Source organism: Bos grunniens, chromosome 21, assembly GCF_055505025.1.
Source record: "Bos grunniens cultivar Pamir isolate PY7600 chromosome 21, Bosgru_T2T1.0, whole genome shotgun sequence".
Taxonomy (NCBI): domain Eukaryota; kingdom Metazoa; phylum Chordata; class Mammalia; order Artiodactyla; family Bovidae; genus Bos; species Bos grunniens.
The window spans coordinates 49,925,603-50,066,661 of NC_141185.1; the positions used below are offsets into that span (position 1 = coordinate 49,925,603).

At 50.0% G+C, this 141,059-nt stretch overlaps 3 protein-coding genes, 1 long non-coding RNA gene and 1 pseudogene across 7 annotated transcripts; 3 read left to right on the forward strand and 2 right to left on the reverse strand.

Moving 5' to 3' along the window:
* The first annotated feature begins 4,091 nt into the window (after nucleotides 1-4,091).
* LOC147349669 (uncharacterized) lies at nucleotides 4,092-10,431 on the forward strand. The gene is made up of 4 exons (XR_015150077.1): nucleotides 4,092-4,353; nucleotides 6,919-7,042; nucleotides 7,428-7,570; nucleotides 10,279-10,431. It is a non-coding gene; the product is annotated as an uncharacterized LOC147349669 (long non-coding RNA).
* Nucleotides 10,432-16,267: 5,836 nt separating this feature from the next.
* MFGE8 (milk fat globule EGF and factor V/VIII domain containing) lies at nucleotides 16,268-31,325 on the forward strand. The gene is made up of 9 exons (XM_086364622.1): nucleotides 16,268-16,395; nucleotides 19,328-19,456; nucleotides 19,838-19,969; nucleotides 22,136-22,317; nucleotides 22,887-23,042; nucleotides 23,953-24,097; nucleotides 29,060-29,244; nucleotides 30,277-30,432; nucleotides 30,554-31,325. The coding sequence occupies exons 1-9, from the start codon at nucleotides 16,323-16,325 to the stop codon at nucleotides 30,689-30,691; spliced, it is 1,296 nt and encodes a 431-aa protein (XP_086220748.1). The 5' UTR covers nucleotides 16,268-16,322; the 3' UTR covers nucleotides 30,692-31,325.
* A 3,508-nt stretch (nucleotides 31,326-34,833) lies between these two features.
* Nucleotides 34,834-49,773, forward strand: HAPLN3 (hyaluronan and proteoglycan link protein 3). The gene is made up of 5 exons (XM_086364623.1): nucleotides 34,834-35,130; nucleotides 40,458-40,638; nucleotides 44,326-44,694; nucleotides 47,850-48,152; nucleotides 48,799-49,773. Exons 2-5 carry the CDS (start codon nucleotides 40,515-40,517, stop codon nucleotides 49,083-49,085), a joined length of 1,083 nt encoding a protein of 360 aa, XP_086220749.1. The 5' UTR covers nucleotides 34,834-35,130; nucleotides 40,458-40,514; the 3' UTR covers nucleotides 49,086-49,773.
* Nucleotides 49,774-52,136: 2,363 nt separating this feature from the next.
* Nucleotides 52,137-120,840, reverse strand: ACAN (aggrecan). Of its 4 annotated transcripts, XM_086364625.1 has the most exons (19): nucleotides 120,709-120,840; nucleotides 92,051-92,127; nucleotides 91,045-91,149; nucleotides 89,397-89,780; nucleotides 87,906-88,080; nucleotides 86,475-86,602; nucleotides 85,901-86,194; nucleotides 84,233-84,637; nucleotides 81,841-82,015; nucleotides 80,926-81,053; nucleotides 79,557-79,850; nucleotides 76,659-76,874; nucleotides 69,578-73,648; nucleotides 59,094-59,207; nucleotides 55,781-55,939; nucleotides 55,294-55,376; nucleotides 54,064-54,208; nucleotides 53,079-53,261; nucleotides 52,137-52,572 (listed from the first exon to the last, which is right to left on the reverse strand). In XM_086364625.1, exons 2-19 carry the CDS (start codon nucleotides 92,118-92,120, stop codon nucleotides 52,496-52,498), a joined length of 7,206 nt encoding a protein of 2,401 aa, XP_086220751.1. In that variant the 5' UTR covers nucleotides 92,121-92,127; nucleotides 120,709-120,840; the 3' UTR covers nucleotides 52,137-52,495. The 4 variants fall into 4 exon arrangements, with proteins under 4 accessions (XP_086220751.1, XP_086220752.1, XP_086220753.1 ...); XM_086364626.1 differs by lacking the exon at nucleotides 91,045-91,149; XM_086364627.1 differs by lacking the exon at nucleotides 59,094-59,207.
* Nucleotides 120,841-139,147: 18,307 nt separating this feature from the next.
* LOC147349673 (U6 spliceosomal RNA) lies at nucleotides 139,148-139,244 on the reverse strand (annotated as a pseudogene).
* Nucleotides 139,245-141,059: the final 1,815 nt, after the last annotated feature.

Genomic DNA, 141,059 nt, shown 5'->3' on the forward strand with positions numbered 1-141,059 from the left:
GCCAAGGCCGGGGGGCCTGGCCTCCCTGGGAATGTACATCTGCTCCACGTCTGGACCTAATTGCTGTGCTGGGAAGGAACTCTCCATGCCCGTGTCCAGACAGCCAGCCTTCTGGGATTGGCGTGGGGGTAGGAGGCCAGGGAGAGCTGGCCAGCCCAGGCTGATGAGGAAATGTCATTGGGAGTTCAGTGTGTTTTTCTGCTTTTCCCTACAAAGAGCCCTGTTTGTGCCCTCTCTGTCACCCGCTGACCCCAACCCCCCAGGCTCCCTGCTCCTCCACAACACTGGGTCTGGAAGGTCTGCCAGCGGCTTCCTTCCGGTGCACTTGATTCCCAGGGAGCCTGCCCCTCCATTTCCAAACTCACTGGAGGAGGGAGGAAGGGAGGCCGCACAGGAGCCTGGGAGCTGCCCACGGGGGACAGATCTGATGAGGTTTCTTCCCAGGAGCTCCAGGTCCCAAGCCAGGATCTACTCTCTCTGTCCTCAGAAGCGGGCTTATGGACAAAGCACCCAGCAGCCGTGTCCCTGAACAGGCCAGCGGGCGGAGATTTCTCTGAGCTTCATCCTCCCAACTGTGAAATGGGTGCAATAGCGAGATCTGAAGATGGTGGAGAGAGGGCCCAGATGAAGCCGGGAGGGGGCAGGCTACAGGCGGGGAGGGGAGAGGGCTTTGGTTTGGCTGGGGTCCATGCTCCCCCCTGGGGGAAGTGGGCCCTTAGACTGGCATTAGGGAAGTGTATCTCTGGGCATCTTCAGCAGTGAACCTATCTTTTGAAGGATGACAAAGAGGGGCATCCAGTGTTCAGAGTGCAGAGCCTGCCCCCTGAGAACTGAGCAGCAAGATGTGGTCTGAGCCCCCACTCAAAGGGGCTGCTGGTGGCAGCTCAGGGAGGTAATGCAGGCTGAGTTTTCAGTAGCAGCAGTGCGGAAAACGGGCAAGAAAGAGCCTGTTGATGGCTCTTTCCTAGTGGTCCAGTAGGTTAAGACTCCAAGCTTCCACTGCAGGGGCCATGGGTTCCATCCCTGGTCGGGGAACTAAGATCCTGCATGCTAAGTGGTGTGGCCAAAAATAACAATAATAATAATATTAAAAAAGAAAGGAAGGAGAAAAAAAGAGCCTAGGTGGGGATGGCAGGACAATGGGTGTGCACCAGTTCTTTGGAAAGTGCTGGGGAAGCCATTTGGGAACTGTCACTCTTGGGACACAGGAGCCAAGTGCCAGTGATAACTATGAAGGGGGAGGGCCTTGGGAGACCCCCTCCTTCCACATTCATCAGGGAGGTTTGGTAACTCATGGGCAGGTGTGCTCAGTTGATAGTCGTGTCCAGCTCTTTGTGACCCACTGGACTGTAACTCTCCAGGCTCCACTGTCCATGGGATTCTCTAGGTAAGAATACTGGAGCGGGTTGCCATGCCCTCCTCCAGGGGATCTTCCTGACCTTGGGACAGAACCCATGTCTCTTATGTCTCCTGCGTTGACAGGCAGATTCTTTACCATTAACACCACCCGGAAAGCCCAACTCAAGGGCATCCACTTGCTAGTTCAAGGAAGAAATGGGTCTCAGAGCTCTGCCAAGATCCCTGGCATTGAAAAGGTTTAAAGTTGCCGCTGGAAGGCCTTATGGAGAGAGACATGGAGAGTGCGGTGTGCAATTCCAGCAGTTTGTCCAGCCTCTGAGAGCCACGGTGGTCTACGTTAGAATGTGTCAGGGGGCCCCTATCACGGTATGGCTCATTAGCCTTGGATGACTTTGCTTCCCTTTTGAGGGATGACTTTTGAGCCCCTTTTGGTCACCTTTATGCCCCTTTGGCATTCACACCAGGCCTGGCAGATGCTAAATACTCATGGTGAAGATGGAGAATTCAGTGAATCATCTGTAATTTTCCAGGGCCACTTTGCAAGGCTGGATAAGTAATCTGGATTAACCGTGGCTGGTAATGTGAGGTCCAACTGCTTTTTTGTATCCCTCCCTACTTTATTTCCTTGGACTCCAACCCCAATATAAAAGAGGTCTTTTAGTATAATAATGTAGCAAAGTCAAGTTTACAGGCAATGAGAAAGGTCTGCCTGAGCAGCTGATTCTCATCTTGATGCATCTGATGAGGGCTTGAGAGGGCTACTGGGCCCTGGCACATTACATGGTGGGTGCCCGTTGAGTGCACACATGCTCAGTTGCTCAGTCATGTCTGACTCTTTGCAACCCCACAGACTGTAGCCCACCAGGCTCCTCTGTCCATGGGATTCTCCAGGCAAGAATACTGGAGTGGGTTGCCATTTCCTCCTCCAGGGGATCTTCCAGATCCAGGGATTGAACTCGCTTCGCCTGCAGCTCCTGCATTGGCAGATGGACTCTTGACCTCTCCGCCACCTGGGAATAATCTGGGTCTCAGGTACCCCACTATAAAAAAGGCAGAGCCAAGGTTCCATCTGTTGACTAAAAAGATGCACAAGAGTTGTGAGTTAAGTTTTATTTGGGGCCAAATGAGGCCTGCAGCCCAGAAGACAGCACCTCAGATAGTTCTGAGATACTGCTCCAAAGGGGCAGTGGGAGAAGGTTATTATACAAGATTTCGGTGAAGGAGGAGTTGAATGCAATCAAGCGCTTACTTTACAAAAGGTTTTCTACTAGTCATGAGGAGCTGAGGTCACCATGAAGGGATTTAGTGCTTTTCCAGATATGAGGAGATGCAAGGATTGGGATCATGAAGTCAGTTCTTGAAAATATCTATCTAAAGACTTGTTCCACCAGTTTCCCTGGAGCACAGAATGCCTCACTCTCCAACCTGAATTCCCTTCAGAGAGTGTCGAAGGTCAGCAGCTGCAGCAGCACAGGATTCAGCCTCCCCAGAGGCAGAAGGCAAACGCCCTTGAGTTGTTGTTGTTCAGTCGCTCAGTTGTGTCCAGCTCTTTGCGACCCCATGGACTATAGCACGCCAGGCCTCCCTGTCCTTCACTATTTCCTGGAGTTTGCTTGAATTCATGTCCATTGAGTCGGTGACGCTATCTAACCATCACATCCAGTTCTGCCCTCTTGTCCTTTTGCCTTCAATCTTTCCCAGCATCAGGGTCTTTTCCAATGAGTTGCTTCTTCACGTCAGGTGGCCAAAGTACTGGAGCTTCAGCTTCAGGATCAGTCCTTCCAATGAACATTCAGGGTTGATTTCTTTTAGGATTGACTGGTGGCAAGTGCCAGTTTGTAGTTGACACATTCCAGTTTGGAGGATTCAGAAGTCCATGGGCCTCTCATGTCTTAATGCTGCCTTAGGGCCAGGAGGTTATCAAAACCTTTTCATTTTCTGCTGCCCCTTCTTCTCCTTCAAGCATCCAGGGAATCTGGGCTTGTTGTAGAGAAGAACCAGTTCTGACCCTATGTTGGAACTGTTTCTTTGACTTGCTTTCATTGCTGCTGCTGTTGTTGCTGCTGCTGCTAAGTCGCTTCAGTCGTGTCAACTCTGTGCAACGCCATAGACGGTAGCCCACCAGGCTCCCCCGTCCCTGGGATTCTCCAGGCAAGAACACTGGAGTGGGTTGTCATTTCCTTCTCCAATGCAGGAAAGTGAAAAGTGAAAGGGAAGTCACTCAGTCGTGTCCGACCCTTAGCGACCCCATGGACTGCAGCCTACCAGGCTCCTCTGTCCATGGGATTTTCCAGGCAAGAGTACTGGAGTGAGTGCCATTGCCTTCTCCGTTGCTGTTGTTGTTCAGCCCCTAAGTCATGTCTAACTCTTTGGGACCCTGTGGACTGCAGCACACCATGCTTCCCTGTTCTTCACTATTTCCGGGAGTTTGCTCAAACTCAGTCTATTGAGTTGGTGATGCTATCTAACCATCTCATCCTCTGCCACCCTCTTCTCCTGGGTGAAGAGGAGAATCTTGCCCAGCCTCAGGGTCTTTTCCAATGAGTGGGCTCTTCATATTATGTGGCTAAAGTACTGGGTTCTTTTCATTGCTGTTATTGCTATTATTATAATCATTCATAATGGCCTTCCTCAAAGGACCCAGCCTGACTGTTAAAGTGCCTTTGTTCAGCTCATAGAGAGATAATCTGACCCTGCCCACCTGTGAATGGCCACAAAGGAGAGATTAACACCCCTTCAAAGTCCGGCCCTTCCCAGAGATGTTCTGCAAGACTGAGGGCCCTTTTTACTTTACTGCCCCTCCCTCTCTATTCTGCCATTTGACTTTAGTTCTTCATCACTTCTCTCTCTGGTTCTCTAAAAGAACATGGCATCCAGCCCGCTGGCATCTTCTCGGTCAGCTGGCTTTCTGAATAAAGCCGTATTCCTTGCCTCTACACCTCATCTCGGACCCACTGGCCTGGCTTGCGGCAAGCAGAGTGAGCTTGGACTGAGGTGAGGGAGCGAGTGTTTGCAGAGCCCTGCAGGTGAAATCACACAGGTTTGGCTTTCTTCCTGTGTCTGCATTTTCACGCCTTGGGTTGCCACCTTAGAGACTGTGATTTTCACATCTATCTGTATGGATCAACTAGCTTCCAGGGGCTTTACTGCCAACTTCCCCAATGCCTCAGGACATCCCAGCTTTATATTCTCAACACAAAGATCACCTGAAGAACACCCTCCCCCCACCACAGCAGACAGCAGAGTGAAGGAAGAAGAGGAGGGCCACCCTCACCTAAGAATGCAGCTACCCTTTTACAAGTTTCCTTTCCAAGCCCCAGCCAGGTCTTTGTGAGTGCAGCTGAGAACAGCCCTTTAAGGAGACTATTCTTGCTGGGACCCTTTCTCACTCCTGGCAGCCCAAGGGGCTGGGGGCAGGGTGGTGTGTGGTGCTAACTCGGTATCTGAGGGCCATTGGGAACACTGCTCTGTCCTTAAGGGTTGTACTGCTGTGTACTCTGCTCAGTCTCTCAGTCGTGTTTGACTCTTTGTGACCCCACGGACTGTAAGCCCACCAGGTTCCTCTGTCCATGGAATTTTCCAGGCAAGAATACTGGAGTGGATTGCCATTTCCTCCAGGGTCTCTTCCCAACCGAGGGATCTGACCTGTGTCTCTTGGCTCTCCTCCATTGGCAGGTAGATTCTTTACCACCTGGGAAGCTATTTCTGAGAATGAGCGTTTGCCCTTGTGAAGCCTGGGGGCATCTGATTCAGCAGTGATGGGGGTTGGATTAGTGGGAAAATGAAGAGGCTTTTCTGCAAGTTACCTTGCTGGTGAGACCTTGATGGGGTCTGGACTTGGTAGACCAAAGCTTTCCCAGCCAAGGGTCATCACACAAGCTGTCTAGTCCCCAGGGCATTAATCAATGTTCTAGATTCTAAAAAGACAAATAGACTCTAGAATCTAAATTCTAGAAAGACAAATAGCTTAGACCTGTGGATATGCTGGGGAAGGAGTGGATTTTGGCTCCAGGCAGGGGTCTCAGCAAGTTCCTCGACTGAGGTTAGCAGATACTTGGAAAGTGAGGATGGGAAGTGTGCAAGGCTAGGAATTGGCATACCTGCTAAAGGTCCTGTAAGGAGGATTTAATGCCTTAGGATCAAGAGGTTGGCAGTGCTAGGGCTTTAGGGGCTCCAGGTCTTGTTGAGAACTGCAGGGTAAAACAAGATTCATTTCAAACCATTGCTGAAAAGAAAAAACTCCTCCTCTACACTCTTACGTTCTTGTATGAGGGTCTGTGAATTAAACTAACAAAAGACAGTTTAACAAGAATTTACTTACACACAGGTGATCAATGATGAGCAACCCAAAAGGGGAGTTAGAATTAGGGGTCTGAGTATCTAACTTAGTAGGTGAAAGGAAAGAGGAAGGAAAGAATCCTATGGAAGGAATAGGTTTCTCTAGGAGAACTAAGGGGACATAAGAATATTTGCAAAAATATTTCATTAAAAAGGTATGAGTGGTCTTTCTGTGACCTACAGGACCCTAAAAATTCTATAGAGAGGGGTTTTCTGTAGTCTGCTTAGTCTCTTCCTGGGAACAGAGTCACCCTAAAGAGGGCATTTATGACAATCCTCAAGTCTCAAAGTTTTCTGCTTTTAGTCATACAGGGAAGCTCTGAGAAGGCTTCTTTCCACATCAATTGAGTTCCAGATGTCTTCAGCTTAAAATAATCCTTATTCCAACTCTGAGGTGCTGAATGGGCCCTCATGCCACATAGCTTAGCAATTGCTCAGTAAATATTTTTCAATGAATGAATGAACACAGTAGAGATTAGGTAGGGAGGATGTTGATTTATGGCTACACATTTCACACCGAGGATTGGAGCAGGAGATGTAGTCCAATTCCTCTCTGGAGAGAAGTTTGCCCCACAGCCAAGGTGAGCTCCCTCTGGGCTCAGTGGCATTTTTGGAATATGGCAAAGACTGGGTAGACCAACTTGTTCACCTGGCAGTTTTACAAAAGTGCATGTGACCTCTGCTAGGGACTTGGGAGTTGAGTTCAAAGGGGCACTGGGGCCAGAGCTGCAAGCATAGTAGGTTTGGAGCAAGCAATCAGAAATTTTAAGTCTGCTGCTCACGTTCATTGAGAGTTAAATAACACAACTAAGTAAATCTTAAAGATCTCATTGGCTTTATTAAACAATTCATGAATTGGGCAGCATTCCACTTAGCAAGTAGAAAGGAGCTCCACCAAGCTGGAAAAAATGAAAGATTTCTAAAGACAGAGAGGGGGCAGAAAAAGGAAATTGTGAGCAAAAAAAAAAAAAAAAAATGCATTGTTTCAGGCAGGGTCGCCCTCCTAAGGGGAACGGAAGGGACCTACGAGGCAGAATATCTCATTAGTGCTGACCAGGTAATTTCAAGTTGGTTAAAGATTACATTCCTGGGGGAGGCTGTAATTGCAGTTGGGTTAGGTATTAAGTCTTGGTTTGCTAAGGAGGGGTTTTAACATAAGTAATTCCATTTTGAACCTTTTATTTTTTATTGCTGTTGTCTCTTTTTTCTTTTTAACAAAAGGGTCGACTATTTCTTGGGAGAAATGGCAAAATGAGCGTCTGACAAGTTCTCCTGGGGCTGCTGGCTTGAAAAGGAGGCAGTAGTAAGAGAAAGAAGACGGGGCCAGGATCTCTGCATAGACAAGGTACCCATATCCTTAAAGGGAGACCCTTCCAGCTGGAGGATGAGCAAGTGTTGGGTGGGCGAGTAGGGGGGGTGGGGGTTAGTCCGTGACAAACCCTCCTGGGCCTGTGGTTTACTAACCACCCTTCGACCCTGCCCAACCTGGGGCTCTGGCTTTATTCCTCCCTGGGTTCAATTTCTAAGAAAGGACTTGATGTTCTTCCCGGAAATGGCCTTGCTCTGGACTCAGGAAGGAGATGGCTTGTCCAGATGTCCAGCTGGCCCCATTAATAAGGCTTTGAACAGAGCCCTACAAAAATAGATCTTTCTAAGGCATTTCTTCTGTGTCCCCTTTCTGCTCTGAAGATCAAATCCCCGACCCAGGTGGTATTTCTTTTCCACACCAGATGCTGACTCCGAGGACTGCTCTGGGCCAGCGAGGCAACCTCCATGCATGCCACTAACCTCCCGGGAAGGAGGAAAGGAAGCAGACTTTGAATGAAGAAGATTAATGTGCCTGGTTAGCAGCTTTGGTTGAGGCACCAGACAGGTAAGATGGGAAGCTGGGGCTCAAGTCCAGGTCCCGGGTCTAAATCTCTCTGTGCAACACCCAACTGTCTCTCAGAGGAGCAGACAAACCAGGTGGGGAGGCATCTCAGGGTGCCAGGAACTGTGAACAGGAGACCGTTGGCTGTTCTGAGCATCAGGGCTTCAGGAGTTCAGAGAAGGAGAAATTAGTGAGGGTGGAGGGAGTTGCCAGGGAAATTAGTGAGGATAGTGTTCAAAGGTGAGGAAAATCATATAAAGGACCCTCAGAATTTGGTCCACCTTTTGGTTTCAGCGAGAAAACACTTTTGCATTTTTAATCTGAAAGCATGTTTATTCCCCAGTGCCGGCCCTTGGCTCTTGGCCTTTGGCTGAAAAACAAAAGGAGGTTGTTCAGTCCCTGGGCTGGGATGTTTGCTCACAGATCATGATGTGTGCTTGGAGCATCTGGTCTGGGAAAGGAGGTGTACATCTAAGGAGCGTGAGCATGGGACTGCCGTGCCATCCTGCTCCAGCCCCGCCTGCATTCACAGATGCTGGAGGGCAGGAGAGGAATGGCTGGACTAGGCAAACTCTTCCTTCCTCTCCACATCAATGGCGTTGGGCAGTGTTGACAAATACATAATTATAAACCAGCATCTTAGAGATAGTGAAGATCTGAGAGATCACCTGTCCTCACTGTGCCTCTCATATACCCTCCTCCTGACTCATGCCCTTTGCTTGAATCCCTCCAGCCACAGGGACCCACCCCTGCAACAACAGCAATCTGTTTCCCAATACAAACATAGCAGCTATCATTGGAGAGCACTGTTTTCTTTTTGAGCACTTTATGGATGCTTGAGGCTCTTCTTATATACTCCCTGCCCTAGAACCAGCCATTTCTCCAAAGCACTTTCATCCCTTTTGTTGGAGAATGGTATTAGAGACAAAGGTCTGAGCATTGAGGTGCTCATTGCTACTGGGGTGTCACTGTTTCTAGGCCCTCTCAGCAGACAGAGCTAGGAAATAAACATATTATAACTCTTTGGAGAAGGAAATGGCAACCCACTCTAGTATTCTTGCCTGGAAAATCCCATGGACAGAAGAGCCTGGTGGGCTACATTCGATGGGGTCGAGAAAGAGTCGGACATGACTTAGCAACTAAAGTACAACAACATTACAACTCTTGTATACACACATATCTATAATTATTTCTGCACCCATTCATCTGTATCTAGGTTAAGTTGAACTTGAAGTCATACTAGTATCTCTGATTAATCTTGTACTACGTGGATTATTCCAACCTCCTTCCTTGTTTATCTACAACTTCTTTCTCCAACAGTGAGAAATCTGAGTCCTACCATCAACCATCCATTTACTCACTTGTTTAAGCCCCAGTATACATGCACACCAGAGAAAGCAATGGCACCCCACTCCAGTACTCTTGCCTGGAAAATCCCATGGATGGAGGAGCCTGGCGGGCTATAGTACATGGAGTCGTTAAGAGTCAGACACGACTGAGCGACTTCACTTTCACTTTTCACTTTCATGCATTGGAGAAGGAAATGGCAACCCGCTCCAGTGTTCTTGCCTGGAGAATCCCAGGGACGTGGGAGCCTGGTGGGCTGCCATCTATGGGGTCGCACAGAGTCTGACACGACTGAAGCGACTTAGCAGCAGTAGCAGCATACATGCACACAGAGGGCTTCCTAGGTGGCTTAGTGGTAAAGAATCCGCTTGCCAGTGCAGAAGATGCTGGTTTGATCCCTGGGTCTGGAGGATCCCCTGGGGGAGGAAATGGCAACGCACTCCAGTATTCTTGCCTAGGAAAGCTCGTGAACAGAGGCGCTGACAGGCTACAGTCCTTGGGTCGCAAAGAGTTGGACGTGACCGAACAACTGAGCACATGTATGCACATGTTAGCCTGAAACTCCATGAAAAACAACTTTACTGCCTTTACTGATTAGATTTGGGGATTATGCAGAATTCTGTTTGTCTTTAGCCTTATAGTTTCCAGTCAAAACAGTGTTTTCCTAATCTACTTATGTCAGTTCCTCTCCACTCCCCTTCCTGCCTCCCCCACCAACTACTTGCACTGAGGTTTGTCATACATTTGCAATCAAGTTAGACTCTTCTGTCACAGTCTGGGGTCCCCCAGCCATCCTGGCTGATTTTTAAGTATTTGTCTATGTTCATAAAGTTCATTCTTTGTGTTGTGAAGTCTGTGGATTTGGCTAAATTGGGTATCATCACGTATCTAGCACTCCAGTGTTATACAGAATATTCCATCACCCAAAAATTCCCCCAAGCTTGCCCTTTGCGGTTAACCACTCCTGCTTCCCCAAACCCTGGCAACCACTCATCCATTCTTCATCCCTATAGTTTTACTTTTCCCAGAATGTTATGTGAATGAAATCATAAAACATGTAGTTTTTTGGGTCTTTTTTCTCTATTTTAGCAAAATGCATTTAAGATTCATCCATGTTGCCATATGAATCACTATCTCAGTAATTTTTTCACAGATAAGTATGCCATCATATGGTTACACTACAATTTGCCAATTCATTGGTTAAAAGACATCTTTGTTGCTTTAAGTTTTTAAAAAATTTTTATTTATTTATTTTGTCTGTGTTTGGTCTTCATTGCTGTGCCTGGGCTTTCTCTCTAGTTGCAGCAAGCGAGGGCTACTCTTCACTGTGGTGCATGAGCTTCTTATTGAGATGGTTTCTCTAGTTGCAGAGCACAGTGTCTAGGGCGTGCAGGCTTCAGAAGCTGTGGTTAGTTGCCCTGGGGCGTGTGGAATCTTCCTGGACCAGGGATCGAACCCATGTCGCCTGCATTAACAGGTGGGTTTTTAACCACTGGACCACCAGGGAAGTCCTCCAGTTTTTGATGACTATGAATGAGGCTGCTGTAAACATTTGTGTACAGGTTTCCATGTTAGCATATGTTTTAATTCACTTGGATACACACTTAGAGTGTAACTGCCTGTGTGTCATAAGTCTATGTTAAACTTTATAGGAAACCACCAAACTGTCTTCCAAAACGACTGTACCATCTTCCATCCTCATGGGCAGTGAATGAGGGTTCCTATTGCTCTGCATTGCTGTCAATAAGTATTTGGGGTGATCAAGTTTGTTTGTTTGTTTTTGGATTTTGGCCATTCTATAGGTCTGCAGAGATATTAAATAGTTGTTTGCATTTTTATTTTCTTAGTGAAAAATTACTTTGAGTATCTCTTCCTCTGCTTATTTGCCATCCACTTATCTTCTTTGTTGGTCTTCCCTGATAGCTCAGTTGGTAAAGAATCTGCCTGCAATGGCAGGAGATCCTGGTTCGATTCCTGGGTCAGGAAGATCCACGGGAGAAGGAATAGGCTACCCACTCCAGTACTCTTGGGGTTCCCTTGTGGCTCAGATTCGGGTAAAGAACCTGCCTGAGGCCTGGGTTTGATCCCTGGGTTGGGAAGATCCTCTGGAGAAGGGAAAGGCTACCCATTCCAGTATTCTGGCCTAGAGAATTCCATGGACTGTATAGGCCATGGGGTCACAAAGAGTCGGACACGACTGAGAGACTTTCACTATCTTCTTTGTCAGTTTAGATCTTTTTCCTATTTAACAAACTGGATTGTATATTTTCTTATTTTTGAGTTTTAAGAGTTCTTTATTGTGGATACATGTTCTTTATAAGATATGTGATCTGCAGACGTTTTCTTAGTGTGTGGCTTGTCTTTATTTCTCTTAACAATGTTATTGCAGAGCAAACAGTTTTCTTTCATGAAGTCCAGTTTGTCAATTTTTCTTTCATGGATCCTGCTTTTAGTACAGTATTTCAAGTTCATCACCCAAACAGAAGTTACACAGAATTTCTTCTAGAAGTTCTATAGATTTCTGGTATAGAGTTATTTCTATGATCCTTTTTGAGTTAAGTTTTATATAAGATTAAAGTTTAATCTTATAACAGTCTTGTATAGAGAACAACACAGGTATTACTAACAACAACAAAAAAATAATAAAGTTTAATTTTGTTTTTATTTTTTTTCTTTGGCATGCAGTCATCTGATTCTTCCAGTACCCTTAGTCGAAAAACCTATCCTTTGCCAGGTATCGTCCTGGCACCTTCAAAATTCAGTTTATCAAATTGGTGTTTATGTTGGGGTTAATTTCTGAGCTCTCTGCTCTGTCCCTTTCTCAGAGCTTTTGCTTCTTCAGAGCCTTGTAAGGCTGGCTTCTTACTCAGGATCCGTGTGAAAGTCACCTTTTTAAAGAGCTTTTCCCGGGTCACCCGATCTAAACTTGTCCTCCTTTATTCAAATCATGTCATATTGTTGTGCTGTCTTTGTAGTACTAAGACCTGAAACTATCTAGTACTAGGTAAGAAAGTGTTCAGGCCAAAGAGATACCATCCCACTGAACTCCAAAAGGGGCAGATCATAAAAGAAAATCCCCTTCCTGTCTAGCCCTCTCTCACTTGTTAAATCCTCTGTCAGCTCCAGATCCCGGGGCCCAGGTCTTCGGTCTCTCTCCTCAGTGAGTGGAGCCAGTGGTTCCCATTCTCACTGTGCATTAGCTTTAACTGGGGGAACTTTAAGAATACTTATTCCCGGGCTCCACCCCAGGGATTCTAATATAATTATGTGGAAATGCGGCCTGGTCACCTGTATATTTTTAAAGCTTCCCAGTTGATGGCAGTGTGCAGCCACCATTTCCAGCTTGAATGCTGACCACAGTTGGTACTCAATAAACAGCTTGTTGAATGACTCAATGGTGAAATGTAACTTAAGTTGGTAACTCTGTATTTATACCAGGTGGGTGGCAGAAAGTCAGTGAGGGTGATCAGGAGCTTCAGTTCTGCTGGAGTTTGTGGCACTAACCAGAAAGGATGCTGTACTCACAGCCCTCTGTATCTGCTATCTGAGGTGGGATTTCAGTTTTCTTTTCTTTTTTGGCTGTGCTGTACAGCTTGTGGGATCTTAGTTTCCTGACCAGGAATTGAACTCAGGCCCTCACCGTGTAAGCACTGAGTCCTAACCGCTGGACCACTAGGGGATTCCCTTAGGTGGGATTTCTGAAGAGCTGTATTTCCTTTTTATTGACATATAATTCAGAGAACATAAAATTCACCCTTTAAAAATGTACAGTGGTTTTAGTATACTCTCAAAGTTGTACAACCATCACTGACTGCTAATTTCAGAACATCTTCATCACCCCTAAAAGAAACCTTGTACCCGTGACCTATCTTTCAGTTAGCATGCTGTTTTCAAGGTTCATTCATGTTGCAGCAATGATCAGTACTTCATTCATTTTTATGGCTGAATAATGGTTCATTGAGTGGATATACCAGTCGGTTTATCTATTCATCAGTTGATGGACATTTGAATTGTTTTCAATTGTGGGCTGCTGATAATGAGTCAGGAGCATTCATGTGTAAGTTTTTGTATGAACTTGGTTTCAGTTCTTTTGGGTATGCACCTAGGAGTAGAATTGCTGGGTCCTATGATAACTCTATGTTAAACTTTTTGGGAAACTGCCAAACTGTTTTCCCCAGTGGCTGTACCATCTTACGAGCCCATCAGTAATGTGTGAGGGTCCCAATCTTCTACATCCTCACCAGCATTTATTGTCATCTGACTTTTTGATTATAGCCATCGTAGTGGGTATGTGAAGTGGTATCTCATGTGGTTTTTTTTCAATAATTTTTTACTTATTTAGCAGCACTGGGTCTTAGTTGAAGTACATGGGATCTTTGAAGCAGCAGGTGAGATCTAGTTCCCTGACCAGGATCAAACCCAGGCCCCCTGCATTGACAGTGAGGAGTCTTAGCCACTGGACCTACCAGGGAAGTCCCTCACGTGGTTTTGATTTTGATTTCCATTTTTATGATGACATAAATCATCTTTTCATGTATATCTCCCATTTGTTTATCTTCTTTGGAGAAATATCCATTCAAATTATTTCCCCATTTAAAAATTGATTTGTCCTTCTGCTGTTGAATTCTGAGTTATTTATATATTCGTGGTATTAGATCCTTACAAATGACTTATATTGATTTCTTCCAATTCTGTGAAGTGAAAAGACCTTTTTGAAAGTGTCTTTTGAAGTATAAAAGTTTTTAAATGTTGATGCAGTCCAGTGGATCTATTTTTTCCTTTAGTTGCTTGTGTTTTAGGTGTCATGCCTAAAAAGCCACTGCTTGATCCAAGGTCATAAAGATTTATGCCTGTTTTGTTCTACAAGTTTTATAGTTTTAACTCTTACAGTTAGTTCTTTGATCTCTTTTGAGTTAGTCTTTTGTATAAAGTACATGGGAGTCCAAATTTATTCTTTTATGTCTATCCAGTTGTTCCAGCCAGAGAAGGCAATGGCACCCCACTCCAGTGTTCTTGCCTGGAGAATCCCAGGGACGGCAGCGGAGCCTGATAGGCTGCCGTCTATGGGGTCGCACAGAGTCGGACACGACTGAAGCGACTTAGCAGCAGCAGCAGCAGTTGTTCCAGCACAATTTGGTGAAAAGACTACTCTTTTTTTGGGCCGTACCACATGTCTTGTGGGATTCCAGTCTCCTGACCAGGGATCAAACCCAGGCCTATGGTAGTGAAAGTGCTGAGTCCTAACCACTGGACCGCCAGGGATATTCCCAGACTATTCCTTTTCTATTGAATTATCTTGGCACTCGTTGAAAATCAATTGACCATAGATGTATGACTTTATTTCTGGACTCTCAGTTCTATTCCATTGATCTATGTATCTTTCCTTATGCCAGTACCACATGGTGTTTTTTTTTAATTAAAAAAATGTATATTTGGCAGTTCCAGATATTAGTTGAGGCATGTGGGCTCTTAGTTGCAGCTTTTGGGATTCAGTTCCCTGACAAGCCCCCACCTCCCCTCCCCTGTTGGGAGTGTGGAGTCTTAGCCACTGGACCACCAGAAAAGTTCCCACACAGTCTTGATTACAGTTGTGTTGGAGCAGGTTTTAAAATTGTGAAGTATGAGTCTAACAACTTTGTTCTTCCCCTACTAAGATTGCTTTGATCATTCTAGGTCCCTTCTGTTTCTACCTGAATTCTAGGATCAGCTTGTCAATTTCTGCAAAAAAAAGACAGTTGGAATTTTGATAGGTGCTATGTTCAATTTGTCAATCCGTTTGGAGAGTATTGCCATCAAATAAATTTTAACAATATGTCTTCCAACTCATGAACAAAAATGTTTACATTTATTTAAGTCTTCTTTAATTTCTTTCAATGTTTGTTAGTGTTCAGTATACAAGCCTTCTTCTTCTGTTAAATTTATTTGTAAGTATTTTATTCTTTTTGATGCTACTGTGAATGAAATTGTTTGCTTAACTATTAACCCATTTTTGTATTGTTCATTTCTGGGCTTCCCTAGTGGCTCAGTGGTAAAGAATCCCCCTGCCAATGCAGGAGACTGGGGTTTGATCCCTGAGTTGGGAGGATCCCCTGGAGAAATAGCAACCCACTCCAGGGACAGAGAAGCCTGGAGGGCTACATTCCATATGTTGCAAAAGAGCCTGACACAACTTAGTGATTAAGCAACAACAAAATCATGAAGGGTACTGGATTTTTTACCAAATGCTTTTTCTGTGGCTACCGAGTAGATCATGTATGTGCAGTGTTTTTCCTTCTGAGTGGTTTTAAGAAGGGTCTCCTGCCAGTAGTTAAGTCTGACTCTAGTCTGAACCTAGGTATCAACATAGCTGGTAGAGGAGATATCCGGCTGCTCCCTCTCTTTTTTTTTTTTTTTGGCTAGTCAGATGAGAACACTATTATTAAAAATTTTTACCCCTGTAAAAGGCAATACCTGCACATGATAAAAAAACAATTATTTAGGAAAAATTCAACCATGACAAGCAAGTCTGTATTGACCCCAACACTCCAGTTTCTGCCCCCTTAAACAACCACCGTGTTCATTTAATTTCCTGGAACACTGAGGTGTTTTCCTGCTACAAGGAAGGACAGAGGTGAACTGTTGTCTCAGTGACTTTATAGCATGAAAATCCTGAAGTATTTTCTACCTGGCCCTTTACAGAAAAATATGCTGATTATTCTTTTTTTTTTTTAAGTCTCTTACCATTTCAAAGGATGATGCTATGATATGCTATGCTCTTTGTGTACATGTCATTTTATGCGTGAGAGTTTCGGCAGAATGAATTCCTTTATGGGGAATTGCTAGGTCTTCCGGTCTCAGCCTTTGTCATGTTGATAGATATTACCACACAGCTCTCTGGAGAAGTTGAACCAATTTACATTCTCTCCAACAATGCATGCTTGAGCCTGTTCCGGGGAGCCTCGCACTCACACTGCGCTACTAATTTGTTGCTTGCCAATCTGATAAATGCAAATGGTACCCGTACTTGTAATCTGGGTTTTTTTCTACAATGAATAAGGTCTAGCATCTTTTCTTAAGCCTAAAAAGTTAAAAACAAAAACCAAAGCAAAACCAAAAAGCAAAGAACAGACAACTCCTTCTGAGCCCTTTACTGCTCAGACGACTCGGAACTCAATGCCTGGTCACTCGCACCCTGCGGGATGCAGGGCGTGGCTCGGACTGAAGCGGGCGGCAGCCGACTCCCAGTTCCTCCCAGCCCCTCCCCAGTCCGCGGAGCCCCGCCCCGAGTCCGCCTCTGGCGGGCCTGGGAGGAGCACGTGGCCCGGTGGGAGGTGCTGCGCTGCCTGATTTATTCCCGTCCAGGAGAAGGAGTGCGAGCCCTCGGGTCTGAACCGCCCCAGCGCGGGTTCCGCGCCCTCGTCCCCACACCATGCCGTGTCCCCGTCTGCTGGCCGCGCTCTGCGGCGCGCTCTTCTGCTCCTCCGGACTCTTCGCCTTCTCCGGTGAGTTGATCGCGCCGCCCTCTCGCCCTCGCCCCTCCTCTCCGCTCCGCTCGGAAGTTCGCCGCCGCGCCCTCCCTTTGCCTCCGCTGTTTACAAACTTGGTCCAAGAGCCGGGGCTGAGCCGAGGGGCGACCTCTCCGGCTGCGCCCGGGCGGGCGGCGGGGATGCTCTCGGCCTCCAGCTGGGGGTGGAGGTTTGGTCGGTGCTAGAGGCTTGAGCGTTGGGCGGGGGCTCGGGACACTGGGTGACAGCCCAGCCTCCCCCAGGGAAGTGGCTTACACAGAACAAAGGAATCCGCTGTGTCGGGCCTCTGTTTTCCCATCTGTAAAATGAGGCCACATCCCTCGTAGCTCAGATGGTAAAGAATCTGTCCGCAATGCGGGAGACCCAGGTTCAATCTCTGGGTAGGGAAGATCCCCTGGAAGAGGAAATGGCACCCCAGTCCAGTACTCTTGCCCGGAGAATCTCATGGACAGAGGATCCAGTCCATGGAGTCGCAAAGAGTCGGACACGACTGAGCGAGTAACATAGTGCTCTTGCGCTCCTTCCACCAGGAAGTTTCTAGGACTCTTGTATTGATAAATCTTTTCCAGCCAACTTTACCTGGAAACTCCCTCCCAGGCCATGCCGGCGGCTGGTCTGTTCATTGGGATTTTATCCTCCGTTTAAAAATAGGTATTTGGTCAGATAAGCGAGGGGCTGGCTAGGGAGCCAGAGGAGTGGATAGGCTTGGGGCTGGGTCGGGGGTGGGGGGTGGGGGGAACCCAGGAGGGGTGAGGAGCCTAGAGAGGGATTCGGAAAAGGGCTCCGACCGGAGATGGCGGCTCCCGACTCCCCTCTCTCCCTATGGCCTTGGCCTGCCGCTTTATCTTTCTTGGCCCTCCTCCCCTGCCTAGGACGCATCCTGCTGAGAGCTGGGCCTCCAGCAGGCTGGTGATGGGGATGGGCGATGCCCTACACCGCGGGCTGAGGAAAGGGTGCCCATGGGGTGAGCGGGATATGGCAAAGACTCTTCAGGCACCGCCTCCATCCCTAGAAATAGGATTGATGAAATTCGTTGGGGTGGGAGGGTCATGGCTGAGCCTCGGCTCTGCCATCCGGTGCCAATCTGACCCCCCGTCCCCCAACTGGAGTGGAAGCCACTTGAAGTCTCTTGGAGACACAGAGAGATGGCTGGGTCTTAAAAGTCCCTTGCCTCGCCTCCCCTGGCCCCACAGCCTGAGCCCTGGCAAAATGTCCCTGGGGAGATCTCCCAGAGAAGGCAGGACCCTGAAATCCCAAAGGTGGTTTTGGAGGCCCAGCTTAAGCAGGAAGGGGGAAGCCGCACAGCTGCGGTGCGCGGGTGAGTGGGTCAGACGCCTGCGAGGAGGGAACACCTTTCTCTTTCCCCTTTCCTCTGCTTTGCCCTGGAGCTCTGCAGGGAGAGGGCCCTTTGGGAGGGGGACAGAGGGGAGTTGGATTTTGCCAGGAGGAGCCCAAGGCTCTGGCCATTCTCAAGCCTCTGCCGAGGCAGTGCCCGCCGCCTGTCAGGTCAGGGAGGGGATTAACCTGCTATTTAAAGCCAATGACTAATGGCTCATTGGGAGCCGCCTTAAGCTCCTGAGGCCCCCACTGCTCATTAACTGTGTTCCCTTCCCTGGAGCCCCTGCCCAGCTCTCCAGGGCTTTGGGATTTCAGAGGGGCCCTCCAGCCTGGGATGGCGTGACTCTGCAGGGAGGAAAAAAGGTTTCTCATGTCTCACCCCAAGTAATGCGTAGGGGTGTGGGGTCTGGGGCAGCCCTTCTGGGATGCAAAGATCAAGTAGAAGATGCTCTGAAGGTCTGGCTGACCTAATGGGCTGAAGTCCACCCGAGTCAAAGCACTGGGGACAGGCTAACACTTGTCACCTGGGCCCCCAGATAGAAGCTGTGAAGTCCTCTCCAGCCCTCTTCCCACCTCTCGTTGTTGTCCAGTGTTTCTCAAATCCACCTTCCTCCTTATCTCTCAGCCTGACTTCGTCTTTTACCAGGAGGCCTGTGGCAGCATCCTTGATGCTTTCCTGGTCTCCTCTCTCACCTGCTCAGTCACATTTCCACGCAGAGCCAGAGGGATCTGTGTGTACTTCTGAGCCACTTCTCCACCCCGGCAGCCCATCCACGTCTCAGCACGTGGCCTTTTCTTGACATTCTCCCTCACCAGCTAGGAAATGGCTTCCCAACTCCCACCTCATGCTTTCGAACCTCTGACTTTTTCCTGGTGGTCAGTGGTGGGGCCGCTGAAGGAGGGTTAAGAGCCCTTGTTCTGCAGGATGAAGAGTCAACACTTGTCCTTCGTAAGGTCCCCCCCGACAACCTCCCTTTTCAGCGATGTCTTTCTTCCTGATCTGCAGTATACCGTGTGCTCTGGGCTTCTGGTTCTTTTTGGAAAGTTCTTTCCTCATTCTCCAGCCTGGCACCTTCCCACTGTGACTTTTAGCCAGCTCAAATGTCCCCACCTCTGAACCTTCCAGCTTTATGGCAGAAACCATTCTCCCTTGGCCCCTCACGCAGGCTCCTTCAGAGCTCATGGTGCCTCCTCATTACCTGGTGACTTGTAGGTCACCACCTCTTTCCTCTGACTTCTTATTTTTTTTTAAAAATAGGTATTTGCTTATTTGACTGTACCCGGTCTTAGTTGTGACATGTGGGATCTTCGATCTTAATTGCAGCATGCAAACTCTTAGTTGAGGCATGTGGGATCTAGTTGCCTGACCAGGGATCGAACCCAGGCCCCCTGCATTGGGAATGTGGAATCTCAGCCAATGGACCATGAGGGACGTCCCTCATCTGGCTTCTTGAGACCCAGACTGCATCTGTCTTAGGGGCCCAGAATATATACCTGGTGGTTGACCCTCCCCTCCCCCAAATATTTACTCAATGAATGACTTGTTACTAACCCAGAACTGTCATTGCAGGTGACTTCTGTGACTCCAGCCAGTGCCTACATGGTGGGACCTGCTTGTTGAACGAGGACAGAACCCCCCCCTTCTACTGCCTCTGCCCCGAAGGCTTCACGGGCCTCCTATGCAACGAGACAGAGCACGGTACCTGTCCTGGGCCATGCCTGCTGCTCCCCGCCAGCTCCCAGCTGCAGCCCAGGCTGCTGGCCTAGCTTGTCCGGCTATGGGCAGTGGTCCCCAGCACCCCTCCCATTGTCCGCCAGCCTTTTCCTGGAAGCTCCCAGGCCACTTGGAAAGCTGGGTGCTTCCTTCACTTGGGCTGACTCACCTCCACGTGACCCTTCTTGGCTCCAGGATGGCCCAGGCCCCATGGGGCAGATTGAGAGGGGGGAGGGAGGAGCTGGTGGGCACTGGCAGGCAGTAGGCCAAATTTGGGTGGAGGGTCCTTTGGGGCTTGGCCTGTCTGTTGTTGCCTGTCTCCAGCTCCTTCTTGATCACCTGCCCATCTCACCTGCTTCCTCCCAGGTCCCTGTTTCCCAAACCCCTGCCACAATGATGCTGAGTGCCAGGTAACTGACGACTCCCACCGAGGGGATGTCTTCATCCAGTACATCTGCAAGTGCCCTCTTGGATACGTGGGCATCCACTGTGAGACCAGTGAGTATCCAGCGGTGCCTGCTCTGAGGGGCAGACCCTGTACCACAGGCCTGGCGGCTCAGGTCACATGCCAGCCTTCCTCCTGTGTCAGGGTCTCCTTCGGAAGGATTCCGAGCGGGGCAGAACTCAGTTACTGTGGACTGGGGAGGCAGGGAGGGACTCTGTTGTCCCTTCCCAGGCTTCTTCCTGCCTGGTTCTCTCTCCTGGGACTGCTGGCCAGGCCTGATGTCCCTGCAGGGGAGTGAGGGGTGGTGGTGACCCCAGAGGTCGTGGGAGTGTTATTTTCTGTCACCATGAACGAGACATATAGCCTTAGGGTTAAGTCCTGGGATTTTTCTACCGAGAAAGGAAAACCAACACATTCTTAATCTTTTGGGGCCCAGGGAGTCAGTTAATAAGGTTTGATCCTCAGGGTCTGACAGTGCTGGCCCAAGTGTGACCTCTGGCCTCCTTGCAGAGCTCAGAGAGGAGGGAGAGGTCTGGGCAGACTGGGCCGTCCGCTCACGGTCAGGCGGTCAGAGGCCCGGCGTGTGCAGAGGGGCTGACCAGCCTGGCTCACTTGGTTATCCACCCGGCCGCAGATTGGCCCTGGCGGGTGCCCAGCAAACCTTGCCAGCGGCATCTGTCCATGCCGTCCTCGCTTCTGGCCTAGCTGAGATTCCTCCCACAAACCAGGACTCTTCCTCACCTGCCATCGGGTGGGCGAATCTAGGCCCAGGGCTGGATGGGGTGAGGGTGGCAGTGCCTGATTTCTGCAGTCCAGGGGGTCTGTCCCTGAGCGGGTGGGCAGGGGGCAGTGTCCTGCTCTGGGCAGATCCGTGGACCGTCTCCAGGGGAAGGAGAAAGGGCTGGGCCAGCCGGGTGGGAGCCAGCTCTGGGGGAGACCAGGTAAGTGCCTGCTCACTCTTCAGCTCAGAGGAGACAGGCCCCGAGGGCCTGTGCCCTGTGCCCAGGGCTGAGACCAGCATGTCTGAGACACTGGGTAGAGGAATGTTGTGGGGGGGGCAGGTATTCGCCAAGGCCGCTGGGAGCCCTGGGTGGAGCCAGGTGGGCCCACTAATTACCGTGCTGGAGCCCAGGTAACCCGGGGTGTGCCTGAGTGCGAATTACTCATCTCGCCTCCTTCTACTTCTCGGCTTGGGGTCTGTCCCAGGCTGGATGTGGCCACGACCACAAAGGGCGAGGAACCCCCCCACAGGGACCTTTGCTGCCCCTCCTTACTTGTTACCTGGTGTGTGTCTTTGGAGCCCTTAAGGACCCCGCAGGCATGTTTGGGGCCCGCTGGGTGTGGACATGAGGGCTGAGGACAGAGCAGACCTGGGTTTGGATCTCTGTTCAGCCAGTGGCCGGCTCTGATCTCGGGTGTATGGCCTCACTTGTGCCTCTCTCTTCCTGTGAGAGGGTCATGCACCGAGCTTGGCGTGAGCCTGGGATTTTGGAATACAAGTGGAGCCCTCCCGGGTTCTCTGCTTGGGACCTGAGGTCCAGGCTTGCAGGCTTGGCCCCCGAAGACCACATTACTGGTGAAGGTGATGGGCCTTGGCCAGGGGGGTCGTCCCAGATGGCTGGTCAGGACCAGTAGTGAGAAGGCACAGAGGGTACCAGACAAAACAATGGCTCTCACACTCCATTCAGAAAACTCCTGCCAGTGAGATTCTAGAAAACTCCAGGCACACATGCTCAGTGCTTTATGTGCAGTGTAAGGACTGTTCGCTGCCATCTGAGGGGCCCTTCTTCCAAAGCCATCCTCCAGGGGACCAGGGGGCTGGGCTGGATGGGGCGGGACATGGAGAAAGACAGGAGGTCATACTGGTATCTGCTCACCAGCCCACCCACTGTGTTAGAATAATTGCTTCTTGATGTCCTGTAAAAAAGAGACCGCCTCCTGCAGCCTGGTGGGGGACTCCAGCTGCCAGTCGTGACATGTGGGCCTCGCCTGGAACCTTCTAGCAGCCCAGTGTCCCAAGCCCCTTCACAGCTCTGCCCGGCCCCTCTGTTCCTCCCTGTGCACTTTGTTTCTGCACCTCCTCCTTGGCCCTCATCGTCCCTTCATGATCTCTGCTCTGGGTCCTCTGGGTCCTCAGCAGAGGCCACAACTGTGTTGTTCTCGTGTTTTCTGGGTACCACCTGCGTGAGTGGCCCTCTGACTGCCCTTTCCCCCCTCAGCCTGCACCTCACCGCTGGGCATGCAGACGGGTGCCATTGCCGACTCCCAGATCTCTGCCTCGTCCATGCATTTGGGCTTCATGGGTTTGCAGCGCTGGGCCCCGGAGCTAGCCCGCCTGCACCAGACGGGCATCGTCAACGCTTGGACATCCGGCAACTATGACAAAAACCCCTGGATCCAGGTATGGAAAGGGTGGCCCGGGGGTGGGTGATGTGATGGGAGAATGTGGGTGCCTATACTGTGGGGGACACCATGGGAGGGTTCAGAACTGGAGTCCAGGTAGCAAGGTAGCCGGTTCCCATGGGTGAAGTATCTTTAAGTGGAGGGCTGCTCTGGGGGCCTGGAGTGGGTGGGCGGGATGAAGGGAGTGAATACTAGGCTGTTAGAGGGGTGTTTGCACTGTTTGCAGCCTCTGGAAGCTTGTCCTTTTTTTTTTAAGCCTTTATTGAATTTGTTACAATATTGCTTTTGTTTTATGTTTTAGTTTTTTTGGCTGTAAGGCATGTGGGATCTAGTTCTCCAACCAGAGCAGGGATGGAGCCCATGCCCCTCTGCACTGGAAGGCAGATTCTTAACCCCTGGATCACCAGGGAAGTCCCTGGAGTCTTGTCCCTGTGTCCTGAGCACTGGGTCCAGAGCCTGGAGAGGGCCAGATGAGAAAGCCCCCCGCTTCGTTGTCCTGATTGGGGGAGTGACGGGGGTAGGAAGAACCCGGGAGATAGGGGTTCTGTCCTGCCTGCCCTGGTCCAGGTGAACCTGATGCGGAAGATGTGGGTGACGGGTGTGGTGACCCAGGGGGCCAGCCGCGCAGGAAGTGCTGAGTACCTGAAGACTTTTAAAGTGGCCTACAGCACCGATGGGCGCCAATTCCAGTTCATCCAGGTTGCAGGGCGGTCAGGAGATAAGGTGAGGTTTGTTGGGAACCCTGAAGAAGGGCTGTGGTCAGCAACCCCTGGGGCTCAGTGCTGTTTGAGGGCTCCCAAGGAGGTGAGGGTACCCGGGATAATGAACCATAAGGTGGGTTTTCAGGTGTATCTTGGCTCACAGAAATTGGGAAGCCCAGATTGTGTCTCTGCTCTGTGATTTACAAGTAATAGGCCCATATGACAGATAAGAATTGTTTTTAGTTGGTCAGTCATGTCTGACTCTTGTGGCCCCACGGACTTAGCCTGCTGGGCTCCTCTGTTTATGGGATTTCCCAGACCAGAATACTGGAGTGGGTAGCCATTTCCTTCTCCAAGGGATCTTCCCAACTCAGAGACCGAACCCATGTCTCCTGCATTGGCAAGTGGATTCTTTACCACTGAGCCACGAGGGAAGCCCTAGATAAGAATAGTGAGACTCAAGAAGTTTCAGTGACTTGTTGAGGGTGGCTGTAATGGTGGAGATGGGATGCATTTACAGCCTTCAGGGACACCATGTACAGTTGTACGGGTTGTGCACTGCTCAAGGGCTACTACTTAGCATCATTCACAATGTAGACCTCATGTGTACTTCTGTCTGTGGGAAAATTGTTGTTACAAGTCTTTTCAGAAAGGAGTACCTTTTCCTAATTTGCACAGAGGAGCCCTGTAGATCATAGGTGGTCCTGGGTGAAAGATGAGAATTTACACCTATGCCCCATGGTGACCAAAGAAGGTATGAAAAGGGGAATCTGTTGAGGGCTGTGGGCTGTCTGGAGGAACGGGGAGCTCCTGCCAGCTCTGCTACGCACACCTCTGTTTCCAGGCCCAAAGTGGAAGAGGGGGAGAGACCACCCCAGGAAGCGGGACTGCCTGCACTGACCTCCTCCTCCAATCTGCCTCTTCCCTCCTAGATATTTATAGGTAATGTGAACAACAGCGGCCTGAAGATTAACCTGTTTGATACCCCCTTGGAGACGCAGTATGTGAGACTGGTACCCATCATCTGCCACCGGGGCTGCACCCTCCGCTTTGAACTCCTTGGCTGTGAGTTGAATGGTGAGTGCCAGTGGCTCTGCCGTCCTCGGAGATGGCTGTTCCTGTCCCCTCTTTTCTCAGCCAGGGTGAGGAGTTGGGTAGGCAGGCAGCAAAGCCTGGGAACCTGGGCTAACACAGAAGGATCACCAGGCCTTAAGCAGTCCTGCCCAGGTGCTACATTTTCTAGAAGCTGGTTGGTAAGAGGAAAAAAGGACTTCTCCTGCGGCTCAGTGATAAAGAATCCACCTGCAATGCAGGAGAGCCGGGTTTGACCCCTGGGTTGGGAAGATCCCCTGCAGGAGGAAATGGCAACCTACACCAGTATTCTTGCCTGGGAAATCCTGTGGATAGAGAAGTTTGGTGGGCAGTAGTCCATGGGGTTGCAAAGAGTCAGACATGACTTAGCCACTAAACAGCAAATGACAACAAAGAGGGAAAAAAAAGATACCACTTCAGTTTTCAAAATATTTTCACGTATTCTGGTTCCTTGAGCTTCTAGAACATATAGCGTTAGTTCTGTTTTGCAGATGTCAATTCTACGAGGGCAGGGAGTTTGTGTTTGTTTTGTTCACTGCTGCATTCCCAGTGCATTGATCATGGGTTCAATAAATGAATGAATGAAGGAGGGAAGTGAGGCCCAGATAAATTGTTTATCAAGGGCACACAGCTGGTAGGTATTAAAACTTGGTCTGAATCCCTGGGCTTTGACACCCACTCATCCACTTTTTCTCCCTCCCAAACCTATAATCTGCATTCAGGAGAAACATTTTGGGACATGGAAGGTCATAGGGCTGGAGGCGTGCTTCTTGTCTCTCTTTCTGGAGAGATCAGGGTACAGGGGTTGGGTTGAGGGCATGGTCTGCCCAGCTCAGTCGGGCGTTGCTTTCTCCCTGAGGTCTGGATAGTTTTCTCTTTGCAGCCACAGTGCCACCTGCTGGCTGCCGGCAGAACTGCAGGGCTCTCTAGGCAGAGCTTGCAGAGCAGAGATGGCTCTCTGCCTTTCTTGTCTTAACCCAGGGCCTACCCTTCTCGCCTCCTTCCCCTCTGTGGATCGTCTTTCTGTTATCGCATTTCAGTTATCACCCAAAACCACTCAGAGTTGAGTTCAGTGCCTGTCGGGGTTATTCTTTTTTTAAAGCATGAAGTAAAGTCAGTTTATTTTTGCTCCCAGGGTCACTGCCTTTTGAACCTAATTGTTTTGGGGAGTTAAAGACTATCCCTTTTGCTGAAAGAAAATTTAAACAATTGATAAAGGACAGAAACAGGTCTGGGGACCCTCACCCTGGGCTCCTCTCCCTGGCGTCCCTCACTACTTGCTGTCATTGTCTGAAGCCCTTGCCTGTTTAAAGTTGCTGACCTGAGCGTCTCATGTCACAACTGGCTCCTTCTAAGGCCAAGAGAGGGTGTGTTTGGCAAGGGGAGGAGGTGAAGCTGACTTGTTTGTTTTCCTTAAGGATTGGACCAGTCTCCTTTCCCTTGTAGGCATTTGGGTCAGCTGGAGAGAGTATTGGGGGGTGTGTGTGTGTGTGTGTGTATACATGTGTGCACGTGCATGGGACTTGATCTGGGCATTTCTGGGCATGCCCTGCACCAGATCCCTGTTTACCAGCAGGCACAGTCTCCTTGGTGAATTGATTAGTTATTTAACTCAGTAGATATTTATTAAGGTATTCATTAAGCTCCTTCTGAGTGTCTGGCTCTAGGGAGTAAGGCTCTTGGGTTCTAATGAGAGAGTCTGTTGTGAGACAAGATGCAAATATAAAAGAAAGGTCAGATAGCAGTAAGAATGATAAAGGAGAAATTAGCAGGAGATGTGACGATGGTGACTTGGGGTGAAGAGAGGGAATGGCATGGGGACTGCCCTGTTGGGATGGCCTTTGAGTAGAAGCTTGAATAATGCAGATCAAGCCATGAGAAGAACTTGGAAAAGGCATCTCAGGTAAGGAATTGGTGAGTGCAAAGCCCCTGGGACATGTTGAAAGGTAGAAGGGAGGCCAGTGGAGCTGGAGCCTGGAAAATGAAGGATAGCTGGGTGGGTGATGGGCAGAGATGGACCAGGCAGGGACTGTGTGGACCATTTTAAGGATGCAGGCCTTTGTACTCAGAACAAGAGGCAACCATTGTTGTGGGGCTGCTGATAGGCTGTGGTTAGAGTTGGGTCTAGAAGAGATCCCTCAGGCTGTGTAGGGAGAATGGAGGCAGAGGGGCATTGTGAGTGAGGGGGAGATGTGTAGAAGATAAGGTGGCTTGGGTCAGGGTGGCGGAGCCAGTGGATTGGGTGGATGAGTGTCTTCTACTCCAAGTGAGCTCCATGGCCCGGCAGAATGATCATCACTTGGAAGCTTGTAAACTTCTAGCCCCAGCCTAGACCTGCTGAGACAGAAGCCTTATATTAACAGGGTCCCCAGTGATCTAAGGGCTTCCCAGGTGGCACTAGTGGTAAAGAACCCACCTGCCAATGCAGGAGACATGAGACAAGGGTTCGATCCCTGGGTTGGGAAGATCTCCTGGAGGAGGACATGGCAACCCACCCAGTATTCTTGCCTGGAGAATCCCATGGACAGAGGAGCCTGGAGGGACTACAGTCCATGGGGTCACACAGAGTCAGACATGACTGAAGTGACTTAGCTCGCATGCACGCACCAGTGATCTAAAAACCATCAGTATTCTGGTTCAGATGGTGAAGAATCTGCCTGCAATGCAGGAGACCTGGGTTCGATCCCTGGATTGGGAAGATCCCCTGGAGAAGGGAATGCAGCTCACTCCAATATTGTTGCCTGGAGAATCCCATGGACAGGAGATTGGTGGGCTATCGTCCATGGAGTCGCAAAAAGTCAGACACGACTGAGTGGCTAACACTTCATTTCACTTCCACTGATCTCTGAGAAACACTGCTCTGGTACCTAGATGGGGAGTCTGAGGACCAGAGTCGGGAGGAGACTTCCCCAGGGTCACACAGGGAGTGGTGGAGCTGAGAGTTCTGCTTGGTGCCCTGCCCAGTTCTCTTTTATCTGGAAGGCTGTCTGACTTCTGGGGAGGGGGCCCATAATGATGGGGAAATGTAGTGCTGGAAGCAGATGGGCTGTAGAAGGGTGCACCATGATCAAAAGATTCCTTGGCTCCTCTCGAGAGTGCTCCAGGTTTGTGCCAGCCCCGTGGCCTTCCAGGTCTGGAGCTTTGGGATGAACCAGCTCCCAGCCCATCAGCCTGTCTTTATGGGAGAGGCTGGAGGTTACCTGATGCACCACCATCACAAAGAGATGGTATGATTGATCAGCATCGGCACCATCTGAAGGCAAATGTCTTCACTGGCAAGGTCACCAGCATCTGGGGAGATTGTGGTGTAAAGCACTGTGTACTATAGTCTGCTCCCAGGTGGCACCATGGATTTGCAGGTCTTACCCTGGATTCTGCAAAGGGACAGCCAGTTGTGCAGTGAAGATTCTAACATGTGTGAGACATACCCACTATTCTCTTGGGAGTTTTTTTGTTAAAGATATTTATTTATTTGGCTACACCAGGTCTCAGTTGCAGCGTGTGAACTCTTCGTTTTGGCATTACGGGATCTAGTTCTCTGGCCAAGGATCGAACCTGGGCCTCCTGGCATTGGGAGTGTGGAGTCTTAGCCACTGGACCACCAGGGAAGTCCCCTCGTGGGAGTTTGTCTCCTGCCCATCCCCAGCTGTTCTAGCCTCCTGCAGGTGCAGATGAGAGTACAGAACAGCCCGGCACATTCCTGAATGTTTGGAGCAGGCCTGAGTGAACCCAAGGCCAGCTTCTCAGGCAACCTTCCCAGGCACGTCAGACAGCAGCAGAGTAGTGAATGTGTAAACTCTTTGGGACGGGGTGTGGGACAGGAAGACATGGTCGTTTCTGAGCCTCAGGAGTTCTGACTTCTCAGCTTCCGCCTGCTAGAGAGCAGGAATGCAGTGCTGTTCATCACTGGGTCATCACCAGGCAGGCCTTCCCAGCTCTGAGTGGGTGCAAGAGTGCTGGAGACAGTGTCGCAGTGTGGCATGGTGATTAGCTCTGTGTGTGTGTCAGAGAGACTTGGGGACAGTGCTTAATGGCTCTTAGCCTCAGTTTTCTCATCTGTGGAATGGGGTTGCTAATATCCTGTTGATTCCGGTTTTTGTGTGGTGGATTAAATGACTGAAGTCAGCACTGAGTCAGTGAGATGGTTATTATTAGTTACTCCTGAACTTGGTGGTATGAATCGCAGCTGTACTGTAGGAACGACAGGAAGTGCTGTGAGTCCAGAGGAGTCCCACCTGAGTGAGGTGATCAGGGCAGGCTTCTTGGAGGAGGGGTCTGAATCAGGCTTTGAAGGAGGGTGAGAGGTGGTGGATCAGGGCCCTGCCCTGGTGCAGAGGGAGAAGCCTGGTGGGTGATCTGTTCAGAGCAACTGAGGGGCGTGGGGCGGGAGCTGAGCTGAGGTGTGGGTAGGGCTGTCAGCAAGAAAATATTTAGACCAGTTAGTTGGCTCTAAAAGGTGGAAGGAGATTGTTCTTTTGGTTTTTAATGGTTTTTAAGTGTAATTTTATTCTTCTGGCTGTTCTGAGTCTTCATTGCTGCGTGGGCTTTTCTCTAGTTGTTGCAGCCGAGGGCTGCTCTTTAGTTGTGGTACGCGGGCTTCTCACGGCAGTGGCTTCTATTTTGTGGGCCACAGGCTGTAGAGTGCATGGGCTTCAGTAGTTGTGGCTCCAGGGCTCAGTAGTCTTGGGGCACGTGCTTAGTTGCTCCATGGCATGTGGGATCTTCCTGGACCAGGGATCGAACCTTTGTCTCCTGCATTGCCAGGCAGATTCTTTACCACTGAGCCAGCAGGGAAGCCTGAAGGAGCTTCTCTGTGTTCAAGAGGATGCCAGAGGCTTGTCAGAAGCCAGAGTTCTTTTCCCTTCACTGCCTCGCTCTCACACCCACCAGGGGAGGCTGTGGATCCCAGATCGGTGACAGCCCCCACCCCTACCTCCTTGTTCGCAGGATGCACTGAACCCCTAGGCCTGAAGGATAATACCATCCCCAACAAGCAGATCACAGCCTCCAGCTACTACAAAACCTGGGGCCTGAGTGCCTTTAGCTGGTTTCCCTACTACGCACGACTGGATAATCAGGGCAAGTTCAACGCCTGGACCGCCCAGACCAACAGTGCCTCTGAGTGGCTGCAGGTGGGTCAGGCTCCTCCGGGGATGCAGGGTTGGGGTTGGGTGGGGGTGTGGGATCTATGACCTTGGACCAACCCTGGCTTCTGCTTGCCAAGAGGGAGTTTCTTTGAGCCTTGTTTGTGTTCGACTTTGCTCTTTTTTTCCTCTTGTGTTACCACCTTTCTGCTGATTCTGTCACTCAAGGCTGGGGGGATGGTGGAGGAGCTCAGAGCTGCTTCCGTCAAGGCCCTCGGCCCCAGGTGATGAGTGTGTGTGTGTGTAGAGGTGGGGCCACCTCCATTGGCTGCCACAGGGTAAGGCTGAGCCCAGGGACAGCAGGGCAGGATGGAGGAGGGATGTGTCGGGGTTTCTGTGCCTGCTGTCAGAGGATGCGCTGTAACTCACCGAGAGCACACCGTGCGACAGCCCTTGGGTTTCACTGCAGTTGGGAAGCTCAGGAGAGTCGTGGAAAACCAGAGCATCCTCTTATCTCTGAGGAAGCCGGGTCCTGGCAGGGCAAGGACTTGCCTGGGGCTCCCCTTCTGGTTGGCAGTGAGATGGGTTTGTAGCCTGGATCTTACTGAGCACCGTCTTCCCCTGGTCAGCTGGCAGGCTCCCCAGGATGGACTGGGGGGCAGGAGGCTGGTCGTGTCTCTAGGCCCCAAGGAGCACATTAGCCTGGGGGACTGGGTTCCATGAGAAGCTGCCTGCCTTTGGAATCCCCCAGGACCAATGTCAGGCCCTGGACAGCCTGCAGGGGCCTCATGAGCAGTTTATGTCCCTATAGACTATGGCCTCTCTGCCCCTGTTCCCGTTGCACAAGGGTTGCCTGGGACCAGGCTCTGAAATCTGACATTGCAGTGAAGTGCTTGACAAAGTTGCTGGGATTATTTATGCCCACTTGATTGATGGGTAAACTGAGGCTCTGCCAAATGAAGTAATTTTCCCGAAACTAGAATGTATGCCCCAGCGTGTATGTGTGCTTTTCCCCACCTTACTGGGAATGGTGCAAGCAAAGAAGACGGGATTGGTTTTTTTTTTTTTCACCCCTTGTAGATTGACCTGGGCTCCCAGAAGCGAGTCACGGGCATCATCACCCAGGGTGCCCGAGACTTTGGCCACATTCAATATGTGGCTGCCTACAGGGTGGCCTATGGTGATGATGGTGTGACCTGGACTGAGTACAAGGACCCGGGGGCCTCAGAAAGCAAGGTGAGTGTGTGTCCAGCTATCCTGCCTTCCCCACTCCAGGGGTGCCCTGCGAGTCAGATCTGGGGTCTGAGGGGGAGGAGGGCTGGGTCTGAGGGCCTCCTGACACCTCCTCTTCCACCAGATTTTCCCTGGTAACATGGACAATAATTCCCACAAGAAGAACATATTTGAGACGCCGTTCCAGGCTCGCTTCGTGCGGATCCAGCCCGTGGCCTGGCACAACCGTATCACCCTGCGAGTGGAGCTGCTGGGCTGTTAGTGGTAGGCCTGGCCGAAGTGACCGGAGGGGCCCTGGGGCAGCTGCTCCTTTCTGTGGACCTGCTGCCTCCTCCGCCCGCCCTCCTGATTGTAGCTGACCTGGGGGCAGGCAGTGTCTCCCTCCCAGTCACCTCTCCCTCCCTCCTCTTCCTCGCCCCCGCCCAGGGGTCTCTGGCACCCAGTCCTCAAGCCATCCCGTTTTCTTAGGCACGGTGGGAGCTGAGTAGGTCTGGGATGGACAGGGAAGGGCAAAGTACAGAGCGTGGGTGACCTTTGCCTCTCCAGGTCCCCACGTCCAGCCCCCCGTGTCCTTCCTGCACTGCTCCCACACCCCACACCCCCAGGGCCCTGAGGAATAGACAGGCCCCGAGGCCCCAGGCTGGAGAGAATAGCCCGAGGCATGATGCCGCACTCCTGGCCCCGAGACTTCCCCTTCATCCCCTCCCACTCCCCACAGACCCCTTTTGACTCTCATCCTGAAGCCTAGAAAGAGGTAGAAGGCGGGGTGGGGTGGGTCTGTGGAGTGACGGGGGAGGAGGCGGGTGAGCATGGGAAAGGCGGGGAGCCCCTCTGTGCTGGTTCTTTACCCAGAGTACACAGGCAGCTTCCAAAATATATTTATATCACCCCCTGAACACTCGCTGTGGTTCGTCATTGCTCCGTCGAAATGGGCTTCCGCCTACAATGCAGGAGACCCCGGTTCGATTTCTGGGTTGGGAAGATCCTCTGGAGAAGGGATAGGCTACCCACTCCAGTATTCTTGGGCTTCCCTTGTGGCTTAGCTGGTAAAGAATCTGCCTGCAATGCTGGAGACCTGGGTTTGATCTCTGGGTTGGGAAGATCCCCTGGAGAAGGGAAAGGCTACCCACTGCAGTATTCTGGCCTGGAGAATTCCATGGACTGTATAGCCCATGAGGTCGCAAAGAGCTGGACACCACTGCGTGACTTTGACTCACTCAATGGGCTTAGACTTGGGCTGGTTGCGACTCCCGCCCTCAGCCCTCGCTGAGCCCCAGCATTCTGTGTCACCTGACCTGGCTGCAGAGAGGGAGGAGGCTGCTGGGGGCAGGGGCTGGCATCCCACTGGAGGGGTCAGGACTCTTCTCTATAGTTCTGCTTCAGAGCCATGCAGCCCCGGGCCTTAGTAGCTGCCAGGTGAGGGCCCCTGGGAGCCTGCGCAGTGGCTTCCTGCAGGCCTGCCTTTGCTCCTTTCCGGCTCCAGGAAAATAGGTGGAGGCGGCTGGTTTTCCCCTTCAGCAGTTTCCATTTTCTTTGCCACTGGAACGGTGGGCTGGAGGAGCTGTTAGAAACTTAGTGAACCTAGGCTGCTTTCAGAGCCGCGGGAGGCCCCAGCGTGGGGTGCAGTGTGGGATGGGGGGTGGTGGCAGGGCTCTGCCAAAGGGGCGAGGTGCTGCTGGCCAAGCACACTGGGTCCTGGGAAGCCACTGACAGTTTTACTCCAGGGCTTGGAGGAAACTCCGGGGGTACCCCTCTTCCCACTCTCCACCCTTAGCAGGAGGCCATTAGGAAGTGGCTCCTGTGTAGGGGGGCACACTGCAAGCCAGTGATCTGGAAGGGGGGCTGCAGATAGAGGAGGGACTGACTACCTGGGAGAGGGGCATATGAGACCACCCCTTAGTCTTGGGACCCAAGATGGATTTTACTGAACAGACTTTGGGAGTGTGCCTTGACACATTTAGGCAGCGTCTGGGCTGCAGATCTGGCCATGTGGCTGCCAAAGGGAGGGTGTGGTTTTGTTGGAACATCATCAGGGAAATTAGTCTAGAAGTGGCTCCTCCCCTAGAGCTTCTTGGCTGGGCTTCTTGGCTGGGCAGGGACAAAATAAAAGGCGCAGACTGTGGTCTCTGAATGAACTGGGAGGGTGGGGTTCCTCATCCTTGGGGGCTGGGATTCCTTCCCATTTCAGAGCTCTCCTCTGTGGAGCTGCATGGTCTGGGTATGGAGTCTTTCTGGGTCGTTACTGACTTCAGGACTCCCTCCTAGGAGCATATTTTACCACCAATCTTGTTCAGGCCTCTCCTGGGGACTGAGCATCTTTTCCACCTTGCATCTCTGCTCTGAGATGGTTCCGTTCCCCCAGTAAGTTCCACTTGCAGAAGGGGAAACTGAGCTTCACTCCAGTCTGTCAACTTGTCCCTCTGTGGCATTGGATATTTCTTGCTGGCCAGTTTCACTGGATGGCTGGCCAGGTGGACTGGTGGGCAGTAGTCACGACCCTCCACCTGGCCTAGGAGACCCAAGGTGACTCTGGAGTTGCCTAAGCCACTTCTCAGTCCCTTATTTCGCTCATCTTTGCAGCTTTGGATGTGTTGGCCCATAGCCTTCTGAAAGTGCCCCCCTCCTGGGACCCTAGATAAGGGTCCCTTCCTTCCTGACCCCTTCTGTCCTTGACTTCTCTTCCTGGGCAGCCCCCTCCACTTCCAGAGCTTTCACCATCACCTCTACCAATTATGTTTTTTATTCCTGACCGCAGTCCCGAGAGCCACCTCAGATTTTACCTACTGGCCATCCCTGCCACTGGCCAGGATGTTAAACTTGCTTTGCTGTAACAAAACTGATCTTCCCTGACGTCCATCCATCCCTCTCCCTACGTGTGTGGCTGTCAGCACTGGGACCTGTTGACCTGCGTCTCCCAGGAGTCTAGACACCTTTTCATTCCTGGTTTAAATACAGTGGAGTGATTAGGAGCACAAGGCCTCAAGTTGGAGAACAGTGAAAGCGTTAGTCACTCAGTCGTGTCTGATGCTTTGTGACCCCATGGACTGTAGCCTACCAGGCTCCTCTGTCCATGGTATTTCCCAGGCAAGAATACTGGAGTGGGTTGCCATTTGCTTCTCCAGGGGATCTTCCGGACATGGGGCTCGAACCTGGGTCACCTGCATTGCAGGCGGATTCTTTACCATCTGAACTACCAGGGAAGCCTCCAAGTTGGAGAATCTGGGTTCAAATCCTGGCTCTGAGTGATCTTGGGCAATTTACTTAAATCCCTCTAAGCCTCATTTCCTATCTGTAAAGCGGAAATAAGAGGACCAACTCCATGGCCTTGGGTTGGATGGAGAGAATGTACATAAGCACTGATGCAAAGCCTGGCTCATCAGGGGCCTCAGAAACTTGGATCATTGTCACCAGAGCTTGCAAGGGTTTCCTAATTGTAACTTGCATCCTACTCATTTCCCCATCCCATCCATTCTGCACCCAGTCTTCTGACAGCTCTCCCTTGGGGAGAGGAAACTGCACTGGTTCCCTTTTGCCCATCAGGCCGGCATTCACTTTGGGTGCAATTTAGTCCACCGTGGAGAAGGGAATGGCTACCCATTCCAGTATTCTTGCCTGCAGAATCCCATGGACAGAGGAGCCTGGCGGGCTACAGTCCATGGGGTCACAGGAGTTGGACACGACTAAGCACACACACACTACTACAGCAGCTCTTTGTGCTCTGAGATGCTCCTGGCAAATCACACACACACACATACTGTCAGGGTGTATTTAGGAAGAGGTTCCGGGTTCAGTGACCACTTGGCCAAGGCGGAAAGATCTCCTTAGGCTTGGCTGCTGAGGAACCAATGGGGCTTCCAGGCCAGGCCTCCTGTTGGCCTGGAGGGAAAATTAAACACCCAGTCCAAACAGGCGTCCTGGGAGGTGGCTGCCTGATAGCTGTGCTGACAGGTCAGGAGTCTAAAGCCGAGTCACCCCAGTTGGAGGACCAGGCAGAAGCCTGACCGCCCCTGCAGGCTGCAGGAGCACCATCTGCCCATCCTGTGTTCCCCCTTCCCACCCCCAAGACTACTCACTCTAGTCCCACCTACTAGGGGCAGCCTCCCCGTCCCTGATGCTGAGTTGTCCCTGATGCTGAGTTAGCCGGCAGTAGATTTCCTGACGGTCAAACTCTAGGGCAGGAGGGATGTCAGCGCCCCTTTGCCTTCCCTGGGCGAAAGGCAGATGAGAGCGGTCACCCCTCCCTCACCATAGCTCACCCGCAGTGTGGAGGTAGGGTGAGGGGGACTTCCCCTTGCTTAGTCCCGTTACTTTTGGTAAACCGGTACGTTCTAATGACCCTCTCTCTGCGAACGCTCCTCTTCCACGCCCCTGAATATGACAGCCTCAACTCCTGAGCACTCCCTTCACCGCGCGGCCTGCCAGATGCTCCGCAGGTTGGGGTGGTCTCCAGCCGATTAGGGGTGGTCTCCAGGCAAGTCTGGAGGCCGCCCAAATCTGTCGCACCTCCTCCGTTTGGGCCCAGCCCAAGGGAGGGAAAGGGGCGTGTGTTCCTTTAAGGGGCTGGCCCGGCGGGAGCGCGGGGGTTCGTCCGCAGCCGCTTCCCTTCTGGCCATTCAAGATCCCCGAGTCCTCCTGCTTCCTCCGACCGGATCAGCCCCGCAGCCCGGAGCGCTCGAGCCGTCGAGGAGCCGCCTGGGGACGGTACGTAGCTCAGGGGTGGCCGGGCTCCTGGGGCGCCCTATGGACCAATTCCTCTCTTCCCGCTTTCTCAGCCCCACGCTTCCCGGGGGGTTGGGGAAAGCGGGCAGGAGGAGTGAGCCGGGCCCCGTGGGGCCGGGGCCAAGTTGGGTTGTGATCGCCGCCGCCGGTCGGGGGCGCCCCGGGCGCCCGCGGGTTCAGAGCAGCGCGCGGCGTGGGCTGGCTTGCGTGGGACCCTTGTGCATAGATCGTGGTCGGCGAGGAGGCCAATTCAGAGGGAAACCAGTGGCCTCCGAGACCACCTCCCGGGTCTCCTCTCTCCCACCGGGTCTCTTCGCAACTTATCCCGCAGCCTCCAGCACAGCGCCGCAGGCGCCGGGTTCTGCCCTGGGGCATCAGTTGGATGCTCCTCTGTTGGGGGTGGGAGCGGGAGAGGGTGTCGGGAACACTGCGAGGGGCTGGGGACACCTCCTGAGGCAGCGGGCGGGTGGTCCTCTGCCGGCCTGCTTTGGCCCTCTCAGGGCAAACGCAATGGATGCTCGTGGGTTTCAGGCCTGGTTTCAGTGGGAAACTTAGGGAACTTAGGGAAACTTAGGGAACAGCCAGAGCGCGCGGAGAGTAAAGTTCTGGGTGGGAGATGGGATCCTGTAGGGAGGAATTTAGGGCTCCTGAGCAGCCCGGAAAGAAAAAACAAAAAACAGCGCCGGACACTTGGACCCAGCTCTGTCACCAACTCGCTGGGTGGCCTTCAGCAGCCTGTGACCCGGTCTGGACCTTGACGCCCAGCGCTGACCTCCGGAGGGCCTTTTGTCCTCTGCCCCAGGAGGAGGTGACCGAGAGGCGCCCTGTTCCCTCTCCCACAGCCCTGCACGGGCCAGCGGGCTGGGAATGCTGGTAGGAAACACCTCCGGACTTCTACTTTCCGGGAACCGCAGGTTTCAAAGGGCTTGGGGCACCGAAGTCAAATTCCTCTCCGGGAGCAGGCTGATGGAGACCTGGAGGGCAAGGTTGCCCTCTGCTGGTGTCAGGGAGACGTGTGCTGCCCGGTGGTGCAGTCGGGGTACCGGCTGTAGCTCATCTTCCTAACAAGTCAGGGTTCAGCTTATTCTGATGTGCAGAGGGGTCCTAAGCCAAGTGGTGGCTGGGAAAAGCAAAGGATGGGTCGTCAGAAATCAGGGAATCCACACATCTTGTTTCGGTCATTCCAATTCATTAGTGAGCTAGGGGAAAAACCCAGACCAGAAACTAAGAGCTGTTTTGGCTCAGGGCTTAGTTTCTGAACCTTGAATTACTTCATGCATGACTGGTAAGAACCCTAGGGGAGCAACGTCGGTATGACATGGTCTGGTGGTGATTTTTTTTTTTTTTCCAGCTCACTAATGTATTAAAGTGACCAAAACAAAGAGTTCTTCACCATTAAAGAGCAAACCTCAGCAATGTGTGAATTCCTTAAGATAAATGCTGTCAGTCCTGCAGAAAGTGCCTTTCTTATTGATGTCCCTCACTATTTGAATGCTTGTTATTCACTGTCAGCACTCAAGAACCAAATAGATTTGAATAACACAGCATCCCTCCCTGTCCAGATTCCCCAAACTCTCAGTATCCAAACTCTTGCCATCCCATCTGAAGGACACGAGAGATTTGGTGAAGGAGGAGCACTGTACTGCTGGTTTAGCTGCTGAACAGAACTCAGTATAAAGTTCTACTGATAAAAGTAGAAACCAGGGACTTCCCTGGTGATCCAGTGATTAAGAATCCACCTTCCAATGCAGAGGACGCACGTTCGATCCCTGGTCGGGGAATTACATCCCACATACCTCAGGGCCATGGAATTCTCCTGGCCAGAATACTGCTCAGATTGACCCTTCGGGTTGACCCTTTGGTCCGGAAGATCCCCTGGAGAAGGAAATGTCAACCCACTTCAAATTCTTGCCTGGGAAATTCCATGGACAGAGGAGCCTGGTGGGCTGCAGTCCATGGGGTCACAAAGAGTTGGACATGACTGAGCGACTAGCACTACCTCAGGGCAACTAAGCCTGTGAGCAGCCACTAGAGAGCCCACAACTAGAGAAGCCTGTGCATCACAACTAGTGAGCCCACCCACTGCAACTAGAGAAGCTCCTGTGTGCCGCAAGTAGAGAAAAGCCTGCCCAATGGAAAGAGACCCAGCACAGCCAAAAAAAAGTGGGAAACAGCTGAAGAAGTTGCAAAGACATTTCCTCTGTGTTAAAAAACAAAACAAAACATTTAAGAAGATGACTCTACCCTGGGTCAGACTTTTAATTTTGGTAAACCTGGTATCTTTTGGAATCCAATGCCCGGAAGAACCCACATCCTGAAGGAAGAAGCGTTTACCCAGTGGTGGGTGAAAGCTGCAAACTGCAGATTGACATGCTGGTTTTTTTTTTTTTTCAGGATTGCTCTTGTTTCTGTTAGTGCTCTGGTTACAAAGTTGCATGTGTTTTGAGCTGTTGAGTTGTTCAGTCCTGTCCGACTCTTTTGCGACCCTATGGACTGTAGCCTACCAGGCTCCTCTGTCCACCGGATTTCCCAGGCAAGAATACTGGAGTGGGTTGCCATGCCCTCCTCCAGGGGATCTTCTAGACCCTCTAGACCCAGGGATCACACCTGTGTCTCTGGCATCTCCTGTATTGGCAGGTGAATTCTTTATCACTGAGCCACCTGGGAAGCTCCTGTTTGTGCTTAAGCTGCTTAGATCTAAGTCACCAAGAGGCTCTGTGGATGTCACCTGGGGATTTGTCTTGGACAGGAGCGGGGCTCACAGCGTCCTCCTGTCATGCACAGCACACAGGGCAAGTCTGGGCTTTGGGTTCCCTGCAAAGAGCCCCTCCCTGGGCTTTGGGGCTCCCTCCCATCAACTTCCTTCACATCATTGCTTCTTCTCCAGTAAGAGCGCCTAACTGTTCTGAAAACAAGAATGTTTCCTCCATGTTCCACCACTCTTACAGGCCAATGCTTTTCTTCTTTCCCCTCCCTTCCTCTCCCTTTCTCTGGTTTTGCTGTATCCCTCCCCTTCTAGTTCCTGTACACAGGCATTCTTAGGGTCACACACAATCATAGCAGAGTGGCAAGTCTGTGTTCTGCTTTGTCTACCCTAAATTATACCCTGTGCACTTTCCACGTTGCTGCCTGATGATCATACTCATACTTCCAAATGCCTGCTGTCAACTCTGGTATCGCTGCCCCAGAGTCCGCTTTCCATTCAGGTGCTGGAGGGATGTTTTTAACATGTAGGTCTGATCCTGTGGCTCCTCTGCCTAAAGCCACTACTAGCACCCAGGGCCTTGGGGACAAAGGACAGGCTGCTGAGTCTGACACCCAAGGGCATCTAGACACTGGTCCTTCTGTCCTCCTCTCCCAAGTTTCAGCCAGAGCCTTAGCAGAAAGCAGAATTCACCCTGGATGTTTCCAATAAAGACTCTCTAATGACGGCCCAGGGGTAAAGAAACTACCTGCCAATGCAGGAGCCACGGGAGATGGTGGGCTTGACCCCTGGGCTGGGAAGATCCCTTGCAGAAGGAAATGGCAACCCACTCCAATATTATTGTCTGGAGAATCCCACGGATAGAGGAACCCAATAGACCACAGTCCATGGGGTTGCAAAGATTTGGACCCAATTGAAGTAACTGAGTACACACACAGCAATTTCAGTAAACAGACAAGCAGGGCAGAAATGAGGGGGAGGTATGTGGGGCACGAGGCTCATGTACAATTTTTTTTTTTCAATGTGAACCATTTTTAAAGTCTCTACTGAATTTGTTACAACACTGCTTCTATTTTATGTCTTGGTTTTCTTGACTACCAGACATGTGGGATCCCAGCTTCCCAACCAGGGATCAAACCCACACCCCCTACATTGGAAGGTAAAGTCTTAACCACTGGACCACCAGGGAAGTCCCCTCATGTGAAAATTGGAGGGAGGGGAGTATGCATGCCAAAAATCTCAATAATCAAGACATAATATTTTGATGCAATGCAAAGAAAATTGAATCCACAATCTATAGCCCTTGGGCCAGCTGCCTATTATATTTGAGTGTCCACTTAAACTGTAAGAGCTCCCCAGAAGTATTCTAGCATGGCATAAAAAAAAAATTTTTTTAACCTCTACCTCCGCAGTCGTTTCTGGACTGAAACAAAAGCTTTGCAGTGCAGGACTCATCCTCACTAACCATGAATGCACCTGATATTTTCTAGTCTAGTCTGGTCTCTTCAATGTTATTTTAAAATGCTGCTCACAACTTTTCCAATTCAACTTTGCAGTTTGAAAATGGTGATACTGTCATATGGTCCTGCTTAATTTTTTCTACAGTCTTTTCACTGCCTCCTAATTCCTGCTTGGGCTTCCCTGGTGGCTCAGTGGTAAAGAATCTGCCTGCCAATGCAGAAGACACGGGTTTGATCCCTGATCCAGGAAGATCCCCTGGAGGAAGGCATGGAAATCAACTCCAGTATTCTTGCCTGGAGAATCCCATGGAGAAAGGAGGCTACGGTACATAGGGTCACAAAAGAGTCTGACACGACTTAGGGACTAAAAAAATGACAGCAATAAATTCCTGCTTAGGATTTGTCGGCTTGCCTGTTGCCCATCTTGCCTGCAGAGTGCAGTCCTCTGAGAGCAGGGACCTCATCTTGCTCATCACCGCTGTTGTCCGGCCGCGAGAACGGTGCCTAGCGTGCCGAAGCTGCTCTATCACAGGGGTCCCCAACCTCCAGGATCTAATGCCTGGTCATCCGAGATGGAGCTGATGTAATAATAATAAAAATAAAGTACACAATAAACGTAGTGTGCTTGAATCATTCTGAAACCATCACCACCCCGACCACCACCCTGCCCTAGTCCATGAAAACATTGTCTTCCTTGAAACAGGTCCCTGGTGCCAAAAAGGTTGGAAAGTGAAAGTCTTTCAGTCGTGACCAACTCTGCAACCCCATTGACTGCAGCCTGCCAGGCTTCTCTGTCCGTGGAATTCTACAAGCAAGAATACAGGAGTGGGTTGCTGTTCCCTTCTCCAAGGGATCTTTCAACCCAGGGACTGAACTCCAGTCTCCTGCATTGCAGGAAGATTCTTTAGCATCTGAGCCACACACACACACACACACACACACACACACACACACACACACACACACAAACTCCAGGGGATCTTCCAGACCCAGGGATCGAACCCTTGTCTCCTGCTTGATAGGCAGATTCTTTACCACTGAACCACAAAGGAAGCTGCTAAATTCCTGTTGATTGAACGAATGAGTAAGTTGGTCCCTGGGCCCCGCTGCAGACTTCTCTCACTGGCTTGTTTTCCTCCTCCCAGTTTGCCCCGGGCCCCAGCCTTGTCTGGACACCCTGGCGCTGCCCGGTGTGTGACGCCATGGGCCTGCGGCTCCCGATCCTGCTGCTCCTGCTGTGTTGTGTCTCCGGCCTGCCTTTCTACAATGGCTTCTACTACTCCAACCGTCCCAACGGCCGGAACCTGGGCAACAGCTACAGTGAAGGTGGGTGGCCTCTTGGCTCTGCTCTTAACTCGGCTCTTGGTTCGGCTAGGTGACGAAGGCCTCTCCTGGACCCTGCAAGTTCCGAGTTGGGTGGGGGCTCAGGGTGTGAAGCCAGCAGCCCTGCTCCCATCTGGGCCAGTGCAGTGGTCCAGCCTTCTCGCTAAGATGAGCAGAAGGGTGGTTCTGTTACTCCATGTCTACTGGCCCCTCAGATATGGAGGGCTTCCTTGCTGGCTCAGTCAGTAAAGAATCTGCCCGCAATGCGGGAGACCCGGGTTTGATCCCTGGGTTGGGAAGATCCCCTGGAGGAGGAAATGGCAACCCACTCCAGCATTCCAGCCTGGAGAATCCCACGGAAAGAGGAGCCTGGTAGGCTACAGCCCATGGGGTTGCAAGAGTCAGACATGACTGAGCAACTAAACCAACAGCCCATGGGTGTGGAGCTGAATGCACTGTAGCACAGTCAATTTTGCTTTTTATACTTTCCCCAAAGTCCTGCCAGTTTTGCAAAATTCCACTTAAATGTGACTTCCCCAGGTCTTCCCAGTGGAAAAGGGGTTTGGAGTTAGGGAGATGTGTTTGACTCTCCATTTTGCCACTTACTAGCTATGCAGCTTTGGCCAGGTGACTTTTTTTTTTTTTAATTTTATTTTATTTTTAAACTTTACAATATTGTATTGGTTTTGCCAAACATCGAAATGAATCTGCCACAGGTATACATGTGTTCCCCATCCTGAACCCTCCTCCCTCCTCCCTCCCCAAGGTGACTTTTTAAAAAACTTTCATTTGCGTTTATTTTTTTTTGCGGCATTTCTTCCCCGGGGCGTAAGTTTCTTTTTAAATATTTATTTATTTATTTGGCTGTGCTGGGTCTTAGTTGTGACACTTTGGGATCTTTAGTTAAGGTATGTGGGATCTAGTTCCCTGACCAGGGATGGAACCCAGGCCCCCTGCATTGGGAGTGTGAAGTCTTAGCCACGGACCACCAGGGAAGTCCCAGGGCCATAAATTATTGTTTTTTTTGCTTTGGGGATATCTTTTTCTTCTGTGCAGCCTTCTCTTCTGGTTTAGGAATAATCTGACCTTTTTCAGTAAGGATCATCTACATGTGTCAGGGGAGCTTAGGTATGGGTTGATCCAACCCTGAGCTCTGTAAGTCCTGTCCCTCATCTTTAGAGGCTTTGTTCACCTGGACGTGCTTGATGACCGGAAAATCTCCATCTAAGCTCTGAAGTCTGGAATCACTCTGCATTTCTGAGCATGTGCAATAAAAACTCAGCACTCTTCTTGGGCCACTGACCCTGCATCCAGTCCCACTGTTTGGCCTGGGAACACCTATCAACACCATTGTAATGACGGAATGGCTCACGATATGTTTAAAGTGACATCTTTCAGATACTTGGTGGCTTTCCCGATATGCGTACCCTTCATGGCCTGGGTGGTTTCATGAGTGTTCTTAAAAGAAAGTGAAAGTCACTTAGTTGTGTCCGACCAACTTTTGTGACCCCATGGACTATACAGTCCATGGAATTCTCCAGGCCAGAATACTGCAGTGGGTAGCCTTTCCCTTCTCCAGGGGTTCTTCCCAACTCAGGGATCGAACCCAGGTCTCCCGCGTGTGGGCGGATTCTTTACCAGCTGAGCCACAAGGGAAGCCCAAGAATACTGGAGTGGGTAGCCTATCCCTTCTCCAGGGGATCTTCCCAACCCAGGAATCGAACTGGGGTCTCCTGCATTGCAGGCAGATTCTTTACCAGCTGAGCCACCAGGGAAGCAGTGTTCTTAAAGTGAACATGAAAATTTGAACCTCTTGATTTTGTGCAGTTTTCTGGGTCAAGTGAATAGCAAACCATTTTTAGAGGTCACTTCAGGCCAGTTACTGGAAAAGCCAGGTGACTTTTTATCAGCAGCTTTATGCACCTACTCTGCATCATTTGTTAGGTCATATGACCCTCATAGAAACTTGGACACAGGCAAGTCGTTAGGTATGGCTGTTTTTCAGCATGAGATTCTCTGCAAGGAGCCTCCCTGTCTATCCCTTGCTTACTCCTGAGGTTACCCCTTCCCCTTCTCTATGTACCTCTAAGGTCTCAAGTCTAGACCTAAGGCCATGAGACCATGAGGCCCCAATAGGAAGACTCAAGTGAGAGATGGGCCAGCCTTAGCCCAAAAATCTGGTTCTTATGGAGCATGTTAGGCTCGGAGTTTATTTGTCCCCCTGAGCCTGACTGCAGTCTCCTCTCTAAGCCCTGGCCTCATCTCACCTGTGTCTCTAGGTGTTTGGGAAGAGTCGTGGTGGATGGCTGGACAGAGTGAAGGGCAGGCTGTGGTCTCTTGGGACCAGTGTGTTAGAGAAGGAGACTCAGATGATCTGAGTCCCCCCACACTCCCATCTGAGGTGCTCTTGCTACCAGCTACACCAATTTGCCTTTTGCTTTTCTTTTTTTTTTAGCTAAACCATGTGGCATCTTAGTTCCCCGACCATGGATCAAACCCACCTCCCCCCACTGCCACCGCAGTGAAAGGCTGGATTCTTTCTTCCCCCCATTAAAAAATTTTAAATATATTTAAAAAGTGAACAGGACAGGGAAGTCTGGTGTGCTGCTTTCATGGGGTCATGAAGAGCTGGACATGACTGAGCGACTCAATAACAACAAAACATTTTTACAGTGTTATATTGCTGCTACTGCTGCTGCTGCTAAGTCACTTCAGTCGTGTCCGACTCTGTGCGACCCCAGAGACGGAAGCCCACCAGGCTCTCCGGTCCCTGGGATTCTCCAGGCAAGAACACTGGAGTGGGTTGCCATTTCCTTCTCCAATGCATGAAAGTGAAAAGTGAAAGTGAAGTCACTCAGTCCCATGGACTGCAGCCCACCAGGCTCCTCCGTCCATGGGATTTTCCAGGCAAGAGTGCTGGAGTGGGGTGCCATTGCCTTCTCCATGGTTTCTGCTATACAACACAAATCAGCCATAATTATACACACCCCTTCTGTCTCTAGCCTCCCTCCCCTCTCTGCATCCCATCCCTCCAGGTTCTCACAGAGCACCAGAGATAGCCTCCCTGTGCTACATAGCAACTTCTCATCTGCCATCCATGGACCATCAGTGAAGTCCACCAGTTCTCATCTTCTGCCCAACAAGCCTAGTGGTTTAAGACAACAGCCGTGTACTTTGCTCATGGTTTCATGGGCCAGCGTTTTGGGCTGGGCTCTGTCTCTTCTGTCTTGGCTGTGCTCCCTTGATTGTGCCTGCGGTGGGCGGGCAGGTCAGCTGGAGGCTGGTGGGTCTAGGATGGCCTCAGCTGGAGGGCTTGTCTCTGCTCTCTGCGTGTTCTCACCCCGCAGGGGCGCCCAGGCCTTGTTCTGATGGTGGTTGGCAAGGTTCCCAGAGAGAGAGGCCTCAGCAGGACCCCCTGGAGCCTTGGCTCTGAACAAACACCTCAGAACACTCACTTCCTCTGCATTCATTTGGTCAAAGCAAGTGGCAGGGCCAGCGAGGATTTCAGGGACTGGGGGTGGTTCATAGGTCACCTCCTGAAGGAAGGAGTTGTGAAGTCACATTGCAGAGTGTGTGGGTACAGGGGCGGTGCAATCTAGGACTGGGGGTGAGGGTGAGGGAGGGGTGGCCCCTGCAGGACTATCGACATGCTGCCAGAGGTCCCCATCTGCACCCCGCCTCTCCCCTCAGGCATCTTCAATGGAGTGAAGCTAGTGGTAGAGACGCCCGAGGAGACCCTGTTCTCCCACCGAGGGGCCAACGTGACCCTGCCCTGCCGCTACCACTACGAGCCAGCCCTGGCCTCTCCGCGGCCCGTGCGCATCAAATGGTGGAAGCTGTCGGAGAACGGGGTCCCGGAGCAGGACGTGCTGGTGGCCATTGGGCTGAGGCAGCGCACCTTTGGGGATTACCGAGGCCGGGTGCGCCTGCGGCAGGACAGAGCGCGGGAAGTGTCGCTGGAGATCCGGGACCTGCGGCTGGAGGACTACGGGCGCTACCGCTGCGAGGTCATCGATGGGCTGGAGGATGAGAGCGGCCTCGTGGAGCTGGAGCTTCGGGGTGAGACCCTGATGGTGGCTGGGTCCTGGGGGCTGTGGGGAGAAGGCCCTGAGAAAGCATCTAGACCTCTGTGCTTCTGGCAGATAAAACATCCAGTCCTCAGAACAATGCCACGAGGAAGCTCCTGTTATTCTCACCCGCAACGTGTGGATGAGAAAACTGAGGCACAGAGAAGTCAAGTCACTTACTTTGGTCACACAGCTCATACATGGCCGAGTAGGGGTTTGACCCCAGGCAGTCAGACTCCAGAATCCACTGCTCTCTACTCCCTCTTGCTCACGTCCTATTCAGAGAGAGGGAGACAGGAGCTGATGACACAGCTCATTGAGTTGGAGCTGAGATTTGCACAGGGTTGGCAGGTGACACAAACAGATGAGGCAGCCCGGGGTGGGTGATCCGGGGTGGTGGGGACGGGGGCCACTCCTGGGCCCTCCTACTCAGGCCCAGCTGATGATGCTACTCCAGAAGCAAGCCCAGTGCAGCCCGATTTTCTTTCTTTCTTTCAAATGTTTACTTATTTGGCTGCGTTGGGTCTTAGTTGCAGTGCAAGGGGTCTTTGTCGTGGTGCATGGGCTCTAGAGCAATTGGGCTTAGTTGCACCAAGGCATGTGGGATCTTAGTTCCCCAATCAGGGATCGAACCTGCATCTCCTGCATTGGAAGGCAGATTCTTTATCCCTTAGACCACCAGGGAAGTCCCTGCAAGCCAGATTTTCTGATTTGACAAGAGAAGCTTATATTCGTATGTGAAACCTCTGGATTTTTATGTAGAAAATTGCCTAATTAAAAACAAAAGCAAAAACAGCCAGTGCTGTCCAAAGCTGCCAGCTGTGATCGTCACATGACTTCTGCCTTCTCTGACCCTGGGCCGGGGCTGTGTCCTCCGACCTCTCCTGCCTGGTAGGGAGGCCGCCGGGAGGGCAGAGATGGAAGGCTGATCTGACTCCATGTCTGCCCCATCCCAGCTGTGGCACTCCAGATCGGTGCCTTCCCCACAGAGCTCCAGTCCTGTCACAGGTAAAATGAAGAATAAGGGTAGTTCCTCCTTTACCTCCTTCGAGGAGATGAGGACAGAATGTGGCTCAAGGGCTTGTCAATCAGAGGCAGACCTTGCCACCAGCAGCCACCTGCCCAGTCCACGGGGCTTAGATGGTGTCCCAGAGGGGCCATGTTCCTTGTCCCTGATGTTGGGGATGGTGTGGGATGTGTGCGAGCCGGTCAGAGCCAGTTGTCTGGGGACCACGGGGGCAGCCTAGAGAAGCAGGGAGTCCTCACTTTTTTGGGGGTACACTTTTTATTATTTTTTATTAATTTTAATTGGAGTATAGTGTCTTTACAACGTCATGCTGCTTTTTGCTGCACAGAAGAGGGAATCAGGCATACGTATTCATGTATCCCCTCTGTTTTAGATTTCCTTCCCTTCTAGGTCACCACAGAGCACTGAGTAGAGTTCCCCATGCTGTACAGCAGGTCTCATTAGTTTTCTGTTTAATACATAGTAGTGTATATATCACACAGTGTGTATATGTCAGTCCCAATCCAGGGAGCCCTCACTCCAGACCCTGCCTTTGAATAGCACTAGTTCCAGGCCCTAGGGACACCCCTTCTCCCTAAGGTTTCATCTGACTTGATAGAGAATGAGCCCAGGGGGTTTAAAGTTTTTTATTACACTAAAATTTCAAACATGGAATTTTGAGGGAGCCTGTGGCACCTCCCAGACCGTGGTACCAGAAAGGGAAGCCCCCTGCCTGGGACCTCCCTGATCTCGAGCCTCCTTTAGTAAGACCTTTTCCCATCCCTCCTCTTCCCCTGGGACTTCCCTGGTGGCTCAGACGGTAAAGAATTTGCCTGCAATGCAAATCCAGATCCAGGTTCGATACCTGGGTGGGGAAGATCCCCTGGAGAAGGAAATAGTAACCCACTCCAGTATTCTTGACTAGAGAATCCCATGGACAGAGGAGCCTGGTGGGCTACATACATAGGGTCACAGTCAGACATGACCGAGCCACTAACACTTTCACTGTCTTCTTTCCTCTTCCCCTGAAAGTCGTCTGTCACACGTGGGAAGTTTCTTGCATCCTCCTCTGAAGCTTCCATATTAATGTTAATACAGACGATGAGGTCTCAGCTACTGAGTCAGAGCCCAGCAACGCCTGTCTCCTGTAGGTGGCAGCACCTCCTCACTGGTGGCTTAGTTCAGGCTGCAGTAACAAAACAGCCTTGGTGACCTCTGAACAACAGATTCATTTCACACAGTTCTAGAGGCTGGAAGTCCCAGACCAGGGTGCCAGGTCGCGCAGACTTCTATGTCCTCACAACGGTGGAAGGGGCTTGGGGGGAACTCTCTGGGGTGTCTTTTTTAAGGGTACTAACCCCATTCATGAGGACTCCACCGTCATAATCTAATTACCTCCCAAAGGCGCCATCTCCTAATACCATCATATTGGGCATTAGGATTTATTTACTTAGCTGTGCTGTGCGACTTGCGGGATCTTAGTCCCCTGACCAGGGATCGATCCTGGGCCCTGGCAGTGAAAGCACCATTTCCTAACCACTGGACCGCAAGGGGGAATTCCTGGGCATTAGGATTTAAACATCTGAATTGAGACCATGGGCTTCCTCAGTGGCTCAGTGGTAAAGAATCCTCCTGCAATGTAGGAGATGTAGAGGACGAAGGTTAGTCCCTGGGTCGGGAAGATCCCCTGGAGATGGAAATGGCAGCTCACTCCAGGATTCTTGCCTGGAAAAATAGACAGGAGCCCAGTGGGCTCCAGCCTGTGGGGTCACAAAGAGTCAACTGAGTGACTCGGCAGGCATACTGCGCCCATAGCAGTGGGGTTCTTGGAACAGCCCTGTGGGTTAGGTATTAATCCTGGTCTGTAATTGGGGATATTATTTGACTGACTCATTCCTTTAACAAGTTAGTAGTTTTCTGAGTACTGCTGTGCTCCTGTCTAGCTCTGGGAGGGAGATGTAAAGCAGATACTGGTTCTGCGTTGGACTTGGGCAGCGGACAGGAGATGACAGTTTGTAGACCTTTTCTGAGGGACTGTGTGTGTGTGTGTGTGTTGAGGGAAGCCTCTGTTTCAGTGGAGGTGGGTGTCCCATCACTGGGCCCTGCCCACCCATTCAAGCCCCCTTTTCCGCCCTCCCCAGGTGTGGTCTTTCCTTACCAGCACCCCCAAGGGCGCTACAAGTTCAACTTCCACGAAGCCCAGCAGGCCTGCGAGGAGCAGGACGCGGTGGTGGCCTCTTTCGAGCAGCTGTTCCGGGCCTGGGAGGAGGGCCTGGACTGGTGCAACGCGGGCTGGCTGCAGGATGCCTCGGTCCAGTACCCCGTCACGCAGGCCCGGCGCCCCTGTGGAGGTCTGGGGCTGGCCCCCGGCGTGCGCAGCTACGGCCCGCGGCACCGCCGCCTGCACCGCTACGACGTGTTCTGCTTCGCGGTTGCCCTCAGGGGTGAGTGGACTGGCCAAGCATGGGCCTGTGGGTGGAAGGGCAGCCTCTGGGGGGGCCTTCAGTCCTCTCTGCCCACCCTGTTGGCACTTCCAGCTGAAGCCCTGTGCCTTGATGCTGCTGCTTCACACCGATCATCGGTTCAGTCAATCATCCAACATTCCCTGAGTGCCTACTAGGTGCTCGGTCATCATAGACAGAAAAAACACAGTCTGCCCTCACAAAGGAGCTCATTTCATGGGAAGATACATGAACAAAAACACATCGTTTCAGTGCCATATCCCAGTTTGGCACTTAGTAGGTGCTCAATAAATGGCTGAGCAGATGAGAGATTCTTGATTGGTCCAGCAGAGGTGGGGCGCCCACCTAGAGTAAAATTAGGAAAGGGCTGGGACAGAGTACAGACCTGATTGTGGGGAACCCGGTACCATGGCTGGGGGGGATGATGCTTTTGGAGAGGGGCTGAGATTTGGGAAGGTGCCCCTGACCATCTCCACTGCAGACGCTCCATAGTGTGGCAGCTCCCTAAGTGCAGAGAGTTAACAGGTCTTTTGGGGGCTGGGTGGTGGGGTCTGCATGGGCTGGCCTTGCCCCAGGCCCTCTCTGGCTGCCCTCTCCCTTCTCTGTCCTCACGCCTTGCCTCCCACAGGGCAGGTGTACTACCTGGAGCACCCTGAGAAGCTGACGCTGGCAGAGGCAAGGGAGGCCTGCCAGGAAGATGGCGCCCAGATCGCGAAGGTGGGCCAGCTGTTTGCTGCCTGGAAGTTCCGTGGCCTGGACCGCTGCGATGCTGGCTGGCTGGCAGACGGCAGTGCCCGCTACCCTGTGGCTCACCCACGTTCCAACTGTGGGGCCCTGGAGCCTGGGGTCCGAAGCTTTGGCTTCCCCGACCCACACAGCCGCCAGTACGGCGTCTACTGCTACCGGCCGCGCTAGCTCCAGGTCGCTCTATACCCTGCCCCCTCCCCTCACGGGCGGTATTAATTATTGAGTAGTTCGTTGTCCCTCGCAGGTTGGGGCAATTTTCATCTTGTTTTTATACTTTCCAACTTAAAATTATTTTTAAATATTATTTTTTGGGTAAATCCCACAGATCCCAAATCGTCCCTTTACTCGGGTCCCTTTGCCAAGGCTCTCACCCTCCCTGAATCCTCCTGCCTCTCTCCTCTGGGACGTTTGAAGTCCTTGGGCTCATGAGCGCTCTCTGCCATCGCGGAGTCCATCCCCTCTCCCAGCCCTGGGGAGGTTGTTCCCAGAGCCGGTAGTGGCAGTGGCACGAGGAGCCAGGGCTGCGACCCGTCCTCCGCCTCCGCCTGGGGACGAGGGGGCAGCCAGGTGGCTCTGGAGCTGGGGTTCGGGCCTGGTGGTCTCCTGCCCCTTGTACTTCTTTGGGGAGCAGCTGGCCCGTGTCAGCATGGCGGAGGAGCCTGGGCAGGAGGTGGGTCCCTGGGCTTCCACGTGATGTCCCAGGGTAGGGAGGGAGATCCCGCCCCATGTTTTCCTTCTCTCTTGGCTCCAAAGAGTCTGTGTTTTGTTCTCATTTTTCTCTGTTTGGCGAGTGGCCCTCAGGTCTGTGTACTATTTTGGACAATAAATGGTGCTGTGACCCCTCCCTCCATCCTGAGCCCTCCTCTGTGTCACGCTTTTTTTTTTAACATTTGCTTCTTTACTTATCTGGCTGCACCAGGTCTTAGTTGTTTCATGCGGGATTTTCGATCTGCATTGCAACAGGCAAACCTTTAGTTGGGCATGTGGGATCTAGTTCCTTGACCAGGGATCAAACCCAGGCTCCCTGTAATGGGAGTGTGGAGTCTTAGCCACTGAACCACCAGGGAAGTCTCTGTGTCTCAGTCTTTATCTCATTCAGTCTTAGGGTCCAGCTCTCTGCATGGGGGACGGTTCTGTCCTAGACTGAAGAGGTCGCCTGGGTCTGTCCACTGGCGTGGGCAGGGAACACCATGGGCTGCACCTTCAGGCTGCCTTGGTCTTGCCTGGCCTGCCTGTGTATATCCTGCCTCAGGGACTGAGCTAGTGGCTGGAGGCCCTGGCGTGTTCTCCCATCATCCCACTCCGGGCTGTGTGTCTGTGTGGATCCAGCATAAGAGTGGGAGGCTGGAGGAGGCTATTCCTCACCCTGGTCCCCACCCCCATGTCAGCCTCAAGATCTCCTGCTTCTGCACAGGCATACCTCTGCCACCCACAGTTGATCCTTTAGCAAGGTGCTTCTCCAAGTGTGGCCGGCACCACCAGCTTCACCTGGGAATGTGTTTGAGATGCAACTTTCTGCACCCGACCCCCAGACCCGCTGAGTCGAAAACCCTGGAGTGGGGTCTCTCACAAGTCCTCCTGATGCAGACTCAAGGTTGAAAACCAATGACATAGCTGTGTTCCCAATGAATCAGTTACTATAAAACGGCACAATTTTTGAGTTCCTACTCTGTGACCATCGCTGCATCTTCTACTTTTGTCCACGGATCCTTTCCAGAGCTGTAGGTAACCTGGGCACACAAAAATACTCACCAGCAAACACTCAACCACACAAGTACACACCCGAAGAGACATCAGCAGACTCACACTGGCACATGCTAACCAGCACCAGTGTTAGTCCCTCAGTTGTGTCCTACTCTTTGTGACCCCATGGTCCATAGGCCGCCAGGCTCCTCTGTCAATGGAATTCTCCAGGCAAGAATACTGGAGTGGGTTGCCATTCCCTTCTCCAGGGGATCTTCCCAACCCAGGCATCGAACCCCGGTCTCCTGCATTGCAGGGGGACTCTTTACCGTCTACAACCAACATCAGACACTTTGAGCAAGTGTGATGAGGGAGTGGCACTAACCTGACCTTCCAGGGAGGAGGCTAGCAGATGGTAACTATCTGGCACACACAGCCCAGCTCCACTCAAGGTCTGTTGGGGGAAATCCATAAACAATTGAAAGCGTTTTCATTGATAACCTACAGCCTACTTATGGGCAGGATGCCCAGACCTTTGTGCTAGTGGCTAGCTAACCCATTTGACCCCAAAAATGTATAAACAAGATTCAGCATTCCCAGACTGTCTGCAGTTTTTTTTCTTCCCTCTTATAAATCGTGATTTTGCCTCTGTTCTTGGACTCACTCTATAAATCGACTCCTCTTGTGTGAGCAAACAGTGTAAATCAAAGGAACAAACTATGGAAAGTGGCCAGAAGTCTGACTTGAGTTACTCTCTGACAGGGTGCCAACTCACAGATCCATACACAGCACCTCTTGGCTGTCACACACACACACACACACACACACACGTACACATGCACACACACACATATGTGTGCACACACACACACAGAACTCATATAATAGAGCACCAAACCTGTGTGGTGTCCCAGGCCTTCCAATCAAACAGGATTCGCAAATTTAGAGTCATTTGATCAAAGTGTGTCCCTGCAGTCCCCATTCCTAAGAAACTTCTCAGTAGATCCTGGACTATGGTTGCCTTCTCTTTAAATTAAGAAAAAGAAGGGAAAAGAAAAGAAATAGATCTCTTCCAATGTCTTTATTATTATAATTATCATAATCTTTACTTTTCAAAAATATAAATAGGTGCACGGAACCCTGGTGCCTGCACGGTCCCGGGGGGTGGGGAAAGGTGGGGGAGAGGTGGGTGACACTCCCACAGGGAAGGAAGTGCCCCCCGACCCAGCCCTGCCGAGACGGACACCTGCTCGGGTGGCAGACCCAGGTGAGAGGACTCTGGAGGAGGGACCCTTGGAGGGAACCCGACCCCCCACGCTTCGAAGATCCCTTGATGGCTTGCTCTCTCAGTGGGCTGGAAGCCACCCCCTCTCCCCTGGGCTTCTCCCCGACACAGATGAACTCCATCTTATCCAATACATTCAGCTGCGGTTCCAGAGTTCTTCAGCCCTCGGGTCTCTCTGCCCCTCCTCCCTCCTCCCTAGCTCTCCCTGGAGGTGAAAGAACCAACGAACCAACGATTGCACTGCTCTTGGATAAAGTCAGGAAACAAAAAATAATCTTCTTTATTTAACTTAACCCCTTCCCTTCTCCCCCTGTCCCTGTGCTGGTCCCTGGAAAGGCACGATGGGAGACTGAAGGAACGTCTCTAAACTCCAGTCCATGGGTTACCATACGTTTGCTTTGCTTTGGCGTTTGGGGGGAAAATTAGATGCAGATTTGGCGATTTGGGGGGGTGGGCGGGTGCATACACAATGTGGGGTTTATTTTTTTTCCTTCTTTAATGGAATTCCTTATATGACAGAAAGCGACAAGGAGAGGACACCATCCGGATGGGGTGTCAGCCTGGCTAGGCTTCTGGGCTCAGCGTCCTGGGCACGTCCGGGAAGCTCCTCTCAGTGGGCCGTGCTGGGGTGGCTCCTCCTCAGGGGCCGTGAGCTCCGCTTCTGTAGTCTGCGCTTGTAGGTAGCGGCTGGGGTGCAAGGGAAATGGAAAAATCTGGGTGAACTCTGGGAAGAAAGCGGGCCAGCCCAGCCTCCCTCAGTCCTTCTCTGCTGATCCCCTCCCTGTAGAAATCATGGGCTGATGAAGACAGCCTGAGGTTTTACCTGCTTCTTGGTTTTGATTTTTCTTGGAACCACCTTGGGCTAAGGGGCTTCAGGCTAGAATACTGGAGTAGGAAATGGCAACCCACTCCAGTATTCTTGCCTGGAAAATCCTATGGACAGAGGAGCCTGGCGGGCTACAGTCCATGGGGTCGCAAAGAATCGGACACGACGGGGGGACTGGTAACAGGGGGCTTTGGGTGGGCGTTGAAAAGGACAGTAGGGCACTCGCCTTCTCCGTCCCCCTCTCAGTGAAAGTGAACCTCCCGGGGGGCAGGGGACATCTGTGACAGAGCCCTCGATTGTGTTGGCAGTCGGGGATAGGGAGGAGGATGTGTTGGCTGGATCTAACACTGTGCGGGGTGATGCTCACGGTCTGTGCAGGTGATCCGAGGCTCCTCCCAGTGCCCGCTGGGCTGGCACCGGATGGTGGGCACATGGCGCTGGATGAAGCCCTCGGTGCACTGGTACCGCACCAGGGCATTGATCTCGTATCGGTCCTTCTTCTGTCCGAAGATTCTGGCATGCTCCACCACGGGGGGCTCTCCGCAGGCCACTGAGGGGCAAATACCCTTCAGAAAGGGCTCTCGGAGGGTCTCCCCTGATGCCCTGTGATGAGCTGGTGTGGTCCCCCTGGCTGTGGGGAGCCAGCTTAGAGTCCAAGGAAGGGGCAGGGAGCCTGGACACCTGGCCATGAGCCCTGCCTGCCTGCTTTCACTCTGCACTGAGAATCTGGAAGCCACTGGTTCTGACATCTGGGCTCCTCAATGATTTACAGCAGCAGGAAGGGAATAAAAGGATGAGGAGTTGGGAAAGAGGGTGAGAGCCAGGTAGACTGGTTGTGACCTTGCCATGATAACGGACTATGAAAACAGGTGCAGGGGAAGGAGGAACCAAAGGAGGCTGGGGGCGGGGGGAGGGGCATGAGGCCAGGAGCAGGAACACTGGCGAGTGTCCCAGCCACACCTCCAAGTCTGCAGACTCAAAGCCAAGGATCAAGGCCTGACAACTCTCCAACTCGTGCGACTGATGGACTTGGGATCCTAGAGAGGGAGGCTCCCAATTCATGTGCAACTGTGGGTGACTTTCTGTGCTGATACCCAGGGCACTGTGTGTGCAGGGGGCTCTGTCCTCTAGCCTTCACCCTCTCCCGGTCCCTAGTGGGCTAAGCCTTTCCCTTGGCTCTGGGATGCTGGCATGGGGCGAGGCCCCTGCCCCTCAGGTCAGCTCCAATCTGCTAGTTGGGCAGGTGAGTGATGCCAGCAGCCAGGAGTCCAGGTGACGTGGCTCAGGTTACACAGCAGGAATCTGGGGTCTTGAGTCTGTCCTTGTGGGACCCCTCCCATGCTGCCACTTACCTGTGCCCTTTTTACAGGTGAAGGGTAGCTGGTAATTACATGGGACATCGTTCCACTCGCCCTTCTCATGCCAGATCATCACCACACAGTCCTCCCCAGTGGCAAAGAAGTTGTCAGGCTGGTTGGGGCGCCAGTTCTCAAATTGCTGTGGGTGGGATTGGGGAAGGGGTGAGCAGAGGGCAGGAGTGGGACAGCCTGCCTAACCCCTGCTTTCACTCCCTGTCCAGCCCCTTCCTGGCCATGGCACAAAGACTGTTGGGTGTCTGGTGGTGCCATGGGACTCACGGGCCCTCCCAAGAACTTGGTCACACCACTGGGCTGCGGTCATTGTCAGGAACTCAGAAGACCCCGGGTTCACAGTCCCTGTTCATGAGTTGATGCCTATCTCCTTTTCCATATGGGCCAGCGGGGCTGGTCACCAGGCTGCCAGGCTTGGGCAGGACTGGGTGGTAGAGCTACTGTTCCCATGTCCAGACTCTGCCTTTCCAGGCTTCTCCCTGTAGCCTGACTGCAGACAAACGAGGCCCCTTTGCTCTGATGTAGCTGCTCCTCTTCCCCATGACCACAACACAGCCACGATGCTGTTGACATTTGCCTCTTCTAGGAAGTCTTCCCTGAGGTCCTTTGCTGATCTTCATTATTTACTACGTACACTCTTCAACTGGCATCTATGTTGCTGTCTGTCTACCTCCTTGTGTGGACTCCAGTGCTCTGTAGCCAAGGAACCTCTCTAAACCTTTCTCTTGGGGGCTTCTCAGGTGGCTCAGTGGGTAAAGAGTCTGCCTGCCAGGGCAGGAGACATGGGTTCGATTCCTGGGTTGGGAAGACCTCCTGGAGGAGGGCATGGCAATCCATTCGAGCATTCTTGCTTAGAGAATCCCATGGACAGAGGAGTCTGGCAGGCTACAGTCCATAGGGCCACAGGGAGTCAGACACAATTGAAGCAACTGAGCATGCATGCATGCATACATACCCTCTTGGTGATTTGCCCTCATTCATTCATTGCCCTCCTCATCCCCACCCTTCCCTTCATGTTATTATTCAGGTGTCCAGCCTTGGGCTAGTCTCTAAAAGTGAGACGAACAAGACACAATCCCGACCTCAGGGCTCCTGGTCTAGCACCTGCTCAGTGAACATCTGCACATGATTTGAACATGTCTGTCTCTGGGGGAGTCTTCCTTCATCCTCTCTGGGCCATCAACTATCCTGGGTGCCCCCAGCAGAACTCACCAAGGAGTGTCCATCTGACCAGCGGAAGTCCCCTTCGATGGTCTTGTCGTTCAGGCCGATCCACTGGTAGTCCTGGGCATTGTCTAGAGAAAGGGCATGGGTATTGGGCACCTGAAGGTATGTGGGAGAAACCTGAGTTCATCGAGACAGAGGGGACAGAGGGGTGGCAGGAGCTGGGTGGGTGCTTAGGAGCGTGCCACCTGCCTCCGGGGTCCTGACAAGGGTCTCCATACGTGCACGTTTGCAGTGCACTTGGGCCCAGCTCCCTGAGCAACGTAGACTGATGACAGGGTTAGTCTGAGGCTGACTCTGACAGACTGTGGGCTGTCCTGGTACAGTCAGAACCACTGGCCCCTCAGCCTGTGGAAATGCCCCCTTTCCCTCCCTCTCCGCCCTGACTGGGCCCAAGTCCACTGACTGCTGGCCAGGGAGGCCCTTGGCTTGCGTGACCATTCCCCTCGGGCCCCTAAGGCCCCACTGCACTCACTGTTGACAAACTCCTGCTCCTCGGGGGTGACGATGCTGCTCAGGTGTGACTGCTGCTTCCGGCACTGGCTCTCAGCGTCCACCCAGGTTGCCCGGTCGGGGAAGTGGCGGTAACAGTGGCCCTGGAACTTGGTCCAGCCCTCCTCGCACAGCTTCTGGTCTGCAATACAGGGCAGGGGCTTGAGGAGAGAGCCAGGGGGCCGACTAAGGGTGGTGGATTCCTGTGTTCATCCTGCCTTCTGCGTCACACCCTGAAAGGCAGGGAGAGGCCCCACTGGATTGAGCCTCAAGTGGGAAGCCGGGAGGCCTGGTCCTGCCCCTCATCCCCCAGAGGCCTCTGGGAAATGCCAGGGACCCTCTCTTTTTCTCTTATCGCCTCCCACCCCCGAAGTTTTTCTCCTGTTGATGCCTGCTCACCAGGACTGGCAGAGCTCAGTAGGCCAGGTAAAAAGAGTTGGGAAGGTAGGAGGTGTTGAGGCTTAAGGACAACTTAAGGAGACTCTGAGGGGCTTCAGGGAGAGAGGGGGCTGCAGGGGAGTGTGTGCAGGTGGCAGGAGCAGGCAGTGCTGGGGGCATGGAATGGAAGCTTGGGTGGGGACAGAGGAGGAGAACCAAGTCCGCTTTGGTCCAAAGAAGACACAGACCTCTAAGCCTTTTGATCAGAGTTGGCTCTAGGAGAGCACGCAATACTGGCTTGGAGTCCATGACCCAGGGACCCTGGTTTTCCATGTTATTTCTTGGTGGCGGATGAGAAGAGGGACTTCTCTCCCCCTAAATCTATATTGATAAGGGGTTCTGAGTTCAGGAGAAAGCACTGAGGTGGAGTTCTTGGAACAGTCTAGAGGGACAGAGGCAGGGATGTGCTAGAGCTGGTGTGTGTCTTCCCAACTTGGCCTTTATTTTTATTTATTTATTGCCGCTCCATGAGGCATGCGGGATCTTAGTTCCCTGACCAGGGATAGAACCCATGCCCCCTGCAGTAGAAGCAGGGACTCTTAACCACTGGACCATTATGGAAGCACCCCCCCCCCCAACTCGGCCTTTAGTGGTATGACATTGGTAGCTTCCCTGGCCCTTGTGGGAGTGTTGAATCTTAGAAACTGGCAGGTGCTACACATCCTCTTTGAGAGCCAGTTGTTAAACATCTACCAGCACAGCACTGGACAGAGGGAATTCCAAGATCCTCTCTTCTTTCTTCCCCTGGTGTCTCACAGGTGAAGGACTGTCCCTAGGGCCCTGAAGCTGAGTGTGGGGCCATGAACCCCTCAGGCTGTGTGGCAGCCTTCTGGTCGGGCAGTTCTAGGAAGAAAAGATCACTACTGCTTGGCAGGGTTGGAAGACAGACACAGAGAGAAGAGTTTGTGGCCGGCAGTCTTTGAAGAAGGAGGCAGAGCAGCAGGAAGTGCTTAGGAGGAGGTTGCTGGTCCCCCTGCCGCCAACACCTTCTCCAAAGGGTTTGGAAAGAAAGGTGGAGAGGCTTCAGAGATAACTGAGCACCTGAGGAAGCCACAGACATCATCCCAGGGCTGACTTGGGGGGTCAATTCTTGGACCCCCTCGGGGCCTGAGGGCTGAGCTGGGCTGGCAAAGCTGGAGGGAATAGCTGAGCCAAGAGGAGCCAGGGTCCTGCAAAATGGAGGCTCTCAGGAAATAAGCAACAGACCTCCAGGAAGGTTACAAGAAGGCTCAGGGTTACAGCCAAGGTTGGAAGCACCCGCTGGGGGTGGTGAGTGCTCAGGATTGGATGGGAGAAGAGAGGCAGCCCTGCTCAGCTGGGTGTCCAGGCCCAGGGCCCAGTTCTGGGGCTCCGGCAGCACCCTCTCTTTGCTGCATCAGAAGGCAGAGCCCTGTGCAGGCACCTCCTCACCCAGCCTGGCACCCAAGAGCTGTGGTCTGCATGGACATTCCAGACTCTTCTCCCAGTGGCAAATATTCTGGCACCCCGGGGAGAAAATCCTTGTAACTCTCCACTCACACCCCAGAAAAGACCCGTTGCACCAATTTTTTGGAGCCTTGGGGTGAAGGTGGAGGATGGGAAGCTGCAGAGAAGGAGGGTCCAGGCCAAGCCTTTTCATTCAGAATTTCCTCCACCAGCCTGAAACATTCCAAAACTATCTTACCACGCTGATTAGGAGTTTCAGCTGCTGTTCGGAAGCTTCTGGGATGACCAACTTGAGGTTTCATTGTAAATAGCTTTGAGCCCCTAAACACTACCAGTTCTGCATGGATCGTTGCTACTAGCAACGGCAAGCCTTTCTGAGTTGGGGTGGCCCTGAGACCCAGGAGGATGGGGAGACTAGGAAACATCAAAGGTGAGAGAGCTTCAGGCACAGTCTGGCCTCAGGAAGCTCCTGGCCCACAGCTCCCCTTGGCAGGTCCTGGCCCAGATGTAGAAGCAGAGGGGTTGGCAAGAGGAAGCTCATCCAGTGTAGGGGGCACGGGTTTGATCCCTGGTCAGGAACTAAGATTCCACATGCCACGTGGTGTGGCAAAAAAAAAAAAAAAAAAAAATTGTTTAAGAAGGAACAGGACACTCAGCTCTTGTCCCATGTAACGAGGTTCTGTTCTCTCTGGCCAGCCTTTTGCCTTGCACAAGGAAGCGAGAAAGGAAGCACAGACCGGAGTGGTGTTGACATGGCAGCTGTCATGGTGGCAATGATGACAAGGTGACACGAAACAGTCCCTGTGCATGTGTGACCTGAGCATGCTGGTGACATGGGAGCTCTCAGACAGATCAACCATAGCTCTTGCCAGAGAAGAAGAAGTCAGCTTGGCCAGTGTGGTGCAGTGGCTCCCCTGGCCATGGAGGGGCCACTAAAGTCCCATGGGCAAGACGGCAGGCAGACACAAGCCCATGGGCATGCTGGGAGGATCCATGGCCATCATCCAGAGCAAGGACCAATGACTCCCACCCATAGCTTCCTTCAAGACAAATGCATGGAATCGGCTCTGTCTTCTTAGTCTGATGCAGGCACCAACTTTGCTGGTGGCATCTGGCAGCCCTGGAGAAGGTTAGTATTTGAAAGTTTCCTCTATAGCTCCACCTTCCAAAACACAAACTGGCCTGGCCTGCCTGGCTCTTCTGTGGTCAGGTCAGCCAGTGCACCAGAGGAGGGTTTCCATGGGGAACAGCAAGAGAAGGAGTGAAAGTGAGGGAAGCTGACTTCTCAGTTGTGGCCCTGGAAGTGGCTGCCTGGATGGATCTTGGGTGGGGGGTCCAGCCAGGGCCTAGAACCTGTGGTTAGCAGGGAAGGGTGAGGGAGGAAGACTGGGTGCAGCAGTTAGCAACATTAGCTGAAGCCGAGACAGCCGTACCAATCTCACACACGTCCCCTTGGTAGCTGGGAAGGCATAAGCATGTGAAAGAGTCGATGGCATCCACGCAGGTGGCTCCATTCAGACAAGGGCTTGAGAGGCACTCGTCAATGTCTGCAAGAAACCAAGGGCCACCATTAGGACTCCTGCCGGCAACTCCAGCTTCTCAATTGCATTGCAGCTTCTTTATGGGTGGCCAGCCCTGCGGTTCTCCACAGCCCTGGATTTCCTAAGAACTGTTGCTGCTGCTGCTGCTGCCGCCATCTTGGAGCACTGAGCCAAAGATCCAACAAGGGTTTTCTTGCATGTGTGTGATTCTTGATTGGCAAGCTTGGGGCATTGGAGCCAGGTTTCCCAGTGGGTGAAGAGATCTGGGGCTTGTGAAGGCAAAGTCCTATTGTGAGAGTGAGCTTGGAGTTCCTCCAGGTGTTTTCTCTTGTGAATATTTCAAGCGGCCCTGGGGTCTGAATTGGCTCTTAACATGGCAGTGAGCAAGGATGCTGGAATTCAAATACTGGAAGCTTAGTTAGAGCTCTTTCTTTTCCTAACTTCTTCTGTCAGTCTGAACCAAGGAAAGAGGACAAGGCCATGCAGTACTAGAACAAACAAGCTAGAAGTGGTCTGCAGAGCACAGGTTCATGAGAAAATGGCAGCGTGGAATATTCACATGAGATTTTTTTTTTTTTGGATGCAGAACCTTCTTTGTCTTCAGTAAATAAAAGTCTAGAGTATCTTATAAAGATGAAGCCAACTTTGTTATCTTGGCGGGAAGGAACAGAAACCCAGTCTAATATCTCCCCATGTAATCTTCTCTTCCAGCCAAAGGCCTCAAAACAGGGACATCTCCAGTGAATCATGATTTCTAGAAGGGCTGCATCCTGGCCAGTGGGAGACCCAGTGTTGGAAGCTGGCAAGGCACTTAGTAAGCCACCAGCACCAGCCTGGGATACTGGCAGGTATCCATCAGCCTTGTTCCCCAGAAGACTCTTCTCTCCTTCTGTTCATCTGGTCCAAGATGTCCATCTTTGTGGGACTTATACTGGTAAGTCATTGGCCTTTGCCTCAAATTTTCATCCATTAGCCAAGATGAGAACTGGAACTCCTTATCTAGTCTTTCTGTATCTTTCAGAGAAGCCAGAGACCTAGAAGATCCTTCTACGCTTTTTGTATTCATTCTTCAAAGGCACCTGCTGGGTTCCTTCCTCTGAGAACATGACAAAAGGTATTGGAAGCTCCTCTTCCCAGGGGATTCATACAATTCTGGAATGAATAGATTCTACTGTCTTATAAGTCAGCATGATGTGTAAAGCTATGTTCATACAAACTTCAGGACCTGATGTGTTGATGGGTGGTCTCCACGTAGGCATCTTCCTAAATACGTTCCAGGACTTAGTTCTTACTTCTTAAGGACAGACTAGACCGTTAAAGTCAATCCTCTTAGAAGAAGATAAAAGCACTTTTCACTAGTGCGTCGCTGATGTCATCTAGACCCGAGCTGGGTTTGTGCCATGAGAGGGCCTGAGAATCTCAAGTCCTCAGGGAGGTCTCTCTTCTCACAAAGTTCTTGACTTCATTTCAGGGAGTTGTACACCATGGGCTAGAAACCAACAGTTCCAAGTTTGAAACTGTTCCAAGCAAAACCAAAATGCATGGAGTAATGGGCTGAAATCCCAGCATGCACTTGGATTCCCAGCATGCACCAGGATTCTCAGCAGCAGCAGTAGCAGCAATAGGTCAGGCCGGTGGGCTGGGCAGAAGCTGGGGGAGGCTCTTTTGCTTCTACTGTTGTCTTTTGGTCCCTTAGCGTCATTATGGGAGACGGGAAGCACTGGGCAAGGGGGTATTAAGCAAATGTAGGCGCTAAAGCAGTTGTACAGAGCAGGGACGGGAGTGGGCCTTGGGAAGAAGAGCTAGACATCAACCCTGGGGCCTCTGCCCAACCCATGGGGGAGAGGGTAGGAGGGCAGAGGCCCAAGGGAGGTCAGGCCCAGTGGCCTCCAGTGGTCCCAGAGGCTTATTTTACATCACTTGCCCTCCCCACGTGGCCTGCGCCCTGGGACAGTGCATTTTCCTTTGTTGTGCTTGGCCAGGGCACAGAATCTGAGAAGGCTGCAGGGACTGAAACTCAAGGAACTAGTTTCCTGGGCTCAGAAGCTGTTTCATACAGCGCCCAAGATTCACAGATGAGGAGGGAAGGAAGGGCCATAATCCTGAAGACCTGAGAGCCTGTGAGCAGCACTGGGGCAACTTAGGCCGTCAGCAGTACGGAGAGGGTGGGACATCCTGGGTGGGGCCTTCTCTTTGGTCACTCAGGCCTGTGGTGCCTCTTCTTTTCCTCTGATTAGAAGAGCCATTCTGGCCCTGATTTGCCCCACCTCTTTCAGTGAAGGCAGTTAGAACATTGTTTATCTTCTGGAACCATGAGAATAGCTGGGCTGGGCCCTGCTGTACTTTGGGGACCCCAGACAAGGTGACAACAAATGGAGAATGGGAAGGGCTTTGGGCAGACTGTGTGAAGGAAGAGAGGAAAGAGAGGGAGCCATTATCTTCCAAGAATCTTCTCTGAGCCAGACACCATATCTCACAACCACTTATCCTCCAAGTGTCCCTATAGCATGGATGTCATTGTGTCATATTATAGATAAGAAAACAAATGAAGTGACCTGCCCACATGGTAAGAAGGGGAGACAGACTGGAGGAGATTAGGCCATGAGGATGAAAGTCAGGTCTCTGTTATATGTGGAGAGAGAGACTGGAGTCCTGGATCTCAGCATCTCATTACCATTTGTGCCTCCCCAGCCAAGGGCTCACAGGTCATCACTGAGTAGGGCCTCTGAGTCCGCTTTCCACTACTCTAACCAAAAGAGATTTTTTTGTTCCCGAACAAGGCTTTCTAGTGATGTCGCTAGCTAAGAACCCCTGGTAAAGGTGATGGGAATAAAGATACTTGTAAATAATCACCTTGGCCTCTGAATTGGAGAACTCAGGCCTCTACCCTGAATAGATCTTGTCCAGCTGTTGCCTGGGTCAGAACTCAAGACATCCACGTTAGAGTTTATTTTGTTTACAGAAAAAGTGGAGTGAAGTGACAGCAGGTGCTTTAACTCAAGTGATATCCAACCAAAGGGGCTGCCACTCATAAATACCATGGTATGAGTGCTACCCCTCAAGTTGTTCAGTGCACAACCTGTGCGGCTATATGTGATGACCCTGGACATGACTACTGAACAAGGATTGGGGGGCGGAAATCCCCTCAAGAAGCACAGAGGCAATTTCTTAGCTCAACAGATGCTCCACACCCTGCAAAGACCTAGGATCAATCAGGATGAACAGAATTGAACATAAATACTTGCTCTCTGGTGTATCACAACTGATAGTAGGACTATGTGTGTGTGCTCAGTCGTGTCTGACTCTTTGCCATCCCATGGATTATAGTCTGCTAGGCTCCCCTGTCCAGGGAATGCTCCAGGAAAGAACACTGGAGCAGGGTGCCATTTCCCTCTCCAGGAGAAGGACTATAACAGCATATTTATCAGTTCCAATTAGCTTTAAAAACAAACATGATTAAAGTTATAGTTATTTATACTGTCAAGTCTTTTACATTTTAAAGGTTGATCTTGGATGCAACTTTAATATCCTACTTCTTAAATTCAATTAGTTGCCTGTTAAAATCTGCCTGTGGACTTCTTGGTTATGTCAAGATGTAATTTGTATCTTGACTTATAACCCTGTATTTTTACTTGCTTTGAAAGCATTTCCCCCAATCCCCAGGGATAAGGTTTCACTGGAATTCAAACATCACCCCACTGGGGGAAGAGACAGTGTCGGATTATAGATCAGAATCTCAAATCCACAAAGTGAAAAATGTCAATAAAACAGAAAAGAGTCTGATTAAAATTTAAGTTCATGCCCTTCTAACCATGGAGTTTAGAGAAATCCAGGCAATGCCAGTGATTGCTGGGAAATTGAATGTGAGATCTGATTTCTTAAACTTAGCTGCCCATTAGAATCATTGTGATAGTGAATTTTTAGATTAAAAAAAAAATTACCAACACCACCAGAGTCCCTCTCCAGACCAAGTGAATCAGAATGGCTCAGGGTGGGGCCCACGTATGGCACTTTTTAAAAGCAGTCCAGCATTTCCCTGGTGGTACAATAGATAAGAATCCAGCTGCCAGTGCAGGGGATGTGGGTTCGATCCCAGGTCTGGGAAGATTCCACATGCCACAGGGCAACTAAGCTGGTGTGCCACAACTCCTAAACCCATGACTACTGAGGCCTGTGTGCTTAAAGCCCATGCTCTACAACAAGAGAAGCCACTGCAATGAGAAGCCCGAGTACTCCAGAGTAGCCCCCACTTGCCACAACTTGAGGAAGTCCATGCACAGCAACAAAGACCCAGTGTAACCAAAAATGAATAAATAAATAAAAATAATAAAGTTTCCCAGGTGATTCTAAGGAGCTGCCAGGATTGAAACGTCAGGATCAGAAATCTAATTCCTACAAGAAATACTGTGTTAACAATGGAAGTGAGGAGAGTGCTTCTGCTTTTTAAGTCGATAGGAATAGGATAGTCTTGCTTTTTTTTTTTGGCCACATCTCACGGCCTGTGGGACCTTAGTTCCCCCACCAAGTATCAAACCTGCACCTCCCGCACTGGAAGCGAAGAGTCTTATCCACTGGACTGCCAGGGAACTCTCCAGTTCAGTGCTTAACTGCCAAAGGACCTTTAGAAGCAGTAGTGCTCAGCTGCTAGTCGTGTCTGACTCTTCGTGGTCTCATGGACTGTAGCCCTCCCGGCTCTTCTGTCCATGGGATTTACCAGATAAGAATACTGGAGCGGGTGCCATCTCCAGTATGGCAGTAAGTAAGTAAGTGAAGTCGCTCAGTCATGTCCGACCCTTTGTGACCCCGTGGACTGTAGCCTACCAGGTTTCTCCGTCCATGGAATTCTCCAGGCAAGAATACTGGAGTGCGTTACCATTTCCTTCTCCAGGGGATCTTCCCGATCCAGGGATCAAACCGGGGTCTCCTGCATTGGAGGCAGACGCTTTAACTTCTAAGCCACCAGGGAAGATAAAAGGCTGGCTAGTATGGCAATAGTGGTTGCCATCTTCTATTCCAGGGGATCTTCCCAACCAAGGATTGAACCTTCGTCTCTTGTGTCTCCTGCGTTAGCAGGCAGATTTTTTTTTACCACTGTGCCACCTGGGAAGCCTTGCTAAAGAATCTGAGTATTCATTAAGCATTTATTTTGCTGTAAAGAGTACAGATTAATAATTTATCAAGAACCTGTTTACAGAATGCTGACTAAACAAGATGACACAGATCTATAAGGCCTTTTAACAACCTGTAGTTCCTGGTTCTAGAGCCACATGACAGGTGGGTGATCTATGGATGCTGGACACCATCTGCAGTCCTTTTGGAAGCGCCAAGTCTCGAGTTAAATTGAACAGGAGTGACTTGGGACCCCAGGGGTATCGTGGTGGGCACCGAGATGCCAGATTTTGCACGTGGATGACTCTTACTACTCACTCTTTAGAGATGACAAAGCTTTTCGTAATCAGTGGCATGAGAGACAGAAAAGGGAACCTGTAAGATGTACATGGATGATCTTAATCCTCACAGCAGTGTTTCTCAGCTCTGCCTGCACACTGGAGTCACCTGGGAGTTTAAAAAACTCCAGTGCCAAGGCCACAGGACTATTCTAATCAGAGTCTGTACGAGTGGGACCGAGGCACTAGGTCTTAAAGCACAGAACCACCATCATTGACACTGTTTACAAATGAGGTAGCGAGGGCTCGTCTGTCTCTAGTTGAACCAATGTGATACTACAGCCACTCTTAATTCTGGTTCCCCTGAAATTTAGCTTCTAGCTTTTTAAGACCAACAACTGGTTGTTATGTTCAAGAGAAGATTTCTTATTCATCTGGATGTGTTAAGCAGTGAAGACCTCAATTCTTTTTTTTTAAATCACAAATTCATTTCTTGGATATTAGCACACAAATGTTTTTGATACAAAAAGTGTTAGAAATTGTTAGTCGCTCAGTCATGTGACCCTTTGTGACCCTATGGACTCTAGGCCGCCAGGCTCCTCTGTCCAAAAAATTCTCCAAGCAAGAATACTGGAGTAGGTAGTCATTTTCTTCTCTAGGGGATTTTCTTGACCCAGGGGATAAACCTGGGTCTCCTGCATTGCAGGCATGTTCTGTACCATCTTTACCACCAGGAAATTATATCCCGGAAAAAGAACTAGTAATATGCTATTAAAATAATGCTTATCAATATAACTCAAACTAAAAGGCCAATTGATTAGGTAATTACTGAATAGATCTAATTCAATTGTTAATTGAAATAATAAAAGTGTTTCCTCAACTGGTCATTGTAATCATCTTTTAACCCAGTTGGTTAGTTAAGTCGCTCAGTGTGTCTGACTCTTTGCGACCCCATGGACTGTATGTAGCCTGCCAGGCTTCTCAGTCCATGGAACTTTCCAGGCAAGGATACTGGAGTGGGTTGCCATTTCCTTCTCCAGGGGATCTTCCTGACCCAGGGATCGAATCCAGGTCTCCCATACTGCAGGCAGATTCTTTACCGTCTGAGCCAATTGGTTGGGATATGCATTAATTACAGAGTGTTTTGCACTCTTATCCGCCGCCCTCACCACATGCACATAACAGAAGAGTTTTGAAGACCCCAGTTCTTGATTGGACTCACTCAGCGGAGTTAGGCAAACTGCTTAACCTCTAGGGGCTGCACTTTCAAATGGACATGATTACCAGGCTCAGAGCTGCCTGGGAAGAAACTGCGGGAAGGAACGCCCATTGGAAATATACATGATTAAAGAAAAGGTGTCTTTAGAGCAGATTAGCTAAGGTCCATTGTCACCTACTTCTAATTTCAGAGGTGCCAGGACGCGAGCCTTGCTGTGTGACTTCTGATACCAGTATTCCATTTTTGTTTCAAGTATCAGGTTGGAAAAGGAGTTGCTAAGAATGGACAGAGGTGTCAGAAGATACTAAAAGAGAGCAAGGGGGCTCTGATCCTGGTGGCGGCCCCCATCCCAGAAGCCCTGCTGGGCCCTGAGTCTGTTCCTCGCTGACCCAGGCTGGGCTGGCTGACAGAGCTGAGCTCCATAGCACTTCACCCAAGACAGGCGCCCTGCTGCTCTCTACTGCACACCCAGACCCAGGAGGGGGGACGTGTCTGCACACCTGGCAAGATGTCTACCAGACAGACAGAGTCACTTCTACTGCCAACTGAGGAATCTGTGTGCTGTAAAGCACACTAGGTCTTTCCACGTTTTCATCAGCGGTGGTCTCTCCCAGGACAGAGGTAGTGCTCTGCCTTCCCTGTGGAGGTGGGAGACAGAGGGGTGTGTCTACAGCTCTGGGGTCACTATGGCTCAGTGGAAGCACTGTCCCCTTGGTAGAAAGGCCAGGACCTTCCTAGGAGAACCAACCTTCTCTGGCCACAGAGGCCTATAGTGTTCTCAGTCACGGCCCGCACATGTGGGCAGAGGCTGATCCCAAAGGGGAAGAGAGTGAATAGTATACACCCTAGAGCCTGTTTGTGGTCATGTATGGATGTGAGAGTTGGACTGTGAAGAAGGCTGAGCGCTGATGAATTGATGCTTTTGAACTGTGGTGTTGGAGAAGACTCTTGAGAGTCCCTTGGACTGCAAGGAGATCCAACCAGTCCATTCTGAAGGAGAATGGACTCTGAAGGAGATCAGCCCTGGGATTTCTTTGGAAGGAATGATGCTAAAGCTGAAACTCCAGTACTTTGGCCACCTCATGTGAAGAGTTGACTCATTGGAAAAGACTCTGATGTTGGGAGGGATTGGGGGCAGGAAGAGAAGGGGACGACAGAGGATGAGATGGCTGGATAGCATCACTGACTCGATGGACATGAGTCTGAGTGAACTCTGGGAGTTGGTGATGGACAGGGAGGCCTGGCGTGCTGCGATTCATGGGGTCGCGAAGAGTCGGACACGACTGAGCGACTGATCTGATATATATATATATATATATATATATATATATACACACATTTCCTGTGTAAGTGCCAAGTATATAGCAGGTTTATATTAAGAGTGCATATATATTAAGAGCATATAACTCATTCACAGTCATTTCCCTACATGTGAGCCTTCAAGTTGCAAACTTCAAAGATGCAAACGTACATGTGGTTCCAGCAAGGAACCAGAACCCGTGCCCTCAGCATCAGGCATGAGTGACACGGCAGCTTGCCCTCCATCTCCTGTTGCTGACGACCCTTCATCTCTACCATCTCCCACCTCCTCTCCCTCCTCCAGTCAGTAACTCTTCTTGCCTGTTCACTCGATGCCAGCGCCTGTATGCCAGTGTTAGACTTCTCAAGGTACTTCTCAAGGTACTGTCCTGTATGATTAAAAATGTTTTCTTTGTTTTTGTGTTTGTTTTGTATGTATTATTTGTGTGAAAAGTATTATAAACCTATTACAGTACAGCACTCTATAGCCAATTGTATTAGTTGGGTACCTAGGCTAATTTTGTTGGACTTAAACTGGACTTATGAATGTGGTCTTTGTACAGAACTCATTTACATGGAGGGGACTTGCTGTATTATTTTGCATATATATTGGTATCTATATTAATGTACCTTTGTGTAGGATGTAAAGGCATTTTGCATGTGTCTTAGGACTGAAGCCCTTTAACGGAAGGCCTTGGGTCTCGGAGTTCTAACTCCAGACACAAGTTGGGGTAAGGACGTGGAGGCAGTGCAGAGAGCTAACCCAAGAATCTGAGCTTGGAGGGAACCGGGCATTTCTTCCCTCAAGGGTGGTGATGTTGATGAGCTGAAATGTCTTCACAGCCACAGGCCTCCAGGTGCTCCGGGAGTGACACATAGATTCTACCATCTCATTTTGGCAGCCACCTCCAGTCAGAGGATCCCCCAGGCTCCTCACTTACCTCACAAGCTCCTTGGACAAACAGAGGCCCCAGCATGATGGGTGCTCAAGGGTGGGGCTCTGCTGGGTCATAGCTGACCTGCAGCCATGAATCCTGGAGCTGGGAGTGATGAGTTCTATCTGTGTTATCTCATTTAAGGCAAGAAAGGTACTCAAACCCTACCCAGGCCTAAGCATAGAGGGGACTCTAGGGGCTTTCCCAAAGGGGTCCACTCTGGATGATGCAAGACAGCCTACCCTCGGACTTTCCCTCCCAGGGACTTCGGGGCATGACTGGCTCTCTTCAATAACTCCCTAGCTCAACATTCTTTTGAAGTCTCCAGCTTGATCTTCAAAATTCAAGCACCTTTTGGATTTTGCTCATAAAACAATCATTGGCTTGACAAAAAAAAAGAACTACTTCTCAATTTAATGACTTTTTTCTCCTAAACCATCATGCAGAACAGACCCTCTAGAAAGACATGCCATGTTTATCCTGTGGCTGCTACCCCAACACATCACTATGTACTCTTCTACGCCAGTGTGACAAGAAGCCTGCACCTCAGGTGACCTTGGACGCCTCCTCCCGACCCTTCTGTCTGCACCCCCATGGCCGCCGAGGGTCTTACCTACGTCTCAGTGCTTGCCAGTGTGGCCGGGGGGCACAAGCATATGACGTGTCCCTCCGTCTCCTGGCAGGTCCCAGCGCTACAGGGCTTTTCGGCACAGGAACTGGTAGAGGCTGCAACCCGCAGGGAGAGGCTGGGCATCAAGAATGTTGCTGCCTGGGGTACAGCGCAGCCTCCAAGACCTCCAGGGTGGGGCCTCAGGCCACAGAAACCCACAAGGCTGGTTTTGGGTCAACATGATTTCTGGGGACTCTCTCCCTCCTGAGCCCCTGCTTCTGGTGGGGCTGAATTCTCTGATTGGACTCTCAGTACACAGGGGGATGCAAGGGGCCCCAGAAAATAAAGGAAAACCAGAAGCTTCTGGGTTTGTGTCAAGGCAAGACCATCACTACAGTACAGAGGAGGGTTTACTTGCACAGGGTCGGGGTGAGGAGCCAGGGTCCAAAGGCAGGACACAGCTGGAGTGATGCTTCATATTAACTTGAACTGTGCAGGTTTTAACCCTGCACAAAGTAAGTATTGGCACATAAATGTCATCAGCAGATTCATTCTCTCTTCTCATGCTCATTCCATGAGCCAGGGGCAGGAGAAGAATTTCCAGCACTATCTAAACAGTACTTCTCGTGCCGAGTAAGATAGTTGAGTTCACATATAAATGTTTGTGTGATGGAACTCTACTGTGACTGTAACAATTGTGAACCTACAAGTGTGTACTGTGTGCAAAAGATATAGCCTTGTTCTCGACATATTTATATCTTATTTACTCTCCTCTGGTACTATTGCTGTTTTACAGATGAGGCTCAGAGAGGTTAAGATACCTGCCTAAGCCTGCACAGCTCAGAACCTTGAGTCTACACTGCTTCCTACCATGCTACAGTCTGAATCACTCCGACCCACTTAAAGGAAAATGATCCCAGCTGTACCTGTTGTGGTTGCCTCTGAATCATCTGTCCCTCCTGCGGAGGCTGGGATAGAAGCATCAGTCGGGGAGGTGGCTGTGTCGGCTGTTTGGCTCTCTTCTCCTGAGTGCACAGGGCTTGAGGATTCGATTTCTAGACGCGCCTCTGCAGGGCGCTGGGTCTGCTGAGTCCACTCGGATTCTGGGATGGTGGTGCTGATGACAATATCCAGCCCCGAGGTGTGGCCAGACAGATCTCCGCTGGTGTCAGTCCTGTCTCCAGAAGCCAGGGGAGTGGCAGAAGGTGAGCCTGATGCCTCTACGCTCACGTCAAAGGCAGTGGTTGACTCTCCACTCACTTCCGGGGTGGCCAAGCCCTCCGTGGGGCCTTCTGGAAAGGCTGAGGGGCTGCCACTCACTCCCAGGCCTGAGGTTCCCTCCAGATCAGCTTCATGGAAGGTGGAGGTGGTTTCACTCAGGTTAGGGGACCCGGAAGCTCCTCCGCTTGCCTCGGGGGCAGCAGATGCTCCCACCTCAGCCTCGGGATAGGCTGACGTCTCACCGCTGGATTCTGGGACTGATGACACTTCTACCCCCGATCCAGGGAACCTTGGCACATCCCCAGATGCAGAGGCTTCACCACTGGATTCAAAAAGCTGGGGGGTGTATGTTACGGGGGGTCTCTGGCCCAGTTCCTGGGAAACGGTTGGTTCAGTAACTCCCTCCACCAACTCAGATGTGATTAACGTAACTTCTGGAAGTCCGGAGGCCTCCCCACTGGTGCTCGTGGCTGCAGAGGATTCCCCACTTACATCAGTGGTGCCAGAAAAGTCCCCACTAAAATATGGAGTACTTGCGGGCTCCCCACTGGGCTCCACTAGTCCAGACTGAAGCCCACTTTGGTCCAAAGATCCCAAATGGTCTCCAGACATGTCTGGTGCTCCAGAAGGCGCACCGCTAAGTTCCAGAATGCCTGAAGGCCCTTCTCCTGCTTCTTGAGCAGTTGGAGCCTGGGTTACAGATTCCACCAAAGTCCTGTCTACAAAAGAGACAGTGGGGAAACCAGACGGAAGTCCACTGCTGTCATATGCTCCGGAGGGCAGGCTGCTCCCACTTTCAGCTCCGGAGGCTTCTCCACTGACCTCAGTTACTCCGCTTGGCAGGCCACTGAATTCTGGAGGCTGGGACGTAAACCCACTGGAGTCAATTGCTCCAGAAGACAGTCCACTGACATCCGCTAGCCCAGATGTGCCTGAGACACCCACCTCTCCTGAAGGGAGGCCACTGAGTTCCACAGATCCTAAGCCTTCTTCTTCTTTAAATGTCGTTGGGGTCACTTCAACCAAACTGGTGTCCACGAACGTAATGCCAGAAGATTCACCACTGCCACTCACAGCACTGGAAACCAGGTCAGGGATCCCGGATGTTGTCCCACTGAACTCTGGCAAGCCCGATGGTTGCCCACTGAGATCAGGGATCCCGGGTGCTTCTCCGCTCAGGTCGGTTATGCCGAATGGTGGACCAAGGCCAGAAAGAATTCCAGAAGCTTCTCCACTGATTTCTGGTTGTCCAGAGGCCAGTCCGCTAAGCTCAGTCACGCCAGATATTTCTCCATAAAACCCTGATGGCTGCCCACTGACCTCAAGAAGCCCGGAAGTTTCCCCACTAATGTCAGGAAACCCTGAGGGCTGTCCACTGACACCAAAGAGTCCAGAGGTTTCCCCACTGATGTCAGGAGACCCAGATGCTTGGCCACTGAGTTCAGCTCCTGAAGAGAGTCCGCTTGCTCCTCCACTAATGTCCAACTCACTGAAGGGCAGCCCAGATGTTTCTCCAGCACCGCTGATGTCAATGGTTCCCCTTCCTTCTAGTTCACCTGCTGTGGTGGCTGTGACGACTTCCACCAATGTAGTATCCACTAGGGAGACAGTTGGGAACCCAGATGGAAGTCCACTGAAATCAGGAAGGCCAGAGGATGGGCCACTTTCAAGGTCCACCCCAGAATACTCACTACTAAATCCAGAAGGAAGACCACTTGCTTCTGGAGCTTGCCCACTTCCTAGAGTTACAGAAGGTATTCTGCCAAGGTCCAAGGCTCCAGAAGCTGACCCAGTCAAGTCTTCTTTTCCAGAAGTCAACCCACTAAGATCCCCAGCTCCAGAAGCAGAGATCTCCAGACCTTCCCTTCCAGAAGGAAGTCCACTAAGGTCCCCTACTCCAGAAGCAGAAGTCTCTAGATGATCCTCTCCTCCAGAAGGAAGTCTACTGAGGTCCTCTACTCCAGAGGCAGAGATCTCTAGATGACCTTCTCCAGAAGGAAGAACACTGAGGTCCTCTACTCCAGAGGCAGAGACTTCTGGACCTTCTCCAGAAGGAAGTCTACTGATGTCCTCTACTCCAGAGGCAGAGATCTCTAGATGATCTTCTCCAGAAGGAAGAACACCGAGGTCCTCTACTCCAGAGGCAGAGATCTCTAGATGATCTTCTCCAGAAGGAAGAACACTGAGGTCCTCTACTCCAGAGGCAGAGACTTCTGGACCTTCTCCAGAAGGAAGTCTACTGATGTCCTCTACTCCAGAGGCAGAGATCTCTAGATGACCTTCACCAGAAGGAAGAACACTGAGGTCCTCTACTCCAGAGGTAGAGATCTCTAGATGACCTTCTCCAGAAGGAAGAACACTGAGGTCCTCTACTCCAGAGGCAGAGACTTCTGGACCTTCTCCAGAAGGAAGTATACTGATGTCCTCTACTCCAGACACAGAGATTTCTGGACCTTCTCCAGAAGGAAGTCTACTGAGGTCCTCTACTCCAGAAGCAGAGACTTCTGGACCTTCTCCAGAAGGAAGTCTGCTGAGATCCTCTACTCCAGAAACAGAGACTTCTGGACCTTCTCCAGAAGGAAGTCCACTAAGGTCCTCTACCCCAGAAGCAGAGACTTCTGGACCTTCTCCAGAAGGAAGTCTACTGAGGTCCTCTACTCCAGAAGCAGAGACTTCTGGACCTTCTCCAGAAGGAAGTCCAATAAGGTCCTCTACTCCAGAAGCAGAGACTTCTGGACCTTCTCCAGAAGGAATTCCACTGAGGTCTTCTACTCCAGAGGCAGAGATCTCTAGATGACCTTCCTCTCCAGAAGGAAGTCCACTGATGTCCTCTACTCCAGAGGCAGAGATTTCTGGACCTTCTCCAGAAGGAATTCTACTTAGGTCCTCTACTCCAGAGGCAGAGATCTCTAGATGAACCTCTCCTCCAGAAGGAAGTCCACTGATGTCCTCTACTCCAGAGGCAGAGATCTCTAGATGAACCTCTCCTCCAGAAGGAAGTCCACTGATATCCTCTACTCCAGAAACTTCTGGGCCCTCACCCCCAGAGGGCAACCTGTCAACTTTAGGAGCACTGGTCCATGTAATTCTCTCTTCTTCCCCTGAAGGCAGTCCACTTTCCACAGGCAGGCCTGAGCCCACTGTAGAGGTGAGCCCACTGGAGTCAAGGTCTTCAGAGGGCAGTCCACTTGCACTTTCCCCTGAGGGCTGCCCACTGAAGTCTAGGTGTCCTGAAATTTCTCCACTGCCTGTGAAGTCACCACTGATTTCGGGCACCCCAGACACCTCCCCAGAGCTTGGCAGCTCAGTCCTGCTGGGCACTGGGGCTGAAAGTGTGGATGGCTCCTCTGAGGGGAATGGCTCCTCTGAAGGGAATGGCTTCTCTGAGGGGAAAGGCTCCTCTGAGGGGATTGGTTTCTCTGAGGGGAATGGTTCCTCTGGGGGGAATGGCTTCTCTGAGGGGAATGGCTCCTCTGAGGGGAATGGCTCCTCTGAGGGGATTGGCTTCTCTGAGGGGAACAGTTCCTCTGGGGGGAATGGTTTTTCTGAGGGGAACGGTTCCTCTGAGGGGAACGGCTTTTCTGAGGGGAATGGCTTCTCTGAGGGGAACAGTTCCTCTGGGGGGAATGGTTTCTCTGAGGGGAATGGTTCCTCTGGGGGGAATGGTTCCTCTGAAGGGAACGGCTTCTCTGAGGCTGAGGGCACTTCCGTTGCAGAAGGGCCTTCTGTGTGCTCCTCTGTTGCTTCTCCAGTGGGAGGCCATGTAGGAGGGATCCCTGGAGGAAAGGAAGAGGGAAGGCGAGGTGTGAATTTAGTAACTCTGCCCCATTTTAAGCTCATGCAGAGAAGCTGAACTCCATCCCTTCCACCGTAAGACTTTTTCCTCAAGAGCTCAGAGATCTGTCTAGATATTTTGTAATGGACCCTCGCACAGACACTTGGGAGAATGGGGACCAGGAAACTCCCCACCACCCTCAGGCTCTGCTTTGTGAGACTCTAGGGGGCACCACCCACACAAGTCACAGTATGTGAGAGCCTGGCTGCCGCTGAAGGCAATCAAGGTCACCTTCTTTCAAGTGCTTCTACATTATCACCTCATTTATCTAGAACTATGATTTTTAAAGTGTGGTCTTTGGACCATCAGCACTGCATCAGCTGGGAGATGGACAGAAAAGCAGATTCTCAGGTCCCTCCCCAGCTCCACTGAATTGGGAATTCTGGGGCAGGACATAGCACAATGTATTTTAACATTTATGCCCCCATGTTTGGGGCAGGACATGGCATAATGATTTTAATATTCTGACCATGCTGATAATCTCTGTAAGTGAGAATTGTGCACCAGAACTCATCCCTCTGAGGCCAAGAGGGATGTTTGCAAAAATACATCAACTTTTTCCATTCTGAGAGCCCTAATAGGGCTAATAGAGAGGATTTGGAAAAGAGAGAGAGAGAGAAAAGGAAACCCCATAACTCTAAATAATTATGGTTATATTATTTCCTTTATGTCCTGTTTCCTTTGGCATTGAAAAATAACTAGCTGGGATTGTACCTTGCATGTATTTTTGGGCTAATTTCCCAGGCAGAGAACCTGAGCACAGAGGGTGCTGGGTCCCAGTGGTCAGGCTCACAGCCTACTCTCACTGGAGAATGCTGGATAAGGGTGGGGAGCTCAGGAACTGTGGTGGAATGCATGCAAGAGGATTTTAGGTGGATATTTATCTATCTATTTAAACACATATACACATGCGAGCATGCATGCTGTCACTTCAATCGTGTCCGACTCTTTGTGACCTCATAGACTGTAGCCCGCCAGACTCCCCTGTCCATGGGATTCTCCAGGCATGGATACTAGAGTGGGTTGCCATGCCTTCCTCCAGGGGATCTTTCCCAACCCAGGACTCAAACCCAGGTCTCCCGCATTGCAGGCAGTTTCTTTACCACTGAGCCACTGGGGAATTTCCCCACACGCATACACATACACATAAATATATACACACACCACAAATCAGAAAATAGCCACTTACAGACATTACATTTTTGGTTTCTTGTCAAAAGCAAGTCAATTTAAAGAAAAAGGTCCAGAGTTAACAGCAGTAGAGATTGTTCCCCATATGGCTCAAATCAGTGAGGTGGTAGGGAACTGACGAAATATTGGGAAATATTTCTGTGGGGCCACTGGAGTCCCCTCCCGTGAATAACTTCTGTTACTGGCTGCCCGAGTCCTGTGCCAAGCCACACACTCATACCCAAGAGGACTCAGTTCTTCCTGTCCTGGTGAAGGGCGAGGAATGGGCCTGGAGCAGGTGTGACTGCTGGGTGAGGTCTCTGAATGAAAATTCTACTTACTCCACTGATGTGACTTTACCTTCTGGGTTTGCATTTCCAGCACCCAGAGGAGCACTTAGTGTGGCCGGATTGCTTGGGGACTGTGCACTGACTGAGTGACTGGATGAATTAGTGGGAAGCTTTGATATATTCCTGTCTTCAAATGCATGTGACCCTGGGCAAACTGACTCTGCCAGGTATACACAGGTTACTGTGCATCACTATAAATCAGCCTTACCCAAAGTGGGCTATGTTAAAAATGTTCCATGGAAAAAAAAAAAAAGACCCTGTGGTCACATTCATTTGGGACCCACTGAATACACTGCCCTCTCTGCTTTACAGAGCATATTAGCACATCCAAGGCTCTGAGAAGCTCTGCAATGGTGGGGGTTGTGGTTGGGTGCTATTAATGTTTCTGTAAGTCAGGATTTCCTAAACCTGATGCCTACTAAATGCTTTTTCCAATAGGGTTTGGAGTCCGTGGATTTCATCCCAGCAAGTCCCATGTGATTTAATCATGACAGCTGTTGCTCAGGAAGTTCTGACTGGGGACACCTGGCCCAAAAAAAGGACTCAGATGGAGAAACAAGACAAGACAGGTCTATACATCAGTGTCTCTTTTGCTGTCTCATATACAGGGTTATTGTTACCATCTTTCTAAATTCCATATATATGCGTTAGTATACTGTAATGGTGTTTTTCTTATAGAACAGTCTTTTGGACTCTGGGAGAGGGAAAGGGCGGGATGATTTGGGAGAATGGCATTGAAACATGTATAATACCATATATGAAACGACTCGCCAGTCCAGGTTCGATGCATGATACTGGATGCTTGGGGCTGGTGCACTGGGATGACCCAGAGGGATGGTATGGGGAGGGAGGAGGGAGGAGGGTTCAGGATGGGGAACACGTGTATACCTGTGGCAGATTCATGTTGATATATGGCAAAACCAATACAATATTGTAAAGTTAAAAAATAAAATAAAATAAAAAAAATAAAAAGCAAGAGAAGACAGGTCACAGTGGGACTGCCAACAGCTACCCCCTCCCAGGTCCTTTTCCCTCTGTTGCAGTCCTTCCCACAAGAGTTTTAAGAGGTTAGGGAGTAGAGGTGTGAATGCAGGAGCACAGAGTAAGTGAGAGTCCTCCAGTTGATACAGTGCTGGGCATTTGGGGCGTGTAGCTGGAAGATAAGTGAGTGTAGAGAGAGTGAAAGAGAGAGAGAGAAGAGGTGTGTTTTATGAACAAAGCTGCCCTTTTTCTCCCTTAGGATTGGTCCTGGATGCCTGCTGAGGTGGCTGAAGTTACCCATGGCAGCACACTTAAATAAAATCAGGGCTGGGGGTCAGGGCTGGGGAAACAGATCACGGGTCCCAGGGAGAGAACACTTCCTCCTCCCCCCTTCCAGGCCACACCCTGGCCCAGGGAGGCAGCAGGACATGCAGGAGAGCCCGGACGGACCTGGTAGTGGCAAAGTGCCCGCTGGGGTGTAGGCAAGTTCCCATTCCGTCTTGTTTTCTGGCTCAACGGTGAAGCCTGGGATTGCAGTCGTCTCCTCCCCGATGGGGACAGCAGCCACGCCAGGCCCCACTTGTGTCACCATCCACTCCTCCACGTCAGGGCCTGCTGTGGGTGCACTACCCTCCTCTTCTTCTGGAGAGGGCGCCGCTGAAACACCTAAAGAGGACATGTGTGGTGAGGGCTGGGGGCTCCTTACCAGTGACCCACCCCAGGCTGGCCCTTCTTCAGGGGACCCAGGGGCCCATGAGGTGGGCCAGGCTTGTGCACAAATCTTGCTAGTCCTTGGACTTCCAACCCCTACCCAGTCCAGTGAAATGACGTTTGTCCTTAATTAATAAGAGGTGTTTGCTTCAACTATATCAATATGCACATACCATCAGCACTTTATTTCAGTGGTCTGGGGCACCTCTTTTGCAGAATCTATTATACATGCCAGGCATTGTTTAAAGGTGTGATGCATCAATGCATAAAATCATCTTAGGGGACTTCCCTGGTGATCCAGTGGCTGAGACTCAGTGCTTCCAATGCAGGAGCCTGGGTTCAATTCCAGGTCAGGAAACCAGATCCCATACACTGCAACTAAGAGTTTGTGTGGAGCAACTAAAGATCTCTCCTGTCACAACTAAAGATCCTGCGTGCCGTAACTAAGACCCAGCACAGCCAAATAAATAAACAAATATTTTAAAATAAGATAAAATCATTTTATCCCACAACAGCCATGTGAGAGAGATACATTATCTCACTTACAGACAGGGAAACTAAGGTTAAGTGACTTTCCCAGTGTCAGTGGCTTCTAAGTGACAAATCTAGTCCATGGGCCCAAGTATCTGGTGCCAGGGGCTTCCCAGGTGGTTGTAGTGGTAAAGAATCCACCTGCGAATGCAGGAGATGCAAGACATGTGGGCTTGATCCCTGGGTCAGAAGATCCCCTGAAGGAGGAAATGGTAACCTGCTCCAGTATTCTTGCCTGCAGAATTCCATAGACAGAGGAGCCTGACAGGCTACAGTCCATGGGGTCGCAAAAGAGTCGGACATGACTGAGTGACTGAGCAAACAGCATGATCTGATGTCAGACTCTCCGCTCTTAAGTACTGCAATGATGCTGCCTTTCTTGGGGACAGAAATGATGTTCCAAATGATGTTGTTCCTGGATCAAAATCAGGAGAGTGCTATTTAACATGCATGAAGCCATCCTGGCACTGGATGGTGAAGGCAGGATTCATTGACTGGGAGTAACTGTTCTGGTTTTGTGCACTTGATTGGGAAGGAAGCCAGGTTTCTCAGCAGATATATAAAAGGCTGAGTCTACAGAGGGTCGGGCATGGACGGTAGAGATGCTTGGCTGAGAATTTACTGGGGGGCTAATTGGCTTGACTTCTGATGTCCAGAGCAAGGAGAGGGGTGCTGGGGCAAGGGCCTCATCAAATCCTCTGGGAAGGGATTGGCTTTCTTGACTGACAGAGTGAGACTGAACTTTCTTCGAATTAGGTTTTAAAAGGTGACCCTGGGGCTTCCCAGGTGGGGCTAATGGTAAAGAACCCAGTCCGCTGATGCAGGAGACATAAGAGATATGGGTTTGATTCTTGGGTCAGGAAGATCCTCTGGAGGAGGGCATGGCAACCCACTCCAGTATTGTTGCCTGGAGAATCCCATAGACAGGATCTTGGTGGGCTATGGTCCCTAGGGTCGCAAAAAGTCGGACACGACTGAAGTGACTTAGGACTGAAAGTCTTGGAAACTTTGGGACGTTCAACGTTTGTTTGTTTTTTTAGAGATCCCCCCTCTTTTTTTGATTTAGACCATTTATAAAGTCTCTATTGAATTTATTACAATATTGTTTCTGTTCTATGTTTTGTTTTTTTGGCCACAAGGAATGTGGGATCCTAGCTCCCTGACCAGGGATTGAACCCATGCTCCCTGCATTGGAAGGCTAAGTCTTATCTACTGGACTAGCAGGGAAGTCCCTTGGGGGTTTTTCTAAAAAATTAACTTTATTTTGAAATAATTACATATTCACAGGAAATTATAAATATACTGAGTTTTGATGTATATGTAAAATATGGCACAAGCCAGTACTACAGTCTACATTCTGGGCAGTGTATCTGGACCCATGGACCCTGTAAGAACTCATCTAATCAGAGCCCAGCCAGTCCTTGGCCATGCCCTGGCCATGCCCACTGAGTCGACGACATCCCTCTCAGAACTCCAATAACATGGCATAGAGTCCTCAGCATGGGTCAGTTAGAAATGTGAATTTTTGGTGCTCAGTGAATAATAATTTGACTAAACTCATCACAGAAATATTTAGAAGCAGATGAAAGTTTGACCAGGCTGTACTATTCAAAACTGTATATATACTTATATACACACATACACACAACATATATGTGTGTTATTTATTTGCAAAGCTAACATTTATTGAGCATTTACTATTTCCCAGGTACTATGCTAAGTGTTCTGTATGTACTACCCCAGTTAATCCTTGCAGCAACAATTCGAGGTAGGAAATATTATATCATTATTTTATAGAGAAAGCAGAGAAACAGAGAGACTAAGTGACTCGCCCAAGGTCACACAGCTACGAAGCAGCAGAGTCATAATTAAAATTCAGATCTGCCTGATTTTGGAACCTAAGTTCTTACTTGTTTCTCTTTATGTGTCTCTGGGGGCACATTAGAAAGATGTACTTGCCACAGAGTCAAAGCCTAAGGTCATCCTGTGCAGAGGGACTGAACTTTTTCCTCTTTGCTGTGATGGATGGGCAGAGATCAGGAGGATGAGCCTGGGGGGGTCACCCCCAAGACAGAGCGGGGCTGAAGGGGAGATGAGGACACAAACCTCGGAAGCAGAAGGCGTGGTGCCGGGACAGCGGATCCAGGAGGCCCGTCTGGTTGGGGTAGAGGTAGACGGTTCTCACGCCCGGTTTGTCCCCGCCACAGGCGGGCCTTGGGGTGACGATGGGGTAGCGGAGGCTGCCGTCAGCCAGCCAGCCGGCGTAGCACTTGTCCAGACCACGGCTCCAGGCAGCATAGAGCTGGCCTGTGGTGGCCAGAGTGGCGTTTTGGGATTCACAGAACTCCTGGGCTTCCCAGAAGGTGAACTGCTCCAGGCGTGTGGCGAAGAACACCTCCCCTGGGGGTAGAGGCAGGTGGCAGGTGTGAGCCTCTGTGCCCACGGCCAGAGCAGCTGCTGCTCACCCAGGGGCAGGGCAGCTGCACTAAGACAAGTTAGTCACTCTCCATGAGAACAACTTCCCTTCTTTCTCTCTGGATTCTCCAGTCACATGTAGGCACCCCCTCTTCTGTCTAAGAGAGGCACTCCTGGGCATCCCGTGCTCCCCTAAACCTCAGCACTTAATCATGGAGCACTGAATGCTATGGACCTGTGGCCCCATCCGCGTCCTGTGAACTCAGGGAGCGGGGCCTGTGGCCACTCTTAGGGGTTGGAGTCCCAACACCCAGAACAATACTGGGGTCTGTGTCTGATCTGGGGGGAGGAATTTCACATTTATTGAATACCTGCTTATACCAGGCACTTTTCATGCACATCTCATTTAATATTCAGTGAAGTCTCTGATATAAGCATAAATCAGCTCCATTTTATAGATGAGGAAACTGAGGCCTAGAGTGGTTAAGTAACTTGCCCAGGTCCCCAAACAAGTGAGTGACAGTGTTGAAATCTCTCCAGAATGTCAGCATTTCCAAGATTGCATTCAGTGGGACAGTAATTTGGTGATTTTAATTGAAATGATAAGAAATAAGACCAAAGAAAGGGTCTATGTTTCATTAAGCTTGGATGATGCTTGGTTAAGCAGAGTTGAAGAGGTTGGTTTTTTTTTTTTTTTTTTTAATGCAGGACTTCTCAGAGTCTTTGATTTGTTCATGGGCATTGAGACTCTCAATGAGGCAGAAGGTGCATATAACATTTTCTGGTACAAGTAAATTAATTCATTTATCTATAGAACTTACTGCTTTTTCAAGAAACCAATGGTTCCCTGCAATGCTGGGGAATCCACATGAATCATCTTAGAGGCAGACAAGGGGCCTGACCTGAGAGAGGGACTGGGAAGGCCTTCTTTCTTAAATAGGATCCTTTCCTGGCTGCCTGCTCAGGTGAGAACTGGACTAGGTGGATTCCCCCTCCTCTGCATCTCCGCATCAGTCCCCTCACCCTTCCTCAGCCCGAAATGTGAGAACAGGGCCTGTACCCTCGAGTCTGTCCACGTAGCAGTAGACATCGTAGGTTTCTGATGGTGGCCGCACGCCGTAGGTCCGGACCCCCGGGCTGCTGTCCTTGTCACCCACACAGGGGGTCCGCGGGCTCACAATGGGGTATCTGCAGGGGAGGTGGGAGGGGCAGGTGAGAGCTTGTTCTAGAAAACTGGGGATGCGGGGCCCCAGGGTGAGGCCGGCAGGTCTCCTGAAGGGTTCAAACCAGGAAGGAGGACTTCCCTGGTGTGCCAGTGGTTAAGAATCTGCCTGCCAGTGCAGGGGACACGGGTTCAATCCCTGGTCTGGGAAGATCCCACATGCTGTGGGGCAACTAAGCCCATGAGGCACAATTACTGAGCCCATGCACTGCAACCACTGAAGCCACACACCCTGAAGCCCATGCTATGCAATGAGAGAAGCCACCACAGTGAGAAGACTGCCACGGTAACTAGAGAGTAGCCCCCACTTGCCACAACTAGAGGAGGTCCACAAGCAGCAGTGAAGACCCAGTGCAGCCAAAAAAAACAAAAACAAAAAAACAGGAAGGAATCTCTCATGCAACATGTTCCCTGTGCAGCTGGGGATGGGGCCGCCTGGGGGCCACTGAGGGATTCCTGGCTTCAGAAGAAAGCCCATGGCATGGAAGGGTCAGGCTGGTGAGGACTGGGGGGCTTGACAAGGAGCTCTCAATATGTTTTTTGAGGAGATATGACCAAGGAGTTAATGTCTCCTGGGATCCATTCCCGCCCTCTCAGAATACGGTTTGGTTCTGGGGGAGAAATTAAGGGGTCAGCCAGGAGCCACTAATTAACAGAGCACATAGTGTGGTGGGTGCCGCAGGCTCAGGCTCCCCAAGCCTGACCTCGCACGGTGGGGTTTGGACTGGCAGGGGAGCCCAGCTCGTCTGTCACCTGACTGTCTGGTCCTGCAGCCAGCCGGCGTCACACTGCTCGTAGCCTGCTTCATAGGCGGCCTGGAGCTGCTCGGGCGAGGCGATGATGGCCCCGGTGCGCAGGCAGGCCTGCTTGGCCTCCTCAAAGGTCAGCGAGTAGCGGGAGGAGCCTGGGCGGTAGTGGAACACGACTCCTGGGTGGGGAGGAGAGGCAGAGGTGAGACAGGTCAGGATCAGGGCATGGACCAAGGGCCACAATGCCAACGTCTGTGGTACCTGGTTCTCAAGGCTTTGCAGGTGTGGAAGGAGCCCTGGCTCCTTGAGGAATGACCTCTTTTCATCCCCTCCTTCCTTTTCTATTCCCCATCTGATTCCTTGTCAAGTTGGTATCTCTGCTCGTTCAAACTGCTCCTGAAATTCACCTTCCCGAGAAAGCCTTCTAGGAACCTTCTGCCATGGGTGTCCCCAACCCTTCATTCTGGCTTCCTCACTCCAAGGCTGCTCATTTGTCCCCAGACTCTTGAAAACAAAGGCACTTGCTCTTAGTATAAAAAGAATAAGTGATCACTGCAGAGCATTTGGAAAACACAGAGAAGGACAAAGAAAAACATCAAACAAATCTATCAAACCACTGCCTTTCTTCCACTTGGCCCAAAGTCCCGGGTTCAGGGGGTAGGTGGTCCTCCTGAAAATAGCTGCAAGAGTTTGTGCTGGTGCACTGGGTATATGTCGGGGCATGAGCACAGGGCACAGCCTGTGCATGAACCCCCACTCACTCTGCCTCCCCTGTTGCATTTAACTGGACACACATTGGTTTTTGATACTTCCCTGGGTGACTGGTCAGTTTACATCCAGTTGTAGATGGATTCCTAATCTGAGTCTCCCCTACATTCTTATCCTGTCCTGTGTTAGATGCTCACCTATCCATTGGCACCTTTATGGGTGGCAGCCACGTGGAGGGAGTGAGGGTCTCTCCAGCCCTGAGCCAACCCGGGACACAGTTATTGTTGGCCTTACCCTCAAACTTCTAAGCAATTCTTCCTTCTCAACATACTGTATTTACCTGCGTGATTCAGGCTGACATCTCACTTGGTGCATCATGGGAGTGAAGGTGGATGGTGGTGGCCATCTGCCCCACCCCCAGTGGAGACACTACCAAGGTCCTGCTGGAGGCCACCCCAGTACGTCTTTCCTATTCATGGACTCGAGTTTTGGAAACAGCCAAGTTCCATGTGATGTGACATCCCAATTATTCAAATATTTATTTATTTTTTTGGCACCTGGCATGTGGGATCTTAGTTTCCTGACCAGGGATTGAAGCCACGCTTCATTCATTGGAAGTGCAGAGTCTTAACCACTGGACTGCCAGGGAAGTCCCCATCCAGACATTTATTGAGCACCTGAAACAACACCATCCCAGAACCGAGGTGGCAAACATTTTCTGGAAAAAGCCTGATAGAACACATTTCAGACTTTGTGGGCTAAATGGGTTTTGTACATCTACTTGATCCCACCCTGATAGCCCTAAACGGCCCTAAATGGCTACAGACAACATGTTACCAAATGGGTGTGACTTTGTTCCAGTCAAACTTTATTTGTGGACATTAAAATTTGAATTTTATGTAATTTTCACAATACATCACAAAATGTTATTTTCTTTGGACTTTCCCCCTCAACTACTTAAAAAGCTTTTTAATTCTCAGTTCATGGGCCACAGAAGAACTGAACATGGGCTACAGCTAGGTTTGGTCCATGGACCACAGTCTGCAGACCTCTGTTCTGGAGGGCCAGTGTTGTGAGAAGCCCTGAGGGTACCTATTGCAGCCGAGTTCAGCGGCTCTATTCTGCAGAAGTGCCTGTTGGGGCAAGGAGGGCCCATGGGCAGAAGAGCCCTGGTTTTCCTTTGCCCTTCACCTCTGCCTGTTGATACATTCTTTGGTTTTTACCTCTGACTTCATTTGAAGGAAATGCTTTGTGACAAAGAGCCGCACACCCATAAAAGAGCGTGAGCACCAGTGGTGTGGCCCATCCCCTTTGTTTCTTGTTTCACAAGTGAGGAGAGCTGAGTCTGAGGGGAGGGACACTTGTCTCACATCCCAGGTGAAGTTGAAAGTACAGAAGAACCTCCACCCAGGTGGCTCAGTGGTAAAGAATCTGCCTGCCAGTGCAGGAGACGCAGGTTCGATTCCCTAGGTTGGGAAGATCCCCCGGAGAAGGGAAATGGCAACCCACTCCAGGATCCTTGCCTGGAGAATTCCACGGACAGAGGAGCCTGGCGGGCACAGTCTGTGGGGTCGCAAGGAGTCGGACATGACAGAATGACTGAGCACTTCCTGCACTGCACACAGAAGACCCCAGACCAAGCCCTTTCCCCAGCCCTGGATGCAGCCCCTTGAGCAGCGGACACTTACCCCCTGGCAGTCGTGGCTGCCCAGGGACCTCAGCCGCACCTGGGGCTAAGGTCACCTGCACGACGAGGTCCTCGCTGGTGAAGGCCGTGGGGGCTCCCAGGCCGGGGGTGGACTCTCTGGGAAAGGCCCAGGGCCGGGTGGCCTCTTCAGTCCTGTTCTCTACTTCGGGGAATGCAGTGGCCCTTACTTCAGGGACAAACGTGAAAGGCTCCTCGGGTTCCGGGGCGGTGGGGGAGACTTCAAAGTCGGGCTTTGCCGTGAGGATCACGCTGCCTCGGGCTTCACCCTCAGTGATATTTCGGGGCAGGGGCAGCTCCACGTCAGGCCAGGTCACCGTCTGGATGGTGATGTCCTCCTCACCGCCCACCCCGAAAAAGCTTTCTGGGATGTCCACAAAGTCTTCACCTGGGGCAGGGGGCAGAGACAGGCATTAGTGCTTGGCCTGGGGCTGGCCTGATGGAGATGAATATCAGATGCTCCCCTCCTCTGCTAAGAAAAGAAAGCACCTACTGTGTGCCAGGCACCTGGCTGGGTCCATTGCTGGAGACCTCAATGGCTTGAGTATTTATTATAGGAGTTCCCTAGATTGCAAGAATATGCAGTCACCATAGCACAAGACCCTGACCAATCAGCTCACTGCTTATTAAAACCATCTTATTCCAATATCCCTTCCTGAGTAATGCCAGCCAGTTGCTTCCTTACCTATCTTGTGAGCACCTGCTGAGGCTCTGATGTTAGAACTAGCCAATGGGACAATGTAAATCAATTAGAAAGAGAAACGAAAAAATCTTCCCAAAGATGCAGGAGCTCATGAAATTGATGAAAGTGAGAGAACTGCCTGCCTCAGTCATGAACAAATAAGCCACTTAGTAATGAATAAAGAGAGCATTCATGAGGATGCTACAACTGCAAAAAGGGTGGTGGGAATATTGAAAAGTGAAGAGAAGCTTTTGGGGGTAATTCTAATTATTTTTGCACAAATAACCCTAGACAGTGTAAAATACAGGATACAAACTTTTAAAAAAGTTTTAGTCTAAATGTTCACAATAAAGTCCTTGTCAAAACCTTTTTCCCACTCTTAAGTAACACTATGGCCCTCATTTTGAAGTGAATTCAATTAAAAAGGGTAACTGCAGAGAGGAAGGTGGGAGGGAGGCTCAAGAGGGAGGGCACATGTGTATACCTATGGCTGATTGTTTGACAGAAAGCAACTCAATTCTGTAGAGCAATTATCCTTCAATTAAAAAATACTTTTAAAATTTAAAAAAGGGTGGATCACAGCGCCCTCCTGTGGCGCACAGTCTCAAGTCAGGCCCCCACATCTTCCCATTAGACAGATAAGGAAAGTGACGCTCCAGGGCCTTGACTTTGTCACAGCTGTCCAGGAGTGAGTGGCAGAGACGTGATTCAAACTTGAGAAAACAGTCTCTGAATATCATGTTTCCCCCCAGTTCTGGGCTGATGAGATAGGACTGGGTACACTGCAGGCTGCAGTGATTCTAGCTTCCCGAGGAATCCATGAAAATAGGGGGTGCCAAGACATGGGGTTCAGGTACCCAGTGGACCCTTGAAGGAGGTAAAACCCAACTCCCCATTCTAAGATTTCATCCTCTGGGTCCCCATTTCGGTGGCATGCTCCCCACCGAAATGCCTCCAGCCCAAACCCACCTGTGTAGCAGATGGCGTCATAGCGGGATGAAGGGTCAGGGTAGCCCGTCTGGTTGGCGTGCAGGTAGACGGTCCTCACTCCCAGGAGGTTGCCCCCGCAGTTAGGCCGGGCCTTGGAGATGGGGTATCGCACGCTGCGGTCAGCCAGCCAGCCGGCGCTGCACATGTCCATGCCACCCTGCCAGGCCAGGTAGAGTTGGCCCGTGGTGGCCAGCCGGGCGCCCAGCCGCCGGCACTCGTTGGCTGCCTCTTGGAAGGTGAACTTCTCCGGGGATGTTGCATAGAAGACCTCGCCTGCAAAAGACACAGCCAGGAGGGTAAGGAACTCCTTCCCACGTCTGCCCTGAGTCCCCAGGGAGATCCCCAGGTTCCTCTGAGTTTGGTCTTTAACTGGGGAAAGCCCTGGTCCCACGTATCTGTATTTCAGGGATAGGATGGGGATTTGGGAGGGATATCGAGGTAGGGTATGGTATCCTGGATTGGCGCCCTGCCCAAGAGGAGGCCCGCGTGACCCCGGGAGTCGGCAGGAAGAAGGGGCTGGGTAGAGGCTCGTGGGAGGGCGGGGCGGCCTCACCCTCCATCTCCTCCGCGAAGCAGTACACGTCATAGGTTTCGTTGGTGTCCCGGATGCCGTAGGTTCTCACGCCGGGAAACTCGTCCTTGTCTCCATAGCAACCTTCCCTCGGCGTGTGGATGGGATACCTACCGGGAACCCAAGGCAGGGATGTGACACTCGGGGGACGGAGGGGCCCGGTGACCTGTGTCCTTGTACCCTCCTCCCTTGTGGGAGGAAGCGGTGACTTACTGATGTGTTTGCTGGGATCTGCTGAGATCTGTGGGCTACTTGTTTCTACAGATTTTTCCCAGCTTTATTGAGATGGAGGTTTTCATCACTATTGGTGACAGAAAGCGGCGCCTTTTACTAAATATTTATTGGTACCAAACATGTTCTATCAGGGGCTTGCAAACCTTTTCTGTAAAAGGATGGACAGTAAATGTTTCAGGTCTTGCAGGCCAGAGGGTCTCCACTGTGACCCACCACTCAACCTTGCCATCCTAGTGCAAACGAAGCAACCACAGACAAAATAACAAGCGGGGCTGTGTTCCCATAAAACTTTGTTTACAGAATCAAGGAGTGGGTTGGACTTGACCCATAAGCCATAGTTTGCTGAACTTTGCTCTGTATCATTGGAGTCTCACATCAACCTAAGAAGGAAAGTGCTATAACCACTCTAAACTATAAGAAAGTGGGGGCCAGAGATGTTAAGCAACTTGTTCAAGGTCACACAGCCTCTAAGTATCAAAACTGGGGTTTGAGGTATATAAGTACCTCTTGTATCTGAGGTGTGGTCTCTTGCACTATGCTAGGCTGTTGAATCACCTTGCCCTTTTTTTTTTTTTTTTTTTAATGGTTAATGGCTTTTTTTATCCTGAGATCTTTTGCCTATCCCAAGATTACAGAGCTATTTCCCTTTGTTTTCTTCTTGTGGCTTTGTGGTTCTGGCTTTTGCATTTGGAGCTTTGATCCACCTCGAATGAATTGTCTCATCTTGCTTTTACAGGCTTGCTCACATGATTGCCCTCTAAGGCTCTGTCTGTCTTGCTGGGCAACCCACCCATTCCTTAGCAGCTGTGCTCAGGGAAAAATGAACCAAAAAGCTTAATTTACATGTGTCTTGCCCTATTAAAAACAGAATAGAAAGTGGTTCACAAAAATATGTAAACACCAAAATTTAAAAAAGATGTAAAGGGAAAAATGAGTAGGAAGAATAATGATGTATAATTTGCATGGAGAAAATGCTCACGTAGAGCTATGCTGCTAGTGATCACTCATCCACCACAGGACAGAGGACCAAGGATTTGGGACCTGACCTCGAACTGGCCAAGGCATCTGTCTAGCCCCAGCCCAGGCTGGCCTTGGTGTCATCAGGCTGGCACCAGCTCAGTGCTGGTCGGCGTTCCAGTCCGTCTCCCACTCCACTCCGATGGTGGCCCCGGGGCTCACCTCACAGTCTGATCGGCCAGCCAGCCGGCGTCGCACTGGTGGAAGCCGTCCTCATAGGCAGCCTGCAGCTGCTCGGGCGTGGCGATGATGGCGCTGTTCTGCAGGCAGGCCCGCTGCGCCCTGTCAAAGTCCAGGGTGTAGCGCGTGGAGATGGCTCTGTAATGGAACACGATGCCTGCAAGACACAGGAGAGCGAGAGGGCAGGTCAGTGCAGCCTCCTCTCATCCAGGCCCTTATAGAATCAGGGAGAGTCAAGGGGGCATAGAGACATCTGGGCTGGGCCTCCAGCTGATGGGTGAATCCCAGCTCCATGTCTGCATGGGGTGCTTCTGCCTTTGCTAGAACATTTCTATTAACAGGGAGCTCATTACCTTATAAGGCATCTTTTTGGAAACCTGTGATAATTCTGATAATCAGGTTATTTGATTTGGATCAAAATCTGCCTTCCTCATAATTTTTCATGTCATTCCAGGACCCCATATTTGCTTTGCAGAAAGATGCCCCCTCCACCCAGGGCCATCCCAGTGAGAGTCTTGTTTAAGGCATAGGTAGGAGCAGACTGCCTTTCAGAGAGTGCTGAGCACCAAAGAATCAATGCTTTCGAATTGTAGGGGTGGAGAAGACTCTTGAGAATCCCTTGGACAGAAAGGAGATTAAACCAGTCAATCCTAAAGGAAATCAACCCTGAATATTCATTGGAAGGACTGATGCTGGAGCTGAAGCTTTAATACTCTGGCCACCTGATGTGAAAAGTCAACTCACTGGAAAAGACACTGATGCTGGGAAAGATTGAAGACAGGAGGAGAAGGGGGAAACAGAGGATGAGATGGCTGGATGGCATCATCAACTCAATGGACACGAGTTTGAGCAAACTCCAGGAGATAGTGAAGGCTTCTCTAAGCCTGGCATGCTGCAGTCCATGGGGTTGGGAAGAGTTGGACAGAACTGAGCAAATGAACAACAACCCAACAGGAAAAACATGGTGCTGACTGAAGTCCTGAAGCCTACCAAGAACACAAGCATATTCCTTAGTCCATTGAGGGCAGGGGACCAGAAAGTCCTCATCCCTTTCTTTGGCTTCTGGAACTGGAGGTGGAGGAAGGAAAAGACATCTGGGTGGAGAGTCAGGAGATGCTCTGGCTCCCTTCCTGGGAAACTTCAGGCAAGTCACTTAACCTCAGTTTGCTTGTCTGTAAAATGGGGATGATCACAAAGCAATCGAATCACAGGATTGTTGGGAAGCACAGATTGTCATTCATTACACGTGACTGTGGCCACGGAGTATTTAATTCACTCAGAGTCTGGTGAGAGTGATGTTACTAGCTTCGTGTTACAGAGGAAGCAACTGAAGTTAAGTAACTCAACTGAGGTGCAAACTGGCAGGAGGAGGAGCTGGGGTTTGCAAGCCAGCCAGCCTGGGTGCCCACCAGTGAGGATGGCATTCTGGTTCTTTCTGTAGGTGAAGCAGGGTCCCCCCGGTCAGGCTCTCACCTTTTACCACGACCTCTAGGGTGGCCTGGCTGTCCTCGATGCCGTGCATCACCTCGCAGCGATAGATCCCGGAGTCATTGGAGCGCATGTTCTGGATTTCCAGGGTGGCGTCGCTGGGGATGGCGGGGTAGTTGGGCAGCGTGACCTTGTCTTGGTAGGCGCTGTTGACCCGCACCCGCCCTTCAGTGGCCACCAGCAGCACCACCTCCTTCTCCTTGGAAATGCGGCTCCACTTGATTCTTGGGGCAAGGGGGGCGGTGGAGGGGGCGGTGGTCACGGGGTGCATGGGGTCGATGAAGTAGCAGGGGATGGTGAGGGAGCTCCCCAGGAGGACCCGCAGCGGGGACGGTTCAGGGATGCTGACACTCAGCGAGTTGTCAGGTTCTGTGCAGGGAGACATGGGGCGGGAGACAGAGCCGTTAGTGCCCAGAGAGGACCACCCAGCCTCTCTGTCAGTCCTTCTGGAAATGACAATGTCTGTGCTGGTGCTGGGGAAGCCTCCTGTGTCATATGGAATTCCCTTTCCAGAGCAGCTTCCTCAAGACCCCCTGGTCTCTGTGCCTCAAGATGGGAACTATGGAGCCAGAAAGGATTGCAGAGGAGGCCATTGGGAAATTCACAGGTGTACCTCTTTGTTTCTCAAACTGGGGTACCCTAGGTGATGCCAAGCCATGGGATAAACAGAACCCATCTTTCTGGAGTGACAGCTTGACTCAAAAATTGGTAAAAAGTTACTTTGGGGGAGAAGCTCCAATACTTTGGCCACCTGATGTGAAGAGCTGACTCACTGGAAAAGACCCTGATGCTGGGAAAGACTGAAGGCAGGAGGAGAAGGGGATGACAGAGGTTGAGATGGTTGGATGGCATCACCAACTCAATGGACATGAGTCTGAGCAAACTCTGGTAGATAGTGAAGAACAGAGAAGCCTGGCATGCTGCAGTCCATAGGGTAGCAAAGAGTCGGACATGACTTAGTGACTGAACAACATCAAGAAAAAATTACTATGGGGAAGAAAAAATTTATACAACTTGTAAAGCTAAGATATAAAAATATCAAACACTTAAGGAGGTCTGCTTTGGGCTCCATCCTGACCTTGCAGAAGGACTAGTCATTCTGTTCTGTTGTTGGGGGCTCAGGGGCCTAGTTGGAGAGGCATCAGAGAAGATCAGACGTTTAAGTCTGCAAAGAGTCAGCCTGGGGTGGGTTGGGATATGATTAGACTCCATTAAAAAAAAACAACAACAACAAACCTAGATGGTATTGATAGGGAAGATGCAGAGAGTTTGCAAATTCTGTTAGAAGTCAAAAATCTTCCTGGTATTGGAAAGAAAGAGCCTTTGAAAAAACAGCACTTTTATGAACAGTCATACACTTATTGAACTTTTTTTTCCAGGAGAGCCTGCAGGTTGACCATAAAAATGTTTCAGATATTTGTGAGTGGCAGATACATAGCAAGGCAAGAAAGAGGGAGCCAGGAATGTTTGGGGTCCAGCCCTAACCTTTTGATATCCTGGGGGGTCACTAGCAGGCCCTTCACAGAAATATCCCTCTGAGGCTCCGCCCTAGCACAGGACACAGCATGGTTTTAGTGGTGGTAGCTCTCCAGGGCAGGTTCCTCCCAGGTGGCACTAGTGGTAAAGAACCCACCTGCCGATGCAGGAGACATAAGAGACTCAGGTTCAGTCCCTGGGTCAGGAAGATCCTCTGAAGGCGTGTGTGGCAATCCACTCCAGTATTCTTGCCTAGAGAATCCTATGGACAGAGGAACCTGGTGGGCTACAGTCCATGGGGTCACAAAGAGTCAGACAATACTGCACTGACTGATCACGCACACACGGTTCTCCAGGGACAACTGGAAGTGACAGCAGCACCCAGCTCTGCAGTTTTTAAAGCTCTCAACCAACCCTCATGAAATGGTTGGCCTGTGTGGGCAAATCACCCCAGGGTATAGCCAGCTGGGTATTCAAGGGTCTCAGGGAAAGAGTACAAGTGGAGACTCATGGATCATATGTCTAAATATTTAAAAGCTATACATCAAGCCAATAGACCAATAAATTATTTTAAAAATTGTTCTATCTTCTTATTTGACAATGATACCTTTCAAAATGAAAAACCAGATTCAAATTTAGAATTCTTGGATCCCTTAGAGTTTTGCATTGGAATGTGGTGGCCACGCTGGAGGAGAGGGAATCAGGACCCCTTTTCTTCCCTCACAGCTCTGCACTGTGAAGGGTCTGTATTTATCCAGGCCCTCACAACCCAGCTCTGTCCACACCCGAACAGCCACCCCTTCACCTCTCCCACTGGCCTTCTGGTGGCTCAGATTGGTGATGGTGGGTGGTCCTTTCATGGAAGGATGGACCCAGAGGAGCAAACCATGCAGCCCTGGAAATGACTTGGGTCCAGCTGGACAGGGAATTCTGGGCGTCCTGGGTACCCAGAGGGAGAATAGAGCAGGGTGGACACATATCACTGGCCCTACAATTCCTTACTTTTAGGGAATGTTGGGGCTGTGGGAGAGTCAGAGAGGGGGGCCTCTAAAGTGATGGCCCAGATCAAGCACCAGGACTATCAGTGCCAGGCTTGGTCTCCAACCCCCGAGTCCAGTCCTCAGTGCCTGCCAGGTAAATGAGACACACGGGGATGTCCTCACCTGAAACTTCTACTGAGATGGCTGCTGTGATGACCCTCAGAGTCACAAACACCAAGAGTAAAGTGGTCATAGTTCACCTGGAAGAGAGGGGAACAGAGATGTCATTCAGAGGTTCAGATATGGTGAGGTGGAGGGTCACGCGTCACATGACAAGTGTGATAAAGTCCTCATCCATGGATCTGAAATCACATCAAGAGAAGGAGGCTAATTTTAAAAAAGTGATAATGATTATACTTGAACAATGGCTTTATGGATAATTTTATTTTGCACTTTGGATTTTTTTTTCATGTTTTATAAAGTGTCTATGATAAGCATGTATAACTTTTGTGATTAAATAAAACAACAGATATTTATCTAAAAGGCTATAAAGAGTTGGACACGAATGAGCGACTTAGTGTATAAACACACACACACATTAAGGATTATAAAATATCCTCAGCTGATCTACTGTTTATCTCACCTATGTGCAAAGAAAAATGAGGTTTTATTGGAAAAAAAAAAAAAAAACCTATAAGGAGGCTGCATTGTGATCTGAGCGATATCTTCTCCAAGAATCCTGTCCTCACAAAACCTTCATGGATTCCTCAGTTTAATTACCAGTGTGAGGCTGTAATTAAATTTATCTCCTCCTGCGTTTTCTAGGGAACCTCTCATCTTCTAACCAGTAAAGTCTCATCCTAAAGGATCCCTGTGATGGTTGATTTTATGTGTCAATTTGCCTGATCCATGAGGTGCTCAAATATTTGGTCAACTATTATTCTGGGTGTGTCTGTGAGGGTGTCTTGGGAAGAGATGAACATTTAAATTGGCAGACTAAGTGGAGCAGATTGCTCTGCCAATGGGGGTGGGCCTCACCTAATCAATTGAAGGCCCACATTTTTGCCCCAAATGGCTGAACCTTCCCTAAAAAGAGATAATGTCTTTTGCCTGATGCTCACCAAACTGCCTTCAGACTTAAACAGAAACATTGCTTCTTCTTGGTTTCAAGGCTTCATACCCTGGCTCTCCTGGCTCTCTAGCTTGCCAAGTGAAAGTGTTAGTCACTGAGTTGTGTCCAACTCTTTGCAACCTTATGCTCTGTAGTCCACCAGGCTCCTCTGTCCATGGAATTCTCCAGGTGAGGCTACTGGAATGGGTTGCCATTTCTTCCTCCAGGGGATCTTCCCGACCCAGGGACTGAACCTGGGTTTCCTACATTGCAGGCAGATTCTTTACCATCTAAGCCAATTTGTTAGCTTGCCAAAACCCTTCACAATCATGTGAGCCAATTCCTTAGAATAAATCTCTTTCTATATGTATACGCACAACCAAATAGTTCTGTTTCTCTGGAGAACCCTGCCTAACACAGTTCCCCAGGCCCAGAAAAGTGACACGAGTTACCCTGTCTCCTTGATAAACTCTGAACTTGCCATCAACTCCAAATTCAGGAACCTGTGTGTTTTTGGACAGAGAATGTACCAAGATTTGGGGCACAATTCAGGGGTCTCATTCAAGTCAGGGGAAGGATGCTCACCCAGATTGCTCTGTGGGATATGTGCTAAGTCGATTCAGTCACGTCTGACCCTGTGACCCTATGGACTGTAGCCTGCCAGGCTCCTCTGTCCATGGGATTCTCCAGGCAAGAATACTGTGTGTTGCCATTCTCTCCCCCGGGGGTCTTCTTAACCAAGGGCTTGAACCTGCCTCTCTTACATCTCCTGCATTAGCAGGCGAGTTCTTTATCACTAGCACCATGAGAGAAATGACAGCCCAGGACCCTTGAAGCAACCCCTGTTGGCCCAAACAATGACTTCATATGAATTAGAGAAAACAAACTTTCCTTACTGTCATCTGTTGGAAAACTGTCCCGGAAAGTATACTGATCTGTGATGACAAAACGTAAAGGGAACCCCCTGCGTAACTGGAACCCTGACTCTGAGCGGGCCAGAGTACTCAGGCCTCAAGAAGACCCATCTGAATTTACAAGAGATCAACCAGAGGGATGGTTCTCAAATTGACTACACACTGACATCACCTGGGCTTCAGCCTGGTCCTCAGACATTTTAAAAGCTCCCTAGAATGTTCTAAAACGTGGCCAGGGCACTGCTGGCTAGAGAGTATGTAGTCACACTGCGGACACTTGTGACTTGCACCCCAGGACACGTGCCCTAAAGACAGGAAGGGAGCTTTCACAGGCTGAGTGCAATGCCCAACTGAGGCTGCAGCCAGCGCCCCTGACCTGGACTCTGTCAGCGTCTGATGACCCAGTAGGAGTCTCTGTTGGCTCAGTCACCATCAGCTGTGGCTGGATGGATTTGAGGATGAGAGGCTCTGAGGTTCCCACCCCTAGAATGTGGGGAAGGGAGTGGGTAGGGCCAGGACTCTGGGGACCCTCGTGGGTGACCCTAGTCTGTCATTCTTCTAAAAAAGTTTTTTTTTCTTTTTAGATGTATATATATATATATAGTGGACATGCGTTTGGGTAAACTCTGGGAGTTGGTGATGGACAGGGAGGCCTGGCGTGCTGAAGTTCATGGGGTCGCAAAGAGTCGGACACGAGTGACTGAACTGAACTGAACTGATATATTTTTAATTTGGCTGTGCTGGGTCTCAGTTGCAGCATACAGGATCTTTATTTGTGGCATGTGCGATCTAGTTCCCCGACTAGGGATTGAACCCAGGCCCCCTGCACTGGGATTGTGGAGTCTTAGCCAATGGACCACCAGGAAGTCCCTTAGCTTGTCATTTGAGTGATCTTTCCACAGCTATCCTTCATTCATTCCACGTACAGCAGGCACCTGAGGGATGAAAGGGTTGTCTGTGTGGGTGCTGCTGGGGGCTCAGAGATGAAAGTGTGAGGCGTAGGATGAGTAGGAAGTCTGGAAAATTCCAAAGGCTTAAGAAGCAGCCCCTAGCTTCTGAGGGATTTTTCTCCTTAGAAGCTGCCTTTAAAAAAAAAAAATCTCTGGGACTCCAGGTTCTGGCTCGTGAGGGGCCTTTTCCTCAGGCCCAGTGTGATCCGACACAGCCAAGAACTATTTCTCCGGAGGCTAAAACAGTCAGGTGTCTCCTCCTCTGTGAGGAGGGGGCTAGACTTGCAGGGCCCTCTCTTCCTAGAGCCTCAGGGAAAGCGTGTCCAGACAGAAGGCCGCCTGTTCTTCTTCCCTCAGAACACCCTTCACTGGGAAGTTCTCTGTATGTTTTCAGAGTTGTGTTTCTTCCCTCGCTCTCTGAACAAGCCTGACATTGTCCGGGAAGCAGTGGTTCTCTGTGGGGCTTGGGTTTGCTCTGTTTTTCTCCCTGGCTTCGGCCAGGAATGAAAAGGGCAGGGAGTGGGCATTGGCGGTGGTGGTGGTGGGCGGGGGGGACGGGTTGTGGGCAGAGAAATTAATTTTATTTCTTCTTTTTTTTTCAAGACAAACTTTGGGATAGAAATATCGTAATAAATATGCTCTTGTGTTTGTGTGTGTTTTCTCAGCTGTAAAGAAAATAGGGAGAAATTCCATTCTGTCTGGATTCCAGTGTGTCCAGGCCTCACTGAGCCTTTATGTGAGGAGATGGACTCTGCCAGTCCCCACAACAGGGCAGCCTTTCTGCAGGGGAAATGGAGCTGGATGGTGGCGATGGGATTGGGAGGCTGGGGCTGAGGACAGGGGAAGGGGTTGTCTAAAATGGAGGGAAAGAGGGGCTTGAGGAGCGGGTGAAAGTTGGAGGGTCTGTGCAGAGCTTCTGTGGGCTCCATGTGTGTGAGGTTGGGCTCATTACCAAGGAACTGGCTTTTTCAGGACAGAATTATTAGGAAGTTTGATGGGGGAAAGAGAGCATGCTAGTGCTTTGAACCTGAGCTCAGGCCATGTGTGTGTGTGTGAGAGAGAGACAGACAGACACACACAAACCCATAGTTGAACGTATGGAAACCCTCCACCTCCTCATCAGCTAGACCCTATCAGATGGCTACCAACCCAGTCAGGGCTTTGACCTTTATTCCATCAGATTATGGGGCTGAATGGGAGGGGCTCACCTGCCTGCCCTGAATTCTTATTCCAGCAACATGCCGCGGAGACCCCTAGACCTGTATCCCAGTCCTGCTCGGCACCTCCTGCTTTAATAACCAAAGATCCATCTCCATGGCTATTTCAGAGACTAAGCAAGAGAATGTGCCAGGCAGACCCTGCTTCTGAGGGCGGGGGCTGTGTCTCTGGCTCGGCAGCAAGCCCAGGGTCTGGCACTCAGCAGGCATCTGTCAGCACCACTCTCTTCCCTCCTCCCTAGAGTCAGGCCTGGGTGAGCCTCTCAGAATGTGGGGACTGGAAGAGCGTCTAGTGGTTACAGGGAGGCTTCTTGCCCTGGGATGAGGGTTGGATGAGATGACTTTCCATAAAGGATAAAACTGCCTTTGCCAACATCACCACCCTACCACACATTTGGAAAATAAGGAACTAGAGAAAATAAATCACCATCATCCTCCATCCTAATCCAACCATTGTTCGTGTTTTGATAGTTTTCCTTCTGGTTTTTTTCCTTAGGCATCCACTTGCGTTTTGTGGAGTTGTAATCTTTTTGCATCCTGTTTGCTTTTTCCACACAGCATGGTGAATCAAATGACTTGTTTTTGGTTCCTTCAGAACTGACGGATGGCTTTGGGGCTGTACAATCACGACTTTGCTGCTGGGAATCCTGTCTACATGGCCGAGGCAGGTGATCTTCAGTCTCTAATTGAACAGGAAGTGCTCATTCATTCTTCACGGGGTGACCCCCGCCACAGTTAGTGTGTTAGTCGCACAGTTGTTTCTGACTCTTTGCAACCCCGTGGACTGTAGCCTCCCAGGTTCCTCTGTCCATGGAATTCTCCAGGCAAGAATACCGGAAAGAGAGATTTTAAACCCAGAATAGGGAAAGTGGCAGGGATCCCACATCAAGGACACATCTGGCCAGACTGACTCCAACTGCAGCTGCTAATTTCCCACATATTCTAAATAGACATGGTGGGAAGGCGTGGAAAAGGGGAGTCAGGAAACTGACTCCAGGTGAACTCACACAAGCCCTCAGTTTTCTCATCTGCATGCTGGAATCAGAATGGGACATGGTGAAGATAATTTTCATGGATGCTAATGCTCATTTTATATTTTCTCCTCTTTCTCTTCTCTCTCTTTTGCTTATTCTCTCTCCATCTGTATCTTTTTCTAAAAAATAGAGTTGATTTCCTTATTCCTATTGTATTACTTGGGCTTCCTTCATGGCTCAGATGGTAAAGATTCTGCCTGCAATGCAGGAGACCTGGGTTTGATCCATGGGTTGGGAAGATCCCCTGGAGGAGGGCATGGCAACCCACTTCAATATTCTTGCCTGGAAAATCCCCATGGACAGAGGAGCCTGGTGGGTAAGTCCATGGGGTCACAAAGAGTTGGACACAACTGAGTGACTAAGCACAGTGCATTGTATTACTTGCTTGGTTATCACTACAAATTAAATTCTGCAAATGTTTTCCTGCTTTCTGGGCAATTAAGTGGGTCCATTGGAAAAAGCTGTGGCAGCAGGTTGGGGGTGCTGCAGAGCGACCTTTCAAACCCATAGTTTTGTCTAGGATTGGCCTCAAGCAGCCCTGTGCTAAGACAGAGGGCACAGTGAGGTGGGGAGGGAGGGTTTTCCTCTGAGTTGCTTATATTCTTGTAGATGGAGACATATCTGTACCTAGAAAATAGCAGGCGTGTGAGTGGGTGCCAGGTCCTTGATGCTGTCTAGAATGGCTGTGTGACCCCAAGTGTAGTTTTTGCATCTTTGACAAAACGTAGCATGGGAGAATTGGCCCTGGAGTTCTCTGAGACTCTAAGTGCCAGCTCCACACAGTGCAGAAAAGAGACATTTGATATAGGGTCAGAGTCGGTCACATCTCACCTGTCACAGCCTCCCCCCGGGTTAGAAATGAGCTCATCTCTTGTTCTGATCCTGCACCCAGATCAGCATTCCCTGGGAAGGTTCGAAACCACTGGGAAAGATGCCCCCCTGTGCCCTCCACATGCTGGGGAAGATGTAGGGGGCAGCAGAGGGATGCAAAGAGGGGAGCTGTGTGGTTATGAGTATCATGCCTAAGTTCAGAGGTATTAGGCTTTCAGGGGAGCCTCAGGCTCTCAAGGGAGGAGCAAGGTTCAAGTGGAGGAATCAGAAGAAATCAAGAAATGATCAAGAAAAGAAATCAAGAAATGACACAGGTCCAGGGACTTCCCTGGTGGTCCAGGGGCTAAGACTCCACATTTCCAAAGCAGGGGACCCAGGTTCGATCCCTGGTCCGGGAACTAGATCCCACAGGCTGCAATGAAGATTAAAGATCCCGTATGCTACAACTAAGAGCCAGAGCAGCCAAATAAGTAAATAAAACAATAAATTAGTTAATAAAAAATAAAAAGAAAGACATGTGTCCAGAAAGTGTCACATCTGGTGCCTGTGTATGTGTGCTCCCAGTTGTGTTCAACTCCCTGTGACCCCACGGACTGTAGCCCACCAGGCATTCTCTACTAATGTGGGCTCGCCTTCGAGTGGTGCCCGTGGCTTGGGTCTGGCCCTCCTCTTTCTCTTCCTTCCTTTTGCTCACGCAGTTTGTTCCTTCCAGAAGACTTTATATCTGTAGAACAGCTCTTCATCTGACCTAATCATAGCCTTTTCTGAATCCAGGGTAAATACTACCTCCTGGGAACTTCCAGATACCTTGGCCTGAAACCATCTCCTTTCTGCCCATGTTCTTTGTCATTCCTTGTGGTTACCTCCAACTAATGAACAAACACATGCCAGCTTGTGATTTCTTTCCCATCGTTGTTTTAAACTCCCAGGCTAAGCACTTATGGGGGGTGTATGGGTGGGGAGTGGGGCTGTGTAGTGAGAAGAAGATGACTTTGGAGTCACAGGCATGTGCTTGTGTGTGCTGAGTCATGTCTGACTCTTTGTGACCCCATGGCCTGTAGTCCACCAGGCTCCTCTGTCCATGGGATTCTCCAGGTAAGAAATACTGGAGTGGATTGCCATTTCCTCCTCCAGGGGATCTTCCCGACCTAGGGATCGAACTCATGTCTTCTGTGTCTCCTGCATTGGCAGGTGGATTCTTTTACCACTGAGCCACCTGGGAAGCCCTTGGAGTAACATAGATTCTGTTGAATTGCAACTGTGATACTTACATGTGAACATAAAACCTTGGCCCAATTATTTAACCTCTTGAAGGATCAATTTCCTTAATTCTAAAGTGCTGATCAAATAGGATCTATCATATAGGATTTCTTTAATTCCCTGGAGAAGGGCATGGTAACCCACTCCAATATTCTTGCCTGGATAGAGGAGCCTGGTGGGCTACAGTCCATGGGGTCTCAAAAAAGTTGGATATGACTGAAGCGACTTAGCATGCATGCTCTGTGTGGCTTTCAGTAAATTCTGTCTCCTTTCCTAAATCTTATCAGACCGGATCCTCCCTGGCTGAGGTGGGAGAACAGCTGCATTGTGTACACACATCATGGTCTTCAATCCATTGTGGGTGTGCTGAGCACCTAGTGTGGGCACCAAGCACTGGGCTCTGCACATCATAGTCCCTCAACCAACGTGAACTGACTTGATAGAAGTTATACCCGATAGAGTTCATGCCTAGATCTAATTGAGATGATGTCCCATGTGTGGATGGTCATTTGATTTGCAATGACAGCAAACAGTGGGCTCCCCTACAACTTGGTTAACTTAGGGCTCATGACTATATTCACCCCAAGCCTGGGTATAGGATGATAGTTCAAATAAAAGTCTAGATTGCTTAAGTGAGATGCTGATACTGCTGGTGTCCTCTCCAGTGACCCAAGCCTTGTCACTCTCAGAGCTGCCCCATGTTCACTGAATGAGGCCAGCCATCCCTGTTCCACCCTTAGGCAACAGTGAGCACCTTACAGCCAAAATCAGCTTATACTGTGGTTTCACAGACAATCTAAAGACTGCCTTTATTGGACTTCCTTGGTGGTACAGTGGATGGGAATCCTTCTGCCAAGGCAGGGGACATGGGTCCAATCCCTGGTCAGGGAAGATCCCACGTGCTGAGGCGCAACTAAGCCTGCGCACCACAACTACTGAGCCTGTGCTCTAGAGCCCGGGAGCAGCAACTTCTGAAGCCCATGTGCTGTAGAGCCCGTGCTCCACAACGAGAGAAGCTAGCGCAATGAGAAGCCTGCAACAAAGAGTAGCTTTCACTTGCTGCCAGCACAGCCAAAATAAATCAATAAATAACAGCACTGATTTTGGTTGGCTGAAGGTGTGAGTAGGTTTGCAGGTAAAGGCCCTCCCTATGGAGGTGGGTGACAGGCACAGTGGGAACCCAAAAGGAGTAGTTCTGGTTCAGGGCACAGTGAAGTGTTAGTTGCTCAGTGGTGCCCGAGTTTTTGTGACTCTATGGACGGTAGCCGGCCAGGCTCATCTGTCCATGGGATTTTCTAGGTAAGAATACTGGAGTGGGTTGCCATTTCCTTCTCAGGGGACTCAGGGATTGAACCCGGGTCGCCTGCTTTGCAAGCAGATTCTTTACTGTCTGAGCCACCAGGGAATCCCACAGTTGTTTTTAAAAAACATCAGTTTCTACTCTCTCTGGCCTTTCTGTCTTGATTTCCTTCACTCACTGAAAAAGGTCCTTGCTAGTAACAACTGCTTGACCTGGATCTACTGTGATGAGAGATATGCTATTCTTCTCTCTGGGGTCCACTTTGAACCCAGGAACCATGCAATTTCCTGAAATAGCCTAGTCTCAGTTTCCTAGGAGACCATATGGTCTGGGAGAAGGTGAGTACGTTAAAACTACAACCTGAATTCATACCTTTGACTCATCTAAAATATAGATGAGCTTGAGAAAGTTTCTTGACAACTCTGGCCAGAATATCCATGAATGATGGCTCTGGAAATAGCTAATTTCCAGTTAGGAGGAGAACAGGGAGTGATGACTCCCATGACAAATTGCTCTAAATGTCTTATTTCCTCTAAATCATCAAACAGAAGTCCTTTTGTTCCCTGAGCAGTCTGATCTGTTGGGTGGGGTGGTAAAAGGCATTGGGAGGAAGGAAGCTTATATCACATTGGAATCTTGAGTGAGCCAGGGACGTAGAGCTCAGATCAGAAAGGACCGTTAAAACGAATCTTGGCCTATATTTCATGGCAGAACAGGACGAATGCTCTTGGAGTAAAGTCCAGCCCCTTCTCATGTTCTATTAAGTCCCTACATTCTATGCCCTCACTCCTGCTCACACCACATCATACCTCTATTCCCAGCCACATTCTAGCTATTTCTTGAACATAAAAATGTGTTTCTTTTTAATGGCTTTAGTTCCTTCTCTTCCTTCTTCCTGGTACACATTTCTGGATCTTTCCCTCATTGGCCACTTCCATCATTCTAGCTTCAGTTCAAATGTCCCTTCCCTGACCACCCTTTCCTGACCCCTACCCAGTACCTCCTATCACGTCACCCTATTATTGTTTATTTATAGCATTATCATTACTAGAACTTCCTGCACTTTTCCATTTGCTTGTTTATTATTTGTTTCCTCTACTAGAATATACATTCCATGAGGGCAGGGACTTTTGTCTGTTTTGCTCACTACTATCCCTGGGGGCTCTGGAGAAGGCAATGGCACCCCACTCCAGCACTCTTGCCTGGAAAATCCCATGGACGGAGGAGCCTGGTAGGACACGACTGAGCGACTTCACTTTCACTTTTCACTTTCCTGCATTGGAGAAGGAAATGGCAACCCACTCCAGTGTTCTTGCCTGGAGAATCCCAGGGATGGGGGAGCCTGGTGGGCTGCCGTCTATGGGGTCGCACAGAGTTGGACACGACTGAAGTGACAGCAGCAGCAGCATCCCTGGGGGCTCAGATGGTAAAGAATCTGCCTGCAATGGGGGAGACCCAGGTTTGATCCCTGGGTTGGGAAGACTCCCTGGAGAAGGGACTGGCTACCCACTCCAATATTCTGGCCTGGAGGATTCCATGGACAGAGGAGCCTGGCAGGCTACATACAGTACACAAGTTTGCAAAGAACTGGACACAACTGAGTGACTAACACTATACCTACTTAGGCTTCCTAGGTGGTGCAGTGGTAAAGAATTCACCTGCCAATAAAGGAGACAGAGGAGATGTGGGTTCTATTTCTGGGTCAGGAAGATCCCCTGGAGAAGGAAATGGTAACCCACTTCAGTATTCTTAGAATATTCCATGAACAGAGGAGCCTGGCAGGCCACAGTCCATGGGGTCACAAAAAGTCAGACACAACTGAGCACCCACACACACATACATACTTTAGGTGTCTGCAACAGTGCTTGGCACATAGAAGGTATTCAACACATATTTGTTGAATGAATGAATGAATGAATGGTGCTTCATGAATGGGCAATGTCCCTTCTGGATTGTTTGGGAACAGAAGGAGCACTAAGCTTAAGACTGATAATAACTGTTGCAAATCAACTGATTTCAAAGCATTCTTGCCTCCTCAACCCTGAAACACATTAGAAGGCCTAGGAGGAGTTTTAACTCTGAATGCGGGTCAGGGGTAGCCCGGAACATACCATGGCCCATGGAAACATCCATTTACCCTCGTCTCCTACTAGGAGAGGACCAAGACTGGTCAGCATGGATCTGGGGACCACTAAGCAGGGAGTGGTGGGTGACCCAGGAGATAGAACCCTGGGACAGAACAGAACTCAGAGTCATCTAACAGCCTGATGAAGGCTGTGTATTTAAGGAGCTGGGAGTGAGCCAGGTCCAGAGCTGGGAAGGAAGGCCAGCCATGATGGTGCTTCTTAGGATGGGAGATTGCACCCAAACCTGGCCCCAAACCATAAGACCAGACCAGGGTGGGCACCAGAGGGAAGAACTCAGCTCAACATCACCAGCCTTTCCCCATCACTCCCACCTCTCCTTACCCTCGACTGCAAATTCCCAGTAAAACCAGTTTAAAATGGAGAGTGGTACATGGCACAGTTTAAAATGGAGAGTGGTACATTAATGGCTCCCGATTCACTCGCCCAGGGACACTGAGCTTTGCCCTGTTCTCTGTGTGGAAAAAAACTGGTACTTGGGACCTGCCCCTTCCTGTTCTCAGCCTTCCATTCCAACCCGGGATCTTGGAGGTTTTCTCTGCATTAATTTCAGACGTTGTGTAAATATCAGACCTGGGAGTTTGGAAAAGAGTAAGTATCCTTCAGCCCAAACTTTCCATCAGGCACAAGAACCTTTCCTGGGGCAGGAATCTGGGGCCAAGAACTGAGTTCCCTCCAGTTGGCGCTGACCACCAACCTGGCAGGACAGAGTGCTCCTTCCTGTAGGAGTTTGGGAAGGGGCTAGGGGACCCAGCAGGACTCATCAGGGGCCTCCCTTGGTGGGAACTGAGCCCAGGTTTCCAAAACTATCTTTGGTAAAGCTTTCTGACAGCTGAAGGTCCTGGCCAGCAACGACACAGGCGTTTGGGGTTACAGATGAATTCCTGAGCAAAGCAGAGGGCCAAGTGCCTAGGATGCAGCTAAAAGGAAACAAAAGGGCAACTAGCCCAACCCCTTAAACTCCGGGGGCAGATGCCCAGGTTCTTGGAGTTTAGTCTAGACTTGGGGTCTAGTCAAGAGTAAGAAAGAGGATGGGCCACTGGAATCAAGCCTCATTCTCTTGACTGTAGTTGCATGCCCTAATTCTAGGACTGGGAAGACGTCATAGAGAACATTCACTTAGTTCCTTTTGGGTCAGGCTTCTCTTTGAGAGCCACTGGATGTTGTGGACCTGGCTCCCAGAAGGTAGTCTCTAAGTCTTTATTTACCTGGGGGCCTTGGGCCACACTGGATTGTCTGTACTAACAGTGTGATTTACGGCGGGGGTCTTGGGTCATGTGATATCAACTTGACCTCTGGAAGGACTGGAAACTAAGGTCAGCATGTGGGTGGTCAGCCATGTCTACATGACCAACCCACAGTGAAAATCCTGGACTCAGGTGAGCTTCCTGGGGTGGCAACACTCTGTACACATTGCAACCCATTGTTGTTGGGGAAGTAAAGGTTGTCCACGCAACTCCCTGGGACAGCGCAACTGGATGCTCATGCCTGGTCTCTCTGGGACCCTGTCCTGTGTGGCTCTTCCCTATGTTGGTTTTGATCTGTATCCATCTGCTGTGATAAATAGTAACTGTGAGTGTAACAGCTTTGCTGAGCTCTGAGTCCTTCTAGTAATCAACTGCACCACAAGGAGGTCTTGGAAACCTCCTGAAACTTTCTGCTCCACCAGGTTAGTTCGCCCTGCCCAGGGGGGTTTAGCGTGGTCCGGGTACACAGCAGACAAGCCCGCTTCTCCCCATGGCCATCCTTCAGTGACACTGCTTTCTCTTCTTGGCGCATATGCTCTGAAGAGCTGAGCACTCTTTTTTTGGCCCTCATGTGGACGGAATCATTGCCTTTCATCTGGAAAAGTTCCAAGGATTTCCTGGCTCTCCTCCCTCCCTCTTTTCCTCCATCAAACACCCATCATGTGGAAAACTCTGCAGCGGGTGTTGAGGAAGGATCAGAGTGGATCTGCCGCTGGGGCTCACTGTGTGAGGCAGGAGGTGAGATGTGTGAATAAATCCTACAGCACCAGAGGGGAGCCTCTCTCAATGAGACCGCTCCACAAGCTAAGACATAGAAATCACTCCTGTTTTGGGAGGACCTGGGAGAACTGTGAAGAAGAGATGGCTTTTGAACTGAGCCTTGAAAGATGTGACGAAGGGGATGACAGAGGAAGAGATGGCAGGATAGCATCACCGACTCAATGGACATGAGTTTGAGTAAACTCCGGGAGATGGTGAAGGACAGGGAAGGCTGGCCTGCTGCAGTCCATGGGGTCGAAAAGAGTCGGACATGACTGAGTGACTGAATGATGACAATGGGCCTGTGGAGGTAGGGGAAGGGCATTCTGGGAGGGTCACATGAATAAAGGTATGGTAAAAGGAGTGGATCCAACTGGTGTAGGATCACATACAGTTAGAAACAAAGCTGGGCCAGATTCTGAAGAGCCTCCATGATTGGGCTAATGAGTTTGGTTTGGTTTTGTAGGTGATGGTGGGGGGCTGTCTCAGGGTTTTGGGGAATGCCCTGATCTTAGGTGTGTATCAGGAGGAAACCACGGCCCCCAGTATCTCTGCTTGCTCTGTGAAGTTCCCATTGCCATCAAGTGCACCCTCCTCCCTCACAGCAGGAGTGCATGCGGCCTATAGCATTTGTCTGTTTCTGCAGGAAGACTGCACCCACTGGGCTATGCACTGGGCTTGTCCATCCTTGGGTCTCCCTTGTCCATGAGCACCTACCCTTCCTCTCAAAATGGCTATAAATTGAAGGTTGAGCCCAAGCTGGGCATGGTGCCCAGCAGCAGTGTGAACAAACAAATCATATCATTCAAGGTTCACAATCGTCCTGGGAGGGGCTCCGTTACTGGTCCTGTTTTTAGAACGGAGGATACAGAGGCTCAGAGCAGGTAAATGACTTACCGTAAATCCTGTAGCCAGGGAACGCTAGACCCAGAATTCAAACCTAGATCGGTCTGACTCCAAAACCAGTGCTCCTAACTAGATCCCTGCTCCCCACGTCCATGCTAGGGATGGGGGCACGTGCTGAGAATGGAACCTGTCACGGGTTTGTTCTTGTCACCCAACGAACTTTGATAATCTGTGCAGTGAAGGGACATTTGTGGTGTGCCTCCCACATGGGGAGACTTCACATTTTGACTCAAAGCACCAAGGCGCCTTGGGGCGGTAGAATGCGCTCAAAACCCAGAGACAGGCAGAGAACTTGCTCTCTGAACTCCTCACAGACCTTTCTGACTCTTGATTTGTTTCAGAACAATTGGAGGAGAGCTGCAAACATTGACATGATAAGATGTTGCACCCCTTTCCCGCTTCCTCCTTTTCCAGCTGTCTCCCATGTGTCCCCAGTTCGCTGCCAGCTGCTCCTGGTGGTATGACTATGCCCTGCAAGGCTGTCAGGACTGTGGTGCCTATTAGCCTCCTGACGGGATGCCAGAGCAGCGACCTTCATGAAAACGCCTTCTAGGGATTCATGCTGTCTGCTGCCTCCCAGCTCCTCCTAGTCAAGGTTTCTTCCTCACGAGAAAGCCAACTTTCCTTTTTCAAAGAATTGATTCTTTTTTTTTTTTTTTTTTAAGCTGTGGTAAAATACAAATAGGGCTTCCCAGGTGGCGCTAGTGGTAAAGAACCCACCTGCCAGTGCAAGAGACGGAAGAGACGCAAGTTCGATTCCTGGGTCAGGAAGAGCCCGTGGAGGAAGGCATGGCAACCCACTCCACATGGCAACCCACTTCAGTATTCTTGTCTGGAGAATCCCTTGGACAGAGGAGCCTGGCAGGCCACAGTCCATAGGGTGGCGAAGAGTCAGACATGACTAAAGCGACTTAGCATGCATGCAAAATATAAATAACATAAAATTTACCATCTTAACTATTTTCAAGTTCAGATATTTTATCATTCAGTGGCATCAAGTGCATTCACACTGTTCGACAACCATCCATTCACATTGTTCCACCATCCATCTTCAGAATTAATCTTGCAAAATGAAACTCTGTACCCATTAAACAAGAACTCCCATTTCTGCTTCCCCCAGCCCCTAGAAACCACCAGGCTACTTTCTGTTTCTATGAATTGGGCTTGGACTACTATCTCTCCGTCTGAGGAGGCAAATCTATACTGCTGTCTGGCACAATCTTTAGAGATCATTGTGTGCTATTCCAATTGGAATTTTTCGCATCCAATTTTTTTCTGGAATATTTTGTATATCCAGGGAGGCCTTCATGTACTCAGGACTCTCTAGGGTACCACACTGCCTCCAGCATCCTGGGATGCTTTCACATACCCCAGCAATGATCTGCATCTTCAGGGGGTTGGGCTCTAAGGCTGCACACAAGCTGGAACCCAAGTAGGATCAAAACTCCCCTTGAAAATCTCTTAAGAAAGGTGTCCTGGTGGAGTCCTCCCACTAACATTCTCTCCCAATGAGTTGAATGCAATCATCTTTCTTCCATTACTGCGTGGGACTGTTGTTTCTTTATCTGAGAAGAAGATAAATTTGTTGGCTTGTTAGGAGGGCCAGGATGTATGAGAAATACATATTAAACACTAGATGCATGTGTGATACCTCAAGATCCTCATGCTCTGAGAGGAACGAGGGGACAGAGGTCAACCCTGGGGACAGCAAATTTGAGCCCCTTGTTTCTGCCTCACTGGGGACGTGGAGCCATTAGTGGAGTGGCTGCAGAGTTTCTCACTAAAGCATGCTCTCTCCCAGTGACTGTCACTGCACTGTAGCTGCTTCAAACTCGGGAGAGCTTGATGCCAATTTCCCTTGATGGAAAAATTCACCCGCAGCTGCACAACCAGTAGATGTATGAGGACAAGGAACCAGGGCTCTCTGCATCATGTGACGAGCAGACAGCACTCTCTCCCATCTAAGCTGTGGGCTCTCCTGAAGGTCAAGGAAAACTTTGCATTTCTCCTTTTGTATTCCCTACTGTGTTCAATAGAGAGCCTGGCATGTAGAAGATTCCAATTATGGAAAAACTGTTTACTTACTTAGAAACACATTCACCTTATATGACGGAGCACAAAAAAAAGCAAGTTGCAAAATAATATGTAGAATGAGACTCCATTTCATTTTTATGTAAATCTATTCATGGAAAAAAGACCACAAAGATATACAGAAATGTAACTCTGGTTATCTTCTGGCGGAGAGTTTGCAGTCAATTTTAACTTTTTTCATTTTGAAAGTTTTATTTCCTAAACTTTCTATGTTGTTCACTATTTTTTTTTAAAGGAAAAATGTTTCTAAAAAGAAAATGAAATTTTATGTCCTTAAAAAAAACTTCATTCAAGACAATCACAGAAGAGAATAAACTCCGGTCCTGGAGGCCATTAGGAGAACTGGAGTTTGTGGGTCAAAGCCAACAGACTCCCCAGTGACCAATGTGACAGCCAACTGGGGTTGGGGCGGGTGGAGAGGAGTGTATCAGTGGAGAAAGGCAGAGGGAGAAAGTTCTTTCCATGTTAGAAGTCTTGGAAATCTGCTGGGAAACAGAATTTTCTTCTGTCCCAGTGTTCAACAGACTCTGGACCCACGGTCTTTCTAGCTCATGGCTCCCTCTCCTGGAGGTGTCCCTGAATCTGCCAAATAATCCCCATGAATCAAGGGCATGATGTGCAGGAATAAACAGGGCTTTACACATACACCCTGAAGGACGAGCCCCAGACTGAGGGACAAGCTCTGTGGCTTCTCTTTCTTATGCTAAATGTCAGGGCCTGGTCTGAGAAATTCTGCCTTCTTTCTAGGCAGAGTGTAGGAAACCATGAACTTTACAATCAGATAGTCATGAGTTCAAGTTCTGGAGTTCAAGTTCTGGCCCTACCACTTAACACTGTGCCTCGGTTTCACTATCTTCTATCCATGGGATTCTCCAGGCAAGAATACTGGAGTGGGTTGCCATGACCTTTTCCAGGGGATCTTCCCTACCCAGGGATTGAACCAGCGTCTCTTACATCTCCTGCATTAGTGGGCAGATTCTTTACACTAGCGCCACCTGGGAAGCCCCTCTATAAAACAGAGATAATTAAACCTACGTGTGTGTGTGTGTGTGTGTGTGTGTGTGTGTGTGTATAGCTCGATTCAGGTAATGAGAGGGCATTTATACCCTATGGACTCCACTTGCCCAGCCTCTGGTTAGCATACAGCACTGACCTATTGGATCACTTATTTAATCTGCCTTTCCTGATAGCAGAGAAGGCAATGTCACCCCACTCCAGTACTCTTGCCTGGAAAACCCCATGGACGGAGGAACCTGGTGGGCTGCAGTCTATGGGGTTGCTAACAGTTGGACACGACTGAGTGACTTCACTTTCACTTTTCACTTTCATGCATTGGAGAAGGAAATGGCAACCCACTCCAGTGTTCTTGCCTGGAGAATCACAGAGATGGGGGAGCCTGATGGGCTGCTGTCTATGAGTTCGCACAGAGTCGGACACGACTGAAGTGACTTAGCAGCAGCAGTTTCCTGATAGAACTTCCTTTACATCTTACAAATGCAAAAAGTGAAAGTGTTAGTGGCTCAGTCATGTCTGACTCTTTACAACTCCATGGACAGTAGCCTGCTAGGCTCCTCTGTCCATGGAATTCTCCAGGCAAGAATATTGGAGTGGGTATTGGAGTGGGTAACCATTCCCTTCTCCAGGGAATTGTCTGGAGCCAGGGATTGACCCAGGTCTCCTGCATTGGTGTATTCTTTACTGTCTGAGCCACCAGGAAAGACCTACTAATGAAGCATAGATCTAAAATATAACAAGAGTCAATAAAGAATGCTATGGGCTGAATTCTGTCTCTCCCCTTGCCCCAAAAGGTATGTTGAAGCTCTAACCCCCAGTACCTGTGAATATGAGCTTATCTGGAAATAGAAGCTTTGCAGATGTAATTTAGTTAAGATAAGGTCATTACAGTGGTTCAATAGGGCTTGCTGTGGTTTCCAGGTATGTCAGGAGGCCTGCGCTAGCTTCAGGGTGCCTGGAAGCATAAGGTACTTGCTGCATCTCTCTGGTCCCTTCCTGCTCTGAGCTGTATGACTACTTAAGAGCATAAGTGGGCAGGAAAGCAGCTGATCAACTTCATCTTGGGCAAGAAGAGGCAATCACACGATCATCCAACCCACTGACTCAAAATTCAGGTTCTGAGACACCAGGAATGGGCCCGGGGAACATTCACAATGAACAGCAATTACTGCTTGAGTGCACTTGCTCTGTGCCACACACCTTGGTTTAGCTATGTTATCTTACTTTATCCTTCCAGCAACCTTATGAAGGGAGAGTCAATGTACCCAATTTACGGATAAGGAAACTGATGCACACAAGACTAGTCAACCCTGGTGAAGTCACACCTCTGGTTGAACAGGCCAAACTGGGCCCAGAGCCCTTCAACCTGACTCCACCCCTGGAAAACAGTGGCCTGAGGGATTCCTTGATGAGTCCAGGTGTTAGATGTCATTAGGAAGGACGCTGGAAATAAAATGTAAGTGACAATGCACTGGACCTCCATCACAAAAGAGAGACAAGATGGACTTGGAGTTCAAGGAAGGCCCACAGTGGGTGGGGCCTGAGAGCACAGAGCTGGAGGGGAATACTCCTAAGTGTGGATGGTGAAGGCTGAGAAGAGCTGCCCACTGAGGTCTTCAGAATCATGAAGACGCTGAGCTGCAATGCCAGGGGAAACCTTGTCTTGTTCTCCATCCTCTTCCCTGGTGCCTGGCTGGCCGTCTAAAATGTCATGGGGAGTGCTGGGACCCTGCAGCTTGAAAGAGGTACTGGAAATGCAATAAAAGAGCCCATGACCCATGATGGGTAGCCAGTGATAGAACCTGAGGCTCCAAAGGTGTTAGGACCTAAAACAATGTTTATTTCTAAAAGTAGCTGCTCCTCACGATGTTTGAGTCAGCATGAATCATTAAGGAAAGCTTGGAAAGAGAGCAGCCATTCATCTCCTCAGCTGGGCCCCTCTGATGGCAGAACATCAGCTCGCCGGGGTGACTACGCAGAGTCCCTGGGTCCTGGCCGGGGTGGGTGGGGCCGCTGAAGTGGGCGGGGCAGGTGGGAACTGCCCTTAGACAGCTGCCATGTTCAGCAGACAGACCGCTGGGAGCAAGAAAATTGGGCCCTCGTCCCAGCACTGACAGTCACACCTCCAGGCAGGACATATATTTTTCTAGGTTCTGGCTTTCACATCTACGACAAGAGAAAGATGCACCATACAATGGCTTTCAGAAGACATAAGATCTGAGTTGTTCTCATAGAATCTGATGCCGACTCCCATAATCATTGCCCCTCTCAATTCACTTCTGTGGCCTCTGTGGGGTGTCAGAGACACACAACTCCTATGCTGACCCCCTGGAGGATAGTTTGAAAAGCACTGGATAGAAGTCACTCGGCAGACTTTTAATTAATTTTTTTGGCCATGCCATGTGGCACGCGGAATCTTAGTTCCCTGACCACGGATGGAACCTGGGCCCACGGCGGTAAAAGTGCGGAGTCCTAACCACTGGACCACCAGGGAGGTCCCACTCAGCAGACTTTTACTGAGCACCTACTGTGTGGCAAGTGTTTTCCATGTGTTGGAGATAGAAGACAATCAAGATAGACAGGGCTTCTGGTCTTGGAGGGGCTGGGAAGGGGGCAGACAAGCAGAGACGAAAACAGCCAAGCAGAAACTTTCAGACAGTGATAAGCTGCAAGGAAAATACGACAAAGGGCTGCTGGAGTGTGGGGTTGAGGGTGTCACGTTCTGTATACTGGGTGGCCAAGAAGGCTTCATTGAGGAGGGGACATTTGGACCCGAATGACCAGAAAGAGCCAGCCACACAGAGCCCTGTGGGAAGGGCATCCAGGCAGAGGAGCCCAGGAGGGCAAAGGCTCTGAGGTGGGAATGAAGTGGGAGGACAGTGGCTGAAGAGGCCAGCAGGAGGCCAGTGGTGGGTGAGGGGAGAGTGTATCACGGAGACCAGCTCCTGAGGGCCTTGGGCTTTATTCTAAGTGTGAAAGGACCACACCGCTAAGGTCTTCTAAGAGCCTCGGCAATCCCCAGAGGGCAGAGGAGGGCCTGACTGCCTGGTGCCTGCATCTATGGGTAGGTTCCTACACCGACACAGGCTTCTTACGGTGACTAAGGAGTAGTCCAGACTAGTGGCCAGTGTCCAGCCACTGCAGTTGCCTGAGCCCTACCTGGTGCTTATCAGAGTCTTGCTGACCCCTGTGGGTGAAGCCCGGGGTGGGGACCCCTGAGGCACTGAGAGAGCAGAGGGAGCTCCTGAGAGCAATGGAGGGTGAGGAGCCTCCTTGACCAATAAAGTCACTCCAGTCCCCCGACGGGGTGACACAGCAGCCCTCTCCCTATGGAACGGGCAGGAAGGACTCAGGTTCTCTCATACCACGGGGACCTTCTCTCTTAAAATGTCAACAAGCTATAGCAGAAGTCATGGCAGGTGGGGCACAGGCAGCAACTGAAATCCAGAACGAGGCTGCGCCAGGGGAATGAAAGGCTGAGGTAAAGGGGTGAAGAAGCACCCTGACTGGGCTGTGTGGACCTGGGGAGTGGGGTGATACCCACAGATGGAGTGGTGAGGAAGGCGGACAGAGACAGGCAGGGAGACAGGGCACCTCTCTGCTAAGCTCTGGGGCTGCCATTCCCGGCGGCCGGCGCGGGGTGTGCTATTCACAGAGACTTCCAGGAGACTGGCGCCCCCTGGAGTCAGACGGCAGGTAGAGCACACTGGGTCAGGCCTGCAGCCCAGGGGAGGAGATAGGGTGTGGGTGTGTGTGCTGGAGGGAGACCAGCCTGGTCTGGAGACAGAACCCTGTTCAGAGGCACAAGCCAGAGGAGGAGCCAGGGCTCCACCCTCCAGTAAACCACACTGAATGCTCTACCTCTCTCTCTCCTTTTTTTTTTTTAATCTAGGGGAAAAAAAAGAACTAAAACGAACTCCCAGCAAGACCAGTGTTTAAACAGAAGGTGGCAGGTAGGAGGTGGAAAAGGAGAGGTTGGGTCCAGCTTTGCTCAGACGGTAAAGAATCCTCCTGCCATGCGGGAGACCTGGGTTCGATCCCTGGGTCAGGAAGATCCCCTGGAGGAGGGCATGGCAACCCTCTCCAGTGTTCCTTGCCTAGAGAATTCCCATGGACAGAGGAGACTGGCGGGCTACAGTCCACAGGGTCGCAAATAGTTGGACATGACTGACTGATCAAACACAGCAGTGACTGTGTTTGAGGTTTAGGGCTTTAAGCTCTCCTTGGTGGGGTCCCTCTTGTCCTGGGTTGGCCGCCGGGGCCCTGGTGCTGCAGCTTCATCCCTGCCTCAGCATCAGATCTGGCTGACTGCCTAGATCAGCATCTCCAGGCCGAGAACCTCACTCTGCTCTAGGGAAGAAGAGTGCTCTGGTCACATTCAATGTGAGGAACTTGATGGTGATTTCCAATGCTCATTAGCACGCTGAGAAGTCCTACAAGAAAGGGGTACTTTTTATTCTGTTTAACCCTTGGGGATGAGCTTTTTTTTTTACATGCAATGCCTATTGACATCTCGGGAAAGAATGTTCCACTTTGGTGAACCCAGGGCTAGCTTCTTCTGACTCTAGAGCAGAATGTACTTTTACATTCAAGTACACTAAATGTACTTTAATCCCAGGTCAAGGACAACTGTATAATGAAAGAATGGTCCCTGTCTCAGGTAGGAGAGAGGATATGTGAAAGTTTCTCAGTTATGTCTGACTCTTAGTGACCCCATGGACTATACAGTCCGTGGAATTCTCCAGGCCAGAATACTGGAGTGGGTAGCTCTTCCCACAGGACAGGGGAGGCAGGCCTCTACTTTCTCATTACTCTAAAGAACAAAGGTAGGGGCAGAGGCTGTAGTTCTATCTGCAAAAAAGGGAGGACAAGTCATACCAAAAGGTAGGGCTAGAGGGAGGGGCTCAGAATCAAATGCAACAAGAGGAACAGTTTTGGGCTTTAAACGAGGGGTTCGGACTAATGGGACTGCATTAGAATCACCTGGGGAGATTTTGAAAAACACAGATGCCTAACCTGCCTCCCCGCAACAATCTCTGGGGAACCCCTGTTTCTCAAAAGCTCCTCCAATGTTTCTGATTCTAGGGACAGAGATTACCTCTGGTGACAGCTTCTAGGCCCCCTTTCCAGTGTCTTGTAAAACGGACAAACATCTGCTGCATCCCTGAGTCATCTTAGAATCCAGGTGTTCCTCTGAGCCATTCGGATAAGCAGGTCAAAAAGAGGGGTTTGGGGAGGAAGGGAGCACCCCTGGCGGGGGAGGGAAGTAGTGGTGGGAAGGTCAGGCCAAGATCCAGAGTTTGTTGGGGAAAATGTGGCCTCCATTCCCCCTGGCTTTGGACTTTTCTCTACTAATAGGTTTTCTTCCCCAAAACAACCCTGAGACCAGCAAGGACCCTGGAGGGACAGAGCCAGAAGGAGGCCCAACGGTGGGCGATGGGTGGTCCCAGGACACAGTGTGTCCACAGGTAGATGTGATGGCCAGTGTTTCTGTGTCCTAGCACCTCCTGTTACTGGTTTGAATGTGACATGTGACATGGAGGGAGGAGCCTCAGCAGCCTGGTTAAAACCACGACTCTGCTAAGAGCAGCCTGCGCCCCCTCCAAATCCAGTGCCCTCCCCTCTTTGGGACTCAGTCTCCTCCCTTGTATGATGAAGGAGGCAGGGGATTTTTTTTTTTTTTTTCTGGCCATACCTTGCAGCATGTGGGATCTTAGTTCCCTGACCAGTGATTGAACCCATGTCCTGTGCTTTGGGAGTGCAGAGTCTTAACCACTGGATCACCAGGGAAGTCCCAGGCAGGTGATTTAAATTCTCCCTAAGTCCCACTGTGCTCTGAGGCTTCATGATTCTGAGAAGGCTCAGAGAAATGTGTTCTGGCTCAGTCCCTCAATCATGTCTGACTCTGCAACCCCATGGACTGTGGCCCATCAGGCTCCTCTGTCCATGGAATTTTCCAGGTAAGAGTACTGGAGTGGGTTGCCATTTCCATCTCCGGGGGTTCTTCCCGTCCCAGGGATAGAAACCGCATCTCCTGCATTGGAAGGCAGATTCTTTGCCAGTGAGTCACTTGGATTTCTCAAATCCACCCATTTGGTTAGTGGCTTTTAGTTAGGCCTTAATTTATTTCAACTCCATGTGAGTGACAAATGGTCCCATTTTAAAGAAGGGAAAATGGAGGTATTCAATGACATGCCTGCACTGAGATAAGTCTCTGGGTGCCTGATCCTGATTTGGTCCTCTTTTCAGTTCTGAGGTCCCATTCCTACCTCCCTCTCCCCATGGGGATCCAGCTCTTGGGGATGTCCCAGCTCAGTGGTTGTATCTGCAGTTCCCTCTAGAGGGAGCTGTTGCCTGGTGCAGTAACCTGACCCTAGTAGGCAGTGGGAACCACAGGTCCTGGTTTCTGGCCTTCTGGGGATAGATCAGCAGAGTGGAGGATGCCCATCTGGGTATTGTTGGCACTTTCCTTGTCAAGAATTGAAAGGAGTTTATAGAGCAACGGTCCACTGGTTTGTTCATTCATTTATTCATTCAGCCTGTCTGTGTGTGTCCAGTCCTGGCTTAGATACAATGTACACCAGATACAAAACCAGCTTGGGCTTCACAGGCACCCCCACAAGGCAGCTTCCTAGACAGTAACTTCTCACTAATCTGGACCTGTGAAGGCAGGCCTTAGTATCTCTATTTTACAGATAAGGAAACTGAGGCTCAGAGAGGTGAAGCAATTTCCTCACATTGCACAGCACAGTTTATGTGACTCCAAGTCCAGGGCGCCTCACAGTGGAGAATGCACACCCTGGGCTTCTTGCTGAAGCAAAGCCTTCCCCATCTTCTCACCCCTTGCTGAGACCTATATGTATGAGGAGGAGGAGCTGACCCCCCACCCCTGCAAGCAGAAGGCATTACTATGGCAACTGTGCTCCAAACAGAAACCTTCTTGGACCTCATAATCACATGTCTACACCAGCTGATGCGGTAACTTTCCAGAGTGGGACCTTTAAAAACCTCAGATAATAATAACAGCTGCTATTTATTGTACTGTATGTCAGCTCCTTTATTTGCTTTATCTTGAATTCTCTCAAACTATCTCACAAGCCCCATTTCATAGGCGCAGAAACTGAGGCTCAGAGCAGATGACTTGCCCAAGTGCTTGTAGCTAGGATTTCAACTTGGATCTGGGCCACCAAAGTCCAAGTTATCTCTACTTTACCTCTGTGGTCCTGGCTCTTTTTTTCATTTGTTGTCTGCTCTTACTCACCTGCCACACTCTCTTTTCTTGCCCTCCTACCCCCGGCTTACTTTCCTGCTGTTAGACACAGTCGGACATGGCCTGACCCAATGGCTAAACGACAATCTGGAGCAGGGTTTCTTAATCTCGGCACTATTGACATTTGGGGCTGGGTAATTCTCTTGTTGAAGCAAAGACATTGTCCTGTGCATCATACATATTCAGCAGCATCCTTGGTCTCTGCCCACTAAAGGTCAGCAGACAGTATCATTCCTCTCTCACAGTGACAACACTAAGTATCTACAGACATGACCAAATATTCCTGGGGTGCACAACAGCCCTCCAGTTTAGAACCACTGTCATAGAAATGAGGAGTCAGGGTCAAGTTGATTATAACCTGCCTTCCCCATTAGACCATGGGCAGCTGGAGGGCAGGAAGAGCGAACTGTTTGATGTACTGCTGTGTTATCCACACCTACTGTAGTGCCTGGCATGTGGCAAGTGCTGCTGAAAGAATGAACGAGTGAGTGAGGTTTCCATGAACATGGTATGTTTCAGGATGAGGGCCTGAAGGGTGACGTTCCCATCCGGATCCTCATCGACCTGCAGGGGCTGGTGCACAATACCTTTTCCTTTTTAGGCCTCAGTCTCCCTTTGCCATCTCTTAAATGAGGGTCCTCCCTGGCCCTGAAGCCCTGGACATCAGTGGTCTGCAAACTGCCACGTTCCATCTCTGAGGCCCAGAGTCCAGGGGCTGAGAAGAGTCTCAGCCCTGGACAGAAGAGAGGCTGTCTCCCCACAGGCTGGACACTGAGATCTGCCCAGTCTTGAGTTTCTCCTTCTTTATCCACGCTCCTCAAGTCAAATCAATTACAGAGAGACAGGCAAGTGCTCCCCCCCTTGCCACACCCCCCCCCCCAAGACCCCATGCAGTAGAGGTGGCTCCTTTTCAGAGTGTGTGTCTTAAAAGGAAAAACATGTAACCTCAAAGGTAACCAAATATCCCGATCGTGGTGCCCAGCACCACACACCCCAAATCCACCTATTCATGAGTTTAACAAAAAGCTTCTTTAGGGTACACTGTAAGGCCATTGAGAGGGAGAAAAGTCGCCTCTTACACACCCAGGCCAGCCCGCAGGGCCGCCCTCCCAGCACACACACTCACACACACACATACTCGGGCCGCTTACAAGAAGGCTCTGAGTTTTTAAAAGTAAACCCTACCGTTTCCGCTCTTGCCCTGGATTCAACTTTTGAAAAAAGGAACTGTTTTACCGGTTTCCCTACAAATTCCCCCTTTTTCTGGTCCTCCCTTTGCCTCAATCCCGTGCCCTCCCCCGAACCCTACTTTCGCCCCGCCCCCAGCAGCTGATCTTTTGCAGCCCCTACCCCAGCTCCCCAGGGCAGATGCCACACAGACAGCCTGGCCTTTGCCCCCTGGAACAGGGCTTTCTTAAGGGGGGCAGTAAAGCTCCCATCAAATATGATGGGAGCATGGCCAAGAGGTGGCCTGGTGAGAGCAGGAGAGGACAGCTCCTGTTTCAAGATGTGTTCCCATCCATAGATGCCCCCTTCCCTTTCCAAAGGCAGCCAGCTAGCCCTGTCCCCTTGCCTGCTCCACTTGTAAGCAGGCCTGTCCTCTTCCTTGAACTTGCCCTTCACTCCCACCTCCAGCTTCCATCTTCCAAGATATTTAAGGGTCTTGTTCCTACAAGTGCAGCAAGGATGCCCCAGTGCCTGCCAGCTGGGGCCATGAGGCAGGAGTTTCTCAGAAACGAAACATCATCCGGACCAGAGGCTTTCCAATTCTTTTGATCGCAACCCGCAGTGAGAAATACATTATGCAAATACCAAATTTGTGTATATTAATGCATATACACGTAGATTGTCAACACAAATATGCTTCTGTAGAACTGCAAAGTATATATCAGAAAGCAAAGTTTCTAGAAGCAATACTTACCTTTGCAGCATGGGAGACACTATTCCTATTTCATTAAACTGCCACTAAACTGGTTTCAAAACTGGCAGTTGGACAACTTCTGTGCTAAATGTTCTTGTGGGAACAGACTAAAAATGACACTCCTAACTGGGGCCCATGGGCTTCCCTTGGCTCAGCTGAGGTCCTCCTAGCATCTAACAAGAGGGGCCTTGAGAGGGACCAGGTTCTAGAAGGGATCGTTAAAAAAAAATCCACATCAAAAGTTGGACACATGGTCTTTCACTGAGACAGATTTGGGACCCTGGGGTGGAGGGAGTGGCTAGAAACCGCTAGAGGAGAGGAATTCAGGTTTGTGGTGTCTGCTGAGAGCTGAACAAGGCATTATATTATGTCTTTTAATCCTCACAAAAATCCCCAATTGGAGGTTTTCCTCCCCTTTTTAGAAAAAATAAAACTGAGTCTTAGGGAGGCTAAGTAAGATAAAGTCATGTGGCCAGTAGCTGGCTGAGCTGGGATTCGAACCCGGGTCTGCCTTGGCTGGCATGCTTCTCAGCCACATGGCTCTTCTCTACCAGCTCAGGAGGTGAGCTCTGTCTTGAATTCCAACTCTGACTGGGGAGTCTGACAGGCGATTCTGGGTCTGTGAGGATGGAGAAACACCCCAGCTCAGCAGGTGGGGGTGCAGGCTGCCTGGGATGGGACTGTGCGTGTGAGAGGATGACACAGGCAAAATGTGTGCATGGGTGTGAGGAAGGGCTCAGACAGCGCAGTTTCTCATCCCTCAAACACACAGGCTCCCCACCCAAAGAAGTAATAATATATGTTTTCCCCTTCTGAATTCTTAGCTGTTGAAAAGGGCTTTCAACAATAAAAGGGCTTTCAATAATAAAAGGGCTTTTTATTATCTGAGGGCTTTCAGATAATAAAGGGAGAATCCCAATTTAAGTATGAAATTCACTGAAAGTTTCTAGTGAAAGAAAACCTTCGACTTTATATTAAAATCAGTAATAATAATAATATCAAACAGCTTTGCATGCTTGTCCGGGGGCAGGCACTTTGCCAAGAGCTTTGCTTGGGTCACGTCAAACCTTCCGTTTACAGAGGACCCGCTCTGGGCCAGCACGGAGCACAGAGCCTGGTACCTAGGTGGCGCTTGCAGATATCAGAATGAATGAATGTACCCGGCGTTGAACTAGAAACTGCACAGAAGTACAACTAATTTAAACACAACTCTATGTCACCTGAGGAATTCCAGTATTTCTCTGAGAGATATTTTCTTCCTTTTGAATATTCCTTCATCAAAAACTTTTTAAACTGGAGAGATCTTTTGTTTTGTACTTTTATCTTTCAGGTTACAATCATCATTTCCCCTCACCCCACGTTCTCACCCCTAACAAGACTTTGCCTTTTCTCTCCTATTGCCTTTCCATTCCTGGGTAGTCTCTTCCTGGCCCAGTGATTGACAGGTCAACACTCTTACATCAAACTGAGCCTTGTCAGCCCCTTTGCCCAGGAGCTCAGGCAACCTGACTGTCCTGTCTCCTTGGCAACCCTTAAGGCAAGGAAGAAAGAGAAGGATTTGATCCCAGATGTCTGGACCCTTCAGTCAGGACTAATGATCGATAGATTGTGGCCTCAGAAAACCTACATTCTAGTCCTACCCATGCCCCTTAGTCATTTCTGGAATCACTTTCCCTCAGAGATGAGGGTGTTTCCAAGGCTCAGGGTTCCCCCAGACTGTCAGACACCCACCCACTGCAGCATCCAAGACCTGAACCATCACACTAACCCAATTCAGCTTTGCATATTCCTCTCTTTCCTCCTGGCAGCCAGCCACTCCCACAGTATTTACGCATCAATCAAAATGCACAGCCCTGGGCTCCTTAGTGGTGAAACCCTCGAAGAATCCCATCAGAACCCCGCTTATGACTGCAAGGAGGAGAATGATGAAAAAGTTTGGGTTGGATGCTGTCCCCTTATAAGAGACAACTCCCACTCCTACAGTCTGCTCTAGCCTAGGACATGGGTTCCACTGACATTGACAACTGCCTACCCAACCCCAGGGGTAATGGGGGTTACCCCATCCTGCTCCACCGTCACTGGCTTCTCCTGTAGGGGAACCTAGAGATGGAAAGGCTACCTGTGGCCCCGGGTCCTCATCTATCCTCTTCTTCCTTGAGGAATTCTCCTCCTGGGTAGCATGTTCAGAGCACTGCTCTTGGCTCTCTTGTGGGCAGCTCAGGCGCCCTGTCCCAGGTTCTGCCAATTCCTGCCGGCTTTTTCCCCACCTCCAGGTGCCCAGTGGCCAAGGAAGTGGGACCAAATGGGGGAGTTCTCTCAGCCTCTGCTTAGGCACCTGCTGGGTACCTGGCACAATGCCTTGTCATTTCATTTAGTGTCTAACCACTCTGCTGTCAGGAAGCCTCCTCTTTCCCCTCTGACAGAGGACAGGCCAAGGCTCCGGAAAATGAAGCATCTCCCCACCCCTTTCAACTCAAAAGTAGCCCAGCGGGATTGGGACCCACAGTTCTCTGACTCTGAAGCAGCTACTCTGTCCATTACGGCTCCTCCCAGACCCTCGGGCTTGAAAACAGACGGGAGTTTGGAGCGAAGGCTCCTTTGCTCTCTCTTCCTTCATTCTGGGGACCGGGAGCAAGAGCCCCCCTCACGTGTTCCCTAGCCCCATCCACGCTGAGTCTGCAACAGCCAGAAAGTTTGCCCAAGTCCATTGCGGACGCAGCGGGTGGACGTCGGGGGTCCGCAGCACACGCCTCCGGGGAGAGGGGGAGACCGAGGCAGCGCAGCCTCCGGCACAGAGGGGGAGCCACAGCACCTCCCCCGGCTCGCCAGGCGCGCTGGGAGAGCCTCCCTCTGGAGGGCAGGAGACGGTTACCTTCGAGAGTTGGGCTTCCTTCTCCAAGAACTTCAGTCCCATACACTTGGCGAGACAGCGGGGCTCCTGGGGCCGGGATGCCCGGGTCTGGCCGCGCCGCGGGGGAGACGCTCTGGGCGGGCGCTGCGCACCCCTCCTCCTGCCGGCGTCCTGTCCGCAGGTCCCCTCGGGCGGTGGCCGCAGTGGCGGCGTCTGGGTAGCGGAGTCCCGGCAGGCCTGGGGAAGGGATGCTGAAAGGCGCCCGGAGCCCCCTGACACCCGTGTCAGATGCCGGCCGGCGAGGGTGCTGAGAGAGACCTTGAGCAGCGCCGCGCGCGTCCTCAGCTCTGCGAGCCCCTCTGGAGCGGCGGGAAGGTAGGTGGGCGGGCGGGCGGGCGGGCACGGCGCGCGGTGACACATACATAGGGGCGGGCGGGGGAGGGGAGGACCCCGGAGGGGGCGGGGGGGGCGAGCGCGAAGGGAAACCCCACCCCCGGGGGACCCGAGGGGCGGCCGACAGGGGGAGGGGAAGGCAGAGGCTGCTGGAGCGCGCTGGACCCCGGCTCCGGTCCGGCGCGCAGCGGGGGAAGCCGCCCGGCGCGCAGGGCGCGAGAGGAGCGCTCCCCACGGCGGCGCGGCCCCAGCAGCCCCGGGGCCCGCGGGAGGACGGCGGCGCGGGAAGGGCTGGAGGGCCCCGCGTCTGCAATGCGGTCGGGCCGCTCCGCAGTCGGAGGGGGCCCCGGAGGGCCGCACCGGCACTGGCAGTCCCCGGCGGGCTGGGCTCCGCGGCCGCCGCGGCCGGACCGGGCTCCCAGGCGCGCGCGCAGGGTCTGCGGCTGATGCTCCGCAAGATGCGATAGCGAGGGGCGCGGCCCCCTGCTCCCCGGCCGCGCTCCGGAAGGACCCTCCTGGGGAACTGGCTGAAAGTTTTTGGGGATGGGGTGCTCCGAGAAGGCAGGCGAGTACGGAGGGGCAAAGGAGGTTAGGGGACTGCGAGGAGGCATGCTAGGGGCTGGAAGCCTCAGCACCAAAGGCTGAGGGTCTTCACAATCCAGGAGAGACAGACAAGGATATATTTCAAACGGAGCAGGAATTCTCCAGTAGCTGCAGACACCCCCCTCCTTAATTTTGATTCCAGGCAAAAGAATAAAAGAACTAACAGCATTTGAAGACCTTCTGTGAGCTGGTTGCTTAATACACATTAATATCTCATTTAATTTTCCCAAAGAGCCCAAGGAGATACATATTACAACTACTTTACCTCCCGCAAAAAAAAAAAAAAAAAAAAAAAGTGAAAACTGAGGCTCAGAGGGTGATGGAATTACCTCTCAAGGCGGGGTCTGAATTCATACCCAAAGTCACACTCTCTTTGCTGCTATGCGAGCTGTTGGTTCAGCCTCAGCACTTTTGGGGGACGCAGGCTGGCTAGTGGCCTTCAGCATCCTTAGGGAGGAAACTGCTGGTGACTGACATAAGATTTAGCGGCCTTGGTCAGTGTGGTAGAAGCCGCTAGACCCATCACTGGGTAGGGACTGAATGGAGAAGCACAAGGGGTGGGATCTTTGTGGGCTGCCCAATACGGAGATAATAGACCCAGTTTTTCCTCGATTAAAGGGGGCCAGACTGCCTCAGTTTCCCCAGTGTGACTTCTCTAGAATTGTGTGGATACTGGCCCTGACCCAGCACATTCTCTGGAGCTGCCCCCACCCCGCCACCCCTTCCCTGCCCTGGGCCTGAGGAGGGTGTGGTGACCAGTCCATCCACTAGTCCTGGGAGCTGGGGCTATAAGGCGTTCCATTGGTTGCCGGCTCTGACTTCATCTCTGTTCTACCTGAGTCTGTTGGTTTTTCTGAGTCAGGTATCTAAGTTGCAGAACACTTTGAGCACAGCTGACAAGATGGTGCTCAGAACTCCTCACAGGCAAACAGTGTCTTTGGGATGAAATCTGACTAGTTACTGACCTCAGTGTCCAGACCAGAGGAAATGATCCTTCTAGAAAAAAGACAATCCTTAAAATTCAAACAGGAAGGTCATGGATTCCCCCTGTCAGTATTCACTCAGCTGATGCTCTCTGGTGAGAACAAACCATACCCTCATTTGTGAAATGGGTCATTTCTGACAGATATCTCAGGACAGGTGGGGCTAGTGAAAGTGAAAGTGAAGTTGCTCAGTTGTGTCTGAGTCTTTGCGACCATGTGGACTTTGGCCTACCAGGCTCCTCCATCCATGGGATTTTCCAGGCAAGAATACTGGAGTGGATTGCCATTTCCTTTTCCAGGGGATCTTCCCAACCCAGGGATGGAACCTGGGTCTCCCTCATTGCAGGCAGACGCTTTACCATCTGAGCCACCAGGGGAGCCAGGGGCTAGTGAAGGATAATTCAGGGACAAATATTAATTAGGTAGTTAATCTTTGTAATGAAGGGAATGAATGTTTATTGATCATCTAGATTGTATCGAGGCTAGAAAGCATATACTAGACACCTATTGCGTGCCAGACACTGCTTGATACCACAGCCTGGCAGGTGGTTCTTATTCCCATTTTACACAGCAAGAAACTGAGAGGTAGTGAATGAGTGCAGGTTGGCATGACTCCACACTGCCTGCCCTTACAGGCTACAGAAAACCCAGCATGATGGGAAAGCATTTGAACATTTTAAAGACCGTGTTCAGCAAATCAAAGGACCTGAGTGTCTGAAAGCCCTTGGTGGCATATGGACATTCCCCCATTCCATGCAGGTGTCTACACAAGAGAACTTCTTGTGTAGTATTTCCGATCCTGGTTTTCCCTCCTCTGTTGAACGCTTTGTAGTTTGCCCCCTGCCTTTTCCAGGCTCTGACTCAGTCTGCTGTCATTGGGAAGTTCTAACCTCTTGCTGCTCAGACTTATTGACACACTAGCGGGGTCAGCTGGAGCTTTTTGGAAATGCAGACCCTCAGGCCCACCCCAGACTCAGGATCTGCTTTTTAATAAGGCCCCCCCAGGTGTCTTCTGTATCTGCTTAGTTTTGAGAAGCATCTTTCAGCAGGTTTACTCATTCAGTCACAAAATCACAGAACAAGAGAATCTCTGAGCTAGGAAGAGCTCTCAGAGAATGTTGAGGACAACTTTTTCTGGGTCTGCACTCGGGCTGGGGCTGATTTCTAGGACAGGGCACATGAGACAGCCCTTCTAGGATGCCATGGTTCTATATCCCAGTTTTTATGGCAGTGTGTCACTTGACCCCAAGATTTGGTGGCTTAAGTCACTGTCTCTCATAGTTTCTATGGATGAGGAATTTGGGAGAAGCTAGCCCAGGCAGTTCTGGTTTGGGCCATCTCATGACGTTGTGGTCAAGACATTAGCTGCAGCTCCATCATCTGACGACTTGAGGCTGGAGGATCCAGGTCTCAGGTGGCTCACTCACATGGCTTGCAAGTTGGTACTGGCTCTTGGCCAGTGGCTTCAGGTCATCTCTGGATGGGCCCTGCCAGTGGGACTCCCTCATGGCATGACACCTGGCTTCCATGACAGTGAGTGATGCAAGAGCCCAAGGGGAAGCCACAATGCTTTTATGCCCTAGCTTTGGAAGTCATAGATGGTCATATTCACTGTAGATTGTTGGTCACATAGGGCCAGCCCTGAATTTGTGTGAGAAGGGACATACAAAGGTGTGAATATAGGTCTGGGGATGGCTGAGAGGCATCTTGGAGGCTGGTTACCACTCTCCATTAAACTGACTCTTAGAGGATGGCTAGTCTCCTGGTCCGTGTAACTGTATTACCATGGAGTGCTTGTTATTGACCCTGCCATGGTGATGCCATGTAAATGCCTCACCAGTTCAAGTATAAGGTGTTTGCAGAATTCCTCTGAAGCATCTTTCCAATACTCCTGTATGAGTGAGTGTTCTAGCTTGCCCTCCGACAACAGATTTGTCCCAATCTCTGTAGGAAAGGCTTCATTTAGCCCAAGAGGAGTTTCTATGTCTTTTCTCATAGTGGAATGCCCACACGTCCTTCAACTATTTCCTGAAAGAGTTTCCTTCTGGGTTCCTCACTCTCCGGAAACTCCTGTTTGTGGCTGTCCCTCTGATGTGTAATTCCCAGCATTGGAGCCCAAGTTCGGCTGTGTACTGACCAGGGCAGAGCCAAGACAACCTTCCCTTCTCACCATTTGGGCATTTCGCACCTGCCGATGCCGCCAGAGATGGTTGAGTCTCCCATTCAAGTACTAACCAGGCCCGACTCTGCTTGGGTTCCGAGATCAGACTTGGTCAGGTGGGGTGGTTGTAGACAAGTTTGTTGAGTCTTGGTGCTACGTCATGCTTTTGGTTGATACTGAAACTTGTGGACAGTTAAAACCATCAGACTGTTCTCATGCTGGCCACCACAAAAGAGCTTATCTCAAGCAACAAAACAGGGTTGAGGAGAGGAAGGGTCCCTGTGTGTTCAAGAGCTATAGGACATGAATCCCAGTTCTGGAACAGACATCTGGAGCAAGTTGTGTAACCTCACTGGGTCTTGATGTTCTCATCTGTAAAATGGAGCAAACTTATGGAATTTTTATGAGAATTAGAATAAGAGCTGGGATGTCAGCACCGAGCGAATGATCTAGCTCAAGGTGCAAGGTGGTTAGTTTTCTTCTCTGGTCCCCTTCACTGCCGTTTGATGTCCTTGAATAAGTGCATTCTCTTCTGTCTGCTGGTCTCTGGGTTTGTGAAAGAAGTTAAAAATACTCACCTCCTAGAGCGTGGCAATGATTAATACTATATGTAATGTGTGTAGAAAACATTGTGATCCTTTTTGGAAGCAAAGGACCATAGCAATATGGTATAGAAATAACCTTCTTATAGCAGAACTGTGGGCCAGGAAGCCAAGTCTTCTGAGAACTAGTGGAACATTTGAAAAGTGTTTTATTTCTTCAACACTGTGTGAGTGATGAACTCAGAGGGAAAGGTTCTAATAATAAAGAGCATGGGGTACATTAATGAAACACAGTTCCACACACGACTGTGTGGAACAATGATGTACAGTAACAGCAAAGTGCTGTGTCACTTAAGACATAGAAGTTGAAGGACGCGCTTAAGGAAACTCTGATTTCTTGAAGACTCAGTTTGATTTTTTTTCCCCCTGAATTCATCACAGATTCTATTTTCAATAAACCCTGCCATTTATAAAAGAGGAAGTCGTGGCAAACATTTCACTCGTGACTCACTTGTGCGTTATTATTGAGGATACGCAGGGAGTGATGCTGATTGAGGTGTTAATGTGTTGGTTTCTACCATCGTAGTCATCATCATAGCATCATCACCATCACCAGTTACAATAGGTTTGGGGTAAGAAGAGGGATAGAAGGATGCTTCTCTAGGTAATTCCAGACCCCACAGCTCTCGGAGCCTCCCCATCTTATCTCTTCATCACCCTGAATCCTATGGGGCATCTCCCACACCTGGACCTGAGCTGGCTCTTCTGTGTTTTCCCCTTTATTCCAGCCATCAGAGTCTTTAGAATTGACTGCCAGCCCTTGTCACATTGGGCTTGATCTTTTTATTTTCTTTCACTGATAAATATTGTGTCATTCTGGAGAGATTTTCCTAGATTTTTACACCTTTTAGTAGAGAAACAAAATTGGTATCATATGAACAAATAAAATAACCCCCAAACAAATGCTTGCTAGAAATGAAACATAAGAGGGACAGACAGCAAACTCCATAGTTTGAAAATGACCTGCTAAGACACAGGCATGACTTTTCCCCACAAAACCTGGCACTCATTTGGTATACAGTGCTGGGGGATAGTCCTCTTGACATTTTAGTTACTCTTCTTCATCTATTCGGCTTCTTACTGTGTATTCCTTCAAGAGCAGAAAACCCAGAATACATAAGGGGACAAAGCTGTATTTCAGCATATTATTTTTTATTTTTAGGACTTTTACTGGTTAGCATTTTAATCTTGAAAGAATCATAAAAACAGGCATAAAAATAGGCATTATTAAGATGCTGGAGGGCTGTCTGACTAGTCTCAAAATTTCAAGTTTAAAAATAAGGGATTTCAGTTTCTTCATGGGTTAGCACAGCGTCATCATCATAGTAATATTTATTGGTGTGTTTATTTATTTGTCATTTATTTATTATTATAAAACACACATAAAATTTATCATTTTAACAAATTAAAATATACAGTTCAGTTCCATGGTATTAAGTAAATGCACACTGTTGTACACCCATCCCCACCATCCATTTCCCGAACTTTTTTGTCTTCACAAATTGAAACTCTATACCCATTAAACAGTAAACTCCCCATGCCCTCTCTCCTCCCAGTGCCGGGCAACCACCAGTCTACTCTGTGTCTTTATGAGTCCAACTACTCTAGGTAGCTCGTATGACTGGAATCACACAGTGTCAGTCCTTTATTGATGGCTTGTTCACTTAGCATAATGTCTTTAAAGTTCATCCATGTTGTAACTGGTGTCAGACTTTCTGTTTTTCACAGTAATATTTACTGGGTATTTACTATGTGCCAGGACCTGTGCTAAATGCTTCGTTAAACCTCACAATGACTCAGTGAGGTCTTGTTGGCTTTATTTCACTGATGAAGCAATTGAGGACAGGGAAGCTGCTCAGGTTCATGTTGTTGCTAAATGATAGAACCAGGCACTAACCCAGGCCTCCTGGCTTCAGAACCCTCATACTTAAAATGCTAATATCAGTCTTTTATTGAGCACCTAGTATGTGTCTGGTACTAGGCATTATACCATTTTCCCTTTCCCTTTCTTTCTTTTGCTGTATCATTTACATAGACTGAAGTGCATCTTCAGTATACAATCAGTGAATTTTTTCACATCTACAAACACCGTAGTAATCACAACCAAATCAGGATGTAGAGCATTCCCTTGTTCATCTTCTAGTCAATAGCTCCCCCCTCCCCACCCCCCTGGAGATGACTGTTCTGACCTCACCGATGGACCAATTTTGTCTATTTTTTACTTGAGAAAAATGTCATCTTCCCATGAGTACTCCTTTTTGTTTGGCTTCTTTTACTCAAACCAGAGGCAAACTGGAGAGGGTGTGGCCTGTCCAAAGAGACAGCCACCAGCCACTAGCCAGCTCCACCTGAATGTTGCCGTTTAGGAGTTCAGGCTGCACGTTGCTGGGTCATGTCCTAGCAATGGTAATAGTAGCCATAGTCGTTGTTGTTGTTTTCCTTGAGAAACCAAATTTCTAGATCTTTATGGGATATCAGTGGTGATTAACTTAAACATTTAAAATATAATATGTGTCAAAACACTGAAGGATCAGCAAAATTCATCTATGGGTGGTTGGATAAATACTATGATGATGAGAATGGACAAGAAAGGACATCCGAAAGGGAGAATCAAAGACACTGGATGCTGAGGGAGAGAGAGAAGCAGGAATCAAGAATGGTCTCAACCTTCTGAAGCTGAATGACCGGGAATGGGGAGTCCCATCAGGAAACGGGCAGTGGGGAAGGGCAGCTGGCTTGGATAGACAAGACAGTGAATTCCATTGTAGACAAGCTTGGTTTTCCGAGGTGGAGAGACATCCAGGGCGAGGAGGCCAGACAGCAGAGAGAAATGTGGGACTGAGGCTCAGGGAAATGCTGGGTCTGCAATTCTACACATCTGCATTTAGCATTAGAACGGCTGCTGCTAAGTCATGTCTGACTATTTACAACCCCATGGACTGTAGCCTGCCAGGGCTCTTCTGTCGAGGGGATGTCCCAGGCAAGACTACTGGAGTGGGTTGTCATTTCCTTCTCCAGAGGATCTCCCTGACCCAGGGATCGAACCCCATGTCTCCTGCATTGGCAGGTGGATTTTTCACCGCTGAGCCACGAGGGAAGCCCCCAGTATAAGAACAGGGAACATTAAATTGTAGTTGACAAATGTTAAAATATACTTTAATTTCATACTGTAATGAAGGGAGAAAGTAGAAGGGCAGAAAACAGGGAGGAAAAGAGGCTTTGGAGAGAAATGCAAGGATATGCCAGAGACCCTGACACCCAAAGAAAAGTGATGCAGGTAATGGGGTTCTAGAGAAAAAGAAATGTGAACAAGTGTCAAGTGATGAATTTCCATCAGCCATAGACACAACTGGGGTTTGACTGCATGACAGCTGCATCTTGTGGCTATTAGGACTTAGTGGTTAATGAACTTTTAAATTCAGTTTATCCCCACAGTGTTCAGTAACATAATCCATTCTTTTTGAGGGGAGGTGTACCACAAGGCATGTGTAATTTTCCCTCATCAGGGATAGAATTCGTGCCCCCTGCATTGGGAGCAGAGTCTTATCTACTGGATCGCTAGGGAAGTCTTTAAATTCCTTTTTTGAACTACTGTTGTGTTTTTGCAGCTTATAGGCACAGAAATGAATCTGGTGCTTCATGGCATTTACCTGTAAGCCCAAATGAATGAGATCGACAGCTATGATCTTTTTATACACACTGGCCATATCTCACCATGGAACCATGGCATTAAGTCCACCTTAGGTCCTGGATCAAGTCAGATGTCCAGCCCCACAAAAGTCGTGCCAGCCTTCCTGAGGATCCTTGGTTTCATAAGGGCATGTATAGTTCATGCTAGAAGTTCTCCACAGAGTTATTTCAGAGCCACTTTAACCTTTGAAGGATGAAGGAAAGGGACATGGTAAAATTCATTTAACTTAGGGGGTGGTGTCATTTAATTGCTCTTTCTTGCTTCCCATTTTCCACAATTGAAGGAATAGGACCATCAAGTCCCACTGTTATGCCCATAGAGTAAAATGGTTGACCAGGTCCTAAGCTGTGGAGAAGGCAATGGCACCCCACTCCAGTACTCTTGCCTGGAGAATCCCATGGATGGAGGAGCCTGGAAGGCTGCAGTCCATGGGGTCACTGAGGGTCGGACACGACTGAGCGACTTCACTTTCACTTTTCACTTTTATGCATTGGAGAAGGAAATCGCAACCCACTCCAGTGTGATTGCCTTGAGAATCCCAGGGACGGGGGAGCCTGGTGGGCTGCCATCTGTGGGGTTGCACAGAGTCGGACACAACTGAAGCGACTTAGCAGCAGCAGGTCCTAAGCTGTGTGTGTGTGTGTGTGTATACCATATAGCTACCAAGGGAACACTTACGATTTAATTCAAAAACAGAAAATTGACAAATGAGAGTGCTTAAAGCCATAAGAAGCAAATATGAATATACAAGAAAATCTGTGTGTGTGTGCTTAGTCCCTCAGTTGTCTCTGACCCTTTGCGACCTGATGGACTGTAGCCTCTGTCCATGGGATTCTCCAGGCAAGAATACTGGAGTGGGTGCCTTTTCCTCAATGGGGATCTTTCCAACTCAGGGATCAAACCCTGGTCTCCTGCATTGCAGGCAGATTCTTTACTGTCTGAGCCACCAGGAAAGCCCATTAGAAAATTAATACTTGATAAAATTAATACTCAATAAAACTCCCCAATAGAGAGGAGAGAGATGACAGACACAGAGGAGATAATGGCTATCAGTGAGTGGGGGTGTATTGGGGAGTGTAAGAGGACAAGGACAGTCTATGAATTATCTGGTGAAGAAATAAATAGAAATTACACTAGAGGGTCAAAGGGGATCCTCCCCCAGCACCCCCAGTCTGAAAATTAGCTGTTGCCTGTGCCCAGGTGAGCTGGGTCCCACTACCTGTCCAAATCTCACACCCGTGCGTTTTTTCCCCGTCTCTGGCCCCTCTGCATGCCTTGGTTGGAAATGTGGCTTTTCCAGAGTCAAAAGCCAGAGGACAAGGCACCTATTCACCCTGCTGGATTTGAAATTCTCCTTCGAAATTCCTTTAACTGCAAATGCCTTCTCCCAAGTACACTGTGCATCTTTTCAAATTTCAGACATAAACAGCGGCGTAGCCCCACCTGGCAACCCCCTCTCACCCTCCTGATAAAAATAGAAAGTGCCAAGGTGGGGAAAGTCATGGACACAGTGGGGTTTTGTGGATCAGCTGTTTGCACGAGTCTTCCTGACCCCTCTGCCTATTTTGAGGAGGGGTGTCTCTTGAGGGGAGGGAGCTTTGAGCTGGATTCTTGGGGGATTTGTCATCCCTGGCACCTTGGCCCCTTCCATTCTGGGCCCAAGACGCATCTCTGTGGTTGTGTGTTTAACTCTGTGTCCCAGGGAGAGACACATTTACCTGTGGTTGTTGGCTTGGGTGTCAACTCTGGTGACTGCGGGGGATGGAAACAGTGGTGGGAAGAAGTGCGGGGAAGCAGTTCATTTGCAGAAACCACTGATGTGAAAATTTTCACTGGACAGCCAATTGCACATGGCAGAGTCCTGGGTGTGGTATGAGTTTAAATCAAGGCAGGCGCCATGACCCCATGAGCAGGTGAAGGGCATTTGGAGGTAATGAGCTCTTACCCTATGTACTTGGTTCCCACTGTATGGGACATGGGTGGGTGAGCAGTGTGCAGTGAATTGGCGGGTTCATTGAGCTAGGGCTTATGAGACCTGTTCTAGTTCCAGCTGCACCATTTATCAGCAGTGTGACCTTGGGCCTCAGTTTCCTTTTTAGTAAAAGAGGAATTGCAGGGATTTCCCTGCTGGTCCAGTGGCTAAGACTCTGCACTCCCAATGCAGGGGGCCCAGGTTCCATCCCTTGTCTGGGAACTACATCCCACACGCCCCAACTAAAGATCCTGCATGCTGCAATGAAGACTGAAGATCTCTCATGTGGCAACTAGGACAGGACACAGCCAAATAAATAAATATAAATGAATGAAAGAAGAATGACGATATCCCCATAGAAAGATGCAGGTGAGTTCCTGTTGCTTCTCTGCTTACAACCATCCTGTGGCTTTTGGTTGCATTCAGGACACAGCGGCCAACAGAGCTTGAATGACCTGGCCCTGCCTCTCTCACCTCATGTCCCCTCCAGCCACCTTCCTCTTCCCTTCTGTGTTTTGGCTCCATTTCATCTTCATATTGTACTTTAAATATCAGAGAGGCCTTCCCTGACCATCCAACTTCTTTGCTGCCCCCAGTTTCTATTACGGCGTCTTGTTCCTTCCCTTCCTGGTCTAGCCCACGCCTCGCTGGTGTGTATTTTGAGCTGTTTACATGTAGTGTCCCCCGCCCTCTCTTACCAGACTCTGAGCTTCATGAGGGTAGGGACACATGTCGCCAGCTCCCAGCTCAGAGTGGGTCATGCACAGGCTCTCAATCGATATTTGTTGAATGAATGAATGAATGAATAGGTCTTTTTTTCTTCTTTGTTTCTCCTGTGTCTGGCACGTTTAGAGACTAGGGAGGTGAATCATAATAACTCACATCCATTGAGCACTCTGTGTTAGGCACTGTTCTAAGCGTTTGACGTCTAGTGACTCATTTAGTAACCGTAGTAATATTACAATTTGTTAATGGCCATCATAACTTATTTCTGTTTTCCAAAAAAGAAGAAACTGAGGTCCAGAGAGGTCAAGCGCTTTGCCTAAATCATAGCTAGTGAATGGCAAAGCAGAGGTTCAGTCCCAGATAATTAGGTGCCAGAATCTGTATCTTTAACCTCTCACCATCCTGCTTGAATGAAGAGGTGAGTAAAGGAAAGAAGCTAGTTCATTGCAGAGGTTCATAAACATTCACTTATTCTTTCCCTCTGCCTGCATGCTTGATTGAAAGGGTCGAGTTAGAGCTTTATATGACAGTAAAGATGTGTAAAGTCTATAGTGATGAATGGGAGTGGATGGTTGGGGAGCTCTAAGGGTGGGTAGGGTGAGGCCTCAGTACCAATCAGCCAGGCTCTATCACCCAAGAGAACTTCCTGGGGATGGTAGGGTTAGGAAATGTTTAAATAACAGGAAGAGACGGAGGGGAGGGGGTGATGGCAGGCCAAGGCCATGGCCTCAGGCCATGAGCTGACAAGGGTGGGCAGCAAAGAAGGACTAGAAGCTACAAATCCCATGGATAGCAAGTTAGAAAATTAATAGGAGAGCGGAAGTACCACTAGGATGCATCAGGACGTGAAGCTGAAGATGGTGATCCATCAAGTCAGGACCCACAGGTGGGAGTTCTTGTCCAAGATGAAACCTCGGAAGAGGTGAAGTTGGTTTGTCTTTAGTCAAATCTGTCAAGAAGTGTTTGAGCTCCAGAGTCTGATGTTGGTTCACATGTTACAGTTCAACTTCTGGTATTTGGTTGGCAGCCCGAGCTTTGCCACCTGTAGCTGACTAATCCTGACCTTAACATGCAACTAGAATCTACCAAATCCTGAAGAGCTGGCATTTGACTTAGAGAAGGTAATCAATTTGGAGTCTTTAAGATGGGCAGGAGGATTCTGTGGCATTCTAACATTTTCATTTATTAGGACTGAGGTGTTGACATGGACTCAAAATTAAAAGTGGATGACTGGGAAACAAGGCAGTGTGGGTCACTGGGAATAGTGATATTGATCTTGTGTTGTGCTAGTTAACCTTTGGCCCATGCGTCAATTGGGCTTCCCAGGTGGCTCAGTGGTAAAGAGTCGCCTGCTAATGCAAAAGAAACAAGAGGCTCAGATTTGATCCTTGGGTCAGGAAGATCCCCTGGAGGAGGGCACGGCAACCCACTCACTCCGGTATTCTTGCCTGGAGAATCCCATGGACAGAGGAGCCTGGTGAGCTACAGTCCATAGAGTCACCAAGAGTTGGACATGACTGAAGTGACTTAGCACACACTAAGCACTCAGTCAGGATAGGCTGGGTTATGCTGCAATAACAACAGCCCCCAAATCTTAGTGACTTGAAATAATAAAGATTTAGTTCTTGCCCACATCCACTGTGGATGGCTGGGAACTTTGCACCAGGTCATTATCCTCCAGGTCAGGCTGATAGAGCAGCCACCATCTGGGACATTCCCCTCTGGTTCCATGGCAGAGGGGAAAAGAGGGTCCTGTTGTGTATCAGCAATTAAATGCTCCAGCCCAGAATAGGCACATGTCATTTGTGGTTCCAAAATTACTGTGGACAGTGACTGCAGCCACGAAATTAAAAGATGCTTGCTTCTTGCAAGAAAAGCTATGACAAACCTAGACAGCATATTACAAAGCAGAGACATCACTTTCCTGACAAAGGTCTGTATAGTCAAAGCTATGGTTTTTCCAGTAGTCATGTATGGATTTGAGAGCTGGACCATAAAGATGGCCAGAGAATTGATTCTTTCAAAATGTGGTGCTGGAGAAGACTCTTGAGAGTCCCTTGGACAGCAAGGAGATCAAACCAGTCAATCCTAAATGAAATCAACCCTGAGTATTCACTGGAAGGAGTGATGCTGAAGCTGAAGCTCCAGTACTTTGGCCACCTGATGGGAAGAGCTGACTCATTGGAAATGGTCTTGATGCTGGGAAAGACTGAGGGCAGGAGGAGAAGGGGGCAAGAGAGAATGAGATGGTTAGATAGTATCACTGACTCAATAGACTCAATGAGTTTGAGCAAACTCTGGGAGATAGTGGAGGACAAGGAAGCCTGGCATGCTATAGTCCATGGGGTTGCAAAGAGTCTTACACAACTTCAGATCAGATCAGATCAGTCGCTCAGTCATGTCCGACTCTTTGCAACCCCATGAATCGCAGCATGCCAGGCCTCCCTGTCCATCACCAACTCCCGGAGTTCACTGAGACTCACGTCCATCGAGTCAGTGATGCCATCCAGCCATCTCATCCTCTGTCGTCCCCTTCTCCTCCTGCCCCCAATTAGCGACTGAACATATATTTCTGGTTATAACTCATTGGTTAGAATTAGTCATGTGACCCCCACCCAGCTGACATGGGAGAGGAAGTGCAAAGCTAAGTGCCAGGTGGATGAAAAGCTGGAAAATTGTGAAAGGCATTTTTACTATCTCTAGTCAGTCCTCTCAGTGATGGAGTAAGGTTTGCATTCCACCTGGCTATTTCAGTCACTGGGATCCTTTCTTTAGGGGTTAGAATGTCTCCCAGAGGAGGTGAGGGTGATATGGTGCACTGGGGGGTCCTGGGTAGCCCCATTATTGGATCTCTGTTGCCAGAGCAGCCTTCACTCTCCAACAAGGGTCTTGGACATTTGATGGAACCCCATTTAGTGCCCATTTGCCCACGATCTTTCCTCCACTCTACTGGAAAGAGAGGAGGGCAGCCTCCTCCTTGCATTCCTTTCCTGGGCTTTCAGGACCTGGAAGCCCCACTTAGGACATGTTCAGTCTTTGACACAAGGTGATGGGTTCAGGGTGCTTGCCAAGGTGAGATCTCCTCTTTGCTATAGGACTGTTAGCTCCTCAGAAGACCCCCTTCCTTTCCTATGGCTTTATTCCTTGTCTTCTGAGACCAGATCTTGAGGCCCCTGGACTCTCCAAAAGGTGGAGCCATCACTGGAGTTGGTTGTGGTCTTTCAGGCTATGGATTTCCCATTTGGGGACCTCTTGCAGGTTTTCCTGCTCAGCTGGTCAGTGTGGAGCTCTGATGACACCTAAAAATGGTACAAACAAGGAATGATCATAAGAAAATGATGGAGCATCTCATATGGTGAGAGCAAGAATGCAGGGAGGCCTACTTGGAGCCATAGGGCTCAGCTTTCCTAGCTGTGGCTTGGCCCAGGCTCTGGGAAGCCTGCCTTTTCTCACTCAGCAAAGGAGGAGAAGCTTCCTGGCTTATGGAGACAAGGGGAGGATATAGGCTAAGAGATTCCAAGCTGTCTCCTTAGGCAAAGCACACAGAATGAAATCCAGGGGATTGTGCTGAAATGAGAGCCTGAGAGTTTCAAATTGCTTCATTTTTGTTCCAAGGAAGCCCTGGGGCTGTGGCATGGGTCCATCCCTGAAAGTCTACAAGTTGAAGTATTGTGGCCTGGGGATGGGGACTGAGGTAGGGCTCAGGAACCAGGACATAGGAGAAGGTCTAACCATCCATGGCACCCCTGCACTAGGCAGGGCAGAGCTCACCTTGGTAAAGTCTTCATGAGAAGCCAGAGCTAGCAAAGATGCAGGAAGGGACCAATAATTCAAGTCAAAGAAGAAGAGCCCTGGGAACATGAAGCCCTGGCTGGAGCTGTGGGTTGGAACCTGGGGTGGAGTAGTCATGGAAAGAGACAGCCAGCCTGCTTTTCTACGATGGGGGCCGCCCCAGCATGCCTTATTGAAGGTCATGTTTTGTTGTTGAGGCTTCATTGTTGAACAATAAAGAAGGGATTGGCATGACTGACACATGGCCCAACATGAGCAAAAGAAAGGAGACAGAGTAGAATGCCTAGAGAGGCCACCCTGGGTAGTCTTGAGTCAGATGGGGAGAGGGCCAAGAGGACCCAGGGCATACTAAAAGTTTATGAGCAGGAAGAAGCTGACATTGGTATTTCTGCATGTAAAACCCCAGCTCTGGGCTTCCCTGGTGGTCTAGGGGTTAAGAATAAGCCTGCCAGTGCAGGAGACATGGGTTTGATCCCTGGTCCAGGAAGATCTCACATGCTGAGGAGCAACTAAGCCCGAGTGCACAGTTACTTGACATGTGAGTGACTAGAGCCTGTACTCTGCAACAAGAGAAGCCACTGAAATGAGAAGTCCGGGCACCACAACAAAGAGTAGTCCTTGCTTGCTACAGCTAGAGAACGCACACGCACAGCAATGAAGACTCAGCTCAGGCAAAAATAAAGAAAGAAATAAAGAAAAGACTTAAAAAAAAAAAAGCCTGGCCCCATTTTCAGGGTCCACACTCAAATGTTACCCCATCTAGAGAGTTCTGTCATAATCTAGGGTCAGAATACATCCCAAAATACATTCCTCTGTGATTCTGTATCTGTCACTTGTTATCACAGGTGCCTTGTACTGGAGTTAGTTTTGAGTGTCTCTCCCAACAGCCTGATCTCTCTGTGGATGGCACCCCACAGCAGGGCACCCCCAGGTTAGCACCTGGCTCTCAGGAAAATGAGGAGCTAAAGGGAGGCAGCAGGATGTGGGAAGTCCTTTCAGAATCCTGCTTCCCCAGGGAGGTTCCAGGACCACCTACCTCCCAGACACCTGGGCTGTTTGTTTAGAATTCACCCCTGACTTGCCAAATCTGACTTTACAAGGCGAACCCCCTAAGTCTTCACTTGTTTGCTTTCCTTTAAAATTAACATTAATGGAGCTTCTCTGGTGGCTCAGCATTGAAGAATCCACCTGCCAATGCAGGAGACATGGGTTTGATCCCTAATCTGGGAAGATCTCACATGCCACGAAGCAACTAAGCCCATGCACCACAACTACTGAGTTTGTGCCCTAGAGCCTGGGAGCCACAGTTACTGAAGTCCCTGCACCCTAGAGCCCGTGCTCCACAAAGAGAGAAGCCACTTCAATGAGAAGCCTGCACACCACAACTAGAGAAAAGCCCAGGCAGCAACAAAGACCCAGCACAGTCAAAACTAAATAAATAAAGTTAATGAAGTATAATTATGTGTAATAAAATATACCCATTGTAAGAGTAAAGTTTGATGAGTTTTGGTAATTTTACAGTCATGTACTCATCATCTCAGTCATAATATGGAGTATTTATTTCACACCAGAAAGTTTTCTCATGCCCCTTTGCAGTTAATCAACTACCCTCCTTGGCTCCAGATGACCACTTCTTTTTATTTCTAAAGATTAGTTCCAGGACTTCATATAAATGGAAACATGTGATGTGGTAGGTTGAATGGTAGTTCCAAAGATGTGTCCTAATTGCTGGAACCTGTAAATGTTACCTTATTTGGAAAAACTGTCCCTGCAGTTGGGGCTTCCCGGGTGGCTCAGCAGTAAAGAATCCGCCTGCAATGCAGGAGACTCAGGAGATGTGGGTTTGATGGGTCTGGAAGATTCCTTGGAGGAGGAAATGGCAACCCACTCCAGTATTCTTGCCTAAGAAATCCCATGGACAGAGGAATCTGGTGTGCTATGGTCCATAGGGTGGCAAAGAGCCAGACACACTGAAGTGACTGATTCCATCTCTGCAGATGGGATTAAGTTAATGATTTTGAGATGAGGAAATAATTCTGGATTATTTGGGTGGGTCCTGAATGCCATTGAACATGTTTTTATAAGAGAGAAGTAGAGGGAGATTCAACACTACACACACACAAGAAGACGTCAATGTGAAGACGGTGGCAAAAATTGGAGTGATGTGGCTGTAAGCCAAGGAATGCTGGTAGCCACCAGAGTCTGGAAGAGACAACGGATGGATTCTCTCCCAGTGCCTCTGAAGGGAGGGCTGCTGTACTGGGACCTGGATTTCAGTCTCCTGGTATCCAGAACCCTGAGAGAATAAATTTCTGTTGTTTTAAGCCAAGGTTGTTTTAAACAACCTTAAGTTGTTTTAAGGCTGTGGTAATTTTTCACAGCAGCTCAAGGAAATGAATGCACATGGAATATAATTTTCTGTGTCTAATTTCTTTTGCTTGGATTGATTTTAATATTCCTCCACGATATTTGTGTTCACAGCTCATTTTCCTTAGTATTGCAGTCATATGTCACTGTATGGATATACCATGATTTGTTTATTCATTTTACCTATTGATGAATATTTGAATTATTTCCAGATTCAGAGGACTGTGAATAGAGCTGTTATAAACAAGTTCCTGTGTGTGTGTGTACATGTATCCTATTTTTCTTGGGTAACAATCAGGAGTGAAGTTGTTGGATTATGCTATAAGTATGTTTAAATTAATATGAAACTATCAAATACTTTCCCAAAGTGGTCATACCAGTTTGAATTCCCATGAACAGTGTATGAGAGTTCCATTACTTCAGTTCCCACTAACACATGATTTTGTCAGTCTTTCATCTATTATAGATGTATATGCATTATATATAATAAATAAAAATATGTAATTTAACTTTAATTGAAATTATAATCTATAATAAATGCACATATTTATGCTAGAGTTATAGGTTATATTTAATAAATATATATGTACTATATATATAATAAATATCCTAGTACATACATATATTCAACTTTATTTGAAAAAGACTTACTTGTTTAAAAAAATGCTTCTTTTTTCCAAAAAACATAAGTTAAGGACTTCCCTGGTGGTCCAATGGTTAGGAATCTGTCTGCTAATGCAGGGGACACAGGTTCAATCCCTGACCTGGGAAGATCCTGCATGCCTTGGAGCAACTAAGCCCGTGTGCCACGACTACCGAGCCTGTGTGCCCTAGGGCCCATGCTCTGCGACAGGAGAAGTCATGGCAACCAGAAGCCCATGCACCACAACTAGAGAAAGTCCTCCACATCAACGAAGACCCAGCACAGCCAAAATAGTTTAAAAAGCTCATGGTAAGTGATGTACATAGGTGATACTCTAATAGTACTGGAAGATCAGAAAATCTGTAGTAGTTTTATCTATAGAAATAGCTAAATATGAGCCAAAATGATATTTAGGGTAAAGTGTAGATATTAAGTGTAAAGTTGTAGACTTACTGAAATCTTTCATTTTTACTTTCTAATTTTGTATTAAAAATTAACATGATTCTTCAAATGTTGTGTCACAATTTTTACCAACGGAATGCTTCATGATTTTGCATGTTATCCTTGCACAGGGGCCATACTTATCTCTGTATTCAAATTTTTGAATGTGTAGAGGTACTCCCCTGTGGTTTCAATTTGCATTTCCCTAATTGAGCACTTTTGGGTGTGCTTATTGGTCATTTGTATATCTTTCTGAAACAGCTGTGCAAACTTTTGCCCATTGTGTATGTAGGAGATGTTTAATTTCTTACTGAACTTTAAGAGTTCCTTGTTTATTCTGGATACAAGTCCTTTGTTGAATATAAATACTGCAAATCTTTCCCCCCAGTCTGTGGCTTTCCTTTTCATTTCCTTGACAGCAAATTTCAAAGAGTGGAAGTCTTTTGATACAGTTCAGATTTCCAATTTTCCCCCATATAGTTAGTGGTTTTTGTTCACTACCTAAGAAATCTTTCCCTACGAAGGTCACAAAGATTTTCTCCTGTTTTCTTCTAGAAGTTTGCTAGTTTTAACTTTTGTGTTTAGGTCTGTGTTACATCTTGAGTTATTTTGTGTGTGTGATGTAAGAGCTGAGATCAACTCTTATTCTTACAGGTATTCAGGTTTTTTTCAGTGCCATTTATTGAAAAGACTGGTTTCCCCCATTGAATTACCTTGGTTCCTTTGTTGAAAATCAGCATGTAGGTTGTTTATCTACTCACCCATGGATGGATCATGTGTTTTTTTTTTTAATTTATTTTAAAATTATTTATTTATTTATGGCTATGCTGGGCCTTCATTGCTTTTGCACAGGCTTTCTCTAGTTGTGGCAAGCAGGGGTTACTCCTCATTGTGGTGTGAGGGCTTTTCATTGCAGTGGCTTCTCTTGTTGCAGAGCACAGGCTCTAGGTGCTTGGGCTTCAGTAGTTGTAGCACACAGGCTCAGTAGTTGTGGCTTGTGGGCTCAGTTGCTCCACAGCTTGTGGAATCTTCCCAGACCAGGGATTGAACCCATGTCCCCTGTATTGGTAGGCAGATTCTTATCCACTGCACCACCACTGAAGTCTGGATCATGTGTTTTTGAGGCGACTGGAAGATATTACTTTTTAGATTTCTTTTCCCTAATGATCTGTGGCTCAAATTTGCATTATTAATGAGCACCTCTGGTGATTCTTGTATGACTAATGTATGAGACCGCTGGCTTGTACGGCAGTGGTTCCTAGTCAGGAATGTGAATGATTATTACCCAATGCCAGGGCTCTACCTCCAAAGGGCCAGATTTAGCAGATCTGGAGGAAACTTCCAGAAGAAAACTTCCCTAAGAGCTAATGATACTTTACTTAAGAACAATGGGTACACTCTCTCCTTTGCATGCAAATGTTCCTTAGACACATGATGACTGGCTTTTCTGCTGGGCTCTGAGGTGCCTCAGTGAACATGGTTTGGTAGAGGCATCAATAAGCAAACAGGCCAGTGCAATCCCACAAGTGGGGTGTAAATGAAGCAAACAGAGCCTTGTGGGAAGAGTGGGTGAATCTGGTGGACCTGGGTGCCACTGTGAATGCTGCAGCTGGAGATTCAGGGTGCCCCTGTTTGTCCCGCAAAGATCCCCATGAGGCCTGGCTGCACCTTCGTGCTGGTTAGACCCTGAGCATGAATTCCTTCTTGTGGTGAAGACGGCACGTCACGTTCCCTCCACGCGTGGACTTTCTGGCTTTGTCTTGAGACGGCTGCGTCATGCTGTCTCCAGGTGCCCTGTCCCTAGTGGAAAATTTTGGTCTCTGGAGGTGTGGAGAGAAGGCAGCTCTGTTGGTTCTGGTGGATTCTGTGACCGCTGAGCCATCCACATAACTTGGTCTTGGTCCATGCTGCCCTGTTTGTTTGCCGTCTGGGTCGCTTCTCCTAGTAGGGTGAACTGTCCCCCTTGCCTAATTTCACACCAGACCTGAAGCAACTTGG

Bases quoted from the DNA above. Each gene is read 5' to 3' on its own strand.
- MFGE8 (XM_086364622.1), top strand. From the start codon at position 16,323: ATGCCGTGTCCCCGTCTGCTGGCCGCGCTCTGCGGCGCGCTCTTCTGC. The intron at 19,970-22,135 runs GTGAGTATCCAG...TTCCCCCCTCAG, and splicing joins GGGCATCCACTGTGAGACCA to CCTGCACCTCACCGCTGGGC. The intron at 29,245-30,276 runs GTGGGTCAGGCT...CACCCCTTGTAG, and splicing joins GTGCCTCTGAGTGGCTGCAG to ATTGACCTGGGCTCCCAGAA.
- HAPLN3 (XM_086364623.1), top strand. From the start codon at position 40,515: ATGGGCCTGCGGCTCCCGATCCTGCTGCTCCTGCTGTGTTGTGTCTCC. The intron at 40,639-44,325 runs GTGGGTGGCCTC...CTCTCCCCTCAG, and splicing joins GGGCAACAGCTACAGTGAAG to GCATCTTCAATGGAGTGAAG. The intron at 44,695-47,849 runs GTGAGACCCTGA...CGCCCTCCCCAG, and splicing joins CGTGGAGCTGGAGCTTCGGG to GTGTGGTCTTTCCTTACCAG.
- ACAN (XM_086364625.1), bottom strand. From the start codon at position 92,120: ATGACCACTTTACTCTTGGTGTTTGTGACTCTGAGGGTCATCACAGCA. The intron at 91,150-92,050 runs GTGAGGACATCC...CTCTGTCCATAG, and splicing joins CATCTCAGTAGAAGTTTCAG to GATTCTCTAGGCAAGAATAC. The intron at 55,377-55,780 runs GTGAGTGCAGTG...CCCTTTCTCTAG, and splicing joins GGAGCAGGAGTTTGTCAACA to ACAATGCCCAGGACTACCAG.